The sequence below is a fragment of the Phyllobates terribilis genome, unplaced genomic scaffold, assembly GCF_046119375.1.
Source record: "Phyllobates terribilis strain yellow unplaced genomic scaffold, ASM4611937v1 Scaffold_464__1_contigs__length_1435170, whole genome shotgun sequence".
NCBI classification, from domain to species: Eukaryota; Metazoa; Chordata; class Amphibia; order Anura; family Dendrobatidae; genus Phyllobates; species Phyllobates terribilis.
In genome coordinates, this window is record NW_027363224.1 from 3,880 (window position 1) to 148,058 (window position 144,179).

Consider the following 144,179-nt stretch of genomic DNA (forward strand, 5'->3'; position numbering starts at 1 on the left):
GAGCTTAGTGTATGAGATTTCTGAAGTCTCATTCACATGCTGCGTTTCTTTTCTAGTGTTTTTTGTATTCTGCAGCTTGTCAATCCTTTTAGGGCCGTTGCAGCGTTTTTCACCAATTCAAATGAATGAGAAAAAAAACAATTAAAAACACAGCAAAAACGTGCGTATTTTACTCAGTGTTTTTCCTGCCACCAGTTTGGTTTTTGTTGAACAAAAAATGCTGCAAAAATGCAGCGTGTGAACATACCCTTATACTGGTTGTGTTCTAACTGGAAATAAAAGAGAACGGTCATGATAACATGGAGATGGATTTTATTCTATGGAGTTTCCACTGTACACATTGCTCGGCAGCATCTGTTTGTGCAGAGTCGCCTCTTGAAGATTCTATCACAAGATTCCATCATGACATCACTGGTGATGCTCGCCCATTATGACATCACAGCTCACAGTCACTACTTCTACAATGTACACAGGGTAGCGGGTGCCATTTTGGCTCCATAGCTAGTTACTGAGCGCACTTACAGTTTCTCACTATGGCCGGATTTTTTCTGGATAATTTTCAGGTACAAGCACTATGGGGTATTCTTATCAACAATCGCCCTAACATTGTGCTTCTACCACCCGATGGCGTTCTCAGCTTCACTCACCGGCTGGTGGTGCAGCTAGTAAGGAACTGCCTGACCAAACACCAACAAGGTCATCTCACCTCAGAGTATGTGACGGATTTACTCCATAACATCAGGACATTACTGCAGCAGGTAAATAGCGGACGCTCCGCACTAAACTTCTCCATATAGATAATTGAACCCGTTCTACACCCTAGTGACAAGCATTTTTATTGGTACAATTTCGGCACCATTTTTTTAAAGACACTGTGTCTGCGAATTCACACATAGAGTGTCTTCAATAAAATGCAGCCGGATAGAGTAGTATGCGCACACGCAAACCCCCATAGCCTCCCCACGTCCAGCAGGAGACCCCCATACCCTCCCCACGTCCAGCAGGAGAACCCCATAACCTCCCCACCTCCAGCAGGAGAACCCCATAGCCCCCCCACCTCCAACAGGAGACCCCCATAGCCTCCCCACGTCCAGCAGAAGACCCCCATAGCCTCCCTACGTCCAGCAGGAGACCCCCATAGCCTCCCTACGTCCAGCAGGAGACTCTCATAAACTCCCCACGTCCAGCAAGAGACCCCCATAGCCACCCCACATCCAGCAGGAGACCCTCATAGCCTCCCTACGTCCAGCAGGAGACCCCCATAGCCTCAATGCATCAAGCAGGAGACCCCTATAACCTCCCCACATCCAGCAGGAGACCCCTATAGCCTCCGCACGTCTAACAGGAGACCCCCATAGTCTCCCCCGGTCCAGCAGGAGACCCTCATAGCCTCCCCACGTCCAGCAGGAGACCCCCATAGCCTCCCCATGTCCATCAGGAGACCCCCATAGCCTAAACACGTCCAGCAGGAGACCCCCATAGCCTCCCCATCTCCAACAGGAGACCCCCCATAGCCTCCCCACGTCCAGCAGAAGACCCCCATACCCTCCCCATGTCCAGCAGGAGAACCCCATAACCTCCCCACCTCCAGCAGGAGACCCCCATAGCCCCCCACCTCCAACAGGAGACCCCCATAGCCTCCCCACATCCAGCAGAAGACCCCCATAGCCTCAATGCATAAAGCAGGAGACCCCTATAACCTACCCACGTCCAGCAGGAGACCCCTATAGCCTCCACACGTCTAGCAGGAGACCCCCATAGTCTCCCCCGGTCCAGCAGGAGACCCTCATAGCCTCCCCACATCCAGCAGGAGACCCCCATAGCCTCCCCACGTCCATCAGGAGACCCCCAGAGCCTCCACACATCCAGCAGGAGACCCCCATAGCCTCAATGCATCGAGCAGGAGACCCCTATAGCCTCCCCACGTCCAGCAGGAAACCCCCATAGCCTCCGCAGGTCTAGCAGGAGACCCCATAGCCTCCCGTGGTCCAGCAGGAGACCCTCATAACCTCCCCACATCCAGCAAGAGACCCCCATAGCCTCCCCACATCCAGCAGGAGACCCTCATAGCCTCAATGCATAGAGCAGGAGACCCCCATAGCCTCCCCATGTCCAGCAGGAGAACCCCATAGCCTCCCCACGTCCAGAAGGAGACCCCTTTAGCCTCCACACATCCAGCAGGAGACCCCATAGCCTCCCCATGTCCAGCAGGAGAACCTCATAGCCTCCGCACATCCAGCAGGAGACCCCCATAGCCTCCCCTGGTCCAGCAGGAGACCCTCATAGTCTCCCCACATCCAGAAGGAGACCCCCATAGCCTTCCCACGTCCAGCAGGAGACCCCCATAGCCTCCACACATCCAGCAGGAGACCCCCATAACCTCCGCACATCCAGCAGGAGACCCCCATAGCCTCCCCACATCCAGCAGGACACCCCCATAGCCTTCATACATCCAGCAGGAGACCCCCATAGCCTCCGCATGTCCAGCAGGAGACCCCCATAGCCTCCCCACCTCCAGCAGGAGACCCCCATAGCCTCCATACATCCAGCAGGAGACCCCATAGCCTCCACACGTCCAGCAGGAGACCCCCATAGCCTCCGCACATCCAGCAGGAGACCCCCATAGCCTCCTCACGTCCAGCAGGAGACCCCCATATCCTCTGCATGTCCAGCAGGAGACTCCCATAGCCTCTGCACGTCCAGCAGGAGACTCCCATAGACTTCTCACGTCCAGCAGGAGACCCTCATAGCCTCCACACGTCCAGCAGGAGACCCCCATAGCCTCAATGCATTGAGCAAGATACCGCATAACCTCCCTATGTACAGCAGTAGAACCCCATAAACTCCTCATGTCCAGCAGGAGACCCCCATAGCCTCCCCACATCCAGTAGGAGACTCCTATAGCCTCCCCACGTCCAGCAGGAGACCCCATAGCCTCTGCACGTCGAGCAGCAGACCCCCATAGACTCCCCACATCCAGCAGGAGACCTCCATAGCCTCCACCCCTCCAGCAGGAGACCCCCTTAGCATCCGCATGTCCAGCAGGAGACTCCCATAGCCTCCGCACATCCAGCAAGAGACCCCGATAGCCTCCCCACGTCCAGCAGAAGACCCCCATAGCATTTGCACGTCTAGCAGGAGACCCCCATAGCCTTCCCCGGTCCAGCAGGAGACCCTCAAAGCCTCCCCACGTCCAGCAGGAGACCCCCATAGCCTCCCCACGTCCAGCAGGAAACCCCCATAGCCTCTGCAGGTCCAGCAGGAGACTCCCATAGACTCCCCATGTCCAGCAAGAGACCCCCATAACCACCCCACATCCAGCAGGAGACCCTCATAGCCTCAACGCATCGAGCAGGAGATCCCCCATGGCCTCCCTACGTCCAGCAGGAGACCCCCATAGCCTCCGCACGTCCTGCAGGAGACCCCCATAGCCTCTGCACGTCCTGCAGGAGACCCCCATAGCCTCTGCACGTCCAGCAGGAGACCCCCATAGCCTCTGCACGTCCAGCAGGAGACCCCCATAGCCTCTGCACGTCCAGCAGGAGACCCCCATAGCCTCTGCACGTCCAGCAGGAGACCCCCATAGCCTCCGCACGTCCAGCAGGAGACCCCCATAGCCTCCGCATGTCCAGCAGGAGACCCCCATAGCCTCCCCACATCCAGCAGAAGACCCCCATAGCCTCAATGCATAAAGCAGGAGACCCCTATAACCTACCCACGTCCAGCAGGAGACCCCTATAGCCTCCACACGTCTAGCAGGAGACCCCCATAGTCTCCCCCGGTCCAGCAGGAGACCCTCATAGCCTCCCCACATCCAGCAGGAGACCCCCATAGCCTCCCCACGTCCATCAGGAGACCCCCAGAGCCTCCACACATCCAGCAGGAGACCCTCATAGCCTCAATGCATCGAGCAGGAGACCCCTATAGCCTCCCCACGTCCAGCAGGAAACCCCCATAGCCTCCGCAGGTCTAGCAGGAGACCCCATAGCCTCCCGTGGTCCAGCAGGAGACCCTCATAACCTCCCCACATCCAGCAAGAGACCCCCATAGCCTCCCCACATCCAGCAGGAGACCCTCATAGCCTCAATGCATAGAGCAGGAGACCCCCATAGCCTCCCCATGTCCAGCAGGAGAACCCCATAGCCTCCCCACGTCCAGAAGGAGACCCCTTTAGCCTCCACACATCCAGCAGGAGACCCCATAGCCTCCCCATGTCCAGCAGGAGAACCTCATAGCCTCCGCACATCCAGCAGGAGACCCCCATAGCCTCCCCTGGTCCAGCAGGAGACCCTCATAGCCTCCCCACATCCAGAAGGAGACCCCCATAGCCTTCCCACGTCCAGCAGGAGACCCCCATAGCCTCCACACATCCAGCAGGAGACCTCCATAACCTCCGCACATCCAGCAGGAGACCCCCATAGCCTCCCCACATCCAGCAGGACACCCCCATAGCCTTCATACATCCAGCAGGAGACCCCCATAGCCTCCGCATGTCCAGCAGGAGACCCCCATAGCCTCCCCACCTCCAGCAGGAGACCCCCATAGCCTCCATACATCCAGCAGGAGACCCCATAGCCTCCACACGTCCAGCAGGAGACCCCCATAGCCTCCGCACATCCAGCAGGAGACCCCCATAGCCTCCTCACGTCCAGCAGGAGACCCCCATATCCTCTGCATGTCCAGCAGGAGACTCCCATAGCCTCTGCACGTCCAGCAGGAGACTCCCATAGACTTCTCACGTCCAGCAGGAGACCCTCATAGCCTCCACACGTCCAGCAGGAGACCCCCATAGCCTCAATGCATTGAGCAAGATACCGCATAACCTCCCTATGTACAGCAGTAGAACCCCATAAACTCCTCATGTCCAGCAGGAGACCCCCATAGCCTCCCCACATCCAGTAGGAGACTCCTATAGCCTCCCCACGTCCAGCAGGAGACCCCATAGCCTCTGCACGTCGAGCAGCAGACCCCCATAGACTCCCCACATCCAGCAGGAGACCTCCATAGCCTCCACCCCTCCAGCAGGAGACCCCCTTAGCATCCGCATGTCCAGCAGGAGACTCCCATAGCCTCCGCACATCCAGCAAGAGACCCCGATAGCCTCCCCACGTCCAGCAGAAGACCCCCATAGCATTTGCACGTCTAGCAGGAGACCCCCATAGCCTTCCCCGGTCCAGCAGGAGACCCTCAAAGCCTCCCCACGTCCAGCAGGAGACCCCCATAGCCTCCCCACGTCCAGCAGGAAACCCCCATAGCCTCTGCACGTCCAGCAGGAGACTCCCATAGACTCCCCATGTCCAGCAAGAGACCCCCATAACCACCCCACATCCAGCAGGAGACCCTCATAGCCTCAACGCATCGAGCAGGAGATCCCCCATGGCCTCCCTACGTCCAGCAGGAGACCCCCATAGCCTCCGCACGTCCTGCAGGAGACCCCCATAGCCTCTGCACGTCCTGCAGGAGACCCCCATAGCCTCTGCACGTCCAGCAGGAGACCCCCATAGCCTCTGCACGTCCAGCAGGAGACCCCCATAGCCTCTGCACGTCCAGCAGGAGACCCCCATAGCCTCTGCACGTCCAGCAGGAGACCCCCATAGCCTCCGCACGTCCAGCAGGAGACCCCCATAGCCTCCGCATGTCCAGCAGGAGACCCCCATAGCCTCCGCATGTCCAGCAGGAGACCCTCATAGCCTCCGCATGTCCAGCATGAGACCGCCATAGCCTCCTCACGTCCAGCAGGAGACCCCTATAGCCTCTGCATGTCCAGCAGGAGACCCCCATAGCCTCTGCATGTCCAGCAGGAGACCCCCATAGCCTCCGCACATCCAGCAGGAGACCCCCATAGCCTCCCCACATCCAGCAGGAGACCCCCATTGCCTCCCCACGTCCAGCAGGAGACCTCCATACAGGGGCGTACATAGGAATCATGGGGCCCCATAGCAGAAGCGCTAAATGGAGCCCCTCCAAAAAAGTGAAAATTGTCGGGGGTCAAGGAAGAGCATATCTCATAACTTTCCAGCCTTTACACAGTAATTTTTCTCCTGCTGAAGTCCTAGATTCCTCTTTTATTTCCCCATAAGGTATGATGCCAACAACAGTGCCCCCCCTAAACACAGTATGTTACCCCCATGGTGAATTCCTCCACATGCACAGTATAATGACTCTACCGTACCCCACCTCAACTCTCAAGGCAAAGTATGGTGACTCCAACACAGTATGATCCCTCAACTGTGACCCCCACACAGCCCTCCATGTAGTATAATGGCCCCACACCTCTCCACACAGTATAATGCACTCGCCATGGTCCTCCACACAGTATAATGCACTCGCCATGGTCCTCCACACAGTATAATGCACTCGCCATGGTCCTCCACACAGTATAATGCACTCCCTATGGTCCTCCACGCAGTATAATGCACTCCCTATGGTCCTCCACACAGTATAATGCACTCCCTATGGTCCTCCACACAGTATAATGCACTCCCTATGGTCCTCCACACAGTATAATGCACTCCCTATGGTCCTCCACACAGTATAATGCACTCCCTATGGTCCTCCACACAGTATAAGACATTCTTCATACAGAATACTGGCCCCCATATAGTCCTCTCCATACAGTATACTGGCCTGCATATAGTCCTCCATACAGTGTACTGGCCCCCATATAGTCCTCCATACAGTATACCGGCCTCCTTATAGTCCTCTATAGAGAATACTGGCCTCATATAGTCCTCCACACAGTGTATGGGTCCCAATATAGCCCTCCATACAGTGTATTGGCCCCCATATAGTCCTCCATACAGTATACTGGCCCCCATATAGTCCTCCATACAGAATACTGGCCCCCATAGAGAATACTGGCCCCCATATAGTCCTCCATACAGTGTACTGGCCCCCATATAGTCCCATATAGTCCTCAATACAGTATACTGGCCCTCATATAGTCCTCCACGCAGTGTATGGGCCCCCATATAGTCCTCCCTACAGAATACTGGCCCCCATATAGTTATCCATACAGTATACTGCCCCTCATATAGTCCTCCACACAGTGTATGGGCCCCCATATAGTCCTCCATACAGAATACTGGCCCCCATATAGTGCTCCATACAGTGTACAAGCCCTTATATAGTGTATGGGCCCCAGGCCTCCATACATTAAAAAAAAAAAAAATGAGATACTCACCTCACCTGCTGCCGCTGCTCTGCTCCGGACTCCTCAGCGTCGCTGTCTTCCCGCTCTGCACTGTGACTGCTCAGCAGAGGGTGTGGTGGAAAGACGTCATCCCACCCTCTAACCTGAGACGTCACAGCACAGGACGCGGAAGACACCGGAGCTGCGGAGGCACGGGGAGAGGTAAGTATTGTGCCGGGGCCCTGAGCGGAGTGGGGCCCCCTGCCTGCTCAGGGACCTGGCACTTGCCCGGGTGCTAACGCCGGGCCTGGGAGCGGAGCCTGTTGCAAGGGCCCCGATGCGGGGCATACACGGTGCAGGCGACTGCTATGGGCCCCCCCCCGGCTCACGGGCCCCATAGCAGTGGCGTGGCCTGCCGCCATTGGCGGTACGCCACTGCCTCCATAGCCTCCCCACTTTTAGCAGGAGACCCCCCATAGCCATGATGAAATGACGCATACCTCTATTTCTGGCACCACACTCCTCCTCCATCCCCGTCCGCCTCCCGGTCTGGATGTGTTCTTCTGTCTGCGGCCACATTGTGCAGGTACAGTGCGCTTGCGCAGTCTATAGAGGCTTCGGAAAGAAGGACCCATCCCTGGTTATATTATAGATAATGGTGGGATAGAAGTTTCCTTCCTCCAATATAAAACACGATGAGTCCCCAGAGTTATTGTATCTGCAGAGAGGAGCAAATGTCACATACAATGGCGGCCTCCTCCATTGTGACCTTTCTCATCTCAAATTTTCCTTTTTGTTTCTTTTCCTCTTTGTAGGCTGAAGAAAGATCTCAATATGGAGATTTGGCTTTTATTAAAGACCTGGCCGAAAAAGTCCTGTGTGTACTGGAGCGTCCGGCCCGCTCCTCGGAACGCCCGGTAAGGAGCCGTCATCTTCTCTAGCACACGTCTGATTTGTACAGTTACAATTGGCTGCATCTGTAAATGCAGGTTTAGTCCTTCCTGATTTATCTATGTGATGATTTAGTGTAAGGTTCCACATGTTAATTATATATATTATATCTACCAGGAAACAGCAGAAGGCGACACCAAAGACGAGCAAAATCTAATCCCGGGACTGAACAGCGATCTGACTACAGGTAAGCCGATCACCCGACCTCCTACAAGAAATATCCAGATATTATAGAGAACAGGGAATAATCTTACATTTACTCTGTATATTCTGTGTAATGGGAACCTGTCAGCACATTTTTGCATATTGTGGAATGACTGTACTGGCCATTTCTCTGTAATAATTTTTTGCAGAAATCCAATGTCTCAGTCAAGGGAAATCTAATGTAGAAGCCGTATACAAATCAGCATGGAAGTGCACTGGGGGCGTGGAAGAAGAAATCCATACTGTGACACGCCCCCAGTGCACTTCCAGGATAATCTGCATATGGCTCCTACGCTTCAGCTCTCTTACCATCACTCACATGTACAGCGAGGGTGGGGGGGTCCTCATTCATGTGATGATTGGGGGAGTCCTTCATCATTTCCATTACGTTTATTCATGGATGCTCCATACGTTCTCATATTTAGAATCCCTATATAATAAGTATTATTCCCATTTACAGACATCTTGTCATGTCTGAGTTATATTGTTGTAATATATATGTAGGATTAATATCGTCTAATACATTTTGTTTCTTCATAATTTTTTCACTCTTTTAGAAACAACTGTGTTGGCGGATGCTGACAGTAGAATCTGTGAGATCCCGGAGATCCAAGAATCTGACGGTGTAAGTATCATGGAGAGAGATGTCGGTGTATCACCAGATTATGGGGTGGGAATGACACCTCCAGTATTGTCCCCATATAACCATGGGATGTCTCTATTCTAAGAGGAGATGACAGAAGGGAGACGTTTTTGCATCTGGAGCTTTTTTCCAGCAGCTTCTATATCTTTATATAATTTCTTATTCTTTTATAGAGCGTGATCAAATCATTGACCCCGTCAAGACAGCCGCATAAGAGCGACTATGGGACATCCAAACTGATCAGCAGTGGAAGTTTTGGGTGAGTTTTCTGTTGGCATAATCCACATTTCTCAAGGTTCCCAATGACAATGCTCCAGACTCTGTGCTCTTCCCTTCAGTGTTATCATAGGGAAATTATATGATCTGTAGGAAAACAAACTATTAAGGAAAGGGATTAAAATAGAATAATATATTACACCTGCCTGTCCTAGACCCTCATCTGTTCTTACACTGCCACCCCCATCAGAGCTTCCCCCTCCTCCGCACCGGTCTGTTCTTTTCGGAATCCATTAGCGAACTGATAAGAGTAATTGGCAACACATGGTCAAGTGAGGGGGTGACACGAAATTTCATCAATGACATCTGCACCCCCCAACCTCCACCATGACCATGTGAGTCTACTCCCTGGTCTCAGCAATAAAGACTGGCACAGAGGACAAGTGGCTATAATGGGTTTCATTTTTTGTAGCTCCTTCGCTCCCCTCCATTTATTATGTTGTTATGTCTTGGGGTATGCGGGAGCATAATTAACGTCATGTTATGGCAATTGGAGCACTTTTAATTTGGACCAACTTTTATTTGCACTGAATCGTATCTATTGGTCTAATGTAGTGAATCTGCCCAAGAATAATTTCAGTAGATTCTCTCATCTGTAATGTGACCTGGGTGAGGGCTCCGGCGGACGTGGCATTGTGGACACCTCCCATAGGTGATCTATGTAGTGATCTTTTATCAAATTCTAGACATGGACTTCCAGTGACGGACAGACTTCTAGCATTAAACATTAGTACAAAACATTATATAATGACTTCTATAGATGTTCTTGTAGTAAAGATTCATTCTAACCATTGATTCTCTTTCTCTCCAGTGCCGTCTACTTAGCGCACCATAAAGACTCACACCAGATCTTTGCTTTGAAGAAAATGTTCAAGCGAAACCTGAACACTCCAAAAAGAGTGGCATTGGCCTTTCTGGAGAGGGACATCCTAACATTCGCAGATTGTCCCTTCGTGGTCTCCATGCTCTGCTCCTTTCCAACAAAATCTCACCTGTGTATGGTCATGGAGTATGTAGGAGGTAGGACATGTATATTGTAGTATATTCAGCCCATGTCTGCTTACATCTTATCACTGCTTATATAATTAGGATAATTAGGACAGTTACATCCTCCCAGTGCATTTACTGTAGGTTTTCTATTACCAAGATGCCTGGAAATTCATTGATCTGTGTGCAGCAGTGCTATGGTGCCAGTGAGTCAGATCGGGCCTGGCACCGCTCGGCACTGGGCCCCATTCCACCACCTGTCATCACAATTTCAGTGGTATTCACATTGTCAGAATATGAATACCGATGAAAACAATGGTGGATCAGGGAGCCAAAGGTTCCTAAATCCACCATTCAGCCTCCGCAGATGGGTCCGAGACTCCGTGTACTGCAGGTTCTTCGATGTCGCCACAATATTGCATCTGTAGTGTGGAGTCTCAGTACTTACACTGCACAGGTGGGGCTGGTGGGGGCCATAACACTGAGTGATGGGGCAGGTGGAGACCATATGCTGAGTAGTAGGGCTGGTTGGGGCCATAATACTGAGTGGTGAGGCTGGTGAGGGCGATAATTCTAAATGGTGAGGCTGGTGGGGGCCATAACACTAAGTAGTGGTGGGGGCCATAATACTGAGAAGTAGGGCTGGTGGGGGCTATAGTACTGAATGGTGGGGCTGGTGGGTGCCTTACTACTAAGTGGTGGGGCTGGTGGGGGCCATAACACTGAGTGGTGGGGCTAATAAGGGCCATAATTCTGAGTAGTGGGGTTGGTGAGAGCGATAATACTGAGTGTTGATACTGGTGGGGGCCATAATACTGAGAGGTGGGGCTGGTGGAGGTGGTAGTACTGAGTGGTGGGTGCCTTACTACTAAGTGGTGGGGCTGGTAGGGGCCGTAACAATGAGTGGTGGGGCTGGTGAGGGCCATAATACTGAGTGTTGAGGCTGGTGGGGGCCATAATACTGAGTAGTGGGGCTATTGTGTGCCTTACTACTAAGTGGAGGGACTGTTGGGGGCAATAACACTGAGTGGTGGGGCTGCTGAGGGCCATAATACTGAGTGGTGGGGCTGGTGAGAGCAATTATACTTAGTTGTTGGGCTGGTGGGGGCATAATACTGAGTTGCGAGATTGGTGGAAGCCATAATACTGAGAATTGAGGGTTGTGGGTACCATAATACTGAATGGTGTGCCGTGTGAGGGGCTATAGGGGACTGTGAATGCCGCTATATTGAGTTGGTGACTGTACATGCCCCTACACCCCCTGGGGGTCCTCATATTGAATGGTGTGCAGTGGGGGTCCCTATTCTGTGTGGGGATCCTAATTCTGTTTGATTGGCTTTGGGGGCCATCATACTGAGTGGGCAGTGGTGGAGACCATTATATTGTCTGAGGGGCTATGGGGGCCATTATATTAAGTAGGGGGGGCTGTGGGCGTCATTATACTGAGTAGGGGGCTGTGACTGGCCTCATACTGAGTGGGGACATTATAGACAGGTGCTACATTATATCTGTAAGGTGAAACTGGATTAAGATTTCACTGTGGGGATATCTAACTCAGTCTGTGGGTGGGGGCATTTTTGGGAGCATCATATGCTAAAATGGCTATAAAAGGTGTATTGCTGTTGAGAACATCGATTGACTTCAGTAAGGGTTTTTTTTGAAGGGGCGTGCAGTTAGAACTTTTGCTATGGGGCCCTGAGATTTCTCTGTCCGCCACAGTCTGTGTGATCTCCCTGTAAGTCCGCACTGAGCATGTCAGTATCTCCAGCTGTAGACGAGATGTGACATCACTTTATGTTATTAGTTACATGGACGACAATTCTCCATCGATTCAGACTAATATTATGTGCACTATACATTATATCTGTTTATATTCTCTCCTATCCCAATGTCTCCGCTCACTTCCCATTATACATCATGGTGATCTGCTGTATAAACCACTCACCGGTCATATTTCCTTTCTTCTATAGGTGGCGACTGTGAGACCCTCCTAAGCACCAGGGGTCCTCTATCTGTCCCCTTGGCCCGCTTATACTTTGGAGAAGCGGTTCTTGCTGTGGAATACCTCCATAGCTACGGTGTGGTGCACAGAGACCTGAAGCCGGATAAGTAAGTGCCCCTCGTAGTATAATAAAGGGGGGAAGTTATCATTTATTATCATACGGTCTGTGAGGCTAAAACCATCTTCTCTTCCACAGCCTCCTGATTACATCTGCTGGACACATAAAAGTTACCGATTTTGGGATTTCAAAAGTTGGTGTCATGATACCAAAAACCAACACCTACAAGGAATTAGCGGAGGACATCACCAGGGAGTTCCTGGACCGTGAGGTGGGTAACACTTACAGGAATTTAGCTTGTTCTTTACAAATCTCCAAGGACCAAAGCAAAGAAAGACCTTAAATATAACTTTTAATAGATACAGTTAAAAGCACCCATATCAATATATAAAGACAAAATCCATAAAATGTGGCGGCAGCAGTATTCTCCGATCGGGGTGTATTTATCTCCCGCGTCTGTCCACTGACTCATTGTGGCTATCTCCTAATATGATCCCCTGATGAACCCCAAATTAGGAGGGGGAGAAACGTGTTGGGACAATTTACAGATAAGTCCTCTGGTTACTGCTGACTAAAATGCTTTTTTGGCAACTTTTTTTGTAATTCGCACACTGGATAATGCTCTGTCCCAACATTTGGACGTGTCCTGTGTAGATCAGTCCTGATTATAGATTAGCCAGGGTGGTTTTGAGGTTGTCTATATGTACCGTCTGTCCTAGACTATTATCTTCATGCTCAATGTCATTATATAGGTGACTTGTTACTACTTTGGACATATTTATGTTCCTATGTTTACCGTTAATTGAGCACACGTGCTTTTATAATATTGTTCTTGTTGCCCGTAATTGCCAGCACTAATCTATAATAGGCTTCTGAATGATGGTTTATATATCATACTGAATTGTGTATAGATTGGTGCATTTGATATCCTATCTGTACTAGTGGAACTACATTATATCAGCTTCCCTGTTTCCATATAATTGATACATTGAATATTGCCTTTTTTTCATTCAGCATGTTAGCAGCGACATGACTGTCTGCCTTTCATCATTATCTGTATATGTGTATGTCTGTCTAGGGGTGGATAGGGTCACGGAGGGAGTGCCGATGTGGAGGGGGGGCGCCAAACCGATTAGCTAGGGTGTCAACCTCCACTGGCAGGCGGGATATCAGCCCATTTGGGATCTCTAGGGCAAGCCTGCATGTCAATTATCCTACGTTTATCCCACTACCCATATATTGTACATTTTATGCATTTTGTCTTCATATATTGATATGGGTGCTTTTAAATGTAGCTATTAAAGATTCTATTTTAAGGGGTTTTCTTTGTTTTGCTTTGGTATTTGGTTAACTAATATACCCCATCTGTTCACCTTGCCTTTGGCATATGTTTTTTTTTCTTTACAAATCTCATCACACTATTGTGTCTTCTCTACATTCTTCATTTCTAGAGAACGCTTCCATTGATATTTTATCTTTTGTCATTGTGTTTTTATGGCGAGAACGTGTTATAATAACAATTTTATCATTTTCATCTTTATCTTCTGTTGTTTTCCAGTTATGTGGCACCCCATATTACATCGCCCCAGAGGTCATCCTCAAAGAAGGCTATGGAAGACCTGTTGACTGGTGGTCAATGGGGATAATCCTACATAAATTTCTCACGGGATCTGTACCATTTGATGGAGATTCTGTAGCTGAGCTTTATGACAGGATTGTCATTGGTAAGTGGAATGATCCGACCATTGCTTTGATCAGTTACATTGGTTTAGGTGTTTACTTTGCTTTAGCTTACAGTCCAGTAAAGAGATTTTATTTTCTGTATAACAGGTGAAATAATTTGGGATTGTAATTCCGCTCCTACTCCCAATGCACAGAACCTGATTACTGAGCTGCTCAGAACAAATCCTGCAGATAGACTTGGGACAGGTAAGAGATATAATACTATTCACCTATCACACTTATCACTCATGTCCTTGAGGATCAACACTTCTCTATCAGATTGTCCATTTCTAGTTCTCCACACTATGACTTTCAGTCTTCTTCCTTCATGTTGACTCAGTTATGTCATTAATTCAGATTAAGTTAAACTGTTCAGATGTGAAGCAATCTCTGACAATGTCCACATCACTTTTGTTTTGTTCTTTTTCCAGGAGGATCACTTGAGATCAAGAGTCATCCATTCCTGAGTGACTTAGATTTTAACAACCTTCTAAGTCAGAAGCCAGAGTACATTCCTCAGCTTGCCTCAGATGTGGACAACAGCTTATTTATCGGTAAGTAGAAGAAGACATCATCTAGACTAAGTGGCTGTTTGTCTTGTCTTCCATAAAATGTAATAATCAGTACCCACTAATATTGTGATAAATGACGCCTGTTTTATACTAACAACCTCTAATAATACTTCATTACTTTTGTAGATCACTCTGAAATAGACCATTCGGTCTCAGAGGATGAGGAGGGTACAAGTGAGAACAATGAGAACCTTGACTTCCAAAATTTTACATCATCTTCTGAAAGGCTTTCTAAAGTAAGTACCGTATGTGATCAATAAATCCAAAATATGTGAAACAAAAAAGACCTCTAAAAGTAAAAAAAAGTATTTCATATCTTGTTTTTGTCCATGTTTAGCTCTGTACCATCACTACCAGAACGATGAATGATGAGGACCAGAAGTCTCCTCCAGAGTGTACGCCAGCAACCAATACAAATATCTCAGAAATGTGAGTAGATTATGGGGTCATTAATGGGAGTTCCAGGCTGATATATATGCACAACATATAATATAGGACATAAATACCATAATATCAAATTCAGCCTCAATGATTAGCGGTCATTGTGCTTTTGGCTTCAGAAACCGTTGGTGATAATAGCCCATAATTGCAGCCATTCACGCGTATTAGAGCTGCCCATACTGTAGGAGAGATGTAGTATTACATGCCAGCCATTATTGCTAGTTGTTTTTCGCTCTGATCCATAGAAGGTAGATTGGAGCATAAAACCTTCCTCACTATGACAGTCATATGTCCTATTAGGCCCTCTAGTCGGTGTTCTTCTAGTGAGACCACCCCTTTTATTCTGCATTGACTTGTGATTTACATGTTTTTCTTAAATCATAGAATGGGAGAGTTGGAAGTTACCTCCTGGGTCTTCTGGTCCGACCCCCTGATTCTTCCTGACAGGCAGAAAGAATCGCTTTCTGAATCTGATAGCGACAATGCTATAAACAGCTTGCCCTCCTCGTCCCCATCATCAGGTATGTATGTACAGCATCAAAAGGTGAATGTTGACTTTAAGGTTCAAATATTTGGTTTCTCTGTATTAGGTCTCCTATGTTGTCCAGGTTTCATGGATCCCAATTATATTTTCCATGGGCCCATACTGTATTTCTATTTCCTTAATTTTATCCAGGAATTGTTTTCATGGATTCTGTAAAATACGTTTTAGCATCCAGGAACTCACTTCAATATAAGAAGACATCGTCTCCTATAGTAGAATATCGCTCATTAGTGATGCACCACGTGGCGGCACACAGGGCGCTTACTGCTCCATATCAGTGATACATCTAATGCCCCTCAGATTAGGTCATGAACGGTATATAGGACTTATTCTGCCCTATAATAATGCAATGCCAGATTATCAGGACTATAGGGGACAGGACTAGAACAATTCTTCTATATACAGTACACAAAGCAGATCCTATAAGAATATTTCTTTACTGAGTTTTTTTTACTTTCTGATCAGAATTTACAACTGAAGAGGAAAGAAAATCTGAAATGAATCTGAGTATAGACCAACAAAACTCAGAAAATGGGAAAAAGGGGAAAAAGAGACGAGGTAAGTGTGAGAATCATCTCCATGTTGTGTGATGTTAGTGATGAGAATAAGTCATGGGGAGCAGATGTCATCTGTCAGTGATGGGATTGTCACATGTATGATGGCTGACAATGACCCCGGACATCTGTGTGAATAAGATTCCTCTGCTGTCCGGCCGGCCACACTGACCGCACAGTAGCATCATGTAATATGGAGTCCCATCACTTACATTGTATGTATTTCTCTTCTCTTAGGTTCCATCTTCCGCCGGATCTTATCATCCTGCCGGCGTGGACTATCCAGGGCAGCTCGTGCATTTGCATGCTGTCGCTGTTGCCCAAGTGTCATCTAAAAGACGGAAAAGCTCCGCATCTAGCGGAGTACAGCTGATCCACCATCACTGCTGGACCTGTAAAGAAGGACCTTCACCATCTACCTGTGGCCTTCTAACTGTAACACCTCTACCCGGACTTGTTTCGGTAATGCCTCTGTCACCAGGCTCCGCTCTATCCATACTGCTCGCCTGACTTGGCTTTTTTTACTGATCACCTGGTATCTGATCCGGATTTCTTCCTGACTATGATTTTGTCTACTGATTCTGTCCCTGATTTTGTTCATCCCTTATCCTTCTACCCTATCCCTAATAAAAAAAAAAAACAACTTCTATATTTATTGAGATTTTCTTATATCTATCAAACTTCACTCTGCATTCTGCTAAGCGATAAAAAATACATATTAACACTTCTGCTTTTAAAAGAGAGATAGAGAGATAGAGAGATAGAGAGATAGAGAGATAGAGAGATAGAGAGATAGAGAGATAGAGAGATAGAGAGATAGAGAGATAGAGAGATAGAGAGATAGAGAGATAGAGAGATAGAGAGATAGAGAGATAGAGAGATAGAGAGATAGAGAGATAGAGAGATAGAGAGATAGAGAGATAGAGAGATAGAGAGATAGAGAGATAGAGAGATAGAGAGATAGAGAGATAGAGAGATAGAGAGATAGAGAGATAGAGAGATAGAGAGATAGAGAGATAGAGAGATAGAGAGATAGAGAGATAGAGAGATAGAGAGATAGAGAGATAGAGAGATAGAGAGATAGAGAGATAGAGAGATAGAGAGATAGAGAGATAGAGAGATAGAGAGATAGAGAGATAGAGAGATAGAGAGATAGAGAGATAGAGAGATAGAGAGATAGAGAGATAGAGAGATAGAGAGATAGAGAGATAGAGAGATAGAGAGATAGAGAGATAGAGAGATAGAGAGATAGAGAGATAGAGAGATAGAGAGATAGAGAGATAGAGAGATAGAGAGATAGAGAGATAGAGAGATAGAGAGATAGAGAGATAGAGAGATAGAGAGATAGAGAGATAGAGAGATAGAGAGATAGAGAGATAGAGAGATAGAGAGATAGAGAGATAGAGAGATAGAGAGATAGAGAGATAGAGAGATAGAGAGATAGAGAGATAGAGAGATAGAGAGATAGAGAGATAGAGAGATAGAGAGATAGAGAGATAGAGAGATAGAGAGATAGAGAGATAGAGAGATAGAGAGATAGAGAGATAGAGAGATAGAGAGATAGAGAGATAGAGAGATAGAGAGATAGAGAGATAGAGAGATAGAGAGATAGAGAGATAGAGAGATAGAGAGATAGAGAGATAGAGAGATAGAGAGATAGAGAGATAGAGAGATAGAGAGATAGAGAGATAGAGAGATAGAGAGATAGAGAGATAGAGAGATAGAGAGATAGAGAGATAGAGAGATAGAGAGATAGAGAGATAGAGAGATAGAGAGATAGAGAGATAGAGAGATAGAGAGATAGAGAGATAGAGAGATAGAGAGATAGAGAGATAGAGAGATAGAGAGATAGAGAGATAGAGAGATAGAGAGATAGAGAGATAGAGAGATAGAGAGATAGAGAGATAGAGAGATAGAGAGATAGAGAGATAGAGAGATAGAGAGATAGAGAGATAGAGAGATAGAGAGATAGAGAGATAGAGAGATAGAGAGATAGAGAGATAGAGAGATAGAGAGATAGAGAGATAGAGAGATAGAGAGATAGAGAGATAGAGAGATAGAGAGATAGAGAGATAGAGAGATAGAGAGATAGAGAGATAGAGAGATAGAGAGATAGAGAGATAGAGAGATAGAGAGATAGAGAGATAGAGAGATAGAGAGATAGAGAGATAGAGAGATAGAGAGATAGAGAGATAGAGAGATAGAGAGATAGAGAGATAGAGAGATAGAGAGATAGAGAGATAGAGAGATAGAGAGATAGAGAGATAGAGAGATAGAGAGATAGAGAGATAGAGAGATAGAGAGATAGAGAGATAGAGAGATAGAGAGATAGAGAGATAGAGAGATAGAGAGATAGAGAGATAGAGAGATAGAGAGATAGAGAGATAGAGAGATAGAGAGATAGAGAGATAGAGAGATAGAGAGATAGAGAGATAGAGAGATAGAGAGATAGAGAGATAGAGAGATAGAGAGATAGAGAGATAGAGAGATAGAGAGATAGAGAGATAGAGAGATAGAGAGATAGAGAGATAGAGAGATAGAGAGATAGAGAGATAGAGAGATAGAGAGATAGAGAGATAGAGAGATAGAGAGATAGAGAGATAGAGAGATAGAGAGATAGAGAGATAGAGAGATAGAGAGATAGAGAGATAGAGAGATAGAGAGATAGAGAGATAGAGAGATAGAGAGATAGAGAGATAGAGAGATAGAGAGATAGAGAGATAGAGAGATAGAGAGATAGAGAGATAGAGAGATAGAGAGATAGAGAGATAGAGAGATAGAGAGATAGAGAGATAGAGAGATAGAGAGATAGAGAGATAGAGAGATAGAGAGATAGAGAGATAGAGAGATAGAGAGATAGAGAGATAGAGAGATAGAGAGATAGAGAGATAGAGAGATAGAGAGATAGAGAGATAGAGAGATAGAGAGATAGAGAGATAGAGAGATAGAGAGATAGAGAGATAGAGAGATAGAGAGATAGAGAGATAGAGAGATAGAGAGATAGAGAGATAGAGAGATAGAGAGATAGAGAGATAGAGAGATAGAGAGATAGAGAGATAGAGAGATAGAGAGATAGAGAGATAGAGAGATAGAGAGATAGAGAGATAGAGAGATAGAGAGATAGAGAGATAGAGAGATAGAGAGATAGAGAGATAGAGAGATAGAGAGATAGAGAGATAGAGAGATAGAGAGATAGAGAGATAGAGAGATAGAGAGATAGAGAGATAGAGAGATAGAGAGATAGAGAGATAGAGAGATAGAGAGATAGAGAGATAGAGAGATAGAGAGATAGAGAGATAGAGAGATAGAGAGATAGAGAGATAGAGAGATAGAGAGATAGAGAGATAGAGAGATAGAGAGATAGAGAGATAGAGAGATAGAGAGATAGAGAGATAGAGAGATAGAGAGATAGAGAGATAGAGAGATAGAGAGATAGAGAGATAGAGAGATAGAGAGATAGAGAGATAGAGAGATAGAGAGATAGAGAGATAGAGAGATAGAGAGATAGAGAGATAGAGAGATAGAGAGATAGAGAGATAGAGAGATAGAGAGATAGAGAGATAGAGAGATAGAGAGATAGAGAGATAGAGAGATAGAGAGATAGAGAGATAGAGAGATAGAGAGATAGAGAGATAGAGAGATAGAGAGATAGAGAGATAGAGAGATAGAGAGATAGAGAGATAGAGAGATAGAGAGATAGAGAGATAGAGAGATAGAGAGATAGAGAGATAGAGAGATAGAGAGATAGAGAGATAGAGAGATAGAGAGATAGAGAGATAGAGAGATAGAGAGATAGAGAGATAGAGAGATAGAGAGATAGAGAGATAGAGAGATAGAGAGATAGAGAGATAGAGAGATAGAGAGATAGAGAGATAGAGAGATAGAGAGATAGAGAGATAGAGAGATAGAGAGATAGAGAGATAGAGAGATAGAGAGATAGAGAGATAGAGAGATAGAGAGATAGAGAGATAGAGAGATAGAGAGATAGAGAGATAGAGAGATAGAGAGATAGAGAGATAGAGAGATAGAGAGATAGAGAGATAGAGAGATAGAGAGATAGAGAGATAGAGAGATAGAGAGATAGAGAGATAGAGAGATAGAGAGATAGAGAGATAGAGAGATAGAGAGATAGAGAGATAGAGAGATAGAGAGATAGAGAGATAGAGAGATAGAGAGATAGAGAGATAGAGAGATAGAGAGATAGAGAGATAGAGAGATAGAGAGATAGAGAGATAGAGAGATAGAGAGAGAGATATCAGGGCTGGAATGGGATGAAAAATGAAAAAGCACGCCTGTCACACAAACCCCACCAGCCCACATACCAAATCACCGCCCCCCTCATCCCATTGAGGCACAATGAAAAGTTCAGCACATTTTGCTTTCTTGTTCATGCCCCTCACCACTCCATTATAGGGGATGTTTATTAAGCCACGTGTGAATGGAGCTGCAATGCGAATGATCGACTACCGCTCCATTCACCCAGAGCTCTTCAGATCCCTGGGTCTCGGAAACAGTGGGGGTCCCGGCTGTTGGACCCCCAGCAATCAGAAAATTATTCCATATCCCAATGATAGAGGACAATTTCCAAACTTCAGATAACCCCTTTAAACAAGTTGTTCAGGATTAATTTTTATTTAACCATAGGATTGTAGACATAGAAAATAATAAACCCATCAGTACTGACCCTCCCCAAAGCCAATGCCACCTCTTCTTCAGCAGAACAGGAGAAGTGGTACTGTGCAGAGTATATATACAGAATAATACAGATACTGAGAATGACACCCAGTATACAGGACAGGAGAAGTGGTACTGTGCAGAGTATATATACAGAATAATACAGATACTGAGAATGACACCCAGTATACAGGACAGGAGAAGTGGTACTGTGCAGTGTATATATACAGAATAATACAGATACTGAGAATTACACCCAGTATACAGGACAAGAGAAGTGGTACTGTGCAGTGTATATATGCAGAATAATACAGATACTGAGAATGACACCCAGTATACAGGACAGGAGAACTGGTACTGTGCAGTGTATATATACAGAATAATACAGATACTGAGAATTACACCCAGTATACAGGACAGGAGAACTGGTACTGTGCAGTGTATATATACAGAATAATACAGATAGTGAGAATTACACCCAGTATACAGGACAAGAGAAGTGGCACTGTGCAGTGTATATATACAGAATAATACAGATACTGAGAATTACATCCACGATTCAGGACAGGAGAAGTGGTACTGTGCAGTGTTTATATACAGAATAATACAGATACTGAGAATTACATCCACTATACAGGACAAGAGAAGTGGTACTGTGCAGTGTATATATACAGAATAATGCAAATACTGAGAATTACATCCACAATTCAGGACAGGAGAAGTGGTACTGTGCAGTGTTTATATACAGAATAATACAGATACTGAGAATTACATCCACTATACAGGACAAGAGAAGTAGTACTGTGCAGAGTATATATACAGAATAATACAGATACTGAGAATTACATCCACTATACAGGACAAGAGAAGTGGTACTGTGCAGTGTATATATACAGAATAATACAGATACTGAGAATTACATCCACGATTCAGGACAGGAGAAGTGGTACTGTGCAGTGTTTATATACAGAATAATACAGATACTGAGAATTACATCCACTATACAGGACAAGAGAAGTAGTACTGTGCAGAGTATATATACAGAATAATACAGATACTGAGAATGACACCCAGTATACAGGACAAGAGAAGTGGCACTGTGCAGTGTATATATACAGAATAATACAGATAGTGAGAATGACACCCAGTATACAGGGCAGGAGAAGTGGTACTGTGCAGTGTATATATACAGAATAATACAGATAGTGAGAATGACACCCAGTATACAGGGCAGGAGAAGTGGTACTGTGCAGTGTATATATACAGAATAATACAGATAGTGAGAATGACACCCAGTATACAGGGCAGGAGAAGTGGTACTGTGCAGTGTATATATACAGAATAATACAGATAGTGAGAATGACACCCAGTATACAGGACAGGAGAAGTGGTACTGTGCAGTGTATATATACAGAATAATACAGATACTGAGCATTACACCCAGTGTAATATACAGAATAATACAGATAGTGAGAATTACACCCAGTATACAGGACAAGAGAAGTGGTACTGTGCAGTGTATATATACAGAATAATAGAGATACTGAGAATGACACCCAGTATACAGGACAAGAGAAGTGGTACTGTGCAGTGTATATATACAGAATAATACAGATACTGAGAATTACACCCAGTGTAATATACAGAATAATAGAGATACTGAGAATTACACCCAGTATACAGGACAAGAGAAGTGGTACTGTGCAGTGTATATATACAGAATAATACAGATAGTGAGAATTACACCCAGTATACAGGACAAGAGAAGTGGCACTGTGCAGTGTATATATACAGAATAATACAGATACTGAGAATTACACCCAGTGTAATATACAGAATAATACAGATACTGAGAATTACACCCAGTATACAGGACAAGAGAAGTGGTACTGTGCAGTGTATATATACAGAATAATACAGATACTGAGAATGACACCCAGTATACAGGACAAGAGAAGTGGCACTGTGCAGTGTATATATACACAGAATAATACAGATACTGAGAATGACACCCAGTATACAGGACAAGAGAAGTGGTACTGTGCAGTGTATATATACAGAATAATACAGATACTGAGAATTACATCCACTATACAGGACAAGAGAAGTGGTACTGTGCAGTGTATATATACAGAATAATACAGATAGTGAGAATTACATCCACTATACAGGACAAGAGAAGTGGTACTGTGCAGTGTATATATACAGAATAATACAGATACTGAGAATGACACCCAGTATACAGGACAAGAGAAGTGGTACTGTGCAGTGTATATATACAGAATAATACAGATACTGAGAATTACATCCACTATACAGGACAAGAGAAGTGGTACTGTGCAGTGTATATATACAGAATAATACAGATACTGAGAATGACACCCAGTATAATATACAGAATAATACAGATTGTAAGGCAGCGCTAGTCATCATACTGGGGGTTACTCGCTTCGCTGCGTCAATCAATGCACACGTGCAATGTCTTTACATTTTTCTCACAATGTTGCAGTTTATTACATCATAAGCCACAGTTCACCAGGTCCAACTCCGTGGCACGCCGACACACATATCTACAACATTCATGAGACAAGTGGCACACAGGCCCACTTGCTCCAGGTTACAGCCTACGGCAAGGTAATAAATTATCAATGACCATAACACAGTCCATGTAACAAAGTGTATTACCTTTGCCGGGTTTAGTTGCTGCAGTCCATTTTAATCCGCCACCACTGTGGCTTTGTGGCTTCCCAGGTAGGGGTCTCCAGCCCTCGTTCCCTCAAAGGCCACTGACATCCACACAGGATCCAGGCTCTGCCTTTCAGGACTCTTCCTCAATAATCCGCCACCACTGTGGCTTTGCGGCTTCCCAGGTGGGGGTCTCCAGCCCTCGTTCCCTCAAAGGCCACTGACATCCACACAGGATCCAGGCTCTGCCTTTCAGGACTCTTCCTCAATAATCCGCCACCACTGTGGCTTTGCGGCTTCCCAGGTAGGGGTCTCCAGCCGTCATTCCCTCAAAGGCCACTGACATCCACACAGGATCCAGGCTCGACCTTTCAGGTACCAGGCTTCACTCCAAAGCCGCTGCCTTCCAAGGCCACTAGCATCCGCACAGGATCCAGTCTTTGCCTTTCAGGCTGCCAGGCTTCACTCGGCCTCACTAGGCCTCTCACAAACGGTGTCCCACACACACGGAGCACAGGCCTCACGCCTCACACCGAACACACCTGTCTCCAATTACCGGGGTTTATATATCCTGTGCACACATACACCCATACTGACAGGACCTTGCTGATGTCACAGTCATGTGATCAGTCAGCTGTGTGTATAGGTCCTGTGTGCTGTCCCAGTCATGTGTACAGACCTTTACTGTGCATACAGGACCTGTGTGATGTCACAGTCATGTGACCAGTCAGTTAAAGGGGAAGGTACATGGTCAGGTAAAACACATCCTGGACCATTTACAGTAATGCTAGCAAGCTGCTGCATTACAAGATACTGAGAATTACACCCAGTATACAGGACAAGAGAAGTGGTACTGTGCAGTGTATATATACAGAATAATACAGATACTGAGAATGACACCCAGTATACAGGACAAGAGAAGTAGTACTGTGCAGAGTATATATACAGAATAATACAGATACTGAGAATGACACCCAGTATACAGGACAAGAGAAGGAGTACTGTGCAGAGTATATATACAGAATAATCCAGATACTGAGAATGACACCCAGTATACAGGACAAGAGAAGTGGCACTTTGCAGTGTATATATACAGAATAATACAGATACTGAGAATGACACCCAGTATACAGGACAAGAGAAGTGGCACTGTGCAGTGTATATATACAGAATAATACAGATACTGAGAATTACACCCAGTATACAGGACAAGAGAAGTAGTACTGTGCAGAGTATATATACAGAATAATACAGATACTGAGAATGACACCCAGTATACAGGACAAGAGAAGTGGTACTGTGCAGTGTATATATACAGAATAATACAGATACTGAGAATTACACCCAGCATACAGGACAAGAGAAGTAGTACTGTGCAGAGTATATATACAGAATAATACAGATACTGAGAATGACACCCAGTATACAGGACAAGAGAAGTGGCACTGTGCAGTGTATATATACAGAATAATACAGATACTGAGAATGACACCCAGCATACAGGACAGGAGAAGTAGTACTGTGCAGAGTATATATACAGAATAATACAGATACTGAGAATTACACCCAGTATACAGGACAGGAGAAGTGGTACTGTGCAGTGTATATATACAGAATAATACAGATACTGAGAATGACACCCAGTATACAGGACAGGAGAAGTGGTACTGTGCAGTGTATATATACAGAATAATACAGATACTGAGAATGACACCCAGTATACAGGACAGGAGAAGTGATACTGTGCAGTGTATATATACAGAATAATACAGATACTGAGAATGACACCCAGTATACAGGACAGGAGAAGTGGTACTGTGCAGTGTATATATACAGAATAATACAGATACTGAGAATGACACCCAGTATACAGGACAAGAGAAGTGGTACTGTGCAGTGTATATATACAGAATAATACAGATACTGAGAATTACATCCACTATACAGGACAAGAGAAGTGGTACTGTGCAGTGTATATATACAGAATAATACAGATACTGAGAATTACACCCAGTATACAGGACAAGAGAAGTGGCACTGTGCAGTGTATATATACAGAATAATACAGATACTGAGAATGACACCCAGTATACAGGACAAGAGAAGTGGCACTGTGCAGTGTATATATACAGAATAATACAGATACTGAGAATGACACCCAGTATACAGGACAAGAGAAGTAGTACTGTGCAGAGTATATATACAGAATAATACAGATACTGAGAATTACACCCAGCATACAGGACAAGAGAAGTAGTACTGTGCAGAGTATATATACAGAATAATACAGATACTGAGAATGACACCCAGTATACAGGACAAGAGAAGTGGTACTGTGCAGTGTATATATACAGAATAATACAGATACTGAGAATTACACCCAGCATACAGGACAAGAGAAGTAGTACTGTGCAGAGTATATATACAGAATAATACAGATACTGAGAATGACACCCAGTATACAGGACAGGAGAAGTAGTACTGTGCAGAGTATATATACAGAATAATACAGATACTGAGAATTACACCCAGTATACAGGACAGGAGAAGTGGTACTGTGCAGTGTATATATACAGAATAATACAGATACTGAGAATGACACCCAGTATACAGGACAGGAGAAGTGGTACTGTGCAGTGTATATATACAGAATAATACAGATACTGAGAATGACACTCAGTATACAGGACAGGAGAAGTGGTACTGTGCAGTGTATATATACAGAATAATACAGATACTGAGAATTACACCCAGTATACAGGACAGGAGAAGTGGTACTGTGCAGTGTATATATACAGAATAATACAGATACTGAGAATTACACCCAGTATACAGGACAAGAGAAGTAGTACTATGCAGAGTATATATACAGAATAATACAGATACTGAGAATGACACCCAGTATAATATACAGAATAATACAGATACTGAGAATTACACCCAGTATACAGGACAAGAGAAGTGGTACTGTGCAGTGTATATATACAGAATAATACAGATACTGAGAATTACACCCACTATACAGGACAAGAGAAGTGGTACTGTGCAGTGTATATCTATATATATAATCGTCTTATCCCGTCTGTCTGTCTGTCTGTCTGTCTGTGTGTCTGTCGGTGTGTCTGTCTGTCCAGGAAATCCCGCGTCGCTCATTGGTCCGGCAGCGGCCAATCAGCGCCGGGGGATTTCTAAAAAAAGATGGCGGCCGTTAGCGGCTCATCTGCGGGATGGAGCTGAGCGGCGATGCAGCCGGGAGATGAGTGCCGCGAGGCGCTCATCTCCCGGCCGGCAACAGCAGAAGGAACCCGACCGCCAGACCCATCTGCGGGAAGGAGATGCAGCCGGGAGATGAGCGTCGCGAGGCGCTCATCTCCAGGCCGGTAGCAGCGGAAGGACCGCCGGCGCCGCTGACCTCCATGCGGAAGGGAGGACCGGGGACCAGCGCTGCGGGTCGGGATACTTCTGCTGCGAGCGCCCGCGATGTCCCGGGTTCTCGCAGCGTAAGTAGCCGCACAGGCAGCGCCGCTCCCCGGTCCTCACCAAGACGATTCGATGATTGGTCTGGGTCTTCGGACCCGACCAATCACTGATCTTAGCGCAAAACTTAAACACCGCTGTGCTGATTGGTCGCCGACGCTGCCCGCGACCAATCACCGATTTGGGCGCCAAATTTAAATATCGGCCGCGACCAATCACCACAGCGGTGTTTAAATGTGGAGCCAAGATCGGTGATTGGTCGCGGCCGATATTTAAATTTGGCGCCCAAATCGGTGATTGGTCGCGGGCAGTGCCAGCGACCAATCAGCGATTTTTAACACAAATGTCCGGACCTTTGTAACACCATGCGGATACTGTGGGGACATCAGCGGCTAGGGTGTGAAGGGAGGACCGGGGAGCGGCGCTGCGGGTCGGGATACTTCTTCTGCCAGCGCCCGCTCATGTCCCGGGTTATCGGAGCGGAACTATCCGCACAGGCAGCGCCGCTGACATCCATGCGGCTATGGTGTGAAGGGAGGACGGGGGAGCGGCGCTGACATCCAATTGGTCGCGGACGCTATTTAAAAGTGCCGCACAAATCGGTGATTGGTCGCGGTCTTGTCCCACGACCAATCACGGATCTTGCCGCAAAAGTTAAACACTACGGTGCTGATTGGTCGCGGATGCTGCCCGCGACCAATCACCGATTTGGGCGCCACATTCAAATATCGGCCGCGACAAATCACCGATCTTGGCTCCACACCGCTGTGCGGATTGGTCGCGGACGCTATTTAAATGTGGCGCCAAAATCGGTGATTGGTCGTGCCCAGCGTCGGCGACCAATCAGCACAGCGGTGTTTAAATGTGGAGCCAAGATCGGTGATTGGTCGCGGCCGATATTTAAATTTGGCGCCCAAATCGGTGATTGGTCGCGGGCAGCGTCCGCGACCAATCAGCACAGTACTGTTTAACTTTGGCCGCAAGATCAGTGATTGGTCGCGGGCCAAGTCGGCGACCAATCACCGATTTGTGCGGCACATTTAAATAGCGGCCGTGACCAATTGGATGTCAGCACCGCTCCCCGGTCCTCCCTTCACGCCCTAGCCGCATGGATGTCAGCGCCGCTGCCTGTGCGGATACTTCCGCTCCGAGAACCCGGGACATGAGCGGGCGCTCGGAGCAGAAGTATCCCGACCCGCAGCGCCGCTCCCCGGTCCTCCCTTCACACCCTAGCCGCTGATGTCCCCACAGTATCCGCATGGTGTTACAAAGGTCTGGACATTTGTGTTAAAAATCGCTGATTGGTCGCTGGCGCTGCCCGCGACCAATCACCGATTTGGGCGCCAAATTTAAATATCGGCCGCGACCAATCACCGATCTTGGCTCCACATTTAAACACCGCTGTACTGATTGGTCGCGGACGCTATTTAAATGTGCCGCCAAAATCGGTGATTGGTCGCGCACAGCATCGGCGACCAATCAGCACAGAGGTGTTTGAATTTGCCGCCAAGATCGGTGATTGGTCGCGGCCAGCGCCAACGACCAATCAGCGATTTTTAACACAAATGTCCGGACCTTTGTAACACCATGCGGATACTGTGGGGACATCAGCGGCTAGGGTGTGAAGGGAGGACCGGGGAGCGGCGCTGCGGGTCGGGACACTTCTGCTGCGAGCGCCCGCTCATGTCCCGGGTTCTTGCAGCGGAACTATCCGCACAGACAGCGGCGCTGACATCCATGCGGCTAGGGTGTGAAGGGAGGACCGGGGAGCGGCGCTGACATCCAATTGGTTGCAGCCGCTATTTAAATTTAAATGTGGCGCCAAAATCGGTGATTGGTCGCGCCCAGCGTCGGCGACCAATCAGCACAGCGGTGTTTAAATGTGGAGCCAAGATCGGTGATTGGTCGCGGCCGATATTTAAATTTGGCGCCCAAATCGGTGATTGGTCGCGAGCAGCGCCAGCGACCAATCAGCGATTTTTAACACAAATGTCCGGACCTTTGTAACACCATGCGGATACTGTGGGGACATCAGCGGCTAGGGTGTGAAGGGAGGACCGGGGAGCGGCGCTGCGGGTCGGGATACTTCTGCTCCGAGCGCCCGCTCATGTCCCGGGTTCTCGCAGCGGAAGTAGCCGCACAGGCAGCGGCGCTCCCCGGTCCTCACTAATACGATTCCGCTCCCCGCTCCTCACCAATACGATTCGCTGATTGGTCGCGCTCTCCACACTCGACCAATCAGTGATCTTGGCGCTAAAGTTAAACACCGCTCTGCTGATTGGTCACGGCCGCTGCCCGCAACCAATCACCGATTTGGGTGCCACATTTAAATACTGCTGTGCTGATTGGACGCGGACGCCGGAAGCGTCCAATCAGCGAGATTGGCGCCAAGTTTAAACAATGCTCTGCTGATTGGTTGCGGACTCCAGCCGCGACCAATCAACGAGATTGGCGCCAAATTTAAGCAACGCTCTGCTGATTGATCGCGGTCGCTGGCCGAGATCAATCAGCAGTATTGGCGCAAAATTTAAACAACGCTCTGCTGATTGGTCGCGGTTGTCGGCCGTGACCAGTCAGCAGTATTGGCGCCAAATTTAAACCTCACTCTGCTGATTGGTCGCAACCACCGGCCTCGACCAATCTGCGTTTTTTGTGCCAAATTTAAACAACGCTCTGCTGATTGGTCGCGGTCGCCGGCCGCGACCCATCAGCATTATTGGTGCCAAATTTAAACCCTGCTCTGCTGATTGGTCGCGGCCGCCAGCCGCGAACAATCAGCGAGATTGGCGCAAAATTTAAACACCGCTCTGCTGATTGGTCGCGGTTGTCGGCCGTGACCAATCAGCAGTATTGGCGCCAAATGTAAACCTCACTCTGCTGATTGGTCGCAACATTTGGCGCAAAATTTAAACACCTCTTTGCTGATTGGTCGCGGTCGCGACTAATCAGCGATTTTGGTGCCAAATTTAAACACCGCACTGCTGATTGGTCGCGGCCGCCATCCGCGACCAATCAGCGAGATTGGCGCCAAATTTAAACACCGCTTTGCTGATTGGTCGCGGTTGCCGAACGCGACCAATCAGCGATTTTGGCCCCAAATTTAAACACACAGCTCTGCTGATTGCACCCGGTCGGCCGCATACCTATTCTAGAATACCTGATGCATTAGAATCGGGCCACCATCTAGTCTATATATATAATCGTCTTATCCCGTCTGTCTGTCTGTGTGTCTGTGTGTCTATGTGTCTGTCTGTCCAGGAAATCCCGCGTCGCTCATTGGTCCGGCAGCAGCCAATCAGCACCGCGGGATTTCTGAAAAAAGATGGCGGCCGTTAGCGGCTCATCTGCGGGACGGAGCTGAGCGGCGATGCAGCCGGGAGATGAGCGCCGCGAGGCGCTCATCTCCCGGCCGGCAACAGCAGAAGGAACCCGACCGCCGGACCCATCTGCGGGACGGAGATGCAGCCGGGAGATGAGCGGCGCGAGGCGCTCATCTCCCGGCCGGTAGCAGCGGAAGGACCGCCGGCGTCGCTGACCTCCATGCGGAAGAGAGGACCGGGGAGCGGCGCTGCAGGTCGGGATACTTCTCCTGCAAGCGCCCGCTCATGTCCCGGGTTCTCGCAGCGGAAGTAACCGCACAGGCAGCGTCGCTCCCCGGTCCTCACCAAGACGATTCGATGATTGGTCGCGGTCTTCGGACCCGACCAATCACCGATCTTGGCTCCACATTTAAATACCGCTGTGCTGATTGGTCGCCGACGCTGCCCGCGACCAATCACCGATTTGGGCGCAACATTTAAATATCGGCCGCGACCAATCAGCACAGTGGTGTTTAAATCTGGAGCCAAGATCGGTGATTGGTCGCGGCCGATATTTAAATTTGGCGCCCAAATGGGTGATTGGTCGCGGGCAGCGTCCGCGACCAATGAGCACAGTAGTGGTTAACTTTAGCCGCAAGATCAGTGATTGGTCGCGGGCCAAGACCGCGCCTAATCACCGATTTGTGCGGCACATTTAAATAGCGGCCGCGACCAATTGGATGTCAGCGCCGCTCCCCAGTCCTCCCTTCACACCCTAGCCGCATGAATGTCAGCGGCGCTGCCTGTGCGGATACTTCCGCTGCGAGAACCCGGAACATGAGAGGGCGCTCGCAGCAGAAGTATCCCTACCCGCAGCGCCGCTCCCCGGTCCTCCCTTCACACCCTAGCCGCTGATGTCCCCACAGTATCCGCATGGTGTTACAAAGATCCGGACATTTGTGTTAAAAATCGCTGATTGGTCGCCGGCGGTGCCCGCGACCAATCACCGATTTGGGCACCAAATTTAAATATCGGCCGCGACCAATCACCGAACTTGGCTCCACATTTAAACACCGCTGTACTGATTGGTCGCGGCCGATATTTAAATTTGGCGCCCAAATCGGTGATTGGTCGCGGGCAGCGGCCGCGACCAATCAGCAGAGCGGTGTTTAACTTTAGCGCCAAGATCACTGATTGGTCGCGTGCGGAGAGCGCAACCAATCAGCGAATCATATTGGTGAGGGGCGGGGAGCGGAATCGTATTAGTGAGGACCGGGGAGCGCCGCTGCCTGTGCGGCTACTTCCGCTGCGAGAACCCGGGACATGAGCGGGCGCTCGGAGCAGAAGTATCCCGACCCGCAGCGCCGCTCCCCGGTCCTCCCTTCACACCCTAACCGCTGATCTCCCCACAGTATGCGCATGGTGTTACAAAGATCCGGACATTTGTGTTAAAAATCGTTGATTGGTCGCTGGCGCTGCCCGCGACCAATCACCGATTTGGGCGCCAATTTTAAATATCGGCCGCGACCAATCAGCACAGCGGTGTTAAAATCTGGAGCCAAGATTGGTGATTGGTCGCGTCCGATATTTAAATTTGGCGCCCAAATTGGTGATTGGTCGCGGGCAGCGCCAGCGACCAATCAGCGATTTTAACACAAATGCCGCGACCAATCAGCAGTATTGTCGCCAAATTTAAACACCTCTTTGCTGATTGGTCGCGGTCGCGACTAATTAGCGATTTTGGTGCCAAATTTAAACACGCTCTCCATTCCTCACTAACACGGTTCGCTGATTGGTCGCGGCCGCCGCCCGCGACCAATCAGCGATTTTGGCGCCAAATTCAAACACCGCTCTGCTGATTGGTCGCGGTCGGCGACCGCGACCAATCATCAGAGCGATGCAGAGCGGGGTTTAAATTTGGCCCCAAAGTCGCTGATTAGTCGCGTATGACGGCCACGACCAATCAACAGAGCGTTGTTTAAATTTTGCGCCAAAATCGCTGATTGGTCGCGGCCGTCAGATGCGACTAATCAGCGACTTTGGGCCAAATTTAAACCCCGCGCTGCATCGCTTTGCTGATTGGTCGCGGTCGGCGGCCGCGACCAATCAGCAGTATTGGCGCCAAATTTAAACACCGCTCTGCTGATTGGTCGCGACTAATCAGCGATTTTGGTGCCAAATTTAAACACGCTCTCCAGTCCTCACTAACACGGTTCGCAGATTGGTCGCGGCCGCCGCCCGCGACCAATCACCGATATTGCCGCCAAATTTAAACACCGCTTTGCTGATTGGTCGCGGTTGCCGAACGCGACCAATCAGCGATTTGGGCGCCAAATTTAAACGCCGCTCTGCTAATTGCGCCCCGTCGGCCGCATACCTATTCTAGAATACCCGATGCGTTCGAATCGGGCCACCATCTAGTATACAGAATAATACAGATACTGAGAATTACACCCAGTATACAGGATAGGAGAAGTGGTACTGTGCAGTGTATATATACAGAATAATACAGATACTGAGAATGACACCCAGCATACAGGACAGGAGAAGTGGTACTGTGCAGTGTATATATACAGAATAATACAGATACTAAGAATGACACCCAGTATAATATACAGAATAATACAGATACTGAGAATTACACCCAGTATACAGGACAAGAGAACTGGTACTGTGCAGTGTATATATACAGAATAATACAGATACTGAGAATGACACCCAGTATACAGGACAAGAGAAGTGGTACTGTGCAGTGTATATATACAGAATAATACAGATACTAAGAATGACACCCAGTATAATATACAGAATAATACAGATACTGAGAATTACACCCAGTATACAGGACAAGAGAACTGGTACTGTGCAGTGTATATATACAGAATAATACAGATACTGAGAATGACACCCAGTATACAGGACAAGAGAAGTAGTACTGTGCAGTGTATATATACAGAATAATACAGATACTGAGAATGACACCCAGTATAATATATAGAATAATACAGATACTGAGAATTACACCCAGTATACAGGACAAGAGAAGTGGTACTGTGCAGTGTATATATACAGAATAATACAAATACTGAGAATTACATCCACGATTCAGGACAGGAGAAGTGGTACTGTGCAGTGTATATATACAGAATAATACAGATACTGAGAATTACATCCACTATACAGGACAAGAGAAGTGGTACTGTGCAGTGTATATATACAGAATAATACAGATACTGAGAATGACACCCAGTATACAGGACAAGAGAAGTGGTACTGGGCAGTGTATATATACAGAATAATACAGATACTGAGAATGACACCCAGTATACAGGACAAGAGAAGTGGTACTGTGCAGTGTATATATACAGAATAATACAGATACTGAGAATTACATCCACTATACAGGACAGGAGAAGTGGTACTGTGCAGTGTATATATACAGAATAATACAGATACTGAGAATTACATCCACTATTCAGGACAGGAGAAGTGGTACTGTGCAGTGTATATATACAGAATAATACAGATACTGAGAATTACATCCACTATACAGGACAAGAGAAGTGGTACTGTGCAGTGTATATATACAGAATAATACAGATACTGAGAATTACATCCACTATACAGGACAAGAGAAGTGGTACTGTGCAATGTATATATACAGAATAATACAGATACTGAGAATGACACCCAGTATACAGGACAAGAGAAGTGGTACTGGGCAGTGTATATATACAGAATAATACAGATACTGAGAATGACACCCAGTATACAGGACAAGAGAAGTGGTACTGTGCAGTGTATATATACAGAATAATACAGATACTGAGAATTACATCCACTATTCAGGACAGGAGAAGTGGTACTGTGCAGTGTATATATACAGAATAATACAGATACTGAGAATTACACCCAGTATACAGGACAAGAGAACTGGTACTGTGCAGTGTATATATACAGAATAATACAGATACTGAGAATGACACCCAGTATACAGGACAAGAGAACTGGTACTGTGCAGTGTATATATACAGAATAATACAGATACTGAGAATGACACCCAGTATACAGGACAAGAGAAGTAGTACTGTGCAGTGTATATATACAGAATAATACAGATACTGAGAATGACACCCAGTATAATATATAGAATAATACAGATACTGAGAATTACACCCAGTATACAGGACAAGAGAAGTGGTACTGTGCAGTGTATATATACAGAATAATACAAATACTGAGAATTACATCCACGATTCAGGACAGGAGAAGTGGTACTGTGCAGTGTATATATACAGAATAATACAGATACTGAGAATTACATCCACTATACAGGACAAGAGAAGTGGTACTGTGCAGTGTATATATACAGAATAATACAGATACTGAGAATGACACCCAGTATACAGGACAAGAGAAGTGGTACTGGGCAGTGTATATATACAGAATAATACAGATACTGAGAATGACACCCAGTATACAGGACAAGAGAAGTGGTACTGTGCAGTGTATATATACAGAATAATACAGATACTGAGAATTACATCCACTATACAGGACAGGAGAAGTGGTACTGTGCAGTGTATATATACAGAATAATACAGATACTGAGAATTACATCCACTATTCAGGACAGGAGAAGTGGTACTGTGCAGTGTATATATACAGAATAATACAGATACTGAGAATTACATCCACTATACAGGACAAGAGAAGTGGTACTGTGCAGTGTATATATACAGAATAATACAGATACTGAGAATTACATCCACTATACAGGACAAGAGAAGTGGTACTGTGCAATGTATATATACAGAATAATACAGATACTGAGAATGACACCCAGTATACAGGACAAGAGAAGTGGTACTGGGCAGTGTATATATACAGAATAATACAGATACTGAGAATGACACCCAGTATACAGGACAAGAGAAGTGGTACTGTGCAGTGTATATATACAGAATAATACAGATACTGAGAATTACATCCACTATTCAGGACAGGAGAAGTGGTACTGTGCAGTGTATATATACAGAATAATACAGATACTGAGAATGACACCCAGTATACAGGACAAGAGAACTGGTACTGTGCAGTGTATATATACAGAATAATACAGATACTAAGAATGACACCCAGTATAATATACAGAATAATACAGATACTGAGAATTACACCCAGTATACAGGACAAGAGAACTGGTACTGTGCAGTGTATATATACAGAATAATACAGATACTGAGAATGACACCCAGTATACAGGACAAGAGAAGTAGTACTGTGCAGTGTTTATATACAGAATAATACAGATACTGAGAATGACACCCAGTATAATATATAGAATAATACAGATACTGAGAATTACACCCAGTATAATATACAGAATAATACAGATACTGAGAATTACACCCATTATACAGGACAAGAGAAGTGGTACTGTGCAGTGTATATATGCAGAATAATACAAATACTGAGAATTACATCCACGATTCAGGACAGGAGAAGTGGTACTGTGCAGTGTATATATACAGAATAATACAGATACTGAGAATTACATCCACTATACAGGACAAGAGAAGTGGTACTGTGCAGTGTATATATACAGAATAATACAGATACTGAGAATTACATCCACTATACAGGACAGGAGAAGTGGTACTGTGCAGTGTATATATACAGAATAATACAGATACTGAGAATTACATCCACTATTCAGGACAGGAGAAGTGGTACTGTGCAGTGTATATATACAGAATAATACAGATACTGAGAATTACATCCACTATACAGGACAAGAGAAGTGGTACTGTGCAGTGTATATATACAGAATAATACAGATACTGAGAATTACATCCACTATTCAGGACAGGAGAAGTGGTACTGTGCAGTCTATATATACAGAATAATACAGATACTGTGAATTACATCCACTATACAGGACAAGAGAAGTGGTACTGTGCAGTGTATATATACAGAATAATACAGATACTGAGAATTACATCCACTATTCAGGACAGGAGAAGTGGTACTGTGCAGTGTATATATACAGAATAATACAGATACTGAGAATTACATCCACTATACAGGACAAGAGAAGTGGTACTGTGCAGTGTATATATACAGAATAATGCAAATACTGAGAATTACATCCACAATTCAGGACAGGAGAAGTGGTACTGTGCAGTGTTTATATACAGAATAATACAGATACTGAGAATTACATCCACTATACAGGACAAGAGAAGTGGTACTGTGCAGTGTATATATACAGAATAATACAGATACTGAGAATTACATCCACTATACAGGACAAGAGAAATGGTACTGTGCAGTGTATACATACAGAATAATACAGATACTGAGAATGACACCCAGTATAATATACAGAATAATACAGATACTGAGAATTACACCCAGTATAATATACAGAATAATATAGATACTGAGAATTACATCCACTATACAGGACAGGAGAAGTGGTACTGTGCAGTGTATATATACAGAATAATACAGATACTGAGAATTACATCCACTATACAGGACAAGAGAAGTGGTACTGTGCAGTGTATATATACAGAATAATGCAAATACTGAGAATTACATCCACAATTCAGGACAGGAGAAGTGGTACTGTGCAGTGTTTATATACAGAATAATACAGATACTGAGAATTACACCCACTATACAGGACAAGAGAAGTGGTACTGTGCAGTGTATATATACAGAATAATACAGATACTGAGAATTACATCCACTATACAGGACAAGAGAAGTGGTACTGTGCAGTGTATACATACAGAATAATACAGATACTGAGAATGACACCCAGTATAATATACAGAATAATACAGATACTGAGAATTACACCCAGTATAATATACAGAATAATATAGATACTGAGAATTACATCCACTATACAGGACAGGAGAAGTGGTACTGTGCAGTGTATATATACAGAATAATACAGATACTGAGAATTACATCCACTATTCAGGACAGGAGAAGTGGTACTGTGCAGTGTATATGTATTTCACCCAAAATTGTACTAATAAAAGCATCATCTAGCCAAGGCAAAAATAAGCCATCACACAGCTCCAGTATATAGAGGAAATGTCCAGTGCGCTGTAGTATATAGAGGATGTGTCCCGTGTGGTGTAGTATATAGAGGATGTGTCCCGTGTGGTGTAGTATATAGAGGATGTGTCCCGTGTGGTGTAGTATATAGAGGATGTGTCCCGTGTGGTTTAGTATATAGAGGAAATGTCCAGTGCGCTGTAGTATATAGAGGATGTGTCCCGTGTGGTGTAGTATATAGAGGATGTGTCCCGTGTGGTGTAGTATATAGAGGATCTGTCCCGTGTGGTGTAGTGTATAGAGGATGTGTCCCGTGTGGTGTAGTATATAGAGGATGTGTCCCGTGTGGTGTAGTATATAGAGGATCTGTCCCGTGTGGTGTAGTGTATAGAGGATGTGTCCCGTGTGGTGTAGTATATAGAGGATGTGTTCCGTGTGGTGTAGTATATAGAGCATGTGTCCCGTGTGGTGTAGTATATAGAGGATGTGTCCCGTGTGGTGTAGTATATAGAGGATGTGTCCCGTGTGGTGTAGTATATAGAGGATGTGTCCCGTGTGGTGTAGTATATAGAGGATGTGTCCCGTGTGGTGTAGTATATAGAGGATCTGTCCTGTGCGCTGTAGTATATAGAGGATGTGTCCCGTGTGGTGTAGTATATAGAGGATGTGTCCCGTGTTGTGTAGTATGTTATGCACACACCTGGACTGACTGGCATGTGCGTGATTTAGTGATTCCACTGTGCCATGAACCGGAGAGTGTCTGGAGGGGCGTAACTAAGTATCAACCCGATCCGACCAAGTTCGCACGACGGCTAACGACGCCGTGCACCAGGGAGGAACCGAGCAGTGGGACCAGGTGCTACTCCAGGCCAGATCCCAGACACGGCTGTTGACCCACACCGGGGAATACAGGAACAGGCGGGTTAGGCTTGCACACAGACAGGTGGGTATTGGCATGCACGGCTGGAGTGCAGACAGGAGGATACTGGCAGGCACGGCTGTTATGCAGACAGGAGGGTACTGACCAGTGCGGCTGGCGTGCAGACGGGGAGGTACTAGCAGTTTGGACCACAGGCTGGATAGAGTCCAGTACAGACTGGGATACAGGAACAGAACCGCAGATGCGGTAGACAAGCAGAGCAGAGAGGTACCGCCGGAGTGGTGGGAAAGGCGGAGCAGAGAGGTACCGCTGGAGCTGTGAGCAAGCAGAGCAGGGAGAAACCGCCGGAGCGGTGAGCAAGGCAGAGCAGGCAGGAACCGCCGAAGCGGTGAGCAAGGCAGAGCAGGCAGGAACCGCCGGAGCAGTGAGCAAGGCAGAGTAGGCAGGAACCGCTGGAGCGGTGAGCAAGGCAGAGCAGGCAGGAACCGCCGGAGCGGTGAGCAAGGCAGAGCAGACAGGAGCCGCCGGAGTGGTGAGCAAGGCAAAGCAGGCAGGACCCGCCGGAGCGGTGAGCAAGGCAGAGCAGGCAGGAACCGCTCGAGTGGTGAGCAAGGCAGAGCAGGCAGGACCCGCCGGAGCGGTGAGCAAGGCAGAGCAGGCAGGAACCACTGGAGCGGTGAGCAAGGCAGAGCAGGCAGGAACCGCCGGAGCGGTGAGCAAGGCAGAGAAGAGGGGACAGGGCTCTGTTCACACGGAACAGACTGGAAGGGAAAGGCAGAACCAGATATACACAAGATACTTGCAATGAAGTAGCGAGTGGACTCTAAACTCACAAACGGAAGTACAGCGACAACGAGTAGGAGTTAGGTGCAGGTTCAGACTCTGCAGAAAAAGGGAAGGTACGGACATAGAGAAAAACAGGTAACAGGCTTGGAGAGTGTTCAGACAGGAACTGAGTGTTCAGACAGGAACTGACACTGCAGCGAGATACAGGAGCGAGTCTGGGTATGCGGCCCCCAGAATTGCGGACAAACAGGCTAGAAGACACAGATAACAGGTCTGGGTATGCGGCCCCCAGAAGGCAGGACGAACAGGCTAGGAGCGTGTTCAGACAGGCCTGGGAATACAGCCTCCAGGAAGGCGGACAGGCAGGAAAAACAGAACAGGACCGGGCACATCAGGCAAGAAGCCCTTGGAGGATAAGAGTTGCTCAGGCACCAGCTTCAAGGTGGAGCTGGTTTAAATATCCAGTGACAGACAGCAATAGGCTGAGGACGCATTAGGGGTGTGCCCACAACAGCTACAAAAAACAGGAAGTAACCGGGCTGCTGCCCTAAGCAGTCAGAACAGAGACAAACAGACAGCATGAATAGAAGCCAGGCTAGCAGACTGGACTGAAGATCAAGTTTGCAATCTTGCATAGTGAGAGATGGTGCACCATTAAAGCCCGCCACCAGGTATGTTACAGTGTATATAGAGGATCTGTCCCGTGTGGTGTAGTATATAGAGGATGTGTCCCGTGTAGTGTAGTATATAGAGGATGTGTCCCGTGTGGTGTAGTATATAGAGGATGTGTCACATGATGCGTAGTATATAGAGGATGTGTCCCTTGTGGTGTAGTATATAGAGGATCTGTCAGCTCTCCTGTGTGGTGTAGTATATAGAGGATCTGTCCTGTGCGCTGTAGTATATAGAGGATGTGTCCCGTGTGGTGTAGTGTACAGAGGATCTGTCGGCTCTCCTGTGGGGTGTAGTATATAGAGGATCTGTCCTGTGCGCTGTAGTATATAGAGGATGTGTCCCGTGTGGTGTAGTATATAGAGGATCTGTCCCGTGTGGTGTAGTATATAGAGGATGTGTCCCGTGTGGTGTAGTATATAGAGGATGTGTCACATGATGTGTAGTATATAGAGGATGTGTCCCTTGTGGTGTAGTATATAGAGGATCTGTCAGCTCTCCTGTGTGGTGTAGTATATAGAGGATCTGTCCTGTGCGCTGTAGTATATAGAGGATGTGTCCCTTGTGGTGTAGTATATAGAGGATGTGTCACATGATGTGTAGTATACAGAGGATCTGTCCCGTATGGTGTAGTGTATAGAGGATCTGTCGGCTCTCCTGTGTGGTGTAGTATATAGAGGATCTGTCCCGTGTGGTGTAGTGTATAGAGGATCTGTCGGCTCTCCTGTGTGGTGTAGTATATAGAGGATCTGTCCTGTGTGGTGTAGTATATAGAGGATCTGTCCCATGTGGTGTAGTATATAGAGGATCTGTGCCGTGTGGTGTAGTGTATAGAGGATCTGTCGGCTCTCCTGTGTGGTGTAGTATATAGAGGATGTGTCACTTGTGGTGTAGTATATAGAGGATGTGTCCCGTGTGGTGTAGTATATAGAGGATGTGTCCTGTGTGGTGTAGTATATAGAGGATGTGTCCCGTGTGGTGTAGTGTATAGAGTATCTGTCGGCTCTCTTTGTGGTGTAGTATATAGAGGATCTGTTCTGTGCGCTGTAATATATAGAGGATGTGTGGCGCCCTGCTGCGCAATAGTGCCACAGATCCTAGAGGGGTGCTTGGACGGATTTCTCCACAAGAGGCCCTCAGAGCATACACACACCTCCACCCTACCTCAGACCACCAGACGGAGCCCGGATAGGGACATATATATACGGAGGGTGGAGTTAGGCAGTCAGAACAGAGCAGGAAGCTCCTGCAAGTACAGCCTGTGAGTCTGCTGCAGCCACAGAGCAGAACAGTCTAGTTGTGTTTTAGTGTAGGCTCAGACACAGAAACAGGTCTGCAGCCAGTTCCTGCAGGAGTCAGTCTGCAGAGGTAGGCCAAGCTAGACTCAAGTAGCTCAGGTTAGTGAGCTTAAGGTGTACCAACGCCATAAGAGAGGTGAAGCGCAGCCTGCCAGCTGCTAGTGTGTATAGCCTAGTGAGGGCCCCGAGTAGGCTGAAGGCTAGTGGAGTGAGTAGCATTGGGGGCAGAGGAGCTGTACAAGCTCACCCCAGAAACATATACCGGACACCGGGTCCGCGTCTACAGGGCCATATATTCCCCTGTAGAGACAACCGGATTCCCTGGAAGACTTCAGGTCCCAGGATCACCCAAGAGCTGATACGTACCAGAGCCAGGAGTCACGGAGGCCCCGCAAGCAGGGAGTGTGAACTCCAAGAGAAGGCCCTATCAGAAGATCAGCAGGTGCAGGACAGTGACAAAGTTAGGCCTAGCTCCAGGCAGGTCAGAAACTTACTACACAAAGGCAAGAAACAGGAGGCCCTATACCTGCTCACTGGGGAGAATCCTGATATGCACCCTTCACCCTATAGTGCTCTGGAATGTGCCTGAATTTCCACCAGTAAAAGGTACTGAAGTGAACTGTGTGTGGTTGCCAATCCTTCTTCAGACCCGGCTGGGTCCCCTCTGTCCTGCATCCCTACATTTACACTGCCCTGAGGCCCAGCTCCACCTGTGGGGAGCTATACCACCCAAGCTGCCTTAACACCGGCCTCAGCGAACTGCCGCAGCGCTGGTGATCCTCACCAGACACCACAGGTGGCGTCACGAACTTTCACATAATTATCCACCTTTTTAAAGAGAGGCCCAGGGTACGGGCCCGGGAGCCGACTACCGCGACATCCCCCAAGGCCAGGCATCAAGGCCCAGGCGCCAAGTACATCCCCATCCCCTGGGCTCGTCATCTCTTTCCTGGCGTCACGAACAGGATAGCGTGCCCGCGGCTACGGAAGGAGTTGTGCCCGTTGCCACCGGGTACTGTGCGCCTTTATTCACGAACTGTATATTGTACTGTGGCGAAGATTGACGCCATTGTTACGTCACTGTGCGAGAAGAAGGGCGTAACCACGCGAAAACTAGGAGGCGTACCTGTGTAACCGCGCGAAGTCTCTGACACGCCCCACGCACTGACGCAGCGTCAGGTCCTGGCAGGAAGCCCCAACGCACGCTCTGACGTAAGACGAGAAGCGACGCAAGGTCCTATCCGAAGACCGTCACCTGCAGAGCTGCGGCCTACGGAAAAAGAAGGTAGGCCACGGTTCGCTAGGGGGGTGCCAGGATGTCGCAGGAGGAGCCCGATACCGGGGTTCGGGTCGAGAACCCCGATGATCCCACCGGGGATGATGCCGCGCGGGATGGAGCAACCGCCCCATCAACAGGGCCTGTAGCGCCTATCGTACCATTGACTTTACAGTACATGCCTGGAGCAAAGTGGCTCCCCCAGTACAGCGGCAAGCCAGACACCCTGTCTGGATTCAAGCGAAAAATATGCAGCATACTGGACATGTATTCTATGATGGGCAAACAAAGAGCTGCACTTGTTGTGGGACAATTGACTGGTGCTGCGGAGAGAGAAGTAGAGACTTGGTCGGCCGCAGACCAGGAGTCAGTGTCCGTAATCTTCAAAAAGTTACAAACTTCTTTGAGGCAGACCTCCAGATGAGGTTCTACCACTGCTCACAGAAACCGGTGGACAGTGTTCGGGACTATGCCTGCCGTTTGCAAGGGGCCCTGCGGGCTCTGAAACAGGTCAGTCCAACCAGTATAACTGATGAAAGTAAAATGCTAAAAGAACAATTTGTCCGGGGGCTGAGGTCCCAAGAGGAGAGCAGGACTGTGCGTTGGTGGTCCTTGGATCATCCAGATGCTACCTTTAAGGACATGGCTATAAAGGAACTGCAACCCCTGGAAACAGCAGATACTGCTATACAACATTACCAGGGTAGGGCCACTCCAACGCCCGCAGCACCCACCTTTTCCCCACTGGCTAATGAAGCCAAAGTGCAGGCAGCGCCCCCTTGTGAGCTGGACAGTCTGGGCTCAGAAGTGCGCCAGCTGACTAAAAACCTGGTCACTCTGATGAGTGCCCTGCAGCTACGGACGGAGCCAGAGACGGAGGGAAGGATCCTGCTAGCCGACTGCCCTGAGGATGTCCCCTGGATGAGAGGAAGGAGGAGGACGCCGCCGCCCCGGAGGAGGACAACGCCGCCCGGGAGGAGGACAACGCCACCTCGTGGAAGGACCAACAACCAGCGCCACCCTCAACGAGAGTTTGTCAGCCACCGCTGCCAGAAGGCAGGCCACACAGTGCGCAATTGCCCTTTAAAAGAGCAAACCCTCGGTCCGAGGGCCAACACCCGGGAATAGACTCAGCAGGCCCCTCAGACTGGCACAGCAGGTTCGTGGGAGGAAGACCTTTCCTGTCCATAATCCTGGACGGCATTGAGATACCTGCCCTGCTGGACACTGGATCTCAGGTAACCATAATGCCTGATGCCCTTTACAAGAGATTCTGGTCCATGGACAATCTCCAACCCCCAGATACAGATTTCTCCGTTTATGCCTCTAACAACCTCCCTCTTAACCTAGTCGGGGTTAAGGATGTGGCGGTAAAGGTGGGGAGAGTGGAGCTGAAGGACCAGGGGTTCATTGTAGTAGAGACTCTCTCTGATGAGAATGGACTGTATATGGTACCAGGTACTAATATTGTTGATAACTGTTTGGAGGAAGTGGTGTTTCTACTCCAACAGCTCGCTGACGTCGCCAGACCGGGGCAGAGGAGAGCCCTCCAGAAGGAGATTCGAGCCCTGATGTACCAGCAGCAAGTAAAGTTATCCGGTGGTGAGATTGGTAATGTGCGGGTAGCAGACCCGATGCCCATTGTGATTCCCCCAATGAGTGAAATGCTTATATGGTGTAGAGCAGCAATAGGTCTTAAAGGACAGAGTTACCAGGCGGTAGTAGAACCCCTTAGCTCAGAGCACAGACCTACACTCTTAACTGCCAGAGGGGTAGTGGATGTACGCAATGGGAGGGTGCCCGTCCGTCTTCTCAACTATGGGGAAGACGAGGTCAGATTACCACGATATACCACTGTTGCCAAGTTACATGCTGTAAATAACAACTCCATCCACACGGTGGAGTCCTTAACCTCCCCAGACCAAGTGGAGGATAATGACCCGGCAACCCAGGTGGAGGACTGGTGTCAACAGATCCATGTTGGGACAGACACCACTCCAGCTCACCAGAAACACGGGGTACACCGGGTGGTTCAGGAATACGCGCAGGTATTCAGCAAGCACCCACTTGACTTTGGGAGGATTTAGGGGGTACAACATCACATCCCCACAGGCAACCATCCCCCCATCAAAGAACGGTACAGGCCTATACCACCAGCACACTACCAGAAAGCCAAGGAGATGTTGCACGACATGAAAAAGGCAGGGTAGTAAGGGATAGTTGTAGTCCCTGGGCAGCTCCCCTAGTGTTAGTCAGGAAGAAGGATGGAAGCATGAGGATGTGTGTAGATTACAGAAAAGTAAATCGCATTACACATAAAGATGCATACCCTTTATCACGAATAGAGGAATCCCTGGCTGCCTTAAAGTCTGCAAATCAAATTACTTTTCCACCCTTGACCTCACTAGTGGGTACTGGCAAGTAGCTGTGGCTGAGGAGGATCGGGAGAAGACGGCCTTCACCACCCCGATGGAACTCTGCGAGTTCAACAGTATGCCGTTTGGACTCTGCAATGCCCCTGGAACGTTTCAGAGATTGATGGAGTGCTGCCTGAGACACCACAACTTCGAGACTGTGTTACTATACCTGGACGACGTGATTGTGTACTACAAGACGTATGAGGACCACTTGAAGCACCTGGCGGAGGTATTTGAGTCACAGTCCCAGTATGGGATGAAGCTGAAGCCCTCAAAGTGCCACCTGCTCAAGAGAAAGGTACAGTACCTGGGGCACATTGTCAGTCCAGAGGGAGTGGCACCAGACCCGGAGAAGGTCACTGCCATCCAGAAATGGCCAGAGCCGAAGAACCTCAAGGAGGTACGTCAGTTCCTGGGACTAGTAGGATACTACCGGAGGTTTGTAAAAGATTACACCAAGAAAGCAGCGCCTCTGCAAGACCTCCTGGTAGGACAGTCCCCCCAAAGGCAGAAATCCCCCATTCCACTGGGGTGAGGAGCAAGCAGAATCATTTCAAGAGATGAAGGAGATACTGACAGGCGACGAGATCCTAGCCTACCCTGACTACAGCCAACCGTTCTTGCTGTATACTGATGCCAGCAATGAAGGATTAGGAGCTGTCCTAAGTCAGAAGCAGAATGGCCTAGAGAAAGTGACAGCCTATGCAAGCAGGAAGCTCCGCCCGACTGAGAGGAACCCAGAGAACTATAGCAGCTTCAAGTTAGAGTTCCTGGCCTTGGTCTGGGCCATCACTGAAAGGTTCAAGCACTACTTAGCCTCCAGCAAGTTCACTGCCTACACTGACAATAACCCCCTGACTCATCTTGAAACAACTAAGCAAGGAGCCATGGAACAGCGATGGATGGCTCGGCTGTCCAATTACCAATTCACAATTAAATACCGGGCGGGCCGCAAGAACGCCAACGCCGATGCCCTGTCCAGGATGCCTCACCAGTCAGACACAGAAGAAGAAGTGGATGACCTGGAGGAGATTGAGCTACCTGCCTTTCACCGGAATGGGATGATCCACGAGTAACGAGCCTCCAGGAGGCAGCGTGGTAAGACGTTAAACCCTTTGCCTCACCACAGCTGGAAGGAGACCAAGGACAGCAACCCGGTTGTCAGCCGTATCAAGGAGCTGATAACCCAAGAAGGTTCCTCCCTGGAGAAGGATGCGTCTTTCCAAGCAAAACAGCTGTGGAATGAGAGAAGCCGGCTGTTCATCTATCGAGAGAAGCTGTGCCGGAGGTACATCAATCCCAAGACCCACGAGATGGTATGGCAGATAGTGGTCCCCAAGATGGACATCCAGATGGTGTTGGAGGCCTACCACGATCAGGCGGGGCACTTTGGCTGGAAAAAGCTAGAAACCCTGCTAAAGTGTCGATTCTACTGGGTGGGAATGCGCAGCTCTATTGAGAAGTGGTGCAGAGACTGTGGATCCTGTAGCCTCAGAAGAAAAGACTACAGCAGCCAGAAGGCGCCCCTGCAACCCATCAAGATGGCTTGACCCCTGGAGATCGTGGCACTGGACCATGTCAAGCTGTCACCCAGCAGGTCAGGGTACTCCTATGCCCTGACCATGGTAGATCACTACTCCAGGTTCCTGGTGGTCGCCCCTGTCAAAGACCTGACGGCAGAAACAGCAGCAAAAACGTTCCAAGCATATTTCTGCAGACCCCATGGATACCCTGAGCAGGTGCTGACAGACCAAGGCCCAGCCTTCGAGGCCGAGTTGTTCAAAGAGTTCTGCCATTTGTATGTGTGTAGGAAGATAAGAACTATACCGTACCACCCCCAAACCAATGGTCTCTGTGAAAAGATGAACAACATTGTCATCGACCTGCTGAAGACCTTACCACTTGAGGAGAGAAATCAGTGGCCAGACCTACTACCTGACCTGGTAGATCTGTACAATCACATACCTATGAGTTCCACCAATTGCACTCCAGCATATCTCATGCGAGCAAGACCAGGAAAGTTGCCCATGGACCTGGAGCTTGGTGTTGCAGAACCAGAAGCAGATATGTCCACTGAGGACTGGGACACGTCCAGACAGGAGCAGTACAGAAGAGTACAAGCCTGTGTCGAAGACAGTCTCGCTAGGGTGAAGGACAAGCAGGAAGACCACTATAATAAGAGTGCGCAAGCAGAACCCTTCACACCAGGATAAGTGGTATTGAAAAGGAAAAGGAGAAACCACAAACTTGATGACCAGTGGGAGACAGAACCCTACCCTGTGTTGAATTTATAGGTTTGATAACAGGAAGACGTGTTTGATTAGCAAAGATGAAGGAAGAACAACTGCAACGGTATCTAGAGACCACCTGAAGTTGTGTCCAGAACTGCTAAAGCCCCAAGAAGAAGTGCCTCTCATCACCCCGGAGGAACCTGAAGAAGCAGTAATACATACTGATTTAGGAGATTTCCCGGCAGATTGGCCTCAAATAGGAGGAGCAGTCATAATCCCAGTACTCCACTTCTTTCGACAGCCAGAAGACCCTCCACAGCCAGATGAACCTGTAAGTGCTGCAGAAGAGCCTAGTGCTGCAGAAGAGTCAGCTCAAGAAGAATCCCCGGACGAAGCATCCCCAGCAGGAGCAGAGCAAGAAGGCCCAGCCAATGGTGAACTTGCCAGGCCAAAGGGAGGTTAAGGCAGTTTTTCAATACCATCACTAGTAGAACAAATCGGGTAACTGACAACACAGATACCACACATTCTATGAAGAATCCTTTATCGTGATTAGTAATTCTTCTATATAAAGTAAATGACATGTGGGAGTATGGTGATGATTACCGCACCCATCCTTCTAAAATAATTCCAGTGCAGAAGAACAGCATGTAGTCTGACCTGGGTATCAGGGGTGTATTAAGGATAGCCAGGGCCCCGCATGGCCCCCCCCACGTGACGGGTCGGAGGTCACCATATACCTGAAACATTATTATTGAAAAAAATAGCTGCCGAGTGAAACTAACCTAAAAAACATCCATTAATCTAAAATTTACCTTCAGTTAAAAAAAATACTTTACCCATAGTATTGAACAGACCAACTTTAATATGTAATCAAGTCTCTTGCCAATTTTCACAAGGTTTTCATATCAATAGTGCAACAAACACAGAATACAGTAGAAAATATTAACAATATAACACTTCCATTACAATAGAAACATCAGTCATTATATCAATAAAGTGTCAAATGCATAACAATAAATAAATATATATTTTTCAAAAGCTGTCAGAACCATAAACTGTAGAAGCAAAGTATCCTCTCCCTAAGCCTAAGCTCCAGCATACCAGATAGTTTGGGGTATGTTACTTGCTACATTTAATAGGTTAATTTGAACTTTAGCCAAGGGATGTTAGTAAAGATTTGTCTCTGGAAGTGTCACCCATTTCCCCTGTATGAGGTTGACCAACCAAACTGGAGGCATGAAGGAAAAAAAAAAGAAAAACCAACAGATTAAGGGAAGACCTCACCTTTTCTGAGTAATATAAGACTCATGTTTAAAGCAATACTGCAGTTTTTTTGTATTACGGCACTGGAGTAGAGCCACTAATCTAAGTTCCCTGCCCCTAGTCTCATCCTTACCAACCGGCATCTTCATCTGTATTCCGTGAGTCTCCTGACGTTCTCCAGCAGTTTGTGACCTGCTGGCTTGCTCCAGTGTTTGCTGGCCTATCAGGAAGTCATAACTCAATTTAAGCCCATGAGATCCAGAACAAGGCCAGCAACAGGCCCCCACACTTACACTGAGAGCTTCTGACCATTACTTCAGGTCAGTCCAAAGTTGCAGTCAAAACATGGCTGTGGGACTGAAGCGGCGCTGGGAAGAGCTGAAGACAGTGGCTAGTAAGTATAATAATAGGGTTAAGGAACCACTAGTTTAGTTGCACCACTCCAGCGCTGAAATAAAAGAAAACAAACCCTGGAGTGGGGCTTTAACCAGGTGACAAAACTGTCACTAGCAGTGATTACTGTGCAGGCGGAGGAGAGCAGAGGTGTGTGATTCCATATACTGCTCTGCATCTATCTCAGGCTGTGTGGAATAATGCCCTGGTACCTGAGGTAGATGCTGAGCGCTGTATGCGACACCTTCTGATCGGACACTGCAGCTCTCATCTCAGTAGTGTCCTGCTGCTGTGAGACTAGAGCTGTAGTGTGCGATCAGCACTTATAACAAACAGCGCTCAGCATTTAGCCCTGGTGCCTGAAAGTTAGAAGGCAGGTTTTTTTTTTTAACTAGTTAGACATGAGTATTATATACAGCGAAAGCCAGCTCTCATATCCTCTGCGATTGTGCGCTTTATCCTCTGCCTGACACCTCCTGCACATTATTGGGTAACATCATACAGGGAAAAAAGTAAATGCCCCCTTACTTGAAGGGGAAATTGGCATAAAGTTTACAAGTAATTATAAAAACTGAAAATGACTGCTGTGTCAGTCTGTGTGTTTTGTGAGTAACTTACAGTTTGGCTGGTACTTTGAAGAGGAAACACACGATGGTATGTGCTGTACTTGAATTTTCAATACCTAAAAGAAATGAGGCAAAAAATAATTTTTCTTAACATCTGTTTACACATATACATAGCAACAATCATCCTTCAACCTTAAAAAATAAGTCCATCTAGTTCAACCCATAGCCTAACATGCTGATCCAGAGGAAGGCAAAAAAAACATGTGGCAAACACTAAGCTCCACATTGGGGAAAAAAATTCCTTCCTGACTCCATACGACAATCAGACTAGTTCCCTGGATCAACACCCTATCAAGGAATCTAGTATACAGTACTGTGCAAATTAATTGGGACAAAGCCAAAAAAAAACATATTTTTGAATATGTAAGAATAAAATGTTATAATGCACTGTTACATACTAATTTTAGTAAGAAATATGTCCTCCTTTAGCAGATATGAGATTTTCAATGCGTTTTGGCATTGATTCTACCAAGTTTTTGCATAAATTCTTCCATTCTTCATCATGGAACCACACTTGTATGGCACTGTTTATCATGCGTTCTTTGGTTGTACAGTCCATTTTGCCAAGACGTCTCTTCACAATGCTCCACAAATTTTCTATAGGATTTAAGTCTGGTGAATTGCCAGGCCAGTCCAGCACTTTTACTTTATTTTCTTCCAGGAATTTCTTCACACACTTGGAATTGTGGCATGGAGAAAAAGTACACTAAACCACTCCTCACAGAAACAAGCTCTCAACTGAAGCTGAGGGGGCAGCTAGCTGTTATTTTCTGACTAAAACCAGTCAAACCACATTTTGTTACTCACGGTTGTACACTCACACCTGTTCAAAAAAGTTAAAACTGGTTTGAATCACTGACTGGTAACCAACTTATGATTTTACTTAAAAAATGCTTTGTCCCAATTAATTTGCACAGCACTGTATATAATCTGTAATATTATACTTATCAAGAAAGGCATCCATGCCCTTCTTAAATGTTAGTAGTGAATCCCTCATTACAACATCATGCGGCAGAGAGTTCCATAGTCTCACTGCTCTTACAATAAAGAATCCGCGTCTGTGATTATCATTAAACCTTCTTTCCTCCAGACGTAGAAGATGCCCCCTTGTCCCCGTCTCAGGCCTCAGAGTAAAAAGATCAGTAGAAAGGTCTTTGTACTGACCCCTCATATACTTGTACATAGTAATAAGATCACCCCTAAGCCTTCGTTTTTCCAAACTAAATAACCCCGAGTGAAATTGATAAGAATGTGTGAGTGATATGCGAATGTACTTGAGAAACACTTACAAGAAAGTCACTGGATCTCTGTTTTGTCTTTCTCCAAGAGCTTCTTGGTCCTGATACATGTTCCATTGATCAAAGCATGAGAGAAGTTCCTGCAGACAAACCCTGAAAAACATAATGCGAGTCAGTTCTGACCAGATTGTCATCTACTTTTCTCAGAACGTCTACTTCTACTTCTCTTAACGTGAGAAAATGGCTGTGGATTTTTAACATTTCTTTTACTTTGTTAGTCCCCTTAGGCAACTTGAAACTGAACGTTAGATCACTTGTCTATATTCAAAAGTACTTTTGCATTGCTACATATAGGAAAAATCACTATTGCCTGTGAAGCCCAACCACAGAATGACAGTGTCATGTAAAGAGAACCTATTATGTCCATGTCCTCAAACACTATTGACGCGCCCACTGGGCAGCGGGGTACTTGCCAACCGGGCCTTGATGGATTTGGGGGATGTCACAGTGGCTGGCCCATTCCGTGACCCAGGGTGGTCAGTCCAAAAATAAAAGGGGGGATAAAAATGTAAACTAAAAAGGGGAAGTAGGGTAGGTTTGTAAATGTTCGTGACGCCACCCGTGGTACCCGGTAATGACTACTGGCGCTGCGACAGTCCTCTGAGGCCGGTGTTCCGGGCAGCTTAGTTGGTGCTACTCTCCACGGATAGAGTAGGCCTCAGGGCAGTGTAGATGTGATGTAGAGTGGTGGTTGGTGCTGTGCCGCGGTAGAAAGAACAGGCAGAGATAGCGGTTGAAGTCATCCGAGTCTTTATTCACTTTTTATCAGCTCAGAGCTTCTCTCTGCTGCGGCCGTCAGGGTGGGGCTCAGCACTTTCCAGGTAGTTCAGGAGCACCTGCCAGGACCCCGCTCTAGTGTGTTCCTCTGTTGCTCAACTTCTCCCGCCGTGTGTTCCCCACTGAGTCCCGTACGGGTGCTGCGATGTCCCTATGGGCAGCGTGTAGTTCCCGGACCGACTGGGCGCCCTTTTTGGTGACTTGTGGTGAGGCTGAGGCGTAAGGCCGGGTCCTTCTGGGTAAACTCAGATTAGGGCATACAGGTGGCGACTCCGCTCCGTCCGTATCCCCCTGGGATCCACATAAGCCTCCGGATTCTTCCGACAGAGACGTGAAGTACAAAGTCATATCGGGGACCGGTTACCCCTCTTCCGGCCGGGTCCCTCTGGCTAGGCCAGAATAAGGTATACAGGTGGTGGCTCTGCTTTGTCCATATCCCCTGGGATCCTTTCGCCTGTGGAGCTTGACTCCTCTGCTCCCCTCCTGGGCCTCCTACTCTCAGGACCCTGACCGAGACAGAGCCTACAGCAACTCTGCCCCGCTCCTCGTCTCGAGGCCTGAGACCGAGGACCGTGGACCCTCAGCTGGCTGCAGCGTTGTGCTGTCTACCGACCAACGACCCACAACCAAAGACAATGATACCAAGATGGCCTCCATATATATATGATCCAGCTAAGTGCTCAAAATAAACGCTTCCTCCACCCTCACTCACTACATGGTTCCCCCTAACTTTGGTTCCCCCCGACTCCTCCAATCCGGCCCGGGGCGGCACTATGGTGCATATAGGCCCCCTTCAGAACTGGAGTGGTGTAGTGTTGAGTGTGTGTTTGGGGTCCTGTGTGGTACTCCATCCTTACCTGGAAGAGGAGATATCACACCCTTAAGTGGGGTGCAATAACTCTGTGGCGACTGAGCCCGCAGGGGCGCCACATTATTGACCTGCAGTGCAGGTTAATAGTATAGAAAGGTGCCCAACTGCTGTACTGAAAGTGCAGCTCATGGGAAAAAAATGGAATTTAAATCATTCCAAGAACCTTTACCGGCCTTCAGTCATACAGGTGTGTACAAAGCGTCTACAATTGCAGCTCATAGCACTGCGAGTGGCTCCTGCAGGCACGTGTGACGCTCACAGTCCTCCCTGGGAAGATGGGGGGGTACTCGGAGCCGGGTCAGATGTTGGGGGATGTAGCCGTGGCCAGGACCCGTTCCGTGCCCAGGGCCGTCACATTAAAAGATTTAATGGGCTTTCAGGGTTGGTGTTAATCGAGTGGTTGTATTGACTACACCACCTTTGGTGCCTGGTGATTCTTCACCAGCTCTGCGTTCAATCCTCTGAAGCGGGATGTAGCAGCAGCAGAAGATGGTACTACTCCCCACAGGCGGAGCAGGGCCTCAGGGCAGAGAGGACAAGAGGATGGGAGCTGTTGTGGAAGATGTTGTGGGGTGTAGTGCGGTGCCGCGTTGCAATAAGAAACCGGAGGCCATAGGGGTAGTCTTCCAAGCTTTACTCACGGTAGAATGCACAGCTGCAAGGCTTCTCCCTGCTCCTCACGGCGCGCTGCGGCCACCAGGACCGGGGGTCCGACAACCTCCAGGTAGTTCAGGTGCTTTGGTCAGGACCCCGCACCAGAGTTTTCCTAGACTTTCCCACTAGGTCCTCTCCTGTCCGTTTGTGGTGCGTGTACTAAGGCCGGGTCTCCCTCTGGACTATGCACAGAACAAGGGTACGGGTGGCGACTCCGCTCCGTTACCCGGTGGGATCCACTGAGCGTCCAGGCTTCTCTGACTAAGACTTGTAGTGACAGAGTCAGATATCGGGGGCCGGTACCCCTTTTGCAGCAGGAATCCCTCAGACTAGGCCAGAATAGTGAGGAAAGGTGGCGTATACCGCTCAGTCTGCATCCCCCTGGGATCCTTTTGCCTGCGGAGCTTTACTCCTCCGCTCCCCTCCAGGCCTTCTTAAGTAAGGACCTTGACCGGGTAGAGACAGCCGTTAACTCTTGCCCGTTCCTCGACACAAGGCCAGAGTTCGAGGACCGTGTCCCCATCAACTGCAGGTTCACACAGAAAGCCACGTTCAGCGATGAAGATCACAATCAAAGACCTTGAACTTAAGATGGCTGGCTATTAAATATGAATTTAGAACGTGTAACCTCTAAGTGTATCCTCCACCCTCACCCACTACTAGGTTCCCCCTTACTTTGGTTCCCCCATCTCCACTTATCCCGGCTGGGGCAGCACCCTGGTGCCTTAAAGCCCCCCTACAGGTGGGAGAGATGTAGTGTTGAATGCAGAGGTGGGGTCCTGACAGCTGCACCATCCTTACCTCGAAGGAGAGATACCACACCTCATTAAAGAGATGCAGTACCCCTGTGGCGACCGAACCCTCAGGGGCGCCACACACGCCCTGGCACTTTGACTGACAGCTGGCTCTACAGTTGATGCACTGCATCGCGAGAGGTCAAATTGCTAGGGTGTGCTTACAGCAGCCACTCACATACTCACATGTATGACTGAAAACCGGCGGTTCTTGTGATGAAGTCTATTTCTCTCTTCTCTTCTCTCAAACAATCCTGCTATTACATATAGACGCTCAAAAAAATTAAAATATCTTCTGGTAACAGCCACCTGGGGGGGGGGCAGCAGCTAAGGGTTTATTTGGATCCAAGGGCCCAAGCTGGGGCTGCCACCCATGTGGCTCTTGTGTGGCGTGCCCCAATATGGAGTCTACGAAAATCTTTACAAATTCAAATGGTACGAAGCAATATAAGATTACTCATACCATCACATGTACCACAGTTGGGGTGATCTACTGTGCAAAATGCCCTTGCAACAGAATATTTGTAGGCCTTACATCAAGAGAACTCCGAAGAAGAACTAGAGAACGCGTCTTGGATATCAAGGCAGCAAAAGAAACTGACAATGTGGATGAGCTCAAGACATTACCGCGTCACTTTAAGAAGTTTCATAACAGTGACCCTTCTGGTCTCCAGGTGAGTGGTTTTGATAAGGTCTACCCAGGCACTAGAGGAGGTAACTGGAAAAAAATCCTGGCACAGAAGGAGGCAAGGTGGATCTGACGCGCCCCCTGGGACATATTCCTTTTTGAGGGGAATACCCGGCACCGGATCAGATGGGGGGTTGTAGTCTCCGAGCGGCTGCGACCCGGCCCGTGCCCAGGGCGTCAAACTCAGTGTTATGTGGCAGTCCTACAGATGTTATTAAGAGTTCTTTTGTGTCTACTACGCCACCCGTTGTGATGCGGTCACTGTGGCCGCCGCTGCAGCAGGGTCCGCTGAGGCTGATGGTGGGTGCGCAGCTTGGTGGGATAACCCCCAACGGGAGGGGTATAGCCTCAGAGGGGACAGGTGCAGAGGATGGGGGTTGTGGTGGTGCAGTGCAGACGGCAATGAAGACAGAGTCGGGTTGTGCAGTTAAGGGTGTTTACTTACTGCAGATGTTGTACTGGTCACTCCAGCTTCGAGTGACCACCCGAGCCGTGCTGCGTCCACCAGGTCCTGGATCCAGCCAACCCCCAAACAAGTCCGCAGCGTGGCCCTGAGCTCTCCTTCTGTCCCGTTCTCTGGCCGTCCCCACCAGTGATCCACCTAGGTCCAGCTCCCTCGGGCCTTCTGTTGGGACACCCTTGGCCTTGGGTTCCCTGACCCTTCATGTGGTGTGCCTTCGGGGTGGATGTGGTGGGTGACCGTGGCAAACGCTGCCCACGGTCTCCGGTCTCTGGCTGGGGAATGTTTTTACCCCCACCAGCTTGGGTTCCGGTACCCTGATGCCGACTCTTCACCCGGGGATTTAAGTTGGGATCTTGGAGTCCTTTTCTGCTGTTTCCCCCTCTGGGTCTCTCTTTCTTCTCCTCTCTCACTCTGGGTCTCTCTTCTCCTCTGCTCCTGACTTTCTCTCTGCATCTGACTTGTTCTCTGCATCTGACCCTGTTCTTAGTTGGTGCCCACCTTATATACACCCTCTATGTGTGAGCTCAGGTGACCAGCACCCAATGAGCTCCTAACTTTACCCAGGCTGCTCCCCCTATCTGCCCCTACACTACTTGGGATGTTCCACCCCCCCTCCCACTCCAGCCAGGAACAGACTCGGTCGTACCTGCACATTTCTAAGTGGGAGTACCGTCGGTCTGCTCCTCGGAAATGGGATGTGTGTAGTGCATGCAGCCTACCGAGCTCAGATCCACACTCCTTCCTTACCCGGGAGTGGAATATCACACCTCTGGGTTGAGGTGCAATACCCCTGTAGCAGCCGAATCCTCAGGGTGCTACATTCCCCCCTGGTAAATCACAGCACGTCCTCGGGCTGTAAGACAAAACACCAAAACATACAAAATTTTTTTTCATAAACATATAAAACATATAAAGCATTATATATATATAAAACTTTTCATATAACATTCTCGTCGTCTCTTGCTCCTCCTCCGGACACTGTGCAACGTGTGTCCGGGAAAAGTGCGACAGTCTCTTAGAAAAACTGGTTTTCTATAAAACCGGTAGGGGGCGCTTTAGGAAGCGCAACTATGTACAAGGGTATGGCCGCTCTCAGTCCTCGGCCAGGTAAAGGGAAGGGAATGGCTGCTCACAGTCCTCAGCCTGTGGGATTAAGGGTAAACGGGTAAACAGTTCACTCATGCTGGTCCCAACGGGGACTATATATATGTAGCAACAGTTTCTTTGGTACCCGGTTGGGTAACTATTTACATCTACTGCTCTGCCGCACTCAACGGCGTCTTCCTCCTGCTCTTTGCTTGTAGCTGGTTGTAACTTCAGACCCGTCCGGGTCCTCTTGCTCCTCCTCCTCGCACCGCAACTCCTCCTCCGTCAGGCGGTGTACGTGGAGGGCGTAAGGTCCTTTAGCACACTTGTGCCGGGTGAAGGTGACCTCGTCTCCGATGTAGAGGTCACGACCTCTGTGCCCCTCCGGCAGATGGGACTCCACATCTCTGCGCGTGACAAAGACGTCGCCGGGGGTGTTGTTGTCTCTGATGAAGCCCCACCCATGCTGCTGGTTGAACTTGATCACTGTTCCGATGGTGCGGGGACAATGCGCTGCACGGGGGTCCCTCCTGGTCCGGCTCTTCTGCTCGGCACTCCGTACTTGGGCCTGTTGCTCCCGGACCCGCCTCTCTCTCCGCTCCCTCGCAAACTCTTCGAGCTGCTGTCGGCAACACTCAGCACGCTCCGCTGCAGCTGCCCTGGTTTCCTGAGTGAACCCCATTAGGTCTTCTCCGGTGGGGTCCCACTCAAATTGGGCTTCTTCCAGAGGAGGCGAGACCCGTGCGACGGGCTTCGGAGCCGGAATCAGGGGCTCACACAAGGGCCCTAGTCTCTGCTGCCGTTCCAGCTCATGGAATTCTTCGGGCCAGATGAAGGGCCGCCCGTCCGGCCATGTGAGCTGGCTGAACAAGTCCTCCCCCAGGTGTGGCACCCTTGGTTTTACGGGCGCGGTGGTGGTGGCGCCCGGATTGCCCAGGCCTTGCGGCCAGGCCTGGGGCACCTGGAAGGTGAAGGGCACCGTTAATACGGCGGCGCCCTGGGCTACCTGGCCTTGCGACCAGGCCGGAGGCTCCGCGGAGGTAGGGGGCGCTGTTGGTGATGCGGCGCCCGGGGGTACTAGGCCTTGCGACCAGGCTGGTGGTATTTCCTGCTTTGTCACGCTCCGGGTCGAGGCGCGTGACGTCACAGGGGTCGCTGCGGCGGCTTCCGGTCGGGGCCTAGTCCATAGCGGTGACATGGCGGCTACGGGCACAGCAGGGGGACTTTCGGGCTCTGCGACGGGGAGCTGGGGCAGGTGGGCGGTTTCCCGGTGTGGGGTATAGGCGTCCCCTTTACCTGCCTCCTTGCGTCCGGCTCCCTTCTCGGCGCCGTCTCCGGCCTTTGGTCCTCCCGCGCCATCCTCAGAGGCGGTCTGTTTCCTCTTCCAGGGTAGCGTGCTCCGTTGACTGGTCTCAGCTTGCTGGGCCATCTCCCGGCTCCATTCCGCCAATATCTCGCGCTGTACCCGGGCCATCCTCCGTGCGAGGCCCTCCAGGGCAGTCTGTGCACACTCCCGGTCTCGGGGGAGCTGTGCAAGGACCTCCACTAGGCCTAGTGGGGTCGTGGTGTCTAGCAGGCTCCTGACCAACGGGTCGGTGCTGCTCTGCTCTTCTTCCAGCAGGCTCCTGGCCAGCGGGCCGGTGCTGCTCTGCTCTCCTTCCTCGGTCTCTAGCAGACTCCTGGCCAGCGGGCCGGTGCTGTTCTGCTTTCTCTCCATCTCCGGGTAAGCTCCTCCGCTACTCCTCTCCAGGCTTCTTGCCTCCGGGTGCGCTCGCTCCAGACTCCTCCAGGCGGCACCCATCTTCGTTCTTTTCTTTCGTCTCCTCCCCCTTCGAGGGCGGTCCCGGGGCAACTCGGTGACTGTCAGCTCCAGGGGTAGTTCTTTCACGCTGACAGACACCTCCAGCATCACAGTCTCTGTTGGTGGGGGCGGTTTCCACTTTTGGCGCCATTTTCTGTCCTGGCCCACGATGGGAGGCGGCCTCTTGCCCTCCTTTGGCACGCCCATAATGGCGTCCGCTGCTCTTCCAAGGCGGGAAATCTTCGGATTTGGCGGGAAGCGTCGCCCAGTGGCGGGAAACTCTGCAGATGGCGGGAACAAGCTGGAAATGGCGGACAATCGGCGGGAAACGACCTGTGATGGGGTCCGATGGCGTGGACCCTCCGGAACCGGCGGGAGACTTCTTTCTGAGGTAAACTTGCACTTTTCTTCAGGCACGCAGTACCCGGGTGTTGTGGGCACGTAATCCTGCCGACTACGCCAAAGTTGACGCGCCCCCTTGGACATATTCCTTTTTGAGGGGAATACCCGGCACCGGATCAGATGGGGGGTTGTAGTCTCCGAGCGGCTGCGACCCGGCCCGTGCCCAGGGCGTCAAACTCAGTGTTATGTGGCAGTCCTACAGATGTTATTAAGAGTTCTTTTGTGTCGACTACGCCACCCGTTGTGATGCGGTCACTGTGGCCGCCGCTGCAGCAGGGTCCGCTGAGGCTGATGGTGGGTGCGCAGCTTGGTGGGATAACCCCCAACGGGAGGGGTATAGCCTCAGAGGGGACAGGTGCAGAGGATGGGGGTTGTGGTGGTGCAGTGCAGACGGCAATGAAGACAGAGTCGGGTTGTGCAGTTAAGGGTGTTTACTTACTGCAGATGTTGTACTGGTCACTCCAGCTTCGAGTGACCACCCGAGCCGTGCTGCGTCCACCAGGTCCTGGATCCAGCCAACCCCCAAACAAGTCCGGAGCGTGGCCCTGAGCTCTCCTTCTGTCCCGTTCTCTGGCCGTCCCCACCAGTGATCCACCTAGGTCCAGCTCCCTCGGGCCTTCTGTTGGGACACCCTTGGCCTTGGGTTCCCTGACCCTTCATGTGGTGTGCCTTCGGGGTGGATGTGGTGGGTGACCGTGGCAAACGCTGCCCACGGTCTCCGGTCTCTGGCTGGGGAATGTTTTTACCCCCACCAGCTTGGGTTCCGGTACCCTGATGCCGACTCTTCACCCGGGGATTTAAGTTGGGATCTTGGAGTCCTTTTCTGCTGTTTCCCCCTCTGGGTCTCTCTTTCTTCTCCTCTCTCACTCTGGGTCTCTCTTCTCCTCTGCTTCTGACTTTCTCTCTGCATCTGACTTGTTCTCTGCATCTGACCCTGTTCTTAGTTGGTGCCCACCTTATATACACCCTCTATGTGTGAGCTCAGGTGACCAGCACCCAATGAGCTCCTAACTTTACCCAGGCTGCTCCCCCTATCTGCCCCTACACTACTTGGGATGTTCCACCCCCCCTCCCACTCCAGCCAGGAACAGACTCAGTCGTACCTGCACATTTCTAAGTGGGAGTACCGTCGGTCTGCTCCTCGGAAATGGGATGTGTGTAGTGCATGCAGCCTACCGAGCTCAGACCCACACTCCATCCTTACCCGGGAGTGGAATATCACACCTCTGGGTTGAGGTGCAATACCCCTGTAGCAGCCGAATCCTCAGGGTGCTACAGATCACTGTGTTGAACACCTTAACCCCCCATGGTCTCAATGAGACAAATAGTTTTGTTTCATTTCTTTAATATTGTTGGGTGGTTCCTAGTGGAGTGCATTGTATTATGGTCATTTTACTTTTACTTTTATATTAATTGTTTTTATTCGTTTATACTTACGTTTTCTTCTTTCCTTCTCTTCTTAGTTCTTTCGCCTGACGTTTGCTATTTTTCAGAGTTGGTCATCTTCTTGAGCGTCATCATCACCAGTGCATTTGAACCTCTTTTTATATTTTAAAGAATTTAAATATCTTCTAGTAATATATGTATAATGTCATGCATTTATGTGCCCCATGCCTTTTTGTTATATAAATATATTTTTCATCTCATCATATTTTTCACTACATATTCACTAGCACAATTGCACTGTATGGGTCATATTATATGATAGGTGTCACACTATCTAACATATATCATAGATATATAATTTTTTCATATGATATATATTCTCCTATAACATTTTCACGTTATTATCTCATATACTTTCCCTGCTATCCTGTTATTAATTTCCAGGGCAGTTCTCTTGTTAGCTAGCACTCACACACCTTTTATCTTTGCCCATGGTTTTCTTCATGCGTTCCACAGTGGAACACACACTGACTTCTCCTTTCCTAGACACGCTCCTTTTTTCCTTCGTGTTCCACAGTGGAACGCACACTGATCTCTCTTTCCCCGGACATGCCTATTACATCACTTCTGCTATATGCAGTCCACCGTGAGACGCACGCCGACGCCGCCTTCCACGGAGGTGCTGCGCTCCATGGAGACGCGGCTCGCCCGAGGAGGTCACGATCGGCTCACTGCAGCATGGCGCCATGCAAATATATACATTCATAGATGTTCGAAATTGACTGCCCAGTATGGACATTTTTGATTGGCCAAATTCCCTTTAAATACTTTACATTCACATTTCAACATTACATCCTCGTCAAAGCCAGTGGCAAAACGCGCGTTGGATCCGGGAAGTTCTCAGGGGGTCAGTAATAGTTATCATCATTTCATATTGTGTGCTACCTTTTTACCTGTTGTCATGTATGTCACACATCATTTGCCATGTAATTATTTATTCTGACTATTTTCTGGTTGATAGAGACATTACTGCTAATGTCCACAGCACTGTAAACCAGATTTTTATTTACATCTAGGGTAGTATGGAGCACTTTACTTTGCACTGAGCACTTTATATTCTCCCTCTACATACCTTACTATTTATTTATAGATTTTTTATACTGCTAATCCAGTGTAGATTATTCACTATGTGACAGCATTTTTGTGGCACACTTGTAATTTATAATAAGTCTACTTTTGTACCCCCTAGCCTGACCGCTCTCTTTTTGTGTTACTTCTTCTCCCTCGTTTTGCACATACGATTCCGCATGCGGGTTGTCAAGCGTTTTTCAAGCGATTTTAGCATCACTTGGAAAAGTGCTTGACAACTTGGTCACACTATATAAATCCATGCAACCGGCATGGATTTTATATAGTGTGATCAAGTTAGTTAAAAAAAAGAATAAAAATGGTAAAAAATAAAAAAACACATTATACTCACCTTCCAATGGCCCCCGGTCTCCTTATCCGATGCGACCCGTCACATGACTAAATGACGTCATGAAAGGTCCTTTTAGACCATCGCGAGCCGCCGGGGAGCCAGGACGCATCACTAAGGAGACCGGGGGCCATCAGAAGGTGAGTATAAGGTTTATTTTTTATTTTAAATTCTTTGTTTTTTAACAGGTACTATGGTACCCAGGTCTGGAGGAGAGTCTCCTCTTCTCCAGACCCGGGTACCATCCGCACATTGAACTGCATAATATCTGCATGTGTACATGTAGCGATTCAATGCAAGTCAATGGCGGCAAAAACGCCGTGCTTGCGCAAAATAATTGGTAGTGCTGCGGATTTTTCCGCAATGATAATAAGCAGCGGAAATCTCCGCAGCATCTGCACAGCACATGCGGATTATCATTGGGGAACATTGCAGACCTTCTACCAAGCGTTTAAGCGTTCCTGCGGCGAAATTGCCGCTGCGGAAACGCTTAAAAAACGCATAGTGGGCACACAGCCTTACGCGGTGAAATGAGCTGCATCTGGATCTCGTTCACCTAAAGGGACTGTCAGCACAGAATGACTGTTCAAACTAAGTCCCAACTCTCGGTGCTTCATGACGGGGCCAATCATTTATATACACCTTCCCACCTGCTTGTTTGCCCTCTATCCACACCCTTCTTTTCTTTGATTGACAGCTCTGGCTTCATAGAACCATAGAAGGAAGGAGACCGAGGTGAAACAAGCAGGTGGGAAGGAGTATATAAAGGATTGGCCCACGCCGTGATCCACGGAGCGCTTGTACTTGGTTTCAATAGTCATTCTGTGCTGACAGTCCCTTTAAAATCAGTGTTTCCCAAACTCCAGTCCTCACGGCCCCCCACAGGTCATGTCTTCAGGATTTCCATAGTATTGCACAGGTGAGAGAATTCCTGATTCCTTGATGATACTTTCATCACATGTGTAATACTGAGGAAATCCTGAAAACCTGACCTGTTGGGGGCCATGAGGACTGGAGTTTGGGAAACACTGCTTTAAATGGAGCGGTGCTGCAGTTTTATTATTCAGCAATTAGCAGGATCCCCCAACAATTTCTTAAGCAATGAGAAAATGCAGTCCCTAATGAAGTCCTCTAACAATAAGCGGATCACGGACAGCAGATGCATTGGGTTCTGCATTTCTTGGAGAATGGGATGGGGCAGCTTCTGTCTTCTCAGTGATACAATCAGGAAGGAGATGCAGCGTGAGACAATCCCTGTCTAGATCTTTGATCTGATCATCAATACAGAGGGCTGATTGGTGAAGACAGAGGGAAAGGCTAATAAAATTATTACAAAAAAACGTAGTTTTTCGGCTGGCACTTCCTCTGGGGTCAGTATGCCAACCTCATTGACTTCATAGCACTTGCCAGAGTGGGCAGACACGATTTTATTGCCTTTACACACGTCACCTCCACACAGGGCGATGCTGCTACGACGCCTCTGTAGTGATCAAACGTGGAGTCAAACAGCAGGGCTTTAAGAGGGCTGCCCTTTTCAATCTTGGGACTAAAACACAAAAATAAGACATCCTGTTAAGGGGGATAAAGGTAAGTAAACCGCGTTCAGTGCAGTGATGAATTCCAAAAGACAAAGTTTATTCCGCCATCACATAACGTTTCGACCTGTTATAGGTCTTTAGCAAGTGTATACAAAGACATACAGGGATACTGATCCCCTTTAAGGAAAATCAGTGGCCAGAACCCTTTAAATTCCCCTTAAATGGCCCAAAACTGAAACTGTGGGAACAATATAATCCACTTAGGGTTCAGCAAACTTACAGTCATGGGTTTGATAAAATGATCTACACCCTTGTGTCTCCAGAAAGCATAGCGTACGTTCACGTGCTGAAAATGCCGACCAGTGCTGGAGTGAGCGGAGGTCCGCAGCTTGTGACACTCCTGCTGTAGTGAAACTACAGGTCCCAGCAGGCTGACGGTCTCTCATCAAGTTATGCTGGGAGCCGCAGGTGCACAAATAGTGCTAGAGGATCAATGTCAGAAATATGAGGCTGCCACTAGGGTTTCTCCCACAAATATGTAATCGGACGTGGAGCAGATCTGCACGTGGATGAGCCATGTTCTCTATCTGTGAACATACTACTCCTTCACTCAGATTCTAAGTGGTTCTGCAGCGCATCTGTGCAGAGCAAGCTGTCAATCAAAATCCGGGCCGGGTTTACAGCCGTCGCCCCTGATATAGCGAGCGGTGCTGTGATCCAAGACTGTAGCCGCTCCGTGCAGAACGATGAGTGAAGGCCGGCGGCTGCAGGGAGGAAAGAAGTTAATTTTCTCCCGGTACCTACACTATCAATAAGGCGGCCGGGCAGCATTGTAACAATATTTATCTGCAGATTAACCCTATACCTGCAGGTACATAGCATTTTCCAAGGTGACAGGTTCCCTTTAATAAAGAGAAGATGGATAGAGCCGCATTAGTCCGTACTCACGGTGGAAGCCTCCTGACAACTTCTTGAAGAACACTTTCCACATTTGTTCCAAGCTTCCCCGACATCTAATAGAAATAAACAGAGAAATGAATTTCTTAATACAGTTTAGAACTCGGCTACAACGAATCAGAAGAAATGAAACCTGTTTGAAGCTGACAAGCAATCAAGCCCCTCCGTAAGCCACACAGAACATGGCTACTTATGTCATCTGCAGGTGATTAAAGGAACCTGTCATGCTGAAATGGTATAAGATCTGTAGGGGGATGTTGTAGAGCAGAGAAGTTGATCAGACTGATAGACATATCTGTGGGAAGAGAGTCAGCAAAACTGGCATTTTATGCAGTGAAAAGTCCTGCCGTATGTACACTAGTCCAGTGGGCGGTCCTACTAAGTGATTGACAGTTCCCTGTATGACCATGCAGGCAAAGATAGCTGTCAATCACTAGTAGGACCGCCCACTGGACTCATCTGTACAAACAGCAGGATTCCACTGAATAAATTGATACAGGAAAAACATCTATCTTTGTACCGTATTAGCCAGTAGATAGAAGAGTATTTAGATTTGAGAGTCCTCAGTGGTTGATACCATCTTTTCCGTTAGCCATTAAAAGGTAACAAATTGCAGGCTTTCCAGACTACTCAGGTCTCAGGTCTGCCTGATGAAGAAGCCTGAGTCGTCTGGAAAGCTTGCAATTTGTTACCATCTTTTCCGTTAGCCATTAAAGGTATCAACCACTGAGGACTCTCAAATCTAATGAATAAATTACAATTTATACTGAATCTTCTCCCACAAACCTATATATCATTCTGCTCAGTTTCTCATGGATAAAACCTGTACATCTGAATGGGGCTTTAATGTTGTTATTACAATCAGGTAAACGCAGATCACAAAATCTTTCATATGATCATTTTTTTAACACCTAAAACCCCAATGGATATTTATGTTTACTAAAGGATTCCTTTCCCATTCTTTTGGCAGCTCTTCTTTAGGTATGGACACAGACCGGCATCCGGCATAAAGACATCTGGAGACTTTTCCTTTTTCTGGGATATTGGATAATCTTCTTCATTTCTAACGCTTTAAATCTTTCAAATTCTTTCTGAAAAATGTATCATAAAGGGACTTTCTCAGGTCAGTTTTGCTTGTGGTTGTGTTACCATTATTTGTGCCAAATGTATCAAAGTGTTGCACGATGTTTGATAAATGTTTATGTAGCACTTCCATCTATCTTTATTTATTATACTCACTTATATAGCGCCATTAATTTCACAGCACTTTACAGACATTATCATCACTGCCCCCATCGGGGCTCACAATCTACATTCCCTATCAGTATGTCTTTGGAGTGTGGGAGAAAACTGGAGAACCCGGAGGAAACCCACGCAAACACAGGGAGAACATACAAACTTCTTGCAGATGTCGTCCTTGGTGGGATTTGAACCCAGGATCCCAGTGCTGCAAAACAACAATGCTAACCACTGAGCCACCGTGTATCTTTATCCACTTTTAACGTCACCCGTCGTTCTTAGACCTGTGTAGCTTACCAAGCCCAATTTCTAAAAGTGGCAAGAGTGCTGTAAAATAGGAAGCTGCACATTTTTGCGCAAAAATGATGCGTCACAAAAGTTTTTTGTTTTTTTTTAACACCAAAAATTGATGTCAATTCCTCGCTACATTGCCCCTTTTCCAGCCACATTTTGTAGAAAAAAATAAAAAGACAAGGTACAGACAGCGGAGTTAAATTTGCCTACAGGAATGATTTTGATCTGGAGCGCATCGTACCCGGATACAGTCACTAGCGGCAACGTCAAACATCTTCTCAATTTGTTTCTCCACCCTTTCCGGATCTGCATTCTTCAAGTCTATCTAAAAGCAAAAGTATAAATACTAATTATTTATCAAAGCTGGACAACATCTAGAAACCATATAAGAAAACTGGCTTAAAATATAGTGTGAACAAGAGTTTAGGGAGAGATGTACAACTGGCACTGGCCTATAAAAGGGATTGTGTAATCGTACAAAACTAGCAAAAATGTAAAGTGCCCGGAAAACAAGGAACGTGCAATTTACCTCTTAGTAAAATCCTATGCTTTCTCAAGAACAGAGGAATTTTAATTTCATATTTTTTTTAATCAAATCATTTTTATTGAAAAACTCCAACTACAAATATTCCATCTTTCAAATAACATACATGACATAGTAATTCCATAGTAAAAATATGAACAAAGTATCTGAACTTCAATTCCCATAACCCACCCTAAACCCAAATCCCAACACTCCAGAGAGAACCATTTTCAGAGCAGTTCTAGAATAACGGACTATAGCATTCGTAGAAGGGGAAGAAGATAAAAAAGTGACTAACAAAGGGGTAGCAGCGTTTTAATGTTATCATTTACTGCTTGATGCCTGAGCCGGGGAGTGCACGCTGAAAACTGTTGCAGGCTGCTGTAATCACAGGACACAAGCAAACAGCATGGCATTTCCTATCAGCAGGGAGGAAGTAAAGGGCGACAGTAATGAAAGTCTCCTCCTACTCCGCTCCATATTGAAATGAATAGTGTGCATCCTACAAATGAGATGCATACAGCAAACAATTGATTTTCCATACATAGGTTTTGAGTTGACCACTGGATATACACATGTGTATCACTAATTACCAGAACTGGAAATCGAAAAAAAAGAAGAGCAAGTTTGGGGTGAATCCAGCCTTCATTACTGCACAGCCGCTCAGAGGGATCGGTACTAGGAACAGCAGGAGTGCCGGCGATGGTCACAGATTTACCTGCTGCGGGACTGAAGGAGTCTGATCGCGCTCGGCTCGAAGCTTTTTACCTGGTTTACGATAGGAATAATTGAAAGCTGTGCTTCACAGGCGAGGAAGAAGTTTGCCACCGTCTCTTAGAAAATAGACAAACTTAGGATAGAAACAATATGAACATATACCCTGCTATAAGTAAGTAAAAAGCAATAGGAAATATATATAATATAGGGTACTTAGTAAACATGTTTATTGATTTAAAAAAAAAAAAGCCATCCCACCAGCACCAAGGTGTACCCAGTCAGTTATGTGAAGTATATAATAAAATACACTTTAGTACAATATTAGTATCTTGTCCCTTTAAATCTGCAGCTACTTCTGTCACCATGGTAACTGCATTCATACTCAGCCAATAGGATTGCTCGGTTTGAATTTGAAGAAAAAAAAAAAAAAGTTCTATATGGTCAGTTTGTTCCATCTCATCTGAGTGTGAAGACAGACACCTGCGATCAGCGAGATTATAGGTATAAGACGTGATATAATATAACGGACGGAGCCACATCCCATCACACGCACTCAGCGACCACAACTGACAGGAATCAGCACATTTATCAGAGGAGAAGTCATTATTCCCCAACACATGATAAGTGACAACTTCTAGATCTGCTGGGAACCCAACTAATCCCTGCTAGACCCTCCCCGGACCACCGCTCCATTCATTCTCTATGCAGGAGAAAGCGGAGTACAGCGCCCCCCATAGAGAATGAACGGACCGGCGGCTGAACATTTGCACTTCGCTCACTTCTATCTATAAGTGCTGTTCTGCTGATTGGGTCATAGCGGCCACACCCACCGATCTAAGAGTCATCACCTATCCAGAGATCAGTGAGAACTTGTTCCAACTAGACATCCCCTTTAATGGAAGAGATCACATATCTAGCAGCCAATCCTATTCATTCCCAATCTTCCCTGTGCCCAGTAATGCCCCTGGGTATATCGCCAATATGAGCGAATCACCAAACCCTCTGCTGACTGTTCCCCATGTTTTATAGATTTTGGATCCGTTTCTACAAGAGAAGATCTCAGCGGCCACCATGGGGATGGGTTACTCTGCCAGCGATGGAGCAGGTAGTATCCACCAGCCTGTGATATCTCACCTTCCTCCATATTCTGCTGTTACATGCGTTTCTTCAGCTTTTCCCCTTCCCAACAGAACCAATTGATGGTTTTTTTCTGTTTTTTCCTTGGCTTTTTCCAAGGGCTATAACTTTTTCATGTCTGTCCACATAGTGTGAGGTCTTGTTATTTTGTAGGATGAGCGGTACTTATAAATCCCACCATTCATTTACCACATAGTACTAGAAAACGGGAAAAACATTCCAAGTGCAGTAAAAGTGCGAGGAAAAAAAAAGCCTGACCCTGTTTTTCTGGGAAGGGTTTTAACGGCGTACATAGTGTGGTGAAAATGACCTGGTAATAGGATCCTACTCCTCAGTGTGATCACAGCAAGACCAAACTTCTCCAATAGTTTTGGCAAAAGAAAAAAACTTTTTTTTATGGTGTCACCATTCTTTCTGAGACCCGTAACATTTTCGTTTTTCGGGTTGATGGAGCTGTGTGGAGCTTATTTTTTGAAGGGCAAGAGGACTTTATTGATAACATTTTGGGACACATATGACATGGTCATCGCTTCTTACAGGGTTTTCTGTAGTATTGTGGCGAACGAAAAAAATGCAATTTTGGCTTTTTGAATTTTTTTCTGTGTTCACTGATAGTTTATTTTTTTTTATATTTGGATAGATTGTATTTCTATGAAAGAGACCATACCACAAATGTGTATATTTTTATTATCTTTATTTTTAGTGGGAGGTGAGTTGAACGTGTAGAGTTTTAATATTTTAAACTTTTTTTTTTTTTTTAATTTTCACTGCATTTGTATACATTATCTGATTGCTTGTGCTATATACAGCGATACCACAGTAAAGCTCCATATAGCAAAATCACGGTCTTCTTTACAGCCCAAATGAAGCTTTATGATGACAGGCACGGAGGCTTCAGCAGACCCCCGGATGTCATAGCAGTCCGTGCGTGCCCTGTGATCGCGTCACAGGAGCGCCGGTGGGCGCATGGAACGATGCGTCCCAATGCCGGCGCGCTGTTAATGCTGCTGTTAGTGATTGACAGCAGCACTGAACAGGTTAACAGTGGTGGGCAGATCTTCGCTCCACTCGCAGCTCTTAACGGCAGGTCCTGGTTGTTTGTCACAGCCATTATCTGCCATGTACGGGGCGAGCTGACTCTGCTCCATACACCCGCTACTGACTTATACCAGACATGTACGGCAGATGTTGGTAAGGAGTTAAAGCGGTTGTCCAGCTTTGGGGCCATTTGTTTTTTTTTACTTTAATGCAAGTATTTGGGGCTAAAATTGATTTCTGTAATTGAGTTTCATTAAAAATGTTGCGTTCTGTAGCATCTGTGCTGCACTGTCTATTCCTGGCTGCAAAATTAGCTAACTGAGAATCTATCAGTGAGCTCCTTCTGACAGTCTTAAGGGAGAGTGTGTAGATCTTTCATCTGTTTTTTTTTTCCTGAGTGCCTTTTAGCTGATCTATGCCCAAAGAAAACATGAAACTTGAATGTGCAGGGAAGCAATAAGTCTGTAATAACCAGTGAAAAATGAAACCTAAATGTAAAAAATTACTTTTAGTAATAAATACATGGACATAAGAAAATACACACTGCTCAAAAAAATAAAGGGAACACTTAAACAACAGAATATAACTGCAAGTAAATCAAACTTCTGTGAAATCAAACTGTCCACTTAGGAAACAACACTGATTGAAAATCAATTTCACATGCTGTTGTGCAAATGGAATAGACAATAGATGGAAATTATTGGCAATTATCAAGACACCCTCAATAAAGGAGTGGTTCTGCAGGTGGGGACCACAGACCACATCTCAGTAACAGTGCTTTCTGGCTGATGTTTTGGTCACTTTTGAATGGTGGTTGTGCTTTCACACTCGTGGTAGCATAAGAAGGACTCTACAACCCACAGAAGTTGCTCAGGTAGTGCAGCTCATCCAGGATGGCACATCAATGCGAGCTGTGGCAAGGAGGTTTGCTGTGTCTGTCAGCGTAGTGTCCAGAGGCTGGAGGCGCTACCAGGAGACAGGCAAGTACACCAGGAGATGTGGAGGGGGCCGAAGGACGGAAACAACCCAGCAGCAGGACCGCTACCCCCGCCTTTGTGCAAGGAGGAACAGGAGGAGCACTGCCAGAGCCCTGCAAAATGACCTCCAGCAGGCCACAAATGTGCATGTCTGCACAATCGGTTAGAAACCGACTCCATGAGGGTGGTATGAGAGCCCGATGTCCACAGATGGGGGTTGTGCTCACAACCCAACACCGTGCAGGATGTTTGGCATTTGCCACAGAACACCAGGATTGGCAAAGTCGCCACTGGCTCCCTGTGCTCTTCACAGATGAAAGCAGGGTCACACTGAGCACATGTGACAGACGTGACAGAGTCTGGAGACGCCGTGGAGAACGATCTGCTGCCTGCAACATCCTTCAGCATGACCGGTTTGGCAGTGGGTCAGTAATAGTGTGGGGTGGCATTTCTTTGGAGGGCCGCAAAGCCCTCCATGTGCTCGCCAGAGGTAGCCTGACTGCCATTAGGTACCGAGATGAGATCCTCAGACCCCTTGTGAGACAATATGCTGGTGCAGTGGGCCCTGGGTTCCTCCTAATGCAGGACAATGCCAGACCTCATGGGGCTGGAGTGTGTCAGCCTCATTTTGACTTGTTTTAAGGACATTACATCAAAGTTGGATCAGCCTGTAGTGTGTTTTTCCAATTTAATTTTGGGGGTGACTCCAAATCCAGGCCTCCATTGGTTAATAAATTTGATTTCCATTGAACACACACTACAGGCTGATCCAACGTTGATGTAATGTCCTTAAAACAAGTCAAAATGAGGCTCAGTATTGTGTCGCCTCCACGTGCCTGTATGACCTCCCTACAATGCCTGAGCATGCTCCTGATGAGGTTGCGGATGGTCTCCTGTGGGATCTCCTCCCAGACCTGGACTAAAGCATCCGCCAACTCCTGGACAGTCTGTGGTGCAATGTGATGTTGGTGGATGGAGCGAGACATGATGTCCCAGATGTGCTCAATCGGATTCAGCTCTGGGGAACAGGCGGGCCAGTCCATAGCTTCAAAGACTTCATCTTGCAGGCACTGCTGACACACTCCAGCAACATGAGGTCTGGCATTGTCCTGCATTAGGAGGAACCCAGGGCCCACTGCACCAGCATATGGTCTCACAAGGGGCCTGAGGATCTCATCTCGGTACCTAATGGCAGTCAGGCTACCTCTGGCGAGCACATGGAGGGCTGTGCGGCCCTTCAAAGAAATGCCACCCCACACCATTACTGACCCACTGCCAAACCGGTCGTGCTGAAGGATGTTGCAGGCAGCAGATGGCTCTCCATGGTGTCTCCAGACACTGTCACGTCTGTCACATGTGCTCAGTGTGAACCTGCTTTCATCTGTGAAGAGCACAGCGAGCCAGTGGCGAGTTTGCCAATTCTAGTGTTCTGTGGCAAATGCCAAGCGTCCTGCACAGTGTTAGGCTGTGAGCACAACCCCCATCTGTGGACGTCGGGCCCTCATACCACCCTCATGGAGTCAGTTCTAACCATTTGTGCAGACACATGCACATTTGTGGCCTGCTGGAGGTCATTTTGCAGGGCTCTGGCAGTGCTCCTCCTGTTGCTTCTTGCACAAAAGCGGAGGTAGCGGTCCTGCTGCTGGGTTGTTGCCCTCCTAAGGCCCACTCCATCTCTCCTGGTGTACTGGCCTGTCTCCTGGTAGCGTCTCCAGCCTCTGGACACTACACTGACAGACACAGCAAACCTCCTTGCCACAGCTCTCACTGATGTGCCATCCTGGATGAACTGCACTACCTAAGCATCTTCTGTGGGTTGTAGAGTCCGTCTCATGCTACCACGAGTGTGAAAGCACAACCAACATTCAAAAGTGACCAAAACATCAGCCAGAAAGCACTGGTACTGAGATGTGGTCTGTGATCCCCACCTGCAGAACCACTCCTTTATTGAGGGTGTCTTGATAATTGCCAATAATTTCCATCTATTGTCTATTCCATTTGCACAACAGCATGTGAAATTGATTGTTAATCAGTGTTGTTTCCTAAGTGGACAGTTTGATTTCAGAGAAGTTTGATTTACTTGGAGTTATATTCTGTTGTTTAAGTGTTCCCTTTATTTTTTTGAGCAGTGTATATAAAAAAATTACTGCAGCTTTAATGCTATTTATTACGTCTCAGGTAATTTTGTGACTAACTATACAGCATCAAAAATACCAAAAAGCTTAAATCGCCAATGAAAGCCGATAGCACTAGTGAGAACATGGCATAAGCGTAATTTAAAGGAAGAGGAGGACATTATTCACTCCAGTTTCCTGCGGCCCCTCGGGAGTATAGGTTGCTGCACAGTAGTCTGCATTCTGTGTAAAACAGGAAAAAACACTTTCTTAGAGGGATGAGGGCAGCGCGGTGGTCAGTAGTAGCACTCTGTCAGTTGAGGATTGCTCCTAATATCTGGTTGTGTTTCCTGAGAAGAGGAGACCCCACCCAAGAGGAGACCCCACCGAAGAGGAGACCCCACCGAAGAGGAGACCCCACCGAAGAGGAGACCCCACCGAAGAGGAGACCCCACCGAAGAGGAGACCCCACTGAAGAGGAGACCCCACTGAAGAGGAGACCCCACCGAAGAGGAGACCCCACCGAAGAGGAGACCCAAGAGGAGACCCCACCCAAGAGGAGACCCCACCGAAGAGGAGACCCAAGAGGAGACCCCACCGAAGAGGAGACCCCACCGAAGAGGAGACCCAAGAGGAGACCCCACCGAAGAGGAGACCCCACCGAAGAGGAGACCCAGGAGGAGACCCCACCGAAGAGACGACCCCACCGAAGAGACGACCCCACCGAAGAGGAGACCCCACCGAAGAGGAGACCCCACCGAAGAGGAGACCCAAGAGGAGACCCCACCGAAGAGGAGACCCAAGAGGAGACCCCACCGAAGAGGAGACCCAAAAGGAGACCCCACCGAAGAGGAGACCCCACCGAAGAGGAGACCCCACCGAAGAGGAGACCCCACCGAAGAGGAGACCCCACCGAAGAGGAGACCCACCGAAGAGGAGACCCACCGAAGAGGAAACCCCACCGAAGAGACCCAAGAGGAGACCCCACCGAAGAGGAGACCCACCGAAGAGGAGACCCCACCGAAGAGGAGACCCAAGAGGAGACCCCACCGAAGAGGAGACCCCACCGAAGAGGAGACCCCACCGAAGAGGAGACCCCACCGAAGAGGAGACCCCACCGAAGAGGAAACCCACCGAACAGGAGACCCAAGAGGAGACCCACCGAAGAGGAGACCCCACCGAAGAGGAGACCCAAGAGGAGACCCCACCGAAGAGGAGACCCCACCGAAGAGGAGACCCAAGAGGAGACCCCACCGAAGAGGAGACCCCACCGAAGAGGAGACCCAAGAGGAGACCCCACCGAAGAGGAGACCCCACCGAAGAGGAGACCCAAGAGGAGACCCCACCGAAGAGGAGACCCCACCGAAGAGGAGACCCCACCGAAGAGGAGACCCAGGAGGAGACCCCACCGAAGAGACGACCCCACCGAAGAGGAGACCCCACCGAAGAGGAGACCCCACCGAAGAGGAGACCCCACCGAAGAGGAGACCCCACCGAAGAGGAGACCCCACCGAAGAGGAGACCCAAGAGGAGACCCCACCGAAGAGGAGACCCAAAAGGAGACCCCACCGAAGAGGAGACCCCACCGAAGAGGAGACCCCACCGAAGAGGAGACCCACCGAAGAGGAAACCCCACCGAAGAGACCCAAGAGGAGACCCCACCGAAGAGGAGACCCACCGAAGAGGAGACCCCACCGAAGAGGAGACCCAAGAGGAGACCCCACCGAAGAGGAGACCCCACCGAAGAGGAGACCCCACCCAAGAGGAGACCCCACCCAAGAGGAGACCCCACCCAAGAGGAGACCCCACCAAAGAGGAGACCCACCGAAGAGGAGACCCACCGAAGAGGAGACCCCACCGAAGAGGAGACCCAAGAGGAGACCCACCAAAGAGGAGACCCACCGAAGAGGAGACCCAAGAGGAGACCCACCAAAGAGGATACCCAAGAGGAGACCCACCGAAGAGGAGATCCCACCAAAGAGGAGATCCCACCAAAGAGGAGATCCCACCAAAGAGGAGATCCCACCAAAGAGGAGATCCCACCAAAGAGGAGATCCCACCAAAGAGGAGACCCCACCAAAGAGGAGACCCCACCAAAGAGGAGACCCCACCGAAGAGGAGACCCCACCAAAGAGGAGATCCCACCAAAGAGGAGATCCCACCAAAGAGGAGATCCCACCAAAGAGGAGATCCCACCAAAGAGGAGATCCCACCAAAGAGGAGACCCCACCAAAGAGGAGACCCCACCAAAGAGGAGACCCCACCGAAGAGGAGACCCCACCGAAGAGGAGACCCCACCAAAGAGGAGACCCCACCGAAGAGGAGACCCCACCGAAGAGGAGACCCCACCGAAGAGGAGACCCCACCGAAGAGGAGACCCACCGAAGAGGAGACCCCACCAAAGAGGAGACCCCACCGAAGAGGAGACCCCACCGAAGAGGAGACCCCACCGAAGAGGAGACCCCACCGAAGAGGAGACCCACCGAAGAGGAGACCCACCGAAGAGGAGACCCCACCGAAGAGGAGACCCACCGAAGAGGAGACCCACCGAAGAGGAGACCCCACCGAAGAGGAGACCCCACCGAAGAGGAGACCCACCGAAGAGGAGACCCCACCGAAGAGGAGACCCACCGAAGAGGAGACCCCATCGAAGAGGAGACCCCACCGAAGAGGAGACCCCACCGAAGAGGAGAACCACCGAAGAGGAGACCCCACCGAAGAGAAGACCCCACCGAAGAGGAGACCCACCGAAGAGGAAACCCCACCGAAGAGACCCAAGAGGAGACCCCACCGAAGAGGAGACCCCACCGAAGAGGAGACCCAAAAGGAGACCCCACCGAAGAGGAGACCCCACCGAAGAGGAGACCCACCGAAGAGGAGACCCACCGAAGAGGAGACCCACCGAAGAGGAGACCCCACCGAAGAGGAGACCCACCGAAGAGGAAACCCCACCGAAGAGACCCAAGAGGAGACCCCACCGAAGAGGAGACCCCACCGAAGAGGAGACCCACCGAAGAGGAGACCCACCGAAGAGGAGACCCCACCGAAGAGGAGACCCAAGAGGAGACCCCACCGAAGAGGAGACCCCACCGAAGAGGAGAACCCACCGAAGAGGAGACCCCACCGAAGAGGAAACCCACCGAACAGGAGACCCAAGAGGAGACCCACCGAAGAGGAGACCCACTGAAGAGGAGACCGAACCGAAGAGGAGACCCACCGAAGAGGAGACCCACCGAAGAGGAGACCCCACCGAAGAGGAGACCCAAGAGGAGACCCCACCGAGGAGGAGACCCCACCGAAGAGGAGACCCCACCGAAGAGGAGACCCCACCGAAGAGGAGACCCAAGAGGAGACCCACCGAAGGGGAGACCCCACCGAAGAGGAGACCCCACCGAAGTGGAGACCCAAGAGGAGGCCCACCAAAGAGGATACCCAAGAGGAGACCCACCGAAGAGGAGACCCAAGAGGAGACCCACCGAAGAGGAGACCCCACCGAAGAGGAGACCCACCGAAGAGGAGACCCAAGAGGAGACCCACCAAAGAGGAGACCCACCAAAGAGGAGACCCACCAAAGAGGAGACCCAAGAGGAGACCCACCGAAGAGGAGACCCACCGAAGAGGAGATCCCACCGAAGAGGAGATCCCACTGAAGAGGAGACCCCACCGAAGAGGAGACCCCACCGAAGAGGAGACCCACCGAAGAGGAGACCCACCGAAGAGGAGACCCAAGAAGAGACCCACCGAAGAGGAGACCCCACCGAAGAGGAGACCCCACCGAAGAGGAGACCCCACCGAAGAGGAGACCCACCGAAGAGGAGACCCAAGAGGAGACCCACCGAAGGGGAGACCCCACCGAAGAGGAGACCCCACCGAAGAGGAGACCCACCGAAGAGGAGACCCCATCGAAGAGGAGACCCAAGAAGAGACCCACCGAAGAGGAGACCCCACCGAAGAGGAGACCCCACCGAAGAGGAGACCCCACCGAAGAGGAGACCCCACCGAAGAGGAGACCCACCGAAGAGGAGACCCAAGAGGAGACCTACCGAAGAGGAGACCCACCGAAGAGGAGACCCACCGAAGAGGAAACCCAAGAGGAACCCCACCGAAGAGGAGCCCCACCGAAGAGGAGCCCCACCGAAGAGGAGAACCACCGAAGAGGAGACCGAAGGGGAGACCCACCGAAGAGGAAACCTAAGAGGAGACCGAAGAGGACAGAACTGCACCTTAAGATCCCTAGGGGGAAAGGGATGGCCCAAGGCCAGAAAAGACATCAATCGATCCTACAACAAAAAGGAAGAAGCAGAACCAGAACAAAGTCCGCCATTACATCAACCGGTATTTGAGAGGAAAGAGGAACATCATGTGGACCATTCTGCTGGGACCTCTCTGCCGATAACATCATACGGCAATACCGGCTGGTAAGTATAAATCCAACAAAGTAATAATAGCAGGATAGTAGTAATATAGTGGCAGTATATCAGTATTAGTGTAATTTGAGTAATAATACTAGTGATAATAGTAAGAAAGTAATAAAATAACAGTAGTAATAGTAGTAGGTAGAATAGCAGTGTGATCCAGGGTTCTAGGACTGATCGCCTTTTCTCGGGGTCAAGAAGGAATTTTTCCGCTGTGACACAAATTGGCTGAAGGTGTCCTGAGGTTTTTGCCTTCTTTTGGATCAACACTCTAGGTATAGGGTAGTATTAGTAGCAATAGGAAAGAAGAATAATACCGTAATAAGATAGCAGGTTGTTATTATTATTATTAATAATAAATATAAACTAGTTATATCTATAGAAAGAACAAAGAGTAAATAAAAATAATTATAGACGTAGTTCAATCAATACAGTAATATTAAATAGTTATAGAAAAGTTAGAGTAGTACTTTAATAAGAAAGCAGGACATAAGACAAAATATATAAAAAAAACTATATTAAAAACAACTGTAGTAGTACATTTAGTACAGTAATAGTAATGACATAACTAGTAACATAATTAGGTTTGATCCAGGGTTCTAGGATTGATCGCCTTTTCTCGGGGTCAAGAAGGAATTTTTTCCCTGTGACACAAATTGGCTGAAGGTGTCCTGGGGTTTTTGCCTTCTTCTGGATCAACACTGTAGGTATAGGGCAGTATTAGTAGTGATAGGAAAGAAGAGTAATACTGTAATAAGATAGCACAATGTTAATAATAACCATATCAAATAGTTAGATTTATACAAACAAATGAAAATAACTCCAGTAGTACAATAATTAGTGTAATATTTAACTTGTAATAACATTATTAGGTTTGATCCAGGGTCCTAGGACTGATCGCCTTTTCCCGGGGTCAAGAAGGAATTTTTCCCGTGACACAAATTGGCGTTAGGTGTCCTGGGGTTTTTGCCTTCTTCTGGATCAACAGCTTTAGGCATAGGGATTTTAGTAATACCATTATTAGAATCACAAGATTAATAAAAAAATTAGAATTTATTTTTTTTAATTAGTTTTATAACAGTTACAATTAATTGGATTAATGCAAAAATAATAAATAGTAAAAATGGTGGTAATAATAAAAAAAAATAGTCCCAGTTAGTAAGTTAGTGTAGTGTTAGTGTAGGGACCCATCTGAAGAGGTCGCCTTGACGTTGGCAGATGGGCTCGCACAATTTGCTCAAAATGTGCGCTAAGAACCTCATATTTCTATGTACAGGAGATCTAGCAGTAATTCCATTCAGGAGATAGATATCTGTGTACACACACACTTTATTATATACTTTTGTGCAGCACACAGGGCAGGTATACAGGTACAGGGCGAGAGGAGACCCACCGAAGAGGAGACCCCACCGAAGAGGAGACCCCACCGAAGAGGAGACCCACTGAAGAGGAGACCCACCGAAGAGGAGACCCCACCGAAGAGGAGACCCACCGAAGAGGAGACCCAAGAGGAGACCTACCGAAGAGGAGACCCTCCGAAGAGGAGACCCACCGAAGAGGAGACCCACCGAAGAGGAGACCCACCGAAGAGGAGAACCACCGAAGAGGAGACCCACTGAAGAGGAAACGGAAGAGGAGACCGAAGAGGACAGAACTGCACCTTAAGATCCCTAGGGGGAAAGGGATGGCCAAAGGCCAGAAAAGACAACAATCGATCCTACAACAAAAAGGAAGAAGCAGAACCAGAACAACGTCCGCCATTTCATCAACCGGTATTTGAGAGGAAAGAGGAACATCATGTGGACCATCCTGCTGGGACCTCTCTGCCGATAACATCATACGGCAATACCGGCTGGTAAGTATAAATCCAACAAAGTAATAATAGCAGGATAGTAGTAATATAGTGGCAGTATATCAGTATTAGTGTAATTTGAGTAATAATACTAGTGATAATAGTAAGAAAGTAATAAAATAACAGTAGTAATAGTAGTAGGTAGAATAGCAGTGTGATCCAGGGTTCTAGGACTGATCGCCTTTTCTCGGGGTCAAGAAGGAATTTTTCCGCTGTGACACAAATTGGCTGAAGGTGTCCTGAGGTTTTTGCCTTCCTTTGGATCAACACTCTAGGTATAGGGTAGTATTAGTAGCAATAGGAAAGAAGAATAATACCGTAATAAGATAGCAGGTTATTATTGAGCTCCTAGATTGGGCAGAGGAGCTCAGTCTTCAGCAGGAGCTGGCCGAGGAGAGCAGAGCAACTTGCATGGGGCTGCTGCACAAGAAGTAACTCAAAAGGTGGAGATTAACCCGGAGACGTGGTGCCCGGGCTGTGATCTGCTGTGCAGGCTGCATAGACGATGCCTCCTAGGACCCGAACTTCACCCCTAACAGGCACAGCAGAGCTCGGACGGCTGCAAGTGAACGGAGAGCGGCTGATTAGTAACTGCTGTGTCTCCTGCAGCTCAGATAAGAGCCGTACAGAGCGGGGGCTCAGTAATGATGAATACGGGAAGTGTCCGCCCCTCACATGTCCTATATGCGGCCTCCAGAGGTAAAGTCTCCCCTGTAACCAGCGCCTTCTCCCACCTTCTCTGCTGGCATGCTCCATTGCTTAAAGGGGATGTCTGAAGAAAACAAGTTATCACTTATCCACAGGCTCGGTAATCACTTACTGATTGTGGGGTCTGACCGCTGCGAACCATTGTCTGATCGGGAAGGAGTGGAAAGTCAGGGATCAACTGCAGCTCCATTCATTCTCTATGGGGCGCCAGAAAAGCCGAGCTCAGGGCTTGAATGCCACATAGGGAAGGAATGGAGCGGATCCTGGAGTAATAACATGTCCTCCTCTCCTCAGCTTTCTGTCTGTGTAAGTGGCTCAGCCCTTGTCTCCCCTTCTCACCGGCTTCTGCACTGGTCCCTGTAGACTTTCTCCTATGAGGAAGAGGAAACCCCTCTGCCCTTCTGCTCTCAGTCCTCTGCGGCTTTTCCCCATCACTCAGTGCAGCCATTATATGTAATAAGGATCATTCTTGTCCGGCTTTCATCCCGCCCAGCTGACAAGATAATAAACATGTGAGGTGGAAGGTTCACAATTATTAGATGTGTTGTGAAAAGTCTCCACAGCAAATTCAGAGAAAACTGCAGGGTGACCGCTTGTGAAACCAGCACAAAATCCAGCGGACAGCGCCTCCCTGCCCCCCGCCGGTCTCTGTATCCTGGCATTCAGCTATTCCATTTGGTGCTTATTCAGGGAGGAAAACAAAAATGTGATGTTCTTACACAGACGCCTGAAGACGCGACGTTCGCTGCTGTGACACCCAGCTGCGCTTGGTATCACAGATCTTAGAAGTGTGCATTGATGGATTCCTCCACAAGACGCCCTCATAAGCATTCACACACCTCCACCTTCCACCTCAGACCACCAGAGGGAGCCCGTTAGGGATATATAAAGGGAAGGTGGAGCCAGGCAGCCCAGAAAGTGATTCAGCAGTTTCCTGCTCAGACACAGAAGGACTCAGTGCAGTCGAGCCAGAGCCTAGCAGTTCCTGCAGAAAGAGTTCAGTACAGTCTGTAGAGTGATTCCAGACTAGAACTCAGCTCAGGATAGAGAGCTAGGAGTGTGCCGACGCTCTGAGAGTGGCGAAGAAGAGCAGTGTCCCGGCTGCAGTGTGTGTTGCCTAGTGAGGGCCCGAGGTGAGTGGAGAGTGAGTACATAGGGGGCAGAGGAGCTTAATTAGCTCACCCCGAAGAATTTACCGGACACCAGGTCCGAAGCTTAGAGGGATCTCTACGACCCAGTAAGGCATAACCGGAATCCCTGGAGAACTACAGGTCCCAGGATCGCTAGAGTGCTGATACGTAACAGAGCCGGGAGACACATAGGCCCTGCAAGCTGAGGAGCGTGTACTCCAAGAAACGGCCCTACCACAAGGTCAGCCAGCGCAGGACAGAGACAAAGTTAGGCCTAGCTCCAGGCAGGTCAGAAACTTACTATGCAGAGGCAAGAAACAGGAGGCCCTACACCCGCTCATTGGGGAGGATCCTGATATGCACCCTTCACCCTACAGTGCTCCGGGATGTGCCTGACTTTCCATCAGTAAAAGGTACTGAAGTGAGTACCGTGTCCGTCCCCGTTCTTGCTCTGACCCGGCTGGGTCTCGCCTGTCCTGCATTCCCCTTGCATACGCTGCCCTGAGGCCTAGCTCCGCCTGTGGGGAGCTATACCATCTAGCTGCCTTATCACCGGCCTCAGTGGACTGCCGCAGCGCTGGTGATTATCATCAGAAACCACAGGTGGTGTCACGAACGTTCATAAAATTAACAAACAACCACCCTTTTAAAGAGTGACCCCAGGGTACGGGCCTGGGAGCCGACCACCGCGACATCCCCAAGGCCAGGCAAAGGCCCGAGTACCAAGTCATCCCCATCCCCTGGGCTGGTTACTGCTTTTCATCATCCATGTTGGGCTGTTGTACGACGTGTGGACTACTCTGCTTGTTGGATTCTTGCATTACCACAAACACTGCCTTTATTTTGTGATTTCTGTGCCGCTTCCCATTTCTATTGGCAGCGTGATATACCAGCACGTGAGGGCTGCCACAATCATGTGTCAATAGGTTATTGATGGAGGCCGTGATGCAGAGACTGTCCTGGACCAGGGAGGAGTTGGTACAGAAGCACCTAGAGAGGGGGGTACAGGGGCTTCATTTCAATTTTAAAACTTAGCTGGATTGTGTTTAGCTACAAGAATGGAAAAAAAAATAGAAAAAAAAAAATGAAGAGTTTATTATTTTGCAAAATCGTCCATCAGAGGTTTGGCCACTACCAAAAAGTTTTTGATGAACTTACAGTAGCAGCTGGCAAAACCCAAAAAACTTTGTAACGCCTTTAAGTCCTGAATATTATACTAATCCAGTACCGTCCGGACTTTTGCCAGATCCATGCAAAAACAGTGAATGATAAGAAATAACCCTGAAAAGGGACCTCCTGAATGGAGAACATAAATTATTTGTCAAACCAGAGAAATGTATTATCTTTGAGTATCTGTAAGACCTGCCTGACATGTACCTGATGTGATACGAGGTGAATAAATTAGACTGTGGGGACCCCCAACGAAACCCCGACACTCAGCCCCCCTACCGCCACCCCTTCCTTAACAATACAATAATCTAACTCTTACAACTGGATGGGTGAGGATCAGTCACAGCTTTTTTAACTCTTTAACTCATTCCATTAGAAAGGCATTTTATTTCCAAAAATAATTCCTCTTGTTGCAGCATGCCCTGTGTCTCCACACCGGCAAGTTGGCCAACAAGAGTAACTTTCCAACATGTCCTTTCTATTTCAGGCCACGGAGGATCCTGCATACTCGTATGCAGGACTCCGACCCACACCCATCATCATTAACGCTTGCTCCACTCCGTCCTGGAGTCCTGACAGGAATATGTCCAGTCCAATATCCGTTAAATGAACACCGTCGGGCCATATGAGGCCAGCTTTATCTCCTTCCAGTTCTCGGTGTCTTATCACTACACCACCTCTTTCCTTTAAAAATCTTGCCATCCGAATATTTATTAGCCGCCTTGTCCGTTCGATGGCTGCACTGTCTCGCGCACCTCGCCATACCGCTCTCGGCACAATCTCTGACCATACTATAGTTCGTTTACTAAAAAATGCTCTGAAGCACTCAGTGTCTAGCTTCATTATTGCCATTAGTTCTGCGATCTTGTAATGACCAAAGTCGTTTCCCCCAGCGTGTATAACTAAGATAACCGGACCTGTTGCTTCTCTCCCTATGTTGATTACCTCCATTAGTACCTGTGGCCAACGCAGGCCTCTAATACCTCTCCAGTTGAAATATGTGTCATGAAACCCCATATTCCTCCCGCCTGGGTGGACTGTCGCCCTTTTTTCTGCGCAGTATATGTACGAGTGGCCTATCACCCACACTGTTGGCTTATCGTCACCTATAAAAGAAACAAACCACGTTAGGATAACAAGTCCTGTCTTATGTATCTCGCAAAACACGCGGATCGCCATCTGCCTATCCTCTGCACTTCCGTTTCTGACAGTCCTGCTCTAGCTGCTTCCGTGGCCGCGCCTATGCGGAATGAGTGTGTCCCGTAATCTTTGGGGTGGTTCCCTGCTGATGTTAGGCATTTATTAAATATAAATTGGAACTGGTATCTTGATAATGGCGTTCCATCAATGTGTGATAGGAAGAAATTACTTTGTGGCCTGATGGCTGTATGTGTTTTTACTATTGTTACCGGACACAGTGTACTGTTTGTGGGTTTTAGAAGCACCCAAGTGCCCTTGCCCGCTGGGTCTGTTTTGGATTTGCGTATGCGTAGACGTATTGCATTATTGGCTATGACTACGTCCTGGTGTAATAAGCCTCCACTGGTGGTGATTTTGGATCGAGGGACTAATTCGCTTATGCGTAGCGCCCCGAAAAAGGCGATCACAAATGCAGTAGACAGTAGTGTTGCTTCAAATTGTGAGTGGCATGTTAATGGTGTTAGGGATATGAGAGCAGATTTAGTGACAGGGGATGTCTGCACTCCTGACTTGTCTGACCTCTTTTCCACCCTTTTAAGGCTTGACTGATGATGAATCTTTTTGTCACATCTCCCCAATTCAGTAGTTGGTAATGAAATGCTACTCCGGTCCGCCACCGCTGCGCTGACGCCCCTGATATTCCCCTCATCATTAGCTGGTGGAGAAATTCTATGGTTACATCTAGTCAGGCTTGTTCACATTGGTCAACCAGTCTGCCTGCTACTAGTCGTGTCCAGTCTTCCCATGCCTTACCGTATGCTTTCCACGTTGACGGGGCGACTGACGCTCTGATTAATGGCATCAGCTGTTTGCCACTAGATCCCATAGGGAGGGTGGGCAACTGGTGCCCGACGGGTGGGCGCTGGGGAGGAGCTCTCTGAAAACCTGCCAATTGAATTGTGATAAAGCGTTAGCAGCAGCGTTAGATCCCCCCCTCCACATTGTGGCTAGCGTGGACCCATACATTGTGTTTTAGGCACAGGAATGCTAGCCGGCGTAGTAGGCCTAGCACTGGGAGAAACGACGATGCCATCTTATTAATGCAGTGCGCTAGGCTGGTGTTATTTGTTATGAAGCGTATATTTTTGTTCGCTAGGTACGTGCCCCATATTTCTTTGGCTACCACTATTGGGAAGAGTTCCAGGAGTGTCTGTTTTTTTGTTAACCCTTGTTCAGACCAATACGGAGGCCATAAGCCTGTGCATCACTGGTTATCTAGTATCCACCCGCTTCTGCTGCCCCGGTGAATAATGTTAGTTCAATGTTGGACTGTTCTGCTGACATAAATAACGTGTGACCATTGAATGATTGTAAGAAGGTTTTCCACACCTCTAAGTCTGCCCGAAACTGCCTGCTGATTCTGATTCTATGACTCGGTTTTAATGCACGTTTTGTTGTAAGGGATAAACGACGAGAAAAAACCCTTCCAACTGGCATCACCCGGCTCGCGAACACGAGGAGACCTAGTAACACTTGCATCTGTTGTAGTGTTACTTTCCGTACTGTGCAAAATCCCTCGATGAGGTGTAGTGTTTTTTGTATTTTTTCTGTTGGGAGGTGGAATAACCTTGCTGTGGTGTCGATTTTGATGCCTAAGAATGATAGCTTTGTTGTGGGGCCTATGGTTTTTGTAGGGCATAATGGGACTCCGAACCGTCGAGAGATGTTTGTGAATTCGTTAAGTAATGATTGGCATTGATTTGAGTCTTTGGGTCCGACGAATAGGAAGTCATCTAGGTAATGTGTGACGGACCTATTGCCGGTTTCGTACCTCAACACCCATTCTAGGAAGGAACTGAATAGTTTGAAGTAATAAGTGTCGTAGAAGTATTCATTGTCCACTTGGCATCCCAGCAGGTGGTAGCAATCTGGGTGCACCGGTAGTAGGCGAAAGGCGGATTCTATGTCGGATTAAGCGAGCAGCGCTCCGGGCCCCGCATCGCGTACTAACATTACTGCTCTGTCGAAAGACGCGTAGGAGACCGAAGCGTCTTCAGACGAAATACCGTCATTTACAGACTCTCCTTTTGGGTAAGATAAATGATGGATAAGCCGGAATGAACCAGCCTCTTTTTTGGGGATTATTCCCAGAGGGGAAACTCTTAGGTTACTGAATGGTGGTGTTGGGAAAGGGCCCGCCACTCTGCCTAGAGCTACTTCTTTTTATATTTTTTGCCTAAGTATTTCAGGGTGCTCTTTTGCAGATTTAAGGTTATTTGCAAAGGTGGGCGATTTATTAAGTTTGAAAGGGATGAAAAAAACGTATGTGAAACCAAAACGTAACTGCCCCGCTGCGTCTTTCTTAGGATATTGGTCTAGCCAGGGGCCCATCGCGTTTACGCTCACCGGGGTCCTTGGATTCTGATTGTGGGAGTTTAATTGATAATTTGCTTGTGGGACGAGAACATCTTGCCGCGGGGTGGGCTGCACCGCAGGCTGAGCATTCATGTTTGTATCTGCATAAGGTGTAGAAACGACAGTGTTCCTCATTGTACTGCCAGCAGGCCCCTGGTCTACGTACTACCACTGAATTTTGGCCTGCTGTTGCCTGTTATCCAGTAGCCGTTGTTGGAAAGGGATGGTGTTTCTGTGACAGCATTAATCGCAACCATATGTCTGTAGCTTTTACCCCCCAGCCTAGCTGTGGTTGCAGGGCCAACCGCCTCCGGAACTCTTCATCGTAGCGCCAGCATGCTGAACCGCCGTGGGCTTTGTACGAGTTATATACCGTATCCTGGTATATGAATAGTTCCGAGCAGCGTTCCGGATGCTTTTGGCCCATGATGCAACACAGCACAGAAAACGCCTGTAACCAGTTACTCATTGTCTTTGCGACCTTTTTTGTCTGTTTCTGTCGAATGGTCTGTCGGCTATCCTTTTCTCTTTGTCTATAGTATGTTGGTCAGCGGTTACAAGTGACCAAATGTCGATGTAGTCATTAGTCCATATTTTAATTCTGGTTTCCTCATCTATGTGTGAGCCCATTGGGCTTATCCCGCAAAAGAATGCGTCCTTGTGTACGCTGGCTAATGGTGGAGTTGTTTTAGTAGAATTATGTATAGCGCCTGGTGGCGTGGATAGTTGTTCGACTATGGCCTTAAGGGCCGCTATTAAGTTGGTGTTACTATTTCCCATTTCAGTTATACCTATATTGCACGTGACGCGCCCCCTGGGCCTGTGCTGTGCAGGGGGATACCCGGAGCCGGATCGCTGGGGGTTGTAGTTCTCCGTGGCGGTGACCCGGTCCGTGCCCAGGGTGGTCAAACCAGTGGCAGTCTATTGGTGTTATAATAGGTGTCCGACTACGCCACCCGTGGATTGCGGTCAGTGGGGACCGCCGCTGCGCTGCAGACCGCTGAGGCTGGTGTTGTATGCGCAGCCAAGTATGGGATAACTCCCCACGGGAGAAGTATTGCCTCAGGGCAGCTAATGTGGATGATGGTGGTAATGGTGTCAGCGTCCCAGTACTAATGGTGCTGGTGCGGTGATGAAACACAGAGACGTGTGGTTGCAGTTTCCAATGCTTTACTCACAGTTCTTTACTGGTCCTAGTCACCTCGGTACCGGCGGTGACTGCCCAAGCCGTGCTGCGTCCACCAGGCAAGGGGCTCGACCAACTCCCAGGCAATTCCAGAGCGTGGCACAGGACTCCCTTCCTTTCCTTTCTCTGGCCGTCCCCACCAGTGACCCACCTTTGTCCAGCTTCCTCGGGCCTTCTGTTGGCGAAACCTCTCTCCGGTTTCCCTGACCCTATGTGGTATGCTTTCCTGGTGGATGTAGTGAGGGGTCGCACCAAGATGTGGTCACAACCTCCGGTTTTGGCTGAGGATTAGTCGCCTCCACCAATTTGGGTTCCGGTACCCTGCTCTGCCAACCCTTCACCCTGTATCTCCTGGGCATATGGGGTTCCTTCTGTCCTCGTGTCTCTGGGCCTTTCTCTGTGTTCCTGTTCCTTGCTTCCTTTCTTACTGTCCTTTCTGTTCATTCTCCTTTCTCTCTCTCTCAGGCTCCAGCCTCCTGACAAGGCCTGCCTGCGGAGCAGAGCCCATGCAGGGGCTCTGCTTCCTGTCTTCTCCTCTCACTCTTAGCTTCTTCTCTGCACTGCACTGACCACTATCCTAAGATGGTGCCCACCTTATATACCTCCTTCTAACACCCGAGCCCAGGTGACTAGCAACCAATGGGCTCCTACCTATGCCCAGACACCCACCCCTATCTGCTCCTACACCACTGGGTTTTCCTCCCCCCGCCCCACTCCAGCCAGGGACAGAAGCTGTCGTGCCTGCACTTCTGTCTAGTGGGAGCACCGTTGAGCTGTCCCTCGGAAATGGGGTGTGTGTGGTGCATGCAGCTTACTGAGTCCTGGTCCACACTCCATCCTTACCCGGGAGTGGAATATCACACCTCTGGTTTGAGGTGCAATACCCCTGTAGCAGCCGAGCCCTAGGGGTGCTACACATGCACCCATTCCTGCGGCTGGAGGAGGGACTCTGATGTGTGGAGGGACTCTGACACCAGTCTCGCTCGGGGTGAGCTCGTGCCTCTGCTCGTAGACCTGCGTGAAATCGTTGCATCGTGCAGACTGTAAGCTCTGGAGGGTGCCATTGTATCGTTTCTGTCCCCCGGAGGACGGGATCGGTGCAAGCGGCTGTTGGGGCTCGACGATGCGCTCGACATCTCTGATTCAGAGGAAGGTGAGCGCCACCTTGAGGACTGCGACCTGTGACCCCTCCTGTGGGATGCCGATCTCCGCTTTGCTTGTGACGACCACTTCCTTCGCCGGTGACTTGTGTGCGATGGCGTAGATCTGTCGTCGTCGGAACTACAGCGAGTTCGCCTGGAGCGAGTACGCCTGGAGTCTCTGTGTCCCTGAGGGTGTATGGGTGGTTCTGCGCAGTTTACATGTGTCCCGCCGGGACATGTCGGTGCTATTTGTGGCCAAGGCGATGCTATAGAGGTGTCAAGCGCGTGCGTCGCTGCGCTATTATAGGGGTATATGGGGGAGGCGAGGATGGTTGCTGAAGTGTTTAGGCTAAGTATCGTGTCCATCAGCGGGGTATTGATACTGTGACTGGGCGCTGGATGGGCTTCGGTTATTACAGGGGCCGCAATGTCCCCTGGATGTGTAGTGTCACGTGTTCTGTTTTGGGAACTTTTTCTTTTATTTTTAATAGGAGTTTTTCTGTGGGGGATTGTTGGGGGGGAAGCAGAGCACAGCCCCCGGCAGAGGATTCCTGTCCGGAGCTCTGCTCTCCCACAGCCCCTGCTGTGTGTTGAGGGGGCGGGGAATGGTTACTAAGTGGCCCACAGCTTCTTCTGTGAGGCTGCGGGGTGCTGTGTCTAAAGCGCTCTGGAGGACGGGAATGCCTGCTGGACCTCTGCCCTCCAGGGCGCTCCTCGGCAGGATGCGGGACAGGAGTGTTAACGGGGGTGGGGAACAACAGGCTCTGTGCTGTCTCCAGCGCCGGCGGCAGGCAGGAGACCTGAATCCCCTCTGTGCCCGCCGCCGACACGGCAGACAGCCGGCACTCATTTATTAGTGCAGCGTAGCCCTGCGCCCGCTGTGAGTGAGGCGCAGGGTCCACCGCCGCACTAGCTTCAGCTTCCTGCTCCGCCCCGCAGCATTCTGGACTGGGGGGCGTGACCTGCGGGGTCACGTGGGGCGGACACGCGCCCCGCACATGCGCATCGAGCGCTTCCTGCCCTCCAGCTCCGCCTCCCCCAACATGCCTCTCCGGACTAGTGGAGTCACGCGCCCGCTTCCGGACCGCCACGGCTGCCCACTTCCCCGAGTCAGCGCGCGCCCGCAGCACTACCGCAGCCGCCTGCTGCCCTGCGCCGGGTTGAGTGGCCCGATGAACACTGTAAAGTTGTGCGGATGCGGCGGTCGGGTGAGGACGGGGATCAGGACCAGGCCGCGGAAGTAAGGCAGCCCCCCGTTCCAGATGACCCGACCGCCGTGGAGGGAAACGTTGTACCATGGGCAATTGGAGTGGGTGAGTAGGCCCAAGTGGTGAGGGGACTGCGACTGAGGATTATGATGTTCCCATAAGGGGTTGAGGGCTAGGGGCAGGGTGATCTGGGGATTTAGAGCTGGGGCCAGGGGGATGAGCGCTGAGCCCCGATATGAGAGCCTGTAACCAGCGCTCGCCCCCCTGTGCAAACCCAGCCTGGAGGGCCTCAGCAATCTGACCTGATCCTGAATTCTCCATGACGTTCGACTCCGGGACCAGCAAAGAAAGGAAGTAACGTGGGATGTCCCGGTGTTTATGTATCCATGGGACGGCTTGTAGCAGCCGTCCCTTTCCCTTCATTGGATCCTTCCGGGGGTTCAGGATCACTGGTCAGTAAGGGGCAGCGAAGGGGGGGGGTCACCAATCGCCACGGCCCAGGGAGGGTCAACACAGTCAGTGACTCCCTCCTTATTTAGTATGGATTCTACCATTATGTCATCAAGATGGGTTTGTTGTGATCTACCTGCCAGATGAGTAAAAATGGGAGCATTAGTCAACCCAAATGCCATCACAAGGTTTTCATAGTGCCCCTCAGGAGTATTGAAGGCCGTCTTCCACTCATCTCCTCAATGTGAATGAGATTATAAGCCCCCCTGAGGTCTAGTTTAATCAAATTGTAGGAGCCAAATGGTTTTCTAAAGAGGTCTGGGATGAGAGGGAGAGGATATGCATCCCAGACCGTAATCTGATTAAACTCGCAAAAATCAAGGCAGGGGCAACCCCTAGTCCTTTTTTTTTTTTTTTGACAAAGAAAAACCCCACTGCAACGGGAGATGAAGAACGTCTTATATGGCCCTTTGGTAGACTTTCAGTGATCTAGTTTTTCATGGCCTGCCTCTCTGAACCAGAGATATTATATAACCTGTTTTTTTGGCAGCTTGGCCCCAGGAATAATATTACCGACGCAATCATAAGGATGATGGGGAGGAAGTTCTTGAGACCCCTGTTCAGAAAACACATTCCTGAAATCAGACCCACCGTGGCTATCCGAGTGACCAAGCAGTGTTCTTGGCAATACTGGCTCCATTTTACCACCTCCCAAGTCTGTCAGTCTACGGCTAAGTGCCCACGATGCAGAAATGCTCTGGATTTTTCCTGAGCGTTTCTGCATCTCCCTGGCAGAAAAAATGCATGTGGATTGTACATGCGGATTTTACATGCGTTTTTCCTGCCAGGGACAAGTGTAAGTGAAGCGTTTTTTCACATGCATTTCCGCATGCGGGTTGTCAAGCGCTTTCCAAGCGATTTTAGCATCACTTGTAAAGTGCTTGACAACTTGGTCACATTATATAAATACATGCAACCGGCATGTCTCCTCTTCTCCAGACCCGGGTACCATCCGCACGTTGAATCGCTTAATATCCGCATGTGCACATGTAGTCATGCGGATATTAAGCAATTCAATGCAAGTCAATGGAGGTAAAACTTCGCGATTATGCAAAATAACTGGTAGTGCTGCGGATTTTTCCGCACTGATAATGCGCAGCGGAAATTTCCGCAGCATGTGCACAGCACATGCGGATTATCATTGGGGAACATTGCAGACCTTCTACCAAGCGTTTAAGCGTTTCTGCAATGGAATTGCCGCTGCAGAAACGCTTAAAAGATAAAGTGGGCACACAACCTACCACAGGATTGTGCAGCGTAAACCAAGGTAGTCTAAGGACCACAGGAGAGGGCAAGCCCTCTAGCACATAACAGTCAATAAATTTTGAGTGCAAGGCCCCTACCTGCAGATGTAGCACACGAGTGATAAGAGTAAAGTACCCCTAGCTCAAGGGTGCAGAGTCAATGGCGATTATGGGTGTTGAGCCAGAAAATTTATGAGGTTTGAGGTCCTGATCGAACCTAGCGTCAATCAAAATAAACCCCGCCCCACTGTCCAGAAAGGCAGAAATTACCACTATACTTTTGCCAAGATGGATCTTGGACGGTAAAAAAAAAAATTGTGACCTACCCACAGAGGAAATAAGTACACACCCGAGTTGCCAATTCACCCCGCAACTCGGGCGCCTTAGTTTTCTGGTGGGTGTTTAGGAATTTAGGAAAGACACACACACACACACTCCCCCTTTCCGCCAAACTACAGTTGGACCAACAGAACAAGTTGCCACACCCAACAGCATGGGTTCCTCAGTTAACTCAAACCTAGGTGCCCTTGACCCCAGGCCCCCTGCAAATTGGAGTATCTTCTTATGTCTCTGGCAAAGACAGCGGTTAACACACAAACGCCTCTTCAAAACAACCAACACCTCTGACTCCAGAACTAGGCAGCATAAATCTAACACTGGCAATCCAAGATTGCCAGAGGCGAGTATATATAGGAGAGGCGAGAGGCCAACACTGAACAGCTGAGACCATCAATGCTGGAAAGCTCTAGCAGCTCTCAACGGAACAGATTAACCTTTGCACTGCTAGCAGAAACCTTCACGGTTTAATATGATAGTGAAGTGCTTCTAATCAGGGCAGGAGCTCAGACGCCGCAGTCTTCTGGCCCCTCTAGTTACGGTAAACCCGTGGTACCTGGATTCCAGCGATGTGTCACTTACTGAGCTGCTTGATGTAGTGTTGATAAAATCCCTTTATTAGCTGCAGATGTTCTGCCTATTCACAGGGTACACAGAAAGCTGTCAATCAGTGGTGCGGGTGGGGCTATATATAGAGCTCATGAATGTGGAGGACTACATGGTAGCAGGTTTACTAGTCCTTGAGTGATAAAACTAAAACAAGCAGCCAGTTATTGACACATGGCTGGAAACAGAGTCTCTGTCTTTATATAATCAGAATCTAATAAGAGTATAGATGCAAGTGTACAATAAATCTGGAAGAATAAAGAAGTAATCAGTATATCATAAATTATATCTACCCTACAGGTAGCATATGCATTATAATTACATACAACATCACTAAGAAAAAGTACTTCATTTGCGTCGACCACCAATAATACACCTTGGCAAGCAGAAAGGGACCTTGAAACTTCGTAGCTAAAATCAACATGACCCTACAAAAGTACAAAAACGTTAAAAGGGAAAACATGTTGGACAAATATGGATTGATGGATACAAGGCGCATTCTTAAATAACCATGTATAAATGTGAGGGGAGTCATTTCGTATGTAGATGGACAAAGAATGCTGAGCGTTGGAAACACGTTGCTATGTTGCATAAATTTTTCACTTGAACCTTGTGGATTAATGGACTTTTAAAGATGAAATAATAAAGATGGATTTTATGGAGCTGGAGTTCCTTTTCTTTTTCCTGTGATTTACACACGTGTGGCCACACGATCTCCGGGCTTCAGCACGCCAAGAGCCGCTGTGGGTGAGCTGGTGGTTTTTTTTCTATAGCATTCTTAAATAGGCTGTGCCAAGATCGCAACTTTTTGGCTATTCTGTGGGGGGGTTGACAAGCGGGACCTCCAATGATCAGAAGAACAGATGTCTCACATCCCCTTTTTTAATGGAGTGGTGCCATTGTCTACGGGACTGATGGAGATAGCTGAGCTCTGAATTCGGCCATCTCCGGCAGCCCATTACACTTTGAGTGGAGCAGCAGTGCACACGCTCATCGGCCAATCCATTGGCGTAATATGGCTCGTGCACCTGATTTCCTGTGATTGGGGTCCCAGAGATGGGTCCCCAGCTATTAGCAAGCAATCTGTTCTGTAGAAAAGTGATAAGTTGTAATCTGAGAGCAAACTCTTTCAATTTTAAAATATTGGATAGCTCTTATGGGCGTCTATAAAAAAAAAAAAACAGTGTTAGATCTACAGGGTCGGCCATTTATATGGATACACCTAAATTAAATGGGAATGGTTGGTGATATCAACCTGAAACAATGGATACTGGAAGCCTGTGCTAGCATTTCTACTGTGGTGTTGCTATCAGTGTGTCAAGAGTGGGAGAAGAGGGTTGCATTGACAATCCAACACAATGGGCAGCACTTTGAACACATTTTATAAGTGGTTATAAACTTGTACAAAACTCATGAAAGAATAAAGTTACGTTAAAACCAAGCACACGATTGTTTTTCTTATGAAATTCTCAATAAGTTTGATGTGTCACATGACCCTCTTCCCATTGAAAAAATAAAGTTGGATCCAAAATGGCCGCCATGGTCACCACCCATCTGGAAAAGTTTTCCCCTCCCATAAACCAATGTGCCACAAACAGGAAGATGATATCACCAACCATTCCCATTTCATTTAGGTGTATCCATATAAATGGCCCACCCTGTAAAATAATAAATTATTATTATTATTATTGCAGCTGCTGCATTTTGTATAACTCATTCAGTATCTGAACATCTGCAACAAGAGCACAGAGAAACAAATCAAGAAGAAACGTCACACTCACCGGAGTGTGGATCAGGTTCAGGAGATACTTCTTTCCCTCCTAAGTGTAAACCAGAGACGCAGTCTGGGCCTTCACCGTAATCCGGGCTCCCTCTCCACCTGCAGCTCGTCCAGAACTTGCTTATTGGAGGCGGCTTTTGGAATACACCCTGAGGGAAGGAGCGAGACCCCAGAATCCACACTGTTAGCTCGTGGTGGCAGTGTCCCCCTCCATACTAGTCTGTCAAGGTTAGCTTGTTTCTGTGTTTTATATATGTATTTTATGTGTGTAAACCCTCTTCATGTGTACAGCAGCCTGGAATGAACGCTGCTTAAGAAATAAATAATAGAGTAAGGCCTCATTCAGACCACAGTGATTTCTCTTGTAGGTAAAAAAAAAAAAAAGACCGATTTTCATCAGCTTTGTTTTGCATCCGAGAAGTTCTAAACTTTGATTTGGATCAAAATCCGACAGGTCAACGTGTTTCGGTGAAAAATACGCGATCCGCAGAAATATGTGAACAGCCCTAGACTATAATACATATGAGTTCTGTGAAAAACAAGGATCGAGCTCGTACGAGATCCAACATTTCATTCTAGAAATCTACATAAATAATTAATAACGTGCCAAATTGCTTTTTTTTGTGTATGTTTTGCGTGTACGGAGGGAAAGTTCCCAGTGCTAGTGTCTATGGTGCTCCATTAGGCTAGGGCTACCTTGTGACTGTGTGTGGTGCTACTGATTGAGCAATAGCTCCAGTTCTAAGCAATACACTAATTTTAAAAGGAAATCTGTTTGACCTCAGATGTGGGCATGCAGGCCTTTGAAATGTAAATCTAAACCAATGGACACTTTTATATCTTCTACCTGTTGCTGCACTCCTAAGTAATTAGAATTTTGGTTCACATGTAATTGAGGAGTTAAGTCTCTGTCTCCTGAGATTATCTCCCACAGCAAGCATCCGTTCTCTTTAGGCTACGTTCCCATCGCTTTTGATGAGTTTTCGATGTTGCAGATTTTCTACAGCATTCCTGCGCCTATTAAGTAAAATAGGTTACTTGTTTTTTTTTCTTTAAATCTGTAACATCAAAAGCTCACTGAAAGCTCGTGGTGGGAACTTAGCCTCAGTGTCAATGATAGCTCACAGTTTTTTGGGACGTCAGGCACCAGGCAAAGAAAATCAGAAAGTAAGCTATCAATCAAGATAAAGAGGCTGGTGCTGGGCAGGGAAGCAACCTTGGAAGGCTGAGGCTCGGTAAGTGCTCCGTTACACCCAGAGCACTCAGAAATGCAGCAACAGATAAAAGATATAGAGGTGTCTATGGATTTAGCTTTCCAAATCCTGCATGGTCATGAATGGGAATTGGAGGGAGGGGTATATCTGATGGATTCCCTTAAATTATTAAATGGCAATTGCAGTTCACATAGTTGCATACTACTTAATCTTTAGCGCTACAAAAATTTGCACTTCAAGCACCAGTAAAAAAGATTCCTTAGAGGTATCTGGTCACTATTAGTGATGATCGAGTGTGTTCTATCAACCCCTCCGGCGAGCACGCTCGGGTGCTCGCTGAGTATTTTGGCATGCTCGGCATTTCTTTTAATGTCGCCGTGCCTGCAAGTGTCACGGCTGTTAGACAGCGTGCTCGCCGAAGGGGTTCATAGAACACGCTCGATCATCACTAGTCACTATACATGAGTATACCATATAAAACAACATATTATATAGTGAATAACACAGACACTATTCAATACAGCAGGGTTGAGGTGTATTTTGTGGTACAAAATTACAGTATTTTTGAATGACACCATTCACTTTACTGTGCAAGATATAGAAAAAAGGTAATGAACTCCAAATAAAGTGAAATGGTGCAGAAGAAAAAAAAACAAAAACATTTCACTGCTTTAAAAAAAATTCTAAACTTTGCAAACAAATTGTTTGGCTCGTGTTTAAATTTTCTAAGACCGTTTTTAATACTTACCATTTTGGGGTACAACTTTTTGATTGCTCCATCAAATGAATAGTCATAAGTTACTTACCGGTAACGGGATTTTTCAGAGACCATGACAGCACCACGAGAGAGGGGATCCGCCCACCAAGGAGAGGAAACCTACAGGCTTAAAAGGGCGCCACCTCTCTCCCGCCTCAGTTTGGATTACAGAGCACTGAGAGGACCGCCAGGTTAATGAACACAGCAAACAATCACAAAGTTGCCATACCACACGACACCTATTGAGTGTGAGATTATAATTTATAAAAGGGGAGTGCTCCCACAAAGGTGAAGGGAGGGAATGTAAGGGTGCTGTCATGGTCTCCGAAAAATCCCAGTACCGGTAAGTAACTTATGATTTTATCGGTCGACCATGACAGCACCACGAGAGAATTACCGAGATGAAGTAATCTATTGAAGGACCACAGCCTGGAACACTCTTCTCCCAAAGGTGAGGTCAGCCGATACTATATAGGTTAGATATGGGTGTGTCTATGGAATGTAGAGGGACAGGACGAGGTAGCAGCCTTACATATGTATTCTAATCAAGACACCTGTCTTCTCAGCCCAGGAGGTCGCCACAGCCCGGGTGGACTGAGCCTTCAACCCTCCTGGCACTTCCTTGCCGCTAGATGTATATGCTAGAGAAATGGCCTCCCTATTCCATCTAGCTATGGTGGACATTAGACCGTTTTCTTGCCCCTTGGTAGGATATAAACAGCGAGTTATCTTTCCTAAAGCTTCTGGTAACTGAAAGGTACCTAACCACACATCTCCTCACGTCTAACGTATGTAACTCCGCCTCTTTCTGGTTACTAGGATTTGGACAAAAGGAGGGTAGGAGGACTTCCTGAAGACTGTGGAAACGAGTGGCTACTTTAGGGAGAGAGAGAGTGATTTTTAGACTAGATCCTGCCTATCATCCAGAATTTGAGTAAACGGCGAGGCCATAGACAGGGCCTGGATGTCACTAATGCTCCTGGCCGAGGTTAAAGCTATTAACAAAGCGGTCTTAAGAGAGAGGAATTTAAGGGTTGCTGACTATTAGCTCAAACGGCGAGCTAGTCAAGGCCTTTAGAACCAAATTTAAATCCCAGGGAACCAAGCTGCTTTTAATAATAGGTCTAGATCTAAAAGCTGCCTTAATGAACCGAGAAACCCAGTAGTTACCCGCTAGATCACAGCTATATAGGGAACCCAAGGCAGAAACCTGAACTTTAAGGGTGCTGGTGGATAACCCTAGTTCAAGACCTTTTTGTAAAAACGCCAAGATTTTTCCTATTGGTGCCTCCACACCCCCCCCCCCCCCCATCAACCCCAGGTTTTCTGCTGTGCATCAGGATGGTTACTAGACCTTGGGAAAAACCTTTCCGATTTAGCAGGGTCTTTTCAAGTTCCACACCGTCAAGTGGAGGCCAGTTGCTTGAGGAGATACGGAATCTCTGGAAGAACCCAAGGATCGGAGATGGACATGCTCCTCAGGCATGAGAACCAGGGCCTCCTGGGCCAAAAGGCTGCGATCAGCAGAACCCTGGCCTTGTCCTCCCTGATCTTTCTTATAACTATGAGAAGAAGAGCCAACCAGGGGGAGGCATACGCCAGGCTGAAATCCCAACGTATCAGGAGAGCATCCACAGCTAGGGGATTTAGGGAACACAAGATCTTTGTCTTCCGATTTAGTTTTGTGGCAAACAGATCAACCTGACCGGAGGACCCCCCACCCCCCCATCTTCGGCTATTTGGGTAAAAATTCCTTGATTTAGTTCCCATTCCCCTTGCATCAGAGGATAGCAGCTTAGGAAATCTGCTCTGGTGTTTTCTTTTTCCCTTATATGGAGGTCCATCAGGGAAAGGAGGTGACTTTCTGTAATCTGGAAGAGATGATCTGTCACTCATCAGCAATCTTGACCATGTGTCCCCCTGGTGGTTCACATATGCTACCGCAACTAGATTATCCAAGAGGATCTTTACATTCTGGCTCTGAAGGAAAGGTAAGAAATTATTCACCGCCTTGTCTACCGCCAGAAGTTCTTTTGCATTGGAGGAGAGACCCTTTTCGATATCTGACCAGGTCACCTGGGCTCCCCACCCTCTGGGACTCGCATCTGTGGTAATTGTGCTAGTGACCCCAAGTACCCAGGGAACCACTCGAGATTGGTGGCAGGATGAGCCTAACCTCTATAAAGATTTTACTGACCGGGGTGATAAGGAATAGAGATGAGCGGTGTTCGACTAGAACTGTTCGCCAATCTCAAATTCGAGCTGTTTTGGGCGGTGTTCGAGTCGTTCGAAGAACGCGAACGATTTGCAAAAAATTCGGCTGTTCGAGGTTATGTTCGATAACTGTTCATGCACCAAAAGCGTGTCCTGCATGTCTGGTGCTATTTAGAGCACCAATCATGCAGGGATTGTCTGCCACTCACTGTAATGCCACAGCCATGGTGGTTGTGGCATTACAGTGGTTGCCCAAATCGATGGGAACAGTGCTCACAGTGAAACATGAAAAGCCGTCAATTCAGCAGCGGCATACACCGGTACCCGACAATTTAGAACCGAAAGAATAAAGCATCACACATAGATTAGATAGAAACATGTCAGTCACATATATAAGAGGTACAGTGACAGTGTTGGTTACTGTACTTGTCATTTAGTGTTAAAGGATTTATTAAAAAAAATATTGGTGTTTTCATGCACCGTCTCTTTAAAAAAGCCGGCCGGCAATTCAGCAGCGGTACCCGACAATTTATAACAGAAAGAATAGAGCATCACACATAGATTAGATAGATCGAAACATGTCAGTCACATATATGAAGTACAGTGACAGTGTTGATTACTGTACTTGTCATTTAGTGTTAAAATAAAGGATTTATTAAAAAAAAAAATGGCGTGGGGTTCCCCGTAATTTTAGTCTCTAGTAGTGTTGAGCCACCCCCGTAGTGTTCGGGTTCGGTTCGGTTCGTCGAACACCGGGATGTTCGAGGAACTGTTCGTCGAACACCTTAGAACACCGTCGAACACCGTTAAAACCAATGGCAGGCAAACAAAAACACATAGAAACACATAGAAAACACCTGCAAAGGTGTCCAAAAGCTGACAAACTGCTCAGAAGACACTCTGTTTAAAAAAGCCGGCCGGCAAATTCAGCAGCGGCATACACCGGTACCCGACAATTTAGACAAGAAGGAATAGAGCATCACACATAGATTAGATAGATAGAAACATGTCAGTCACATATAAGAAGCACAGTGACAGTGTTGGTTACTGCATTTGTCATTTAGTGTAAAGGATTTATTAAAAAAAATATTAGTGTTTTCATGCACCGTCTCTTTAAAAAAGCCGGCCGGCAATTCAGCATCTGTACCCGACAATTTAGAACAGAAAGAATAGAGCTTCACACATAGATTAGATAGATAGAAACATGTCAGTCACATATAAGAAGCACAGTGACAGTGTTGCTTACTGTACTTGTCATTTAGTGTAAAGGATTTATTTAAAAAAATAATAGTGTTTTCATGCACTGTCTCTTTAAAAAAGCCGGCCGGCAATTCAGCAGCGGTACCCGACAATTTAGAATAGAAGGAATAGAGCATCACACATAGATTAGATAGATAGAAACATGTCAGTCACATATATATGAAGTACAGTGATAGTGTTGGTTACTGTACTTGTCATTTAGTATTAAAATAAAGGATTTATTATTAAAAAAATTGGCGTGGGGTTCCCCTTAATTTTAGGCTCTAGCGGAGGTTAAGCAGACGGCTGGGGCAGATGTTTGAAGCCTGGGAAGGGGGTAATACCCACGGAGCTTTCCAGGCTACTAATATCAGCCCCCAGCTGAATACATAGCCTTTACTAGCTATTAAAATGGGGGTCCCCCCCAAAAAAAATGACGTGGGGTCCCCCCTAATTTAATAGCTAGCAAAGGCTAGGCAGACAGCTGAGGGCTGATATTAATAGCCCAGGAAGGGAGCCATGAATATTGGCCCCCTCCCAGGCTAGAAACACCAGCCGTCAGCCGCCCCAGAAATGGCGCATTCATAGGATGCGCCAATTCTGGCACTTAGCCTCGCTCTTCCACGCTGCCCTGGTGCGGTGGCAGGGGGTAATAGGGTTGGGGTTGATGTCAGCTTATAATGCCAGCTGACATCAAGCCCAGGTTAGTAATGGAGAGGCGTCTATAAGACACCCCCATTACTAACCCCATAGTCAAAGTTAAAAAAAACACAAACACCCAGAATAAAGTCCTTTAATTGAAATAAAGACACAATCCTTTATTGTTCTAAATTAAACCATACCTACCATCACGCCCATTCCAGCTGAAGCCAACGATCTCCTGCAATAAAAGAAAAATAATAAAGCAACCTCATCCTTACCTTTCCATGGTTCCCACGACAGCTTCAGCTCTGCTACATCGAGATGACAGGCTGGACCGCAGCAGAACGCCGCCATCCAGCCTGTCATCCCGCAGACACTGAGAAGCGCAGGCTTGCTTGCGCTGCTCAGCGTCTCTCTGTGACGACATCCAGATGAGCCGAGTTCATGTCCAATGAACTCGGCTCACCTCATGCACGTCACTGACAGCGTGGGAAAATTCTCACGCTAAAGCGCTGATTGCAGGAGAATTTTCCCACGCTGTCAGTGACGTGCAGGAGGTGAGCTGAGTTCATTGGACATGAGCTCACCTCATGCACATCACTGACAGCGTGGGAGAATTCTCCTGCAATCAGCGCTTCAGCGTGAGAATTTTCCCACGCTGTCAGTGACGTGCATGAGGTGAGCCGAGTTCATTGGACATGAACTCGGCTCATCTGGATGTCGTCACAGAGAGACGCTGAGCAGCGCAAGCAAGCCTGCGCTTCTCAGTGTCTGCGGGATGACAGACTGGATGGCAGCGTTCTGCTGCGGTCCAGCCAGTCATCTCGATGTAGCAGAGCTGAAGCTGTCGTGGGAACCATGGAAAGGTAAGGATGAGGTTGGTTTATTATTTTTCTTTTATTGCAGGAGATCGTTGGCTTCAGCTGGAATGGGTGTGATGGTAAGTATGGTTTAATTTAGAACAATAAAGAATTGTGTCTTTATTTCAATTAAAGGACTTTATTCTGGGTGTTGTGTTTTTTTTAAATACTTTACTAGAAATTCATGGCGGTCATGTCTAATACTGGCGTGACCCCATGAATTTTGGGCTTGGGGCCAGCTGATAATACCAAGCTGGCCCTAACCCCTTTATTACCCAGTGAGCCACCGCACCAGGGCCCTGGATGAGTTGGGTACAGCGCCAGAAGATGGCGCTTCTATGAACGCGCCATTTTCCGGGGTGGCTGCGGACTGCAATTTGTAGCGGGGGGGGGCCCAGAAAGCTTGGGCCTCCCTGCGCTGCAGATTCCAGCCCCCAGCTGCCTAGTTGTACCTGGCTGGACACAAAAATAGGGCGAAGCCCCACGTACTTTTTTTTTAATTATTTCATGAATTTCATGAAATAATTAAGAAAAAAAGGCCTTCCCTATATTGTTGTGTCCGGCCAGGTACAAATAGGCAGCTGGTGGTTGGGGGCAGCCCGTTCCTGCCTGCTGTACCTGGCTGGACACAAATATAGTGCGAAGCCCCACTTCAATTTTTTTAAATTATTTCAGGAAATTCATGAAATAATTTAAAAAAAAGGACGTGGGGCTTCGCCCTATTTTTGTGTCCAGCCAGGTACAACTAGGCAGCTGGGGGCTGGAATCTGCAGCGCAGGGAGGCCCAAGCTTTCTGGGCCCCCCCCCGCTACAAATTGCAGTCCGCAGCCACCCCGGAAAATGGCGCGTTCATAGAAGCGCCATCTTCTGGCGCTGTACCCAACTCATCCAGGGCCCTGGTGCGGTGGCTCACTGGGTAATAAAGGGGTTAGGGCCAGCTTGGCATTATCAGCTGGCCCTAAGCCCGAAATTCATGGGGTCACGCCAATATTAGACATGACCACCATGAATTTCTAGTAAAGTATTTTAAAAAAAACACAACACCCAGAAAAAAGTCCTTTAATTGAAATAAACACACAATTCTTTATTGTTCTAAATTAAACCATACTTACCACCACGCCCATTCCAGCTGAAGCCAACGATCTCCTGAAATAAAAGAAAAATAATAAAGCAACATCATCCTTACCTTTCCATGGTTCCCATGACAGCTTCAGCTCTGCTACATCGAGATGACAGGCTGGACCGCAGCAGAACGCTGCCATCCAGCCTCTCATCCCGCAGACACTGAGAAGCGCAGGCTTGCTTGCGCTCCACAGTGTCTCTCTGTGAGGGCATCCAGATGAGCCGAGTTAATGTCCAATGAACTCGGCTCACCTCATGCACGTCACTGACAGCGTGGGAAAATTCTCCTGCACTCAGCGCTTCAGCGTGGGAGAATTCTCACGCTGAAGCGCTGAGTGCAGGAGAATTCTCCCACGCTGTCAGTGACGTGCAGGAGGTGAGCTGAGTTCATTGGACATGAGCTCACCTTATACACGTCACTGACAGCGTGGGAAAATTCTCCTGCACTCAGCGCTTCAGCGTGGGAGAATTCTCACGCTGAAGCGCTGAGTGCAGGAGAATTCTCCCACGCTGTCAGTGAAGTGCAGGAGGTGAGCTGAGTTCATTGGACATGAGCTCACCTTATGCACGTCACTGACAGCGTGGGAGAATTCTCCTGCACTCACCGCTTCAGCGTGAGAATTTTCCCACGCTGTCAGTGACGTGCATGAGGTGAGCCGAGTTCATTGGACATGAACTCGGCTCATCTGGATGTCGTCACAGAGAGACGCTGAGCAGCGCAAGCAAGCCTGCGCTTCTCAATGTCTGCGGGATGAGAGGCTGGATGGCAGCGTTCTGCTGCGGTCCAGCCTGTCATCTCGATGTAGCAGAGCTGAAGCTGTCGTGGGAACCATGGAAAGGTAAGGATGAGGTTGCTTTATTATTTTTCTTTTATTGCAGGAGATCGTTGGCTTCAGCTGGAATGGGCGTGACAGTAAGTATGGTTTAATTTAGAACAATAAAGGATTGTGTCTTTATTTCAATTAAAGGACTTTATTCTGGGTGTTTGTGTTTTTTTTAACTTTGACTATGGGGTTAGTAATGGGGGTGTCTTATAGACGCCTCTCCATTACTAACCTGGGCTTGATGTCAGCTGGCATTATAAGCTGACATCAACCCCAACCCTATTACCCCCTGCCACCGCACCAGGGCAGCGTGGAAGAGCGAGGCTAAGTGCCAGAATTGGCGCATCCTATGAATGCGCCATTTCTGGGGCGGCTGACGGCTGGTGTTTCTAGCCTGGGAGGGGGCCAATATTCATGGCTCCCTTCCTGGGCTATTAATATCAGCCCCCAGCTGTCTGCCTAGCCTTTGCTAGCTATTAAATTAGGGGGGACCCCACGTCATTTTTTTTGGGGTGTCCCCCATTTTAATAGCTAGTAAAGGCTATGTATTCAGCTGGGGGCTGATATTAGTAGCCTGGGAAGCTCCGTGGGTATTACCCCCTTCCCAGGCTTCAAACATCTGCCCCAGCCGTCTGCTTAACCTCCGCTAGAGCCTAAAATTAAGGGGAACCCCACGCCAATTTTTTTAATAATAAATCCTTTATTTTAATACTAAATGACAAGTACAGTAACCAACACTATCACTGTACTTCGTATAAATGTGACTGACATGTTTCTATCTATCTAATCTATGTGTGAAGCTCTATTCTTTCGGTTCTAAATTGTCGGGTACAGGTGTATGCCGCTGCTGAATTGCCGGCTTTTCATGTTTCACTGTTGGCACTGTTCCCATCGATTTGGGCAACCACTGTAATGCCACAACCACCATGGCTGTGGCATTACAGTGAGTGGCAGACAATCCCTGCATGATTGGTGCTTTAAATAGCGCCAGACATGCAGGACACGCTTTTGGTGCACGAACAGTTATCGAACATAACCTCGAACAGCCGAATTTTTTGCAAATCGTTCGGGTTCGTGGAACAACTCGAACACCGCCCAAAACAGCTCGAATTTGAGATTGGCGAACAGTTCTAGTCGAACACCGCTCATCTCTAGTCTCTAGCGGAGGTTAAGCAGACAGCTGGGGCAGATGTTTGAAGCCTGGGAAGGGGGTAATACCCACGGAGCTTCCCAGGCTACTAATATCAGCCCCCAGCTGAATACCTAGCCTTTACTAGCTATTAAAATGGGGGACCCACAAAAAAATGACGTGGGGTCCCCCCTATTTTAATAGCTAGCAAAGGCTAGGCAGACAGCTGGGGGCTGATATTATTAGCCCAGGAAGGGTGCCATGAATATTGGCCCCCTCCCAGGCTAGAAACACCAGCCGTCAGCCGCCCCAGAAATGGCGCATCCATAGGATGCGCTAATTCTGGCACTTAGCCTCGCTCTTCCCACTGCCCTGTAGCGGTAGCAGTGGGTAATAGGGTTGGGGTTGATGTCAGCTTATAATGCCAGCTGACATCAAGCCCAGGTTAGTAATGGAGAGGCGTCTATAAGACACCCCCATTACTAACCCCATAGTCCAAGTTACAAAAAAACACAAACACCCAGAATAAAGTCCTTTAATTGAAATAAACACACAATTCTTTATTGTTCTAAATTAAACCATACTTACCATCACGCCCATTCCAGCTGAAGCCAACAATCTCCTGCAATAAAAGTAAAATAATAAAGCAACATCATCCTTACCTTTCCATGGTTCCCACGACAGCTTCAGCTCTGCTACATTCACATGATAGGCTGGATCGCAGCAGAACGCTGCCATCCAGCTTGCCATGCGGCAGACACTAAGAAGTGCAGGCATGCTTGCGCTCCTCAGTGTCTGGCTGTGACGGCATCCAGATGAGCCGAGTTCATGTCCAATGAACTCAGCTCACCTCATGCACGTCACTGACAGCGTGGGAAAATTCTCCTGCGCATGCGGTGAGTGCAGGAGTATTTTCCCACGCTGTCAGTGACGTGCATGAGGTGAGCTCATGTCCAATGAACTTAGCTCACCTCATGCACGTCACTGACAGCGTGGGAAAATTCTCAGCGCTCAGCGCTTGAGCAGGAGAATTCTCCCACGCTGGGATGGCATTGAGATGACAGGCTGGATCACAGCTGAGCAATGCCATCCAGCATGCCATCCTTCATAGACACTGCAGAGCGCAGGCATGCTTGCGCTCTGCAGTGTCTCTGAAGTACAGTAATCAACACTATCACTGTACTTATTATATATGTGACTGACATGTTTCTATCTATCTAATCTATGTGTGATGCTCTATTCCTTCTTGTCTAAATTGTCGGGTACCGGTGTATGCGGCTGCTGAATAGCCGGCCGGCTTTTTTTTTTTTAAAGAGAGTGTCTTCTGAGCAGTTTGTCAGCTTTTGGACACCTTTGAAGGTGTTTTCTATGTGTTTCTATGTGTTTTTGTTTGCCTGCCATTGGTTTTAACGGTGTTCGACGAACAGTTCCACGAACATCCCGGTGTTCGACGAACCGATCCCGAACACTACGGGGGTGGCTCAACACTAATAAGGACATCTTCCCTTCCAAGTGCCCCTTAAGAGAAACTTCATTATGTAGCAGATCCCACTGTAAAACCCTGGAATGGTATTGTGCTCACAGAACCCACGATATCAGGGTACCCAACAGGTACATTGCACCTCCAAGGGACATGACCGAATTTGCTATGGCTTTCTTCACCGGGCCCCTCATTTATCGTATTTTAGCTTCCGGGAGGTAGCATTCTTGAGATTCGCAATCCCCAAAAACTGCTGAACTGTCGAGTAATCTGGATCGTGTGCTCGCGATTCCGGACGAAATCCGTGACACAGTGACGGCAGGGTGAGATATTGCGTGATCTCCCCGGTGTCGTCTCTGAGGAATCCCTGACGCTGCGCATTAAAAAGAATATTGCACAGTGACAAGATCCTGCTGAGCAACTGAGAGTTAGAATTGACAACCGACACATGCGCAGAGTAGCAGGGACTAGCCCATCCCCTGAAACAGGCATCACTGATGACGCTTCATTCAGGGTGGGGAAAGAGGCAGCAGCAGTGACCGCAGCCTCTGCTCCCTGATCACGTCCGTCTTCATATCCCAGGATGCACTGGGGATTTTCAAACTAAATGTTATCAAACAGGAAGTTGGTAAAAAAAACAAATATATACACACATACAAACACACCCCAGTTAGATAAATTTAGATTAACTTTTAATTAAAGTATATTAGAAAAGCAATTACCATATTTTTCGGACTATAAGACGCACCGGACCATAAGACGCACCTAGGTTTTAGAGGAGGAAAATAAAAAAAAAATTAAGCAAAAAATTGTTCATGATGCACTTTTAAGGGGGAGGGGGGTCTTCTGCTGACACTGGTATAGGAGTAATACCCAATTCTGACAAAATCCCCCATCCCGGTACTCACGGCACCCCTCATCCCCCATCCCGGTACGCACGGCACCCCTCATCCCCCATCCCGGTACGCACGGCACCCCTCATCCCCCATCCCCGTACGCACGGCACCCCTCATCCCCCATCCCCATACGCACGGCACCCCTCATCCCCCATCCCCGTACGCACGGCACCCCTCATCCCCCATCCCCGTACGCACGGCACCCCTCATCCCCCATCCACGGTATGCACGGCACCCCTCATCCCCCATCCCCGGTATGCACGGCACCCCTCATCCCCCATCCCCGGTATGCACGGCACCCCTCATCCCCCATCCCCGGTACGCACGGCACCCCTCATCCCCCATCCCCGGTACGCACGGCACCCCTCATCCCCCATCCCCGTACGCACGGCACCCCTCATCCCCCATCCCCGTACGCACGGCACCCCTCATGCCCCCATCCCCGGTATGCACGGCACCCCTCATGCCCCCATCCCCGGTATGCACGGCACCCCTCATGCCCCCATCCCCGGTATGCACGGCACCCCTCATCCCCCATCCCCGGTACGCACGGCACCCCTCATCCCCCATCCCCGTACGCACGGCACCCCTCATCCCCCATCCCCGTACGCACGGCACCCCTCATGCCCCCATCCCCGGTATGCACGGCACCCCTCATGCCCCCATCCCCGGTATGCACGGCACCCCTCATCCCCCCATCCCCGGTATGCACGGCACCCCTCATCCCCCCATCCACGGTATGCACGGCACCCCTCATCCCCCATCCACGGTATGCACGGCACCCCTCATCCCCCATCCACGGTATGCACGGCACCCCTCATCCCCCATCCACGGTATGCACGGCACCCCTCATCCCCCATCCACGGCACCCCTCATCCCCCATCCACGGTATGCACGGCACCCCTCATCCCGGTATGCACGGCACCCCTCATCCCCCATCCCGGTATGCACGGCACCCCTCATCCCCCATCCTGGTATGCACGGCACCCCTCATCCCCCATCCTAGTATGCATGCCACTCCTCATCCCCGTCCCGGTATGCAAGGCACCCCCCCTCATCCCCGTCCCGGTATGCATGGCACCCCTCATCCCCCATCCTGGTATGCATGGCACCCCTCATCCCCCATCCTGGTATGCATGGCACCCCTCATCCCCATCCTGGAATGCATGGCACCCCTCATCCCAGTCCTGGTATGCATGGCACCCCTAATCCCTATCCTAGTATGCATGGCACCCCTAATCCCTATCCTAGTATGCATGGCACCCCTAATCCCTATCCTAGTATGCATGGCACCCCTAATCCCCATCCTAGTATGCATGGCACCCCTAAACCCTATCCTAGTATGCATGGCCCCCCTAATCCCTATCCTGTTATGTATGGCCCCCTTATCTTTATCCTGTTATGTAAGGCCCCCCTCAGCCTTACCCTGGTATGTATGGTCCCCTCATCCTTACCCTGGTATCTATGGCCCCCTCATCCTTACCCTGGTATGCATGGTCCCCCTAATCCCCATCAGGCTGCACATAAAAAAAAATAAACACTCATACTCACCTTTCTTCTCTCTCCTCCAGCGCTGCATCCTGTCTGCCCGCACTGATCTCTAAATTGTGAGCCGCGCATGACGTCACTGCCATGCACGGCTCACATGGAGAGATCAGCTGCCGGAAGTCACTGCTCCCCATGCCGGGTCTGTGTGCGCGGGGAGCAGTGACTTCACTCTCCTTCATAGCCGGCACACAGCTTAGCCGCGCTGCGGCTCCTGCTGCTGCCGGGCTATAGCGTGTGCCCGCTTATTAAAGGGCATGAATATTCACCCCCTCCCCACGCCCATGGGCGTGGAGAGAGGTTGAATATTCATGCCCTTTAACAGCGGGCACAGGCGATTCCGGCAGCAGCAGGAGTCGCAGCACAGTGAATATTCATTTTCTTAAGCAGCGGGGACAGTGTCGGCTGCAGCGGGCGGCCGCTGCCTCCTGTGCCCCGCTACCCCCACACATATATATATATACACCCCCCCCAACATTCGGACTATAAGACGCACCCCCCATTTTCCTCCAAAATTTTGGAAGAAAAAAGTGCGTCTTATAGTCCGAAAAATACGGTAGATTATTAAATTAAATAGAGATTTAGGATTAAATCAGTGTAGGGTACGGACAACCCCTTTAAATTGTTAATTGAAATAAAAACAGTTCCCCGTTGTATTAATAAGGCAGTGATTCCAACTGTATTACCACTGGGAGACCCCCAACTCACACTCCTATATCCCGAGTGCCTTCCACGCCAACCTTGGTTATGGAGGCTTTGGATTACCATCCATACTGTTCAGCACAGATCATGCTTCTTATGTCTTCATCGATCCCCCAGAACACAGCCCTGCATTAAAGCGTCCTTCAGGCTTTGTCCAATTATTTTCTCCAAATTTGTTTGCCGATCAGTGGCAAGAGGCTGTTGAGCTACTCAATCTCCTTGTTCCTTTGGAAAATTGGCACACTCTTGCATATAACAGTAGAGAATGGCCAAATCTTACGGAGACACTGGTAGATCGCAACGAAACATGGAGAGAGCAGATGTTCAGCGGTGAACTTGGAGTCTCCCTCCTCTATGAAGCTTTGCCGTACACATCTGACTTACTCGTGAGGACTTCTCGTAATTCACATGTGCAAAAATAGTTCAATCCACAACTAAAATGCTTGAACCAACTCGTGGAAAACTGGATAAAGATAGATAAAAGGCACATTACCTGTGGGTAGCCCAAGTGTGAAGTAATTGTCAGGTCCAGGATTGAACTGGGCGATGCGATTACTTATGTATTTTGCTGCCCGTTCGCTGGCCAGGGCATAGTCATCAAGAATCACCAGCCGCATGATTGTGCCCACAAGCTTTCGCCTGGCAGCATGTGGCTAACAAACTGAAAAGAGAAGCGACACACAAGATAAGAGGTGACACAATAATATACATAAGAGGTAACACAATAATACACAGTCGTCAAGTTTGGAGACTGAAACACATTCTGGCTTTCATAAAGTTTGCTGCTTCAGTTTTTATAGTGTCAATTTGCATTAACTGTAGATTGTTATGAAGAATGATCAGATGAATTGTTAAAAAAAAAAAAAATGCATATTAATTTTTTTCCCAAGGAAATTACTTAACCACAAAACCCCCATTTCCACAGTCATGCTTACTGAATTACAAGAACAGGCTGGTGCTTCAAATCATTGTCTTCTGATTACCTTCAAGGAAACATGTGCAGTCATCATTGCTTTGCAGGCAAGGACATTGCTGCTTGTAAGATTGCCCCTAGATCAACCATTTATCGGGTCATTAAGAATTTAGTCTGCGGTGCATCATATACGTGCTGTGACGGATCAGCTCTTGGGTAGGCGCAGGTTCACACAGGAATGCAGTCCGCAGGTTCCAAAACAAACTGGTGGTTTATTAAATGTCCATAAACCAACCAGGAAAACAAAACATAACAGCTCTTTCAGCTGCTCGTAAAACTCGGCCCTTCAATCCGGGCCCACTAACTCCCTACACTATGTGTGCTGGAGCCTGCTTCTCCGGGTCCTACATCACCAAAGCTTGGCACTTCGGGGACACATACCTCCCGTCCACGACCTGTCCGGCAGCAATCTTACATACCCCCCCTCTGCCCAAAGCAGGGGGGGCTTGGCACCTTCTGCCACCATACAATAGATACACAAAAGGTATAACGCAGTGTTTCCCAAACCCCATCCTCACAGACCCCACAGGTCGTATTTTCAGGATCTCCTTAGTGTTACACAGGTGATTGAAGTATCATCAAGGCATCAGAAATTCTCTCACCTGTGTAATACTAAGGAGATTCTGAAAACATGACCTATGGGGTCCGTGAGGATGGGGTTTGGGAAACACTGCTATAACAGAACAAAACTAAAAATAACCAGTCCATACAGCACGGCATCAGCCGTTTAAATGTAGTGCTTTTCTCGGCCTCCAGCAGACTGAGCAGCACATGCAAGGTTTGCTCACCTTGCACAACACACAGCACCACTGAGACAGGCGCAGCTGTCTTAAATCAGGCCTTCCAAGACCTGGACTGGAGGTGAGTGAGCAGCTGTTTCCCCCCAACTCTTTCAGCTGCTCTTGAAACCCGGCCCTTTAATCCGGGCCCATTAACTCCCTCCCAGCACTATGTGTTCTGGAGCCTGCTTCTCCATGTCCTACATCACCGAAGTTTGGTACTTCGGGGACACATACCTCCCGTCCACGACCTGTCTGGCAGCCACCTTACATTGTGTTGCACTGAGTTAGACCAGAATTGAACCAGAAGATAACTGAAGGTAACTGCACAGCCAGAGTAAAAAATGTTTCTCTTTGTTTTCACTCTCACCCCTATAGTCCTACACGTTCTACTAACCCTTCTCATCCCTACACCTAGTAATGAACTGGTCATCTCTCCCTCCATCTCACCTCCTCCTCAGATCTGTTCCTCAACATACAATCCTCTGTCTCCAAACACAGACAGCCACCTCACGCTCTCTCCTGCTGCTTCTCACTGCTGGCGATATCTCTCCAAATCATGGCCCTCCTCACCACATCCCCACAGTCACAATCTATCAAATTTCCACAACCTTTCTAACCCTATACCCATTGCCCATCCCCCGCTTCCCCAATCCCACTAACAGGAGCTCTATGGAACGCTCTCTCCATCTGCAACAAACTTTCCTACATCCATGACCTTTTCATTACTAACAAACTTTCCTTCCTTGGCATCAATGGTACCTGACTCACCCCATCTGACATGGCGTCTCCAGCTGCACTTTCATACGTTGGATTCCACGTTTCCCACACCCCTCGCCCCATCGGCAAGCATGGCAAAGGAGTTTGTTTTCTCCTGTCAGATAACTGTACTCTGCTGCCCGACTAATCCACCTGTCCCCCCCCGCTATTCCCTGGCCTCTCCCCTCTGTCAATCCCTTCGCTGGCTCCCCATTATCCAGAGACTCCAGTTGAAAACCCTAACCATGACATACCAAGCCATCCACAACCTGTCTCCTCCATATAACTGTGACTTAGTGTCCCGGTACTTACCTGCACGCAACCTCCAATCCTCACAAGATCTCCTTCTCTACTCCCCTCTTATCTCCTCTTCCCACAATTGCACGCAAGATTTCTCCCATGCATCCCCCTACTCTAGAACTCTACCCCAATATATCAGACTGTTGCCAACCGTGGAAACCTTCAAAATGAAGCTGAAGATCCACCTCTTCTGACAAGCCTACAATGTGCAGTAACCACCGCTCCATCATACCACTGCACGACCAGCTCTACCCTCACTTACTGTATCCTCACTAGTGTTGAGCCACCCCCGTAGTGTTCGGGTTCGGTTCGGTTCGTCGAACACCGGGATGTTCGAGGAACTGTTCGTCGAACTGTTCGTCGAACACCTTAGAACACCGTCGAACACCGTTAAAACCAATGGCAGGCAAACAAAAACACATAGAAACACATAGAAAACACCTGCAAAGGTGTCCAAAAGCTGACAAACTGCTCAGAAGACACTCTGTTTAAAAAAGCCGGCCGGCAAATTCAGCAGCGGCATACACCGGTACCCGACAATTTAGACAAGAAGGAATAGAGCATCACACATAGATTAGATAGATAGAAACATGTCAGTCACATATAAGAAGCACAGTGACAGTGTTGGTTACTGCATTTGTCATTTAGTGTAAAGGATTTATTAAAAAAAATATTAGTGTTTTCATGCACCGTCTCTTTAAAAAAGCCGGCCGGCAATTCAGCATCTGTACCCGACAATTTAGAACAGAAAGAATAGAGCTTCACACATAGATTAGATAGATAGAAACATGTCAGTCACATATAAGAAGCACAGTGACAGTGTTGCTTACTGTACTTGTCATTTAGTGTAAAGGATTTATTTAAAAAAATAATAGTGTTTTCATGCACTGTCTCTTTAAAAAAGCCGGCCGGCAATTCAGCAGCGGTACCCGACAATTTAGAACAGAAAGATAGAGCATCACACATAGATTAGATAGATAGAAACATGTCAGTCACATATATATGAAGTACAGTGATAGTGTTGGTTACTGTACTTGTCATTTAGTATTAAAATAAAGGATTTATTATTAAAAAAATTGGCGTGGGGTTCCCCTTAATTTTAGGCTCTAGCGGAGGTTAAGCAGACGGCTGGGGCAGATGTTTGAAGCCTGGGAAGGGGGTAATACCCACGGAGCTTCCCAGGCTACTAATATCAGCCCCCAGCTGAATACATAGCCTTTACTAGCTATTAAAATGGGGGTCCCCCCCAAAAAAATGACGTGGGGTCCCCCCTAATTTAATAGCTAGCAAAGGCTAGGCAGACAGCTGAGGGCTGATATTAATAGCCCAGGAAGGGAGCCATGAATATTGGCCCCCTCCCAGGCTAGAAACACCAGCCGTCAGCCGCCCCAGAAATGGCGCATTCATAGGATGCGCCAATTCTGGCACTTAGCCTCGCTCTTCCACGCTGCCCTGGTGCGGTGGCAGGGGGTAATAGGGTTGGGGTTGATGTCAGCTTATAATGCCAGCTGACATCAAGCCCAGGTTAGTAATGGAGAGGCGTCTATAAGACACCCCCATTACTAACCCCATAGTCAAAGTTAAAAAAAACACAAACACCCAGAATAAAGTCCTTTAATTGAAATAAAGACACAATCCTTTATTGTTCTAAATTAAACCATACCTACCATCACGCCCATTCCAGCTGAAGCCAACGATCTCCTGCAATAAAAGAAAAATAATAAAGCAACCTCATCCTTACCTTTCCATGGTTCCCACGACAGCTTCAGCTCTGCTACATCGAGATGACAGGCTGGACCGCAGCAGAACGCCGCCATCCAGCCTGTCATCCCGCAGACACTGAGAAGCGCAGGCTTGCTTGCGCTGCTCAGCGTCTCTCTGTGACGACATCCAGATGAGCCGAGTTCATGTCCAATGAACTCGGCTCACCTCATGCACGTCACTGACAGCGTGGGAAAATTCTCACGCTGAAGCGCTGATTGCAGGAGAATTTTCCCACGCTGTCAGTGACGTGCAGGAGGTGAGCTGAGTTCATTGGACATGAGCTCACCTCATGCACATCACTGACAGCGTGGGAGAATTCTCCTGCAATCAGCGCTTCAGCGTGAGAATTTTCCCACGCTGTCAGTGACGTGCATGAGGTGAGCCGAGTTCATTGGACATGAACTCGGCTCATCTGGATGTCGTCACAGAGAGACGCTGAGCAGCGCAAGCAAGCCTGCGCTTCTCAGTGTCTGCGGGATGACAGACTGGATGGCAGCGTTCTGCTGCGGTCCAGCCAGTCATCTCGATGTAGCAGAGCTGAAGCTGTCGTGGGAACCATGGAAAGGTAAGGATGAGGTTGGTTTATTATTTTTCTTTTATTGCAGGAGATCGTTGGCTTCAGCTGGAATGGGTGTGATGGTAAGTATGGTTTAATTTAGAACAATAAAGAATTGTGTCTTTATTTCAATTAAAGGACTTTATTCTGGGTGTTGTGTTTTTTTTAAATACTTTACTAGAAATTCATGGCGGTCATGTCTAATACTGGCGTGACCCCATGAATTTTGGGCTTGGGGCCAGCTGATAATACCAAGCTGGCCCTAACCCCTTTATTACCCAGTGAGCCACCGCACCAGGGCCCTGGATGAGTTGGGTACAGCGCCAGAAGATGGCGCTTCTATGAACGCGCCATTTTCCGGGGTGGCTGCGGACTGCAATTTGTAGCGGGGGGGGGCCCAGAAAGCTTGGGCCTCCCTGCGCTGCAGATTCCAGCCCCCAGCTGCCTAGTTGTACCTGGCTGGACACAAAAATAGGGCGAAGCCCCACGTACTTTTTTTTTAATTATTTCATGAATTTCATGAAATAATTAAGAAAAAAAGGCCTTCCCTATATTGTTGTGTCCGGCCAGGTACAAATAGGCAGCTGGTGGTTGGGGGCAGCCCGTTCCTGCCTGCTGTACCTGGCTGGACACAAATATAGTGCGAAGCCCCACTTCAATTTTTTTAAATTATTTCAGGAAATTCATGAAATAATTTAAAAAAAATTGACGTGGGGCTTCGCACTATATTTGTGTCCAGCCAGGTACAGCAGGCAGGAACGGGCTGCCCCCAACCACCAGCTGACTATTTGTACCTGGCCGGACACAACAATATAGGGAAGCCCTTTTTTTCTTAATTATTTCATGAATTTCATGAAATAATTAAAAAAAAAGTACGTGGGGCTTCGCCCTATTTTTGTGTCCAGCCAGGTACAACTAGGCAGCTGGGGGCTGGAATCTGCAGCGCAGGGAGGCCCAAGCTTTCTGGGCCCCCCCCTGCTACAAATTGCAGTCCGCAGCCACCCCGGAAAATGGCGCGTTCATAGAAGCGCCATCTTCTGGCGCTGTACCCAACTCATCCAGGGCCCTGGTGCGGTGGCTCACTGGGTAATAAAGGGGTTAGGGCCAGCTTGGCATTATCAGCTGGCCCTAAGCCCGAAATTCATGGGGTCACGCCAATATTAGACATGACCACCATGAATTTCTAGTAAAGTATTTTAAAAAAAACACAACACCCAGAAAAAAGTCCTTTAATTGAAATAAACACACAATTCTTTATTGTTCTAAATTAAACCATACTTACCATCACGCCCATTCCAGCTGAAGCCAACGATCTCCTGCAATAAAAGAAAAATAATAAAGCAACATCATCCTTACCTTTCCATGGTTCCCATGACAGCTTCAGCTCTGCTACATCGAGATGACAGGCTGGACCGCAGCAGAACGCTGCCATCCAGCCTCTCATCCCGCAGACACTGAGAAGCGCAGGCTTGCTTGCGCTCCACAGTGTCTCTCTGTGAGGGCATCCAGATGAGCCGAGTTAATGTCCAATGAACTCGGCTCACCTCATGCACGTCACTGACAGCGTGGGAAAATTCTCCTGCACTCAGCGCTTCAGCGTGGGAGAATTCTCACGCTGAAGCGCTGAGTGCAGGAGAATTCTCCCACGCTGTCAGTGACGTGCAGGAGGTGAGCTGAGTTCATTGGACATGAGCTCACCTTATGCACGTCACTGACAGCGTGGGAAAATTCTCCTGCACTCAGCGCTTCAGCGTGGGAGAATTCTCACGCTGAAGCGCTGAGTGCAGGAGAATTCTCCCACGCTGTCAGTGAAGTGCAGGAGGTGAGCTGAGTTCATTGGACATGAGCTCACCTTATGCACGTCACTGACAGCGTGGGAGAATTCTCCTGCACTCACCGCTTCAGCGTGAGAATTTTCCCACGCTGTCAGTGACGTGCATGAGGTGAGCCGAGTTCATTGGACATGAACTCGGCTCATCTGGATGTCGTCACAGAGAGACGCTGAGCAGCGCAAGCAAGCCTGCGCTTCTCAGTGTCTGCGGGATGAGAGGCTGGATGGCAGCGTTCTGCTGCGGTCCAGCCTGTCATCTCGATGTAGCAGAGCTGAAGCTGTCGTGGGAACCATGGAAAGGTAAGGATGAGGTTGCTTTATTATTTTTCTTTTATTGCAGGAGATCGTTGGCTTCAGCTGGAATGGGCGTGACAGTAAGTATGGTTTAATTTAGAACAATAAAGGATTGTGTCTTTATTTCAATTAAAGGACTTTATTCTGGGTGTTTGTGTTTTTTTTTAACTTTGACTATGGGGTTAGTAATGGGGGTGTCTTATAGACGCCTCTCCATTACTAACCTGGGCTTGATGTCAGCTGGCATTATAAGCTGACATCAACCCCAACCCTATTACCCCCTGCCAGCGCACCAGGGCAGCGTGGAAGAGCGAGGCTAAGTGCCAGAATTGGCGCATCCTATGAATGCGCCATTTCTGGGGCGGCTGACGGCTGGTGTTTCTAGCCTGGGAGGGGGCCAATATTCATGGCTCCCTTCCTGGGCTATTAATATCAGCCCCCAGCTGTCTGCCTAGCCTTTGCTAGCTATTAAATTAGGGGGGACCCCACGTCATTTTTTTTGGGGTGTCCCCCATTTTAATAGCTAGTAAAGGCTATGTATTCAGCTGGGGGCTGATATTAGTAGCCTGGGAAGCTCCGTGGGTATTACCCCCTTCCCAGGCTTCAAACATCTGCCCCAGCCGTCTGCTTAACCTCCGCTAGAGCCTAAAATTAAGGGGAACCCCACGCCAATTTTTTTAATAATAAATCCTTTATTTTAATACTAAATGACAAGTACAGTAACCAACACTATCACTGTACTTCGTATATATGTGGCTGACATGTTTCTATCTATCTAATCTATGTGTGAAGCTCTATTCTTTCGGTTCTAAATTGTCGGGTACAGGTGTATGCCGCTGATGAATTGCCGGCTTTTCATGTTTCACTGTTGGCACTGTTCCCATCGATTTGGGCAACCACTGTAATGCCACAACCACCATGGCTGTGGCATTACAGTGAGTGGCAGACAATCCCTGCATGATTGGTGCTTTAAATAGCGCCAGACATGCAGGACACGCTTTTGGTGCACGAACAGTTATCGAACATAACCTCGAACAGCCGAATTTTTTGCAAATCGTTCGGGTTCGTGGAACAACTCGAACACCGCCCAAAACAGCTCGAATTTGAGATTGGCGAACAGTTCTAGTCGAACACCGCTCATCTCTAATCCTCACCCATTCATTGTAGACTAAGCCCTCGCGGGCAGGGTCCTCGCTCCTCCTGTACCAGTCGGTGATTCGCTTTTGTTCAAGATTATTGTACTTGTTTTTTGCTATGTATATCCCTTTTCACATGTAAAGCTCCATGTAATAAATGGCACTATAATAAATAATAACTTAATAGGGGGAGGTTAATTTGCTGTGAAGACTTCAGGACTCCGAAGAAAGTCCAGCAAGTCCCTGTATCACTTCCTACATAGGATTCAGCTATGGAATTGGTTCAACACCAGTGCAGAGCTTGCTCAAGAATGGCAGCAGGCAGGCGTCAGTGCATCTGTACACACCGTGAGGAGAAGGATTGGAGGCTGTGCTGGTGTCAAGTAGGGCAGCAAAGAAACCACTTTTCTCCATGAAAAAGATGAAGAACAGGATTATAAAATGCAGTAAACTACAGTGATTGGATTACAGAGGACTGGGGTAAAGTTATTTCCCTGATGAAGGCCCCTTTCAAACTGTTAGGGACATATGGAAGAATGAATGTCCGGAGAAGAAAAGCTGAGCGCTACTTTGAGTCCTGTGTTATGCCAACAGTAAAGCACCCGAGACGAGTCATGTGTGGAGTTATCCATCATCAAAAGGGAGTGGGCTCACTCACAATTTTGCCTAAGAACACAGCAGAAGCATTTTTGGTGATTAACAATGCATATATGAGCATGACGGAGAATATGTCACAAGTAGTGTTGAGCATTCCGATACTGAAATATCGGGTATCAGCCGATATTCACTGTATCGGAATTCCGATACTTAATTCCGATACTTTTATAATATCGAATACCGGAATCGGAAGTTCCCATAATGCCTGCGCTCTGCAGTGTCTCTGAAGGATGACAAGCAGGATGGCAGAGCTCAGCTGCGATCCAGCTTGTCATCAGAATGCCATCCCAGCGTGGGAGAATTCTGCTGATTGTTTAAAAGCCGGCGGGCGGTAAAAAGCCGCCGGCTTTTAAACAATCACACAGCCCCATACTGCTTCCCCGCAGCCTCCCACCCCGATCCTCCGCTCCCCTCGCCACCTCCCATCCCGATCGTAAATTAGGACCGGGCGGGGAGCGCAGCACCAAGGAGCGAAGGACCCGGGCGGGGAAGCCGGCAGTGAAAAGACTTCACCGCCGGCTTTCCCGTTCTGTGCTGCGCTTTCCCGCCGGTTATTTCAAATGAACAGCTGAGGTATCAGGTGATGCCGATCAGCTGTTCATTTGAAGTAGCCGCGGTGCCCTCAGAGGGTTCATGTGAGTTCATGCTTCACTGCATGAACTCACATGAACTTTCCCACGGCCGCACAGGTCAGCCTCACCTCCCGGACCCGTCATGATTAGTGTGTGCGGGGTGTGTGTGTGTGCGGGGTGTGTGTGCGGGTGTGTGTGCGGGGTGTGTGTGTGCGGGTGTGTGTGCGGGTGTGTGTGCGGGCAGACATAGGCCGATGTGACACTACTACTCCCATCGGCCTATGTCTGTCCCCCGTCCACTCCTGCCAGCAGGATCAGCTCGATGGGAGCAGTAGTTCCCATCAGCCTGATCCTGCTATTTAAATTGCCCTACTGTGTCCCCAATAAATGTTAAATACATGTCATTGGTGGCCAGTGGTTACCTAAAAGAAATTAGTTCATACATTACCTGTCCCCGCCGATCGCCACCTAAAATAAAGTAAAAAATAAAAAACTACACCTATACTCACCTAGACACCTAATTCCCCGAAGCCATCGATCTCCTGTAATAAAATATAAAATAATAAACCACAACCTTATCCTTACCCCTCCGTAGTAGTCCACGAGTGTCCCACGAAGATCTCCAGTTCAGAGCAGCCACATAGAATGTGACCGCTCTGAACCGCTGCCGCCGCTAGAATGACGGGGCCGTAAGGGTTCACCGGAGTTCAGGCAGCGCTGCTCCGGTTAGCTCCTTTACGGCACTGCTGTATCGTGAGAAATTCCCACGGTACAGCACTGCCGTAAAGGAGGTCTCCAGAGCTGCGCTGCCTGAATGCACTCCGGTGACCTCAGTCAGTGGCTCCCGCTGCCGGGAGCGGACGTGTTCCCGGCAGCGTGAGCTTACAGCAGCCATGCACAGCTGTCACCATCTCCAGATGTGACAGCTGTGCATGGGAGATCAGCGCAGGAACGTGGACAGGTAACTATTTTTTTTTTAGTAAACTAAGAATTAAATAAAATGGTGTTTTATTTCAAATAAATTATTTTTTTCTGGGTGTAGTGTGTTTTTTCTTTTTAACACTTTGTAGGTTAGTAATGGGGGTGTCATATAGACGGCCATCATTACTAACCTGGGCTTCATGGCAGCTGGCGCTGACATGAACCCCACCACTATTACCCCCTGCCACCGCACCAGGGCAGCGTGGAAGAGCGAGGCTAAGTGCCAGAATTGGCGCATCCTATGGATGCGCCATTTCTGGGGCGGCTGACGGCTGGTGTTTCTAGCCTGGGAGGGGGCCAATATTCATGGCACCCTTCCTGAGCTATTAATATCAGCCCCCAGCTGTCTGCCTAGCCTTTGCTAGCTATTAAAATAGAGGGGACCCCACGTCATTTTTTTTTGGGGGGTCCCCCATTTTAATAGCTAGTAAAGGCTAGGTATTCAGCTGGGGGCTGATATTAGTAGCCTGGGAAGCTCCGTGGGTTTTACCCCCTTCCCAGGCTTCAAACATCTGCCCCAGCCGTCTGCTTAACCTCCGCTAGAGACTAAAATTATGGGGGATCCCACGCCATTTTTTTTTTAAATAAATCCTTTATTTTAACACTAAATGACATGTGAGGACTTAATAAAGATGCAGTCCCTAAATTATTATTTATTTTTTAATAAATTTTTCCCAAAACTTTTGACGTGGGCTTCGCCATATTTTTGTATGCCAGCCAGGTACAGCATCCAGCTTCTATGAACGCGCCATTTTCCGGGGCGGCCGCGGACTGCAATTTTCAGCGGGGGGGGGGAGGGCAAAAAGCTTGGGCCTCCCTGCGCTGCAGATTCCATCCCCCAGCTGCCTAGTTGTACCTGGCTGGACACAAAAATAGGGAGAAGCTCCACGTTTTTTTTTTTTTAATTATTTCATGAAATTCATGGAATAATTAAGAAAAAAAGGGCTTCCCTATATTGTTGTGTCCGGCTAGGTACAAATAGGCAGCTGGTGGTTGGGGGCAGCCCGTTCCTGCCTGCTGTACCTGGCTGGACACAAATATAGTGTGAAGCCCCACGTCAATTTTTTTTTAATTATTTCAGGAAATTCATGAAATAATTAAAAAAAATTATGTGGGGCTTCGCCCTATAATTGTGTCCAGCCAGGTACACTGACAGCGTGGGAGAATTCTCCTGCACTCAGCGCTTCAGCGTGAGAATTCTCCCACGCTGTCAGTGACGTGCATGAGGTGCGCCGAGTTCATGGGACATGACCTCACCTCATGCACGTCACTGACAGCGTGGGAAAATTCTCACGCTGAAGCGCTGAGTGCAGGAGAATTCTCCCACGCTGTCAGTGACGTACATGAGGTGAGCCGAGTTCATTGTCGGCTCATCTGGATGCCGTCACAGCCAGACACTGAGGAGTGGAAGTATGCCTGCGCTTCTCAGTGTCTGCGGGATGACAGGCTGGATGGCAGCGTTCTGCTGCGGTCCAGCCTGTCATCTCGATGTAGCAGAGCTGGAGCCGTCGTGGGAGCCATGGAAAGGTAAGGATGAGGTTGCTTTATTATTTTTCTTTTATTGCAGGAGATCGTTGGCTTCAGCTGGAATGGGCGTGATGGTAAGTATGGTTTAATTTAGAACAATAAAGAATTGTGTGTTTATTTCAATTAAAGGACTTTTTTCTGGGTGTTTGTGTTTTTTTTAAATACTTTACTAGAAATTCATGGTGGTCATGTCTAATATTGGCGTGACCCCATGAATTTCGGGCTTAGGGCCAGCTGATAATGCCAAGCTGGCCTTAACCCCTTTATTACCCAGTGAGCCACCGCATCAGGGCCCTGGATGAGTTGGGTACAGCGCCAGAAGATGGCGCTTCTATGAACGCGCCATTTTCCGGGGCGGCTGCGGACTGCAATTTGCAGCGGGTGGGGCCCAGAAAGCTTGGGCCTCCCTGCGCTGCAGATTCCAGCCCCCAGCTGCCTAGTTGTACCTGGCTGGACACAAAAATAGGGCGAAGCTCCACGTTTTTTTTTTTTTAAATTCATGAAATTCATGGAATAATTCAGAAAAAAAGGGCTTCCCTATATTGTTGTGTCCGGCTAGGTACAAATAGGCTGCTGGTGGTTGGGGGCAGCCCGTTCCTGCCTGCTGTACCTGACTGGACACAAATATAGGGCGAAGCCCCACATCAATTTTTTTAAATTATTTCATGAATTTCCTGAAATGATTTAAAAAAAATTGACGTGGGGCTTCGCACTATATTTGTGTCCAGCCAGGTACAGCAGGCAGGAACGGGCTGCCCCCAACCACCAGCTGCCTATTTGTACCTGGTTGGACACAACAATATAGGGAAGCCCTTTTTTTCTTAATTATTTCATGAATTTCATGAAATAATTAAAAAAAAAAAAATACGTGAAGCTTCTCCCTATTTTTGTGTCCAGCCAGGTACAACTAGGCAGCTGGGGGATGGAATCTGCAGCGCAGGGAGGCCCAAGCTTTCTGCCCCCCCCCCCTCCCCCCGCTGAAAATTGCAGTGCGCAGCCACCCCGGAAAATGGCGCGTTCATAGAAGCTGGATGCTGTACCTGGCTGGCATACAAAAATATGGCGAAGCCCACGTCAAAAGTTTTGGGAAAAATTAATTAAAAAATAAATAATAATTTAGGGACTGCATCTTTATTAACTCCTCAAATGTCATTTAGTGTTAAAATAAAGGACTTATTTTAAAAAAAATTGACGTGGGGCTTCGCCCTATATTTGTGTCCAGCCAGGTACAGCAGGCAGGAACAGGCTGCCCCCAACCACCAGCTGCCTATTTGTACCTGGCCGGACACAACAATATAGGGAAGCCCTTTTTTAAAAAAATTATTTCATGAAATAATTAAAAAAAAATTGACGTGGGGCTTCGCACTATATTTGTGTCCAGCCAGGTACAGCAGGCAGGAATGGGCTGCCCCCAACCACCAGCTGCCTATTTGTACCTGGTTGGACACAACAATATAGGGAAGCCCTTTTTTTCTTAATTATTCCATGAATTTCATGAAATAATTTTAAAAAAAAATGCGTGGGGCTTCGCCCTATTTTTGTGCCCAGCCAGATACAACTAGGCAGCTGGGGGCTGGAATCCGCAGCGCAGGGAGACCCAAGCTTTCTGGGCCACCCCCGCTGCAAATTGCAGTCCGCAGCCGCCCCAGAAAATGGCGCGTTCATAGAAGCGCCATCTTCTGGCGCTGTACCCAACTCATCCAGGGCCCTGGTGCGGTGGCTCACTGGGTAATAAAGGGGTTAAGGCCAGCTTGGCATTATCAGCTGGCCCTAAGCCCAAAATTCATGGGGTCACGCCAATATTAGACATGACCACCATGAATTTCTAGTAAAGTATTTAAAAAAACACAACACCCAGAAAAAAGTCCTTTAATTGAAATAAAGACACAATTCTTTATTGTTCTAAATTAAACCATACTTACCACCACGCCCATTCCAGCTGAAGCCAACGATCTCCTGCAATAAAAGAAAAATAATAAAGCAACCTCATCCTTACCTTTCCATGGTTCCCATGACAGCTTCAGCTCTGCTACATCGAGATGACAGGCTGGACCGCAGCAGAACGCTGCCATCCATCCTGTCATCCCGCAGACACTGAGAAGCGCAGGCATACTTCCACTCCTCAGTGTCTGGCTGTGACGGCATCCAGATGAGCCGAGGTCATGTCCAATGAACTCCGCTCACTTCATGTACGTCACTGACAGCGTGGGAAAATTCTCCTGCACTCAGCACTTCAGCGTGAGAATTTTCCCACGCTGTCAGTGACGTGCATGAGGTGAGCTGAGTTCATTGGACATGACCTCACCTCATGTATGTCACTGACAGCGTGGGAGAATTCTCACGCTGAAGCGCTGAGTGCAGGAGAATTTTCCCACGCTGTCAGTGACGTGCATGAGGTGAGCTGAGTTCATTGGACATGAACTCGGCTCATCTGGATGACGTCACAGAGAGACACTGAGGAGCGCAAGCATGCCTGCGCTTCTCAGTGTCTGCGGGATGACAGGCTGGATGGCAGCTTTCTGCTGCGGTCCAGCCTGTCATCTCGATGTAGCAGAGCTGGAGCTGTCCTGGGAACCATCGAAAGGTAAGGATGAGGTTGCTTTATTATTTTTCTTTTATTGCAGGAGATCGTTGGCTTCAGCTGGAATGGGCGTGATGGTAAGTATGGTTTAATTTAGAACAATAAAGAATTGTGTCTTTATTTCAATTAAAGGACTTTATTCTGGGTGTTTGTGTTTTTTTGTAACTTTGACTATGGGGTTAGTAATGGGGGTGTCTTATAGACGCCTCTCCATTACTAACCTGGGCTTGATGTCAGCTGGCATTATAAGCTGACATCAACCCCAACCCTATTACCCCCTGCCACCGCACCAGGGCAGCGTGGAAGAGCGAGGCTAAGTGCCAGAATTGGCGCATCCTATGGATGCGCCATTTCTGGGGCGGCTGACGGCTGGTGTTTCTAGCCTGGGAGGGGGCCAATATTCATGGCACCCTTCCTGGGCTATTAATATCAGCCCCCAGCTGTCTGCCTAGCCTGTGCTAGCTATTAAATTAGGGGGGACCCCACGTCATTTTTTTGGGGGGGTCCCCCATTTTAATAGCTAGTAAAGGCTAGGTATTCAGCTGGGGGCTGATATTAGTAGCCTGGGAAGCTCCGTGGGTATTACCCCCTTCCCAGGCTTCAAACATTTGCCCCAGCTGTCTGCTTAACCTCCGCTAGAGCCTAAAATTAAGGGGAACCCCACGCCAATTTTTTTTTAAATAAATCCTTTATTTTAACACTAAATGACAAGTACAGTAATCAACACTGTCACTGTACTTCATATATATGTGACTGACATGTTTCTATCTATCTAATCTATGTGTGATTCTCTATTCCTTCTATTCTAAATTGTCGGGTACAGATGCTGAATTGCCGGCCGGCTTTCTTAAAGAGACGGTGCATGAAAACACTATTATTTTTTTAAATAAATCCTTTACACTAAATGACAAGTTCTGTAAGCAACACTGTCACTGTACTTCTTATATATGTGACTGACATGTTTCTATCTATCTAATCTATGTGTGAAGCTCTATTCTGTCTGTTATAAATTGTCGGGTACAGATGCTGAATTGCCGGCCGGCTTTTTTAAAGAGACGGTGCACGAAAACACTAATATTTTTTTTAATAAATCCTTTACACTAAATGACAAGTACAGTAAGCAACACTGTCACTGTACTTCATATATATGTGACTGACATGTTTCTATCTATCTAATCTATGTGTGAAGCTCTATTCTTTCTGTTGTAAATTGTCGGGTACCGGTGAATGCCGCTGATGAATTGCCGGCTTTTCATGTCATTCTACATTATTCTTAGTTGTTTTACTTCATGTAGAATTAACCTACAAGGAAAGAAAGGGTTTATTTTCATTCCGATATTTGTGTCCCATTGACTTGCATTGGTTTCCGGTATCGGAATCGGCGATATCCGATACTTTTTGGGTATCGGCCCGATCCAATCCGATACGATATTTCCTGATATCGGAAGGTATCGCTCAACACTAGTCACAAGGCAAAAGTGACAACTAAGTGTCTGGGTAACATTAACATTTTGGGTTCATGGCCAGTAAACTCTCCAGATCTCAATTCGATTGTGGTCACTCCTCAAAAAGTGGGTGGACAAACAGAAATGTATGTAGTGATTAGACAAAAATTGTCCATAGTCAGTCAGGATTTGTACATAAAGTGACACAAAACAAGATACAAGACATAGGTAAAAAAAAATTCTCCATCTTCTTCGTTACGTCAATCCGTGAAAAATGGGACTGCACTCAGATGTCATCTGAGTGCAGTGTGATCTTTTCCAAGGACTCATTAACTTGCATGGCAGAGCGTGATCCGAATATTAGATGAAACTCAAGCATAGTGATTTTTGTCCTCGGACAGACTGTCTATCGGGCCGTGCACATGTCCGATTTTTCTCCTTGGACAAACACTGGTCACAGTGCGATTCAATGTTTTGTCAGATCGCACTCCGACCGAAAACACTGCTATCTGCACCAGCCTTAACATTGCAACGCTAACAATAGTGATCGCAGCAAGGACTGCTGGGAGATTTCAGCTCAGAAGCCTGCAGATCTCTGAACGCAGCTCTAGACTATCACTGGCTGCAACTCAGGATTAGTAATCGATACGTTTTTCGAAAGTTACACAATAAACTATAATAAAATACTCTCATGTGAACACAAATTCTAAAGGAGAACTCTAACACTAAGATATTAACTTAAGGAGGAATTCACACATCCGTGGTGGGATCCGAGGACCCGGCCCGGCTCTCCAGACCTGATCAGTGCCTCATCTATTCCTAGGAGGTAATCACAGATCAGCACTGGTGACCCAGCGGTTGTCAGGTCTGAGCTCGGTCCGTGGAGCACAGATGTGTGAATTCAGCCTTACAGAAGTTGTCCCAGAGTAGAAAGCCAGAGCTGTTGGATTACAGCGCCACCCCTGGGCACAGGCTGTGTGTGACATTACAGCTCAGCACCTGTCACGTCACTAGACCGGAGCTGTAGTACCAGACACAACCTGTGGCCAGGACTGGCGCTCTGTGTTCCTTTTTCTCATGGACAAACCCTGTGCAGAAAAATACAGAATCCAGGAACCTCCAAACATGGCAGACATCGCCAAGTTCTAACAGTGCATAATGGGCAGAGCTCCAGCCATACTGTCAGTGACTGGAAACCTGGTTCATAGTCCAACTGCTGACAGGTGAGAGGCTGCGGCTCCCTGTAATCCCCGGCTCTGACCCGTCACCGACCATTGCTGCTCTACAGCAGTCTATGAGCCGCTCTCTATAGTGCAGGGGACTAACCACATCCACAGAAAGCCAGGGTGCCCCCCCAGGACTGAGGCTGCCCCCCCCCCCCCCGGAAGCTCAGTGTGGGGTGCGCAGTCATCCGCCATGTCTCCCCAATACTCAGCAGCCTCACCACCAACCACTCGCTCTGCAGCCTCCTCCCTGCTAAACGCTAGAATGTATGGGCTCCTTCCAGGTATGACGTCGTTTCCGGGGGCGTGTCCTGACTGCATTATGGGCGTGTTCTAGTTTAGCACCAGACGCCATAGATTCATGCAGAAAGTGATACGGTGAAGCTTCAGGAGGAGGTCAGTGCTGGGCTCTGGGGGGGTGCTGCGGGCTTTGGGTGGTCTGGGATGATGATGATGATTGATGATGATGCACGTGTGACACCCCAGGGGTCTGGTTGCCACAGTAACGTAATGTTATGTCTGAGAGCAGGTGGGAGGTCCTTTAGTCAGGGATCCTGTGCATGCCACACCTCCTGCCCAGTCTTGGGAGGGGAAGAACTTCCCCTATATAAACCTGGGGCTGAGGCAGGGTGAGTGAGTAGAAGAAGAGAAGAAGTAGAGACAGCATAGGAAGAAACAGCAGTTACAAGGAGTCAGGGGCTGGCAGCTGCAGAGTTCGCCCTGACTAAGAAGACTTTTTACCGGACCCGGAGTCCGAGGCTGTGGGGACTAATTCCTGCCCAGCAGCAGAATCCGTCAGGCAGGGGATTTCAGGTCCTCTGGCCCAGAAGCCCGAAGGCACGGTCACACGCGTGGGACCAGCACCGCCATCGTGGAGCGGAAGCCATTAGAAGGCCCCGAGTCACCGGCCATACGGGTGAGCACCACACGGTACACTCAGGGACGTGGGCTACTTACATCAGCTCCTAGCAAGGTAGCCAGAAGAGTACAGTCAGTTTGGGAGGCCTACAACTACGCCTGGCCAGGGGAGATCCCATCTGCTCAAGGACTGACCAGGCCCCATCCGCTAGCAAGTACTCCGGGAGGGTCTTTTGTTGTTACCAGTAAAGACCCTGAACTACACCGTACCGTCTCTGAGTGGTTCCTGCTACCCTCATCATCCACGTCGGCTGCCCTGAGGCCATACCCCTCCCGTTGGGGGTTATACTATCACGCTGCACAATCCCACCATCGGCCTCAGCGGTCTGCCCTGCAGCAGCAGCCCCCTGGCTGCACTCAACGGGTGGCGTAGTCATCAACCATTTACTACTAATGGACTGCCGTCTAGTTTGACTCCCTGGGCACGGACCGGGTCACCGCCACGAGACTACAACCCTCCACAGATCCGGCTCCGGGTAAGCTCCCGCATGCGCAGCGCAGCGCGACACAGGCCCAGGGGCGCGTCACACGCGTGTGGGGGCTCTGGGAGCTCTGTGGGGATGCTGCCGGCTGTGGTGGCATGTCTATGGCTCTGGTGGGGGCTCTGTAGGCATGCTACGAGCTGGTGGTGGCTCTGGATGGATGCTGCGGGCTTGTGGGGGCTCTGTGGGGATGCTGGGGGCATGCTGCTGGCTGGTGGGGGCTCTGGAGGGATGCTGCGGGCTCATGGTGGCTCTGGAGGGATGCAGCGGGCTGGTGGGGATGCTGGGGCATGCTGCGGGCTGTGGTGGCATGTCTATTGCTCTGGTGGTGGCTCTGGAGGGATGCTGCGGGCTTGTGGGGTCTCTGGAGGGATGCTGGGGGCATGCTGGCTGGTGGGGGCTCTGGAGGGATGCTGCGGGCTGGTGGTGCCTCTGGGGGGGATGCTGCGGGTCTGTGGGGGATGGTGGGGGCATGCTGTGGGCTGGTGGGGGCTGATGATGCACGCGTGTGGGGGCATGTCTATGGCTCTGGTGGGGGCTCTGTGGGCATGCTGCGGGCTGGTGGTGGCTCTGGAGGGATGCTGCGGGCTTGTGGGGGCTCTGGAGGGATGCTGGGGGCATGCTGCTGGCTGGTGGGGGCATGCTGCGGGTCTGTGGGGGATGGTGGGGGCATGCTGTGGGCTTGTGGCTCTGGGGGCATGCTGCGGGCTCGTGGGTGCTCTATGGGGCTGGTGCGGGTTCTGTGGGAGCATGTTGCGGGCTCTGGAGGTAATCTGCGGGGGGGGGGGATGATGCACCCGTGTGGGGGCTCTGGGGGGGGGGGTCAGATGATGCACGCGTGTGGGGGCTCTGTGGGGATGCTGCGGGCTGTGGTGGCATGTCTATGGCTCTGGTGGGGGCATGCTGCGGGCTCTGTGGGGATGCTGAGGGCATGCTGCGGGCTCTGGAGGTATTCTGGGGGGGGGATGCTGCGGGCTTGGTGATGCACGCTTGTGGGGGGGGCGGATGATGCACGCTTGTGGGGGGGGCGCATGATGCACGCTTGTGGGGGGGGCGCATGATGCACGCTTGTGGGGGGGGCGGATGATGCACGCTTGTGGGGGGGGGGGCGGATGATGCACGCTTGTGGGGGCTCTGGGGGGGATGATGCACGCGTGTGGGGGCTCTGTGGGGATGCTGCGGGCTGTGGTAGCATGTCTATGGCTCTGGTAGGGGCATGCTGCGGGCTGGTGGTTGCTCTGGAGGGAAGCTGCAGGCTTGTGGGGGCTCTGGGTGCATGCTGCGGGCTCTGAGTTCTCTGTGGGGATGCTGAGGGCATGCTGCGGGCTCTGGAGGTATTCTGGGGGGGATGGGGGCGGATGATGCACGCTTGTGGGGGGGGTGGATGATGCACGCTTGTGTGGGGGGGGGCGGATGATGCACGCTTGGTGGGGGGCGGATGATGCACGCTTGGGGGGGGCGGATGATGCACGCTTGGGGGGGGGGCGGATGATGCACGCTTGGGGGGGCTCTGGGGGGGGGGATGATGCACGCGTGTGGGGGCTCTGGGAGCTCCGTGGGCATGCTACGGGCTGGTGGTGGCTCTGGAGGAATGCTGCGGGCTTGTGGGGGCATGCTGCGGGCTGGTGGGGGCTCTGGAGGGATGCTGCTGGCTCGTGGTGGCTCTGGAGGGATGCTGCGGGCTGGTGGTGGCTCTGGGGGGATGCTGCGGGCTGGTGGGGATGCTGGGGGCATGCTGCGGGCTGTGGTGGCATGTCTATTGCTCTAGTGGGGGCTGTCTAGGCATGCTGCGGGCTGGTGGGGGCTCTGGAGGGATGCTGCGGGCTCGTGGTGGCTCTGGGGGGATGCTGCAGGCTGGTGGGGATGCTGAGGGCATGGTGGGGGCTCTATGGGCATGCTACGGGCTGGTGGTGGCTCTGGAGGGATGCTGCTGGCTGGTGGGGATGCTGGGGGCATGCTGCGGGCTGTGGTGGCATGTCTATTGCTCTGGTGGGGGCTGTGTGGGCATGCTGCGGGCTGGTGGTGGCTCTGGAGGAATGCTGCGGGTTTGTGGGGACGCTGGGGGCATGCTGCTTGCTCGTGGGGGCTCTGGGCGGGGCTGATGATGCACGCATGTGGGGGCTCTGTGGGGATGCTGCGGGCTGTGGTGGCATATCTATGGCTCTGGTGGGGGCATGCTGCGGGCTGGTGGTTGCTCTGGAGGGATGCTGCAGGCTTGTGGGGGCTCTGGGTGCATGCTGCGGGCTCTGGAGGTATTCTGGGGGGGATGCTGCGGGCTTGATGATGCACGCTTGTGGGGGGGCGGATGATGCATGCTTGTGGGGGGGGCAGATGATGCACGCTTGTGGGGGGGCAGATGATGCACGCTTGTGGGGGGGGCAGATGATGCACGCTTGTGGGGGGGGCAGACGATGCACGCTTGTGGGGGGGCAGACGATGCACGCTTGTGGGGGGGCAGACGATGCACGCTTGTGGGGGGGCAGACGATGCACGCTTGTGGGGGGGGGCGGACGATGCACGCTTGTGGGGGGGGCGGACGATGCACGCTTGTGGGGGGGGGGGGCGGACGATGCACGCTTGTGGGGGGGGGGGCGGACGATGCACGCTTGTGGGGGGGGGGGGCGGACGATGCACGCTTGGGGGGGGGGGCGGACGATGCACGCTTGTGGGGGGGGGGCGGCGGACGATGCACGCTTGTGGGGGGGGCGGCGGACGATGCACGCTTGTGGGGGGGGGGCGTCCCAGCAGATGGCCCCCTGCAAACATTATATCCCCCCAGAGACCCCATAAGGAGAGTGTGCCCGCCCCCCTGCAGCCCCCTATTCAGCCCTGGTAGCCGGCAACATCACCATCCCCATGGCCTCATAGCTGAAATCATGGAACGTAGATTCAGCTTCCAAAAAGTCCACCAGCCTCACCTTCCAGGGCTCCTGCCTTTTCGAAGAGCTAGATAAGATGATCTCTAATGCCATGGGGAGTAAGAGTATTTTGTTTCTGCAACAGAGGGCCAAATGCCCTCCTCCCAAGAGACGCACAGTCCAGTTTTGGTCCTTTCGGAAATTTTCAGTGTAGAAAAGCAACCAAAAGGACAACACTCCGGCCCACCAGGAAAAGAAGAGACCTTCCTTTAGGCTAGCCCCCTCCTGGCATCAATGAACCCACCAGCGCTGGTCTGCCAGGCCCGGATCTAGAAGATTCCCACCTGGGATGTTTCTTGGGGTGGGCGGCCGTCTCCTTTGGTTCCAGGATGAGTGGCTCTCGGTAGTCAACAACGCTTGGGTCTGAGACGTTGTCGACTACAGCCACAAAATAGATTTTTCCACGCTGCCTTGTTTTCGAGACCAATTTCCCTAAAGACCCCCTTCCCTTATTCCTGGGTTTTTCAAGGCTATTGATTTGCTATCCAAAGCAGCATCATGATCTCAGTTCCAGGACGCTGAGACATCAGACACCGGAGGCAGGCCGAGGGGTCGGGGCAAAGCCAAAGACCTTACCCACAATCCTCCCATCAATGCACTTTTACTAAATTAGAATTATTTCTATACATAATGGTAAAATGTTATTTCTATAATATTTCTACAATTAAACGTTTGAGATTTCTGTGGTAATGGTTATTTTGTTTCTTTTAAACCTGTTCTGAATGTAAATAAAACATTTCTCTGATTAAGTTTCCACATTGTATTTTAGCCTTTCATTTTACTCATAGGGCAGGAAAAGCCCATGATGCACCTGTGTAAACCATATAAAAGGTACTGTAATAACATGGCTTAGACAGGTAACCCACTTTTCAAACAATGAAGTTCACTTGTACAAGCTGCATAGATGAAAACCTGCTTTAGGCTGTGTGCCCACGATGCAGAAATGCTCAGGATTTTATCCTGTGAGTTTCTGCAACTCCCTGGCAGAAAAAAACGCATGCGGATTGTCCATGCGGATTGTCCATGCGGATTGTCCATGCGGATTGTCCATGCGGATCGTCCATGCGGATCGTCCATGCGGATCGTCCATGCGGATCGTCCATGCGGATCGTCCATGCGGATCGTCCATGCTGTAAGGCAGCGCTAGTCATCATCCTGGGGAATACTCGCAGCAGCACGTCAATTAATGCACACCAGCAATGTCTTTCCGGTTTTCACACTTCAGCAGTTTATTATACTTCATAAACCGCAGTTCACACATATAATGTCCACAAGCTCAAGTGGCAGACAGGCCCACTTGGCTTCAGATACAGCCTTCAGCAAGGTAATACTATAGCAATGTCCATATAACAAAGTGTATTACCTTTGTCAGGTTTTAGCTGCTTCAGTCCATTTGGTTCCGCCACCACTGTGGCTCTACAGCTTACCACACGTGGTCTCCAGCCCTTATCCCGTCCAAGGCCACTGGCATCTCTCACACACACAGATCCAGGCTCTGCCCTCCAGGACGCTTATCCTCCATAGCCTCTGGCTCTCCAAGGCTTACTGGCATCACTTACACACACAAGGATCCAGGCTTCACCCTCCAGGAGTCCACCAAGCTTCATCAGGCCTCACACGGTGCCACACACACACGGGTAACAGGCCTCAGGCCTCACGCCTATCACACCCCTTGCACCCCTGCATACTTCTGTCTCAAATTACCAGGGTTTTTATATCCTATAGAAACAGCCACAGGACCTGTGCTTATCTCACAGTCACATGTCCAGACCTTCTGTTGTGCAAAAGGACCTGTGTGATGTCACAGTCATGTGACCAGTCAGCTGAGGGAGGTACGTGGTCCGTCAAAACACACACTGAACCATTAAAGGGATGCCTGCTGCATCACAATGCGGATTGTGCATGCGGATTGTACATGCGGATTATGCATGCGGATTGTACATGCGTTTTGCTGCCAGGGACAAGCGGAAGTGAAGCGTTCTTCACTTGCATTTCCGCATGCGGGTTGTCAAGCGCTTTCCAAGCGATTTTAGCATCACTTGGAAAGTGTTTGACAACTTGGTCACACTAAATAAATCCATGCAACCGGCATGGATTTATATAGTGTGACCGAAAGAATGTTAAAAAAATAAATATATACTTACCCTCTGATGGCCCCCGGTGTCCTGCTTTCCCTCCGTTCTCCCTTGCCAGCAGCGATACACTGAAGGACCTGCCGACGTCAGCGTCGCGTGACCTGTCACATGACTATAATGTCAGCACAGGTCCTTCAGTATATCGCGAACTTCCGGCATGAGAGGAGGAGTGCAGCGGGGGGCCGCCAGAAGGTAAGTATATATTTATTTTTTATTTTATTCTTTATTTTTTCTTTACAGTTTTCTATGGTACCCTGGTCCGGAGGAGTCTCCTCTCCTCTATACCTGGGTACCATCCGCACACTAGAACGCATGGAATGCGCATCTACATATACAGTGATGCGTAATCCATGCGATCTAATGCAAGTCAATGGCGGCGAAAATGCAGCACTTCCGCAAAATAATTGGTAGTGCTGTGTTTTTTTCCGCAATGATAATCCGCAGAGGAAATTTCCGCAGCATGTGCACAGCACATGCGGATTATCATTGGGGAACAAGGCAGGCCTTCTACCATGTGTTTTTTAAGCGTTTCTGCAGCGTTTTTGCTTAAAAAATGCATCGTGGGCACACAGCCTTAAGGGAACCTGTCACCTGTTTTTCCCCATATAAAGTACGACCACCACCTGTATGCCCTAGAGTGCTGTAAAGAAGTCGGACGGTACTAGATTGTGCCTGCCGTGCCTCAGACCGCACGGGAGGACGGTACTAGATAGTGCCTCAGACCACACGAGAGGACGGTACTAGATAGTGCCTGCCGTGCCTCAGACCGCACAGGGGGACGGTACTAGATTGTGCCTGCCGTGCCTCAGACCGCACGGGAGGACGGTACTAGATAGTGCCTCAGACCACACGAGAGGACGGTACTAGATTGTGCCTGCCGTGCCTCAGACCGCACAGGAGGACGGTACTAGATAGTGCCTCAGACCACACGAGAGGACGGTACTAGATTGTGCCTGCCGTGCTTCAGACCACACGGGAGGACGGTACTAGATAGTGCCTCAGACCACACGAGAGGACGGTACTAGATTGTGCCTGCCGTGCCTCAGACCGCACAGGAGGACGGTACTAGATTGTGCCTGCCGTGCCTCAGACCGCACGGGAGGACGGTACTAGATAGTGCCTGCCGCTCTTCAGACCACACGAGAGGACGGTACTAGATAGTGCCTGCCGTGCCTCAGACCGCACGGGAGGACGGTACTAGATTGTGCCTGCCGTGCCTCAGACCGCACGGGAGGACGGTACTAGATAGTGCCTGCCGCTCTTCAGACCGCACGGGAGGACGGTACTAGATTGTGCCTGCCGTGCCTCAGACCGCACAGGAGGACGGTACTAGATTGTGCCTGCCGTGCCTCAGACCGCACGGGAGGACGGTACTAGATAGTGCCTGCCGCTCTTCAGACCACACGAGAGGACGGTACTAGATAGTGCCTGCCGTGCCTCAGACCGCACGGGAGGACGGTACTAGATAGTGCCTGCCGTGCCTCAGACCACAAGAGAGGACGGTACTAGATTGTGCCTGCCGCTCTCTTCAGACCACACGGGAGGACGGTACTAGATTGTGCCTGCCGTGCCTCAGACCGCACGGGAGGACGGTACTAGATAGTGCCTGCCGCTCTTCAGACCACACGAGAGGACGGTACTAGATAGTGCCTGCCGTGCCTCAGACCGCACGGGAGGACGGTACTAGATTGTGCCTGCCGTGCCTCAGACCGCACGGGAGGACGGTACTAGATAGTGCCTGCCGCTCTTCAGACCGCACGGGAGGACGGTACTAGATAGTGCCTGCCGCTCTCTTCAGACCACACGGGAGGACGGTACTAGATTGTGCCTGCCGTGCCTCAGACCGCACGGGAGGACGGTACTAGATTGTGCCTGCCGTGACTCAGACCGCACGGGAGGACGGTACTAGATAGTGCCTGCCGTGACTCAGACCACACGAGAGGACGGTACTAGATAGTGCCTGCCGTGACTCAGACCGCACGGGAGGACGGTACTAGATAGTGCCTGCCGCTCTTCAGACCGCACGGGAGGACGGTACTAGATTGTGCCTGCCGCTCTTCAGACCACACGGGAGGACGGTACTAGATTGTGCCTGCCGTGCCTCAGACCGCACGGGGGGACGGTACTAGATTGTGCCTGCCGTGCCTCAGACCGCACGGGAGGACGGTACTAGATAGTGCCTGCCGTGCCTCAGACCGCACGGGAGGACGGTACTAGATAGTGCCTGCCGTGCCTCAGACCGCACGGGAGGACGGTACTAGATTGTGCCTGCCGTGCCTCAGACCGCACGGGAGGACGGTACTAGATAGTGCCTGCCGCTCTTCAGACCACATGCTGCAGATAAAAAAAATAAATCAAAATATGACTGAAAGAGCACCACAGCAACAAAATATAGTACATTGATAAACAGTGTTATAATTATATCTATAATATAATCGGCTAAGCGTCCCTCAGTCTGAAGCCTCGATAGACTGCGCATGTGTGACGCGTAGTCTGGCTCTAGGCAGAAGAACGCATGGAGCCGTTACAGGTAAGAGCAGTGTATGGCGCCGGAGATCGCGGTATGCCTAGACACTGAATGCATACTTATATACTTACCTGACCGGGAGGACCGTTGCCGCGGCGCCTCTCTCTTTGCCGGAGACCAGGGCAGGAGTGAGGCGTCGTTTCGGCGCATGCGCATAGCGCTATCCAGCGCCATTTTACTGAAGACACATTTGCAGTGTCTCTTCAGCAAAGTGGCGCCGGACAGCGCGGTATGGGCACGCACGTACTCCGGCGCTGCACTCCTCCCCCGGCAGAGCAGGACACAATACCAGGATTGGGGGGTGAGGGACGCCATGCATACCAGTATTGGGGGGTGAGGGACGCCATGCATACCAGGATTGGGGGATGAGGGACGCCATGCATACCAGGATTGGGGGATGAGGGACGCCATGCATACCAGGATTGGGGGATGAGGGACGCCATGCATACCAGGATTGGGGGATGAGGGACGCCATGCATACCAGGATTGGGGGATGAGGGATGCCATACATACCAGGATTGGGGGGTAAGGGGCCCATACATACCAGGATTGGGGGGTGAGGGGCCCCATCCATACCAGGATTGGGGGATGAGGGGCCCTATGCATACCAGGATTAGAGGATGAGGGATGCCATACATACCAGGATTGGGGGATGAGGGGTGCCATGCATACCAGGATTGGGGATGAGGGGTGCCACGCATACCAGCATTGGGCAATGAGGGGGGCCACGCATACCAGGATTGGGGGATGAGGGGTACCATGAATACCAGGATTGGGGGATGTGGGGGCCACACATACCAGCATTGGGGGATGAGGGGGGCCACGCATACCAGGATTGGGGGGTGAGAGGTGCCATGCATCCCAGTATAGGATGATGGGGGCAGCACAAATACCAGGAGGGGGGCAGCACATACCAGCATGGGAGACCATATACCAATAAAGATGCTCGCCACCCGGGTGTAGAACGGATTCAGTAGTGTGAGAGAAAAGAATCCATCTTGTTTCTCTGTGGTATCCATTTTGTTTTCACTCTTATGTAATGGTCATCAGGTAACACTGATGGGCAGTGAGGTTTCACATTACTATTCACTCCCTTAAGGTTACTATTGGTTCATAGGTCAGAGGGAACTATTCCTTTGTCTCTGACCCTATTTAAAGTGCCACATGTGCTAATAAAGCAGAAGTCTTTTCTAGTCACCATACAAGGCTGTGCTGTATTGATTTCCCGAGCGCTCGTAAAACAAATCTTATTAATTTGGAGTTCGGAAGGCATAGAAGAGAGCGTATTTCGCTCACAGTAGCTAGTTTATTTATACGGGGCTGTTCACCGTATCCGGGACAGTTGGAACTAGAGCTGAGAGGATCAATTCTTGGGACGCTGGATAGGAGGCCACGAATCTCTTACCTATAGTGTTGCACGAGCATGCTCGGTTTACCCTTTCACCGTGCACGCTCGGTTGCTGCCCGAGTATTTTCGGCGTGCTCGGTATCTATGCTCGGTATCTATGCTCGGGCCGCTGGGGCTGTTAGACAGCTGTGACACATGCAGGGATTGCCTAACAAACATGCAATCCCTGCATGTGTCACAGCTGTCTAACAGCCGCGACACATGCAGCCGCGGCGGCTCGAGCATAGATGCCGAAAATACTCAGGCAGCACCTGAGCGTGCTCTGTGAGAGGGTTAAGAGAACACGCTCATGCATCACTACTAACCTTACCTCATCCGGCGTGACTTTTGATGAGGCTGGCATGGTGTCATCTGTGCGTCGTGCTTCTTTCACTTGGGATCTATGGATTTATTTTCTGTCCATTCCACTTTCTCATCTTTATGTAGCTTCACTATTTGACATTGGCTTTTTTGTGTCTGCAAGGCCGTGTTCACATGTTTGTTTTCTGCAGATGTCCGCACCAAACTACACAATAACAATCTTCTCTGATTATTGCGTACTTGCTGCATTTTTTTATGCCTTTTCCCCCTTATTTGATGTTTTTTGGTGCAGATGTGAAGCCGCATTGTTCATTTTTTGTTATAATACAGAATAGCTTTGATTCTGCTCTTAAGGTACCTGCAGTCTTTTTACCTGCGTTTTCTCTCTTTTTCCACATAGAAGTCTCCAGACGTAAAATAAACCATAACCGTACAGATCAGCAGCGTCTTTAGACCACAGAGCCGTTTTCATGAAATCACATCCACTTTTCTTGGCCATTTAAATGCTGCAAAATGACTGTTCCAAAAAAGCAGCTGAAAAAACACAGCACTTATGCTACATCTGAACACGGCCTAAATGTGCAAGTGCAGTGGATGTGATTTAATGAAATCTACGCCTGCAGTGAGTCTAAAGACGCTGCTGAACTGTGCGGATTTCATGCATTTTATTATATATATATATAAGCCTCTGTGGAGCCTGTAAAAAAAAAAAACATTTTTAAGCTCAAAAATCTAAGTTTTTCTGTAGTATTAAAAATGTAGATTCACAGCTTCACCAAAACACATTTTAAAGGGGAAAACACAAAAGAAACTCAGCAAACACACAATAATAAGATTGTTATTTTGTTGTATGGTGCGGACACCTGCATAAAAAAATGCAGTCTTCATGTTGTGTGAACTTGGCTTTAGTGTTACATTTTATTCAACTTTTTATTTAATTTTTATGGCTTTAATAAAGACTAGCACACCTTTTCATTTTGTGGGATTGAAATTCAGCTGTTATACAGAGCTGAGTGCAGAACACAAAAATATATTTTTATAATTTGCCAGTGTGATAGCGCAAGCTATAGTAGCCCACCTTATCAGTTTTTGGGGGTGAAATTGATTTGTATGCACAGTAAAAAAAATATAATTTTTTTTCTGTTGCTAGCCAGAGTCCACCTAGTCCTTTTGTGGTGGTAAAATTCAGCTGTATGCAGAGACACCTCGTACACATGCGGCTCTGCTCCACACACCTCGTACACACGCGGCTCCGCTCTGCACACCTCGTACACGCACTGCTCCGCTCCATACACTTTGTACACGCGCAGCTCCGCTCTGCACACCTCGTACACGCACTCCTCCACTCCGTACAGCTCGTACGCGCACGGCTCCGCTCCATACACTTTGTACACGCGCAGCTCCGCTCTGCACACCTCGTACACGCACTGCTCCGCTCCATACACTTTGTACACGCGCAGCTCCGCTCTGCACACCTCGTACACGCACTCCTCCACTCCGTACAGCTCGTACGCGCACGGCTCCGCTCCATACACTTTGTACACGCGCAGCTCCGCTCTGCACACCTCGTACACGCACGGCTCCGCTCCGTACAGCTCGTACACGCAGGCTCCGTTCCATACACCTCGTACACGCGGGGCTCCGTTCCGTACAGCTCGTACACACGCGGCTCCGCTCCGTACACCTTGTACACGCATGGATCCGCTCCGCTCCGCACACCTCATACACGCGTGTCTCTGCTCCATACACCTGTACACGCGCGGCTATGCTCCGTACATGAGCGGCTCCACTCCGCACACTCGTACACGTGCGGCTCTGCTCCGCACAGCTCGTACACGCACAGCTCTGCTCCGCACACCTCGTACACGTATGGATCCGCTCCATACACTTTGTACACGCGCAGCTCCGCTCTGCATACCTCGTACATGCACGGCTCTGCTCCGTACAGCTTGTACACGCGCGGCTCCACTCCATACAGCTCGTACACGCGCGGCTCTGCTCTGGTACTGCTCGTACACGCGCGGCTCCGCTCCGTACACTTTGTACACGCACGGATCCGCTCCGCTCCGCACACCTCGTACACACGCAGCTCCGCTCCGTACAACTCGTACATGCGTGTTTCCGCTCCACAAGCCTCGTAACGCACAGCTACGCTCTGCACACCTCGTATACGCGCGGCTCTGCTCCGCACACCTCGTACACGTGCGGCTCCGCTCCGTACACCTCGTACACGCGTGGCTCCGCTCCGCACACATCGTACACACGCGGCTCTGCTCCGTACACCTCGTCCACGCGTGGCTCCGCTCCGCACACCTCATACACGCGCGGCTCCGCTCCGTACACCTTGTACACGCGTGGATCCGCTCCGCACACCTCGTACACGCATGGCTCCGTTCCATACACGTCGTACACGCGCGGCTTCGCTCCTTACACGTCGTACATGCGCGGCTCCGCTCCTCACACCTCGTACACACGCGGCTCTGCACACTCGTACTCGCGTGGCTCTGCTCCGTACACTTCGTACGCGCGTGGCTCCGCACACCTTGTACACGCGTGGTTCCCCTCCTTACACCTCGTACACGTGCAACTCCGCTCTGCACACTCGTACACGCGCTGCTCTGCTCTGTACACCTCGTACACATGCGGCTCTCCTCCGCACACCTTGTACACGCGTGGCTCCGCTCCGTACATCTCGTACACGCGCGGCTCCACTCCAGCTCCGCACACTCGTACACGCGCTGCTCTGCTCAGTACACTTCGTACACCCGCGGCTCCGCTCTGCACATCTTGTACACGCGTGGCTCTGCTCTGCACACATCGTACACGCGTGGCTCTGCTCTGCACACATCGTACACGCGCGGCTCTGCTCCGCACACATCGTACACGCGCGACTCAGCTCCATACAACTCGTACATGTGCGGCTCCACTCTGTACACCTAGTACACATGCGGCTCCGCTCCGTACACCTCGTACATGTGACGCGCCCCTGGGCCTGTGTCGCGCTGCGTTGCGCACGCGGGAGCTTACCCGGAGCCGGATCTCTTGAGGGTTGTAGTCTCGTGGCGGCGACCCGGTCCGTGCCCAGGGAGTCAAACTGAGCGGCGATGTACTAGCAGTAGATGGTTGGTGACTACGCCACCCGTTGAATGCAGCTATGGAGCTGCCGCTGCAGGGCAGACCGCTGAGGCCGGTGGAAGGATGGTGCAGCGTGGATGGTATAACCCCCAACGGGAGGGGTATGGCCTCAGGGCAGCCGACGTGGATGATGGGGGTAGCAGGAACCACTCAGAGACGGTGCGGTGTAGTTCAGGGTCTTTACTGGTGACAAAGAAAGACCCTGCCGGAGTACTTGCTAGTGATAGGGGCCTGGTCAGTCCTTGAGCAGATGGGATTTCCCCTGGCCAGGCGGAGTTGTAGGCCTTCCCAACTAACTGTACTCTTCTGGCTACTTTGCTAGAGGCGGGAATAAGTAGCCCACGTCCCTGAGTGTACCGTGTGGTGCTCACCCGTATGGCCGGTGACTCGGGGCCTTCTAATGGCTTCCGCTCCACGATGGCGGTGCTGGTCCCACGCGTGTGACCGTGCCTTCGGGCTTCTGGGCCAGAGGACCTGAAATCCTCTGCCGGACGGTTTCTGCTGCTGGGTAGGAGTTAGTCCCCACAGCCTCGGACTCCGGGTCCGGTTAGAAATCTTCTCAGTCAGGGCGAGCTCTGCAGCTGCCAGCCCCTGACTCGTTGTAACACTGCTCCCCACAGAGCTCCTGATGTTTCTTGCTATGCTGCTTCTCTTGTTCTGTCTTCTTTCTCACTAACTCTGCCTCAGCCCCGGGTTTATATAGGGGAAGTCCTTCCCCTCCCAAGACTGGGCAGGAGGTGTGGCATGCACAGGATCCCTGACCAAAGGACCTCCCACCTGCTCTCAGACGTAATATCTCTATCACTGTGGCAACCAGACCCCTGGGGTGTCACATTCCCCCCTAGTGAAATTTAGTACTCCGGGACTAAACATATTTTTTTTTTTAGAAAAACATAACAAGGTATAACAATAACAATACAATAAGAAAAACACATAAGATGGTTACGGCGTGTCCGCAACTGGGTGCAGTTTTGAAAAGCAAGGTGTCCATTTCACCAAAACAGGGAGACGTAACCAGGTAGGGGCCTATCCTGCCCCGAGTCCTTAACAGTCTTTAGTCCATCCTGGGTTACGCTCCAACTATGTACAAGGATTCCCGGTAAATCCACCAAGGACTCCTAAAAAGAACTAGAAACACAAAATTATACACAAGCAACTATAAACAAGTAAACATATAAGATAGCTTAAACATTTAGATCCTCCAACGTGCGGGTAGCTGGCCTCTAGTGGCCCTAGTGGACCTACGGAGCTGACTGTCTGGCCCTGAACTACAGGGTGTAGGAGCTGTCAAGGGTAAACTGGGCAGCTGTCTATGGGCCCTCTGGCTCACTAGGGGTATGGCAGGCTCACTATAAGCAGAGGGTTGATTTTCTGGGTCTGCTTGTGTAGAGTCTTCTGCCTCCTGAACCGGCTGTTCTTCCAGCTCTACCGGTTGCTCCGTAGGTTCTTGGGATGATGGTTGGAGGAAGGTGAGTACGGGTACCACAACTGCACCATTGACTTGAGTCCAAGACCGAGGGAAGTCCCCGAGCACGGTACTAACCATATCTTCCCTTTCCTCTACGGGTCGATGGTCTTCTTGTTCCTCTTCAGGGTTCCTCAGTTGTTCGGGACACTTCTTCAGGTGGTCCCGGGATACAATGGCTGTGGTTTCCCCTCCGTCTTTACTGATGGTACAGACCTTCGGGTTTTCGTGGCTTGAGGGCAGTACGGTGTACGGGTCCTTCTCCCACTGGTCGTCCAACTTGTGGAGCCGTCTCTTCCTCTTCAAGACCTGCTCTCCGGGTACCAGGGGAACAGCGGGAGCATACTGGTTGTAAGTTTTCTCTTGTCTTTCCCTAGCCTGACAGAGACTTCGCTCCACGCTCTCCTGTACTCTCCGGTACTGCTGCTGCCTCTCCGTGTCCCAGTCTGTTTCTGGTGAAGTGTCCTCGGGTGTCAGGACTCCCATTTCCAGGTCAACAGGTAACTTACCAGGTCTTGCCCTCATTAGATAAGCCGGGGTACAGTTGGTGGAACCTACCGGGATGTGGTTGTATAGGTCCACCAGATCGGGCAACTTTTCAGGCCACAGACTGCGTTCTTCCAGGGGCAACGTTTTTAGAAGATCCATCACCACCTGGTTCATTTTTTCACAAAGTCCATTAGTCTGCGGATGGTAGGGTGTCGTCCTTATCTTCCGGCAGCCATACAGATTGCAGAATTCCTGGAAGACCTCCGCTTCAAAGGCAGGTCCCTGGTCCGTCAGCACTTGGTCCGGGTACCCGTGTGGACGGCAAAAGTGCTGCTGGAAGGCTCTAGCTGCTGTTTGAGCCGTTAAGTCCTTGACGGGGACGACAACCAGAAACCGGGAGTAATGATCCACGATGGTTAACGCGTAGACGTAGCCACTTCTGCTTGGGGTCAGTTTTACATGATCCAAGGCTACCAGTTCCAACGGTTGCCGGGTGACGATGGACTGCAGGGGAGTCTTCTGGCTGGCGCGGTCCTTCCTTCTCAGGTTGCACGGGCCACAGTCTCTGCACCACTTCTCAATGGTTCCCCTCATGCCTACCCAGTGGAATCGCTCGCGCAGCAGGAACTCCAGCTTCTTCCACCCGAAGTGTCCAGCTCCGTCGTGGTATGCCTCCATCACCATGGCTGCGTCTCTTCGTGGCACCACTACTTGCCAGAGTAATTCATGCGTCCGGGAGTTAACCATTCTGCGGCACAACTTCCCTTTGTAAAGGAACAGTCGACTCTTCTCTGCCCATAGTTGTTTGGCTTCCTCCGGAGCGTCTGGTTCAAGGCGAGCCTCCGGCCGAGTCAGCATCTCCTTCACCAATCGGACGGCAGGGTCGCTGTCTTGCGTTTCCGCCCAGTTGTAGTGAGGTAAGGGGTTCAACGTAGCCGCCTGCTTACTCCTTACCCGGTGGGAATACTGGATAGTCCCATGACGGTGGAACGCAGGGAGTTCAATTTCTTCCAGTCCCTCCGGATCTTCTCCTTCGTCCGGCAGGTTGGGCATCCTGGACAGGGCGTCCGCGTTAGTATTGGAGCGCCCTGCCCGGTATTTGATTATGAACTCGTAGTTGGACAGACGGGCCATCCACCTCTGCTCCAGGGCACCGAGTCTTGCCGTGTCCAGGTGTGTCAACGGGTTGTTATCCGTGTACACGGTGAACCGGGAAGAAGCAAGGTAATGCTTAAAGCGCTCAGTGACTGCCCATACCACGGCCAGGAACTCTAGCTTAAATGAGCTATAATTCTCGGGGTTCCTTTCGGTGGGTCGCAGTTTTCGGCTGGCGTAGGCGATTACTCGTTCTTTCCCCTGCTGGATCTGGGACAGTACGGCTCCTAGCCCGATGTTACTGGCGTCGGTGTAGAGGATGAAGGGCTGGCTATAATCCGGGTACGCCAAGATTTCATCCCCCGTGAGGGCCATCTTCAGCTGGCGGAAGGACTCTTCTTCTAGCTCTTCCCATTTGAAGGGCGGCTTCTGGTTCTTGGCCTTCCGGGACTGGCCTATCAGGAGGTCCTGCATAGGCGCTGCCTTTTTGGTGAAACCGGGAATAAACCTTCGGTAGTAGCCTACCAACCCGAGGAACTGCCGCACTTCTTTTACGCTGGAGGGGCTTGGCCATCCCTTAATTGCGGTGATCTTATCGGGGTCGGGAGCCACTCCGTCAGCGCTCACCACGTGTCCCAGGTACTGCACCTTTGGTTTCAGGAGGTGACACTTGGAGGGTTTCACCTTTAGGCCGTAACTCGCCAGAGCTTCGAACACCTCCGCCAGGTGTTTCAGGTGGTCCTCATAAGTTTTGGAGTATACGATGACATCGTCCAGGTACAACAGGACCGTCTCGAAGTTTCTGTGGCCCAGACAGCACTCCATTAATCGTTGGAAGGTTCCTGGGGCGTTGCAGAGTCCGAACGGCATGCAGGTGAACTCACTAAGTCCCATCGGGGTGGTGAATGCGGTCTTCTCCCGGTCCGCCTCTGCTACAGGAACCTGCCAGTACCCGCTAGTGAGATCCAAGGTAGAGAAGAAGTTAGCAGATCTTAAAGCAGCCAATGACTCCTCTATCCTTGGTAAGGGGTACGCATCCTTGTGTGTGATACGGTTGATTTTCCGGTAATCTACACACATCCTCATGGTGTTGTCTTTCTTTTTGACTAAAACTAGCGGGGCTGCCCAGGGGCTACAGCTATCCCGGATTACCCCAGCCTCCTTCATGTCTCTAAGCATCCCCTTGGCGTGTTGGTAATGTGCAGGGGGTACGGGTCGATACCTCTCTTTTATGGGAGGATGATCTCCCGTGGGGATGCGGTGTTCTACCCCCTTGACTCGCCCGAAGTCTAACGGGTGTTTACTAAACACTCTCTCATACTCTTGAACCACCCGGTAGACTCCCTGTTTCTGGTGGGAGGGAGTGGAGTCAGTTCCCAAGTGTAGTTGCTGACACCAATCCTCCATTACTTTCTTAGAGCCGTTACCTTCCTCCGGGTGAGATGGAGGCAAGGGTTCCACAGACTGTATAGAGTTTTGGTTGATGGTATATAATTTTGCTAGCGTGGCATACCGGGGCAGGTACACTTCCCTCTCCCCGATATTGATTATGCGAACGGGCACCCTCCCATGGCGTACATTGACCACCCCCCGTGCTGTCAAAATGGTGGGCCTACTGTCTGAGTAAACTGGTTCCACCATTGCCTGATAATCTCTACCTCTCAGACCAATAGCTGCCCGGCACCAAATCATCATTTCGCTTTTTGGGGGCATGGCAATAGGGAAAGGGTCACACATTCTTACGCTACCAATCTCACCGCCGGAGAGTTCCACCTGTTGCCGTCGCATCAGTGCCCGGATCTCTTTCTGGAGCACTCGCTGCTCGCCGGAGCTGGCGTTCTTGGCAACCTGCTGTAGAAGGAAAATCACCTCTGCAAGACAATTCTCAATTACATTAGTTCCTAGAGTTATTTTTGGGTGGCTCTCATGTTTGTCAATGTCTACAATGATCAGTCCCTGTGCTGCCAGTTCGACTCTACCGATTTTGATGGTCACCTCTTTAAATCCGATCTGTGGCACGGGCTGGCCATTGCTGGCGATGATACTCAAGTCGTCGTCAGGGTAGCGGGTAATATCCGAGTCATTCCAGTACTGCTTAAAGAGCACGTAGGGGATAGTGGTGACCTGTGACCCGGTGTCCAGTAGGGCACTCATGGGAATGCCATCCAGTACCACAGGCAAGACTGGACGTCCTCCCACATATCTGTCGCGCCAGTTCGATGGGCCTGGTGATCTTTTTCCTGGGGGTTGGCCCTCTACCCCAGGTTGTGCCCGTTTAAAGAACAGTACCTTTCCATATGTCCGGGTTGATTGCAGCGGCGGCAGATGGGTCGTCCGTCCTCGCTGTATCGGTCACTGGATCTTCCTCTGGCCGGTGGGGTCCTCCTTGGTCGACGCCACGGGATGTCCTCCGGTCCGGATGCCAGCTGGATCTTCCCTGGGGTGGAAACCTGTAAAGACTGCACAGTTCGGGTTAGCGCAGCAACGCTCTTAGCTAGCTCTTGGACCTGATGGCGTAGGTCTGGAGCCGGGTCATTGTCCAAAGCCTGCGCATCAGCTCCCACAGGCCCTGCCGACAAGGGCGCCGCCTCCTGGTGGTAAGTGATAGCTGGGCGCCTGTGGGTCACAACGCCACCCGGTGCCGGTTCTCGGAGCACCCGGATGGCTCTGTCCTTGAACTGTGCAAAGTCCAGATGGGGATCCTGTAAGGCCATTGCCCGCAACTGGGTTCGGTGGGCATTGCAATATAAACCCTCTATAAATTGTTCAGTCAACAGCCTGTCCTCGTTTCCCACCCCATCAGGGTCGGTCTGCTTTATGGCCCTCAGGGCCTCTTGTAGGTTTAGTGCATAGTCCCTTATACTCTCATGCGCTCGCTGCTTGCACCCGTAGAATCTAAGCTTAATCTCGGCTGAGGTGCGGGTATCAAAGGTGTCCTTCAGCCGGGTTAGTATCCCTGCGACAGTCTTCCTCCCAGGTGGCCAGGATTTTACTTCCCTTTTGGCTGCCCCGGTTAGTTGGGCCACCAGGATGCTCACTTTTTGCTCTTCTGTGAGGGGGTACACCTGGAAGAGGCTATCCAGCTTTTC

The 144,179-nt window shown here is 49.2% G+C and overlaps 1 protein-coding gene across 1 annotated transcript; it reads left to right on the plus strand.

Moving 5' to 3' along the window:
- Nucleotides 1-8,200: 8,200 nt before the first annotated feature.
- On the plus strand, nucleotides 8,201-59,532 carry LOC141229236 (microtubule-associated serine/threonine-protein kinase 3-like; the record flags this gene model as incomplete). The annotated part of the gene is made up of 14 exons (XM_073667429.1): nucleotides 8,201-8,270; nucleotides 8,845-8,912; nucleotides 9,104-9,189; nucleotides 10,018-10,226; nucleotides 12,164-12,302; nucleotides 12,392-12,524; nucleotides 13,812-13,977; nucleotides 14,084-14,182; nucleotides 14,407-14,529; nucleotides 14,674-14,783; nucleotides 14,885-14,976; nucleotides 15,373-15,509; nucleotides 15,998-16,090; nucleotides 59,441-59,532. Coding segments are annotated over 14 exons (1,617 nt in total), but the record flags the coding sequence as incomplete, so codon positions are not given.
- Nucleotides 59,533-144,179: the final 84,647 nt, after the last annotated feature.